Below are 121,896 nucleotides of genomic sequence, written 5' to 3'. Positions count from 1 at the left end.
ATTAAATATCTTTATATCTAAAATTCCAGTATTCCATGCAGATCAAAATTTCTTCTACAAGTTGAGCCTTTCTCCCCAGCCTTTAGACATTGTAGACGGGGGAGTATGTCTTGCTAATTCTAGTCTTTAAAGGCAGTATTTCTAAGTCCACAACATGTAGGCACAAAGAGACAAAGCTCCTACGCGAGGATTTCAGAACTATAGTAACAAACAAATCGACTGTAAAGAGACATTTTTAGGACAGTCGAAGTGTGAATCTGAAATGGTTATTAGATGATATTGAAGAATTGTTGATTTTCTTATGTGTGATAATAATATTGTGTTTATGTTGGATAACATTAACCACTCTTCTACCAATATATGCTTAAGTATTTAGGGATGTCATGTCATGACGTCTACCGTTATCTTTTACTTCAGCAAAAGATACAGAAGATGCTAATATGGCAAAATATGAATGCTGTATCAAGGTGATGCGTATATAGCAGTTCTTTATACTCTGCTTTCTATTCTCATACATTTAAAATATTTATAATAAAAATTTAACAAAGTCTAGGTAAAATAAAATTCGAAAGGGCATGATTATTGGATACGTAAAATTAATTCATGCACAGCATCTCTTCTTTAATCACTTTGCCTCAAGGAGCCTTGGCTGAACTTCTGGAGCGGTGGCCCGGGAGCCCTGCGCCGGGCGGCTGGCGATCCGAACGTGCGCTGAGTTCTCCTCGCAGACGCCTCTTCACCTGCTTCGACACCAGCACACTCGACGGGAGAAGAAACGCGGTGCTTGATGTCCGCCGGGTCCCGTCGTCCCCAGGCAACAGGGGACGCGCGGCTCAGTTCCAGCCAGGTGCCCCGGGTCCTCGGTCCAGCTTCGGGGGAGATCCGAGAGCCACCTTTTCGTGCAGAGACGCTGCCGCCTGGCAACCCCCGGGAACCCCGGGAGGGAGAAGTTGCCGCTCGTCCCTCAGCGCTCAAGGAAATTAACAAAAATGTTCTTTGGGCTTGAGCCCGGGCGGCTGGGAGTTCTCAACCGGAAGTCCCGCCTTCGGGCCGGAGCGCTTCCTGTTTGGTAACTAAGGACGCGAGACGGTTGCTAGGGCTCCCGTGGCAATTACCGCCGCGCTGTGCAGGTGCCTGGGCTCGACGCGGGTGCTGTTCACCCGCTGTCCGGGAAGGCGAGTCTCTGCTCTGTTCCTCTTCTATCCGTTCGCAGTCATGAGTAGCGAATTCCTGGCTGAGCTGCGTTGGGAGGATGGCTTCGCCATCCCAGTGGCGAACGAGGAGAACAAGGTGCTGGAAGATCAGGTGAGGTCAAGGGAAGAAGGCAGGAGGAAGTGGAGAAAGCCTGCTGGAGGCGTTTTCTGCTTGGCAGTACTCCCCCAGCCCTCTCTTTTCTCTCCTTTCCGAGCCCTGTGCTTCCTCTGTCTAACGCTCCCTCGCACCATCGCCCTCCTCCCTTACCCTGCCTGCCTGTTTCAGTCATTGTTAAGCATTTAAAAGTTTTATTAAAACCATAATTGACATTTAGGGTTATAAAGTTCGAAACTCCCTTCCCCAGGCCCACTCCTCTTACTCATTTCTTTACTCCTGGCGGGAGAGGAAAGGCTGGGTCCGGCATCCGCTTTTTCCTTGCTCAAAATTAAGCGGTCCTTGGAAAAGAACTTCTGAGGTTTGCGTAGCAACAGTTATTTGCACACGTTTATAAATAAAACGCCAGAAGGTTGATATTCCTTTGTGAGTTTCTGTCTATAATGTTTAAAGCTGAAAGTGACTTGAGGTGTTTTCAAGAGGAACATTCCAGTAAGAATGTGAAGCGTGCAGTTTACAGTTTTTTGGAGAGAAGATTGAGTTGTCACAGATTGACATAAGATATTTTTAAGTTGTAAGGACGAACTTGTATCAACTACAATTCATAGCAGTTGTTAAAAATTAATTGCAGGCCAGGTGCAACGGCTTACACCTGTAAGCCCCGCGCTTTGGGAGGCTGAGGCAGAGGATCCCTTAAAGCCAGGAGTAAACCAGCCTGAACAAAAATGTGAGATCCCCCGCAAAGCCCTCCCCTCCCGCATCTCTAGGGAAAAAAATAAAAATAAAAAATTGCAGCAGCTCAGCAAATTTTGAAAAACCTTGGTGGTGATCTGTTGTGTAGAAGGTCCAAGAATAGCAGATGATGCTTAGGCAACTTTACAAAACAGAAAAGAAAATTTTCTCAGCTCTGAAAATGGAAAATGAAAATCCCGTGACTGTACCTTTTGAAAAGAATGGAAATACTTTTTTTAAAACATTCTGATCTATTTACTCATGTGTAATTTAGAAGACTGCATTTTTTCCCCAAAGAAGGGCAGTATTAAGAAATGTAAGTGATCTAGCACCGAGTACTGAGGAATTAATACTAAGTATCCAGGCCTGGGTTCAGATCCTGCTTGCCAACCCTAATCCTGCTTCTTTTTCTGTAAAGTGGAGATAGAGATAAACTACTTCGCAGGTTCTGGGGAAATAATATGGGTTAAAGTTCCATCCAGATTTTAGTTTTTAGTATTATTGCCATCATATGTGTCTTGCAGGATTTTATATACATATTACTTATAGTGGCATTGTCAGCGAATTTTTTGTTCGTTTGTTTGAGATAGAGTCTTACTCTGTCATCATCCAGGATGAGGTGCAGTGGTGTGATCTCGGCTCACTGCAACCTCCACCTTCTGGGTTCAAGCGATTCTCCTGTCTCAGACTCCTGAGTAGCTAGGATTACAGGCATGAGCCAACATGCCTGGCTAATTTTTGTGTTATTAGTAGAGATGGGTTTTCACCATGCTGGCCAGGCTGCTCTTGAACTCCTGACCTCAAGTGATCTGCCCTTCTTGGCCTCCCAAAGTGCTGGGATTAAAGGTGTGAGCCACCACAGCTGGCCTATGAGCAGTAATGTTTCTAGAGGAATTCCTTTTTTTCTGAGCAGCTGGAATCAACAGTGGGTTTAAAGTGTTCAGTAAACCATGTTGTAGACAGATGTTTCATCCGGGTGTTTTTGTTCTATTTAATAGACCACGGGCAGAGCAGATTTAGCATCATTCTGAAGGGCCACAGGATTTTCAGAATAGTAAATGGCATAGGCTTTAACTTAAAGTCACTGGCTGCATTCGCCCCTAATAAAGAGTCAGTCTGTCCTTTGAAGCTATGAAGCCAGGCATCGGCTTCTCCTAGTGAGCTATAAAAGTCATAGATGGCATCTTCTTTTACTCTATGGCTGTTTCATCTACGTTGAGAATCTGTTGTTTGGTGTAGCCAGCTTTATCCGTGATCTTAGCTAGACCTTCTAGAACTTGCTACCTCACTTTGTACTTCTGTGTTATGGAGATGGTTTCTTTCCTTAAACATCATGAACCCACCTCTGCTAGTTTTAAACTTTTTTTCTGCAGCTTCCTCACCTTTCTGAAAGTTAAGGGCCTTTCCCTGGATTAGGCTTTGGCTTACGGGAATGTTGTGGGTGATTTAATCTTTTATCTGGACCACTAAATCTTCTAACAGGACCACTAAGGCTCCAAAATTGGGGCTTAGCCCTGGAGGGTTCTTGGCTTCACCCAGGAAAGAATTTAAGTGTGAGCCAGTGGTGTTAGACAGCAACTTTCATTGAAGTGGCAGTGTGCAGCAGCAGCAGCAGCAGCAGCAGCAGCAGCAGCAGAGGTACTGCTCCTTGTGGAGCAGGGATACTTGAAATAGTGTGCCCAGAGCAGCAGCTCAGAGGCAGTTCTGTAGTTATATTTATACCCACTTTTAATTTATACGTACACTTAGGGTCATTGGGTTGTTGCCATGGATAGGAGTGATAACTTCCATTTATTTATTTATTTATTTTTTGAAACAGAGTCCTGCTCTGTCACCCAGACTTGGCTCACTGCAACTTTTGCCTCCCAGGCTCAAGCCTGTGCCTCAGCACTCCAAGTAGTTGGGAATTACAGGTGCATGCCATCACACCCAGCTAATTTTAGTATTTTTAGTAGACTTGGGTTTTGCTGTGTGGGCCAGGCTGATCTCAAACTCCTGGCCTTAAGTGATCTGTCAGTCTTGGCCTCCCAATGTGTTGGGATTATAGGTGTGAGCCACCACACTGGGTTCAAAGGGGTGATCATTCTGGGTGTTGCCATGGCAGTGGTAAACTGACATGGCATGCTGGTGAGCATGTCTTATGGAAAGCTGCTTCCCCTCCATCCCTGCTTTAGCTGGTCCTCAATTTGTTTTGGTGTCTGAGAAACAAACCCACCTCCTATCTCACTTTCTCCTTATCAGCAGTAAGGCTATTTTTCTTTCTTATCCTTTGTGTGTTCAAGGAAGTAGTACTTTTTATTTCTTTCCAGATATTAAATAAGGAGAAAAAAGTAAAGGAAGTAAAAAAACAGAATAAAGGCACTGTGGTACTTTACATATACAGACATGTGGCACCATCTACTGGATCAGAGTAAATGAATAAAATTAGTGAAGTGTGGTTTTCCACTAGTAAGCATGTGGCCCTCTGAATATCAAAGTTTCTTAAAGTATTGGTTTAGCTAATTCTTTTGATTTTTAGGACTATTTTACTTATAGGTGAGAATACTTTGATATAAAGACCGCTCTTTTCTTCTTTGCCTTGGGTTCTAGGAAATGGTCATGGAAAATTGTTAGCTTTTATTTAATGTCACTCATCTTCAGGAATTATACACATATGCGCCCTCCTGCACATTCCACTGTACCCAACTTAATTATATGATAATTCTTGTGTATATCCTTAAAGATATTAAGTAAATTGCATAATTTTTTTTTACAAGGCAGTGTTTGTCATGGTCAAAAACAAATTGTGAATGTGTATTTCCCAGAAAAGAATATTGAAAGTCTATAATTAGAGAGGTCTTTACTGTTTTCCTGTGCATTCAAAAATTTTTTAATGTAGTTATGTCCCCTTGTTATGAGGATAAATAAATCTGCAAGAATGATCCATTCATTAATTCATTAATTCAGTGAGTATTAAGAGGTTACTATGTGCCAGGAACAATGATGAAAACACTGAAAAAAGTAACAATGATTTCAGAAATATTGCATGATATTTGGCTGTGAAGTCAGTGTTCCTTAATTACATCCATCTCTTTCCTTAACAGTGCTCAACAGAACAGCCAACACAGTCTTGTGAAATGTACTTGTTTAAAAATTTTTATAGATACTGGTCAAGACAATCATCAATAAAAAACCATTTTGTGTAGATGAGGAAATCGTGAAACAGGACAATTAGAGGACTCCTCTAACATTTTCCCTATGAGACTTATTTCATTATCCAAGTCATTATCTCCTTCATTACCCATTGTGATTAAATGCGTTTCCTCAGGAGGTAGTAAGTCCTAATCAGTGGAAGCGTAAAAGCACCGCGTGTTGCTGATGTACATTTTGTAGTTGGGGCAATCTTGGCGGTTTCTTCTAATTCTGGGGTTATAGAAATGCTCTGAATCTGGTCATGTGCAATGATATTAAGAATTAATTATATAAAAGATCTGAACAAATGGAGACATTTAGTTATTTCTGGGTAGGGAGATAATTCAGTTTTTAAATTATTCTGTATATTCAAGAAAATTCCAATAAAAATGCCTAGGGTCCCTTTTAAAATAAACTTGACAACTTGATTTCAAAGTTCACTTGGAAGTGAAAGTGTTTGATACTAGACAGAATAGTTGTGGTGGTGCATTTTGCCCTATCATACTAAAAAGCCATGCTACTTAAAACAGTGTGGCAGTTTTGTAACAATAAATAAATTAGTTAAACATGAGCCATCCAGAAGCAAATCTTTACATATATGAGAATTTAATATAAAAAGGATACATTTCCAACCAAAAGAGAGAGAGAAACTAGTAAGTGGTCTATTGCTATTTGTTTCCAAAAAAGAATTATGGATCTGCTTCCTCTCACACACAAACATACATTTTATGTGTGTTACAAATTTTGCTGTAGAGTATGTATAAAAGTACTATGTGAAATACTGGAGACTTTTTTTTTTTTTTTTTTTTTTTTTGAGATGGAGTCTCGCTCTGTCACCCAGGCTGGAGTGCAACTCCACTTCCCAGGTTCAAGGGATTCTCCTGTTTCAGCCTCCCGAGTGGCTGGGACTACAGGTGTGTGCCACCACGCCTGGCTGATTTTTGTATTTTTAATATAGACAGGGTTTCACCTTGTCAGCCAGGATGGTCTCTATCTCCTGACCTCCTGATCCACCTGCCTTGGCCTCCCAAAGTGCTGGGATTACAGGCATAAGCCACTGCACCCAGCCTGGAGACTTTTTTTTAAAAAAAAATATATACATGCATACACACACACACACACACACACATTTCACTTTTATGTATATATATATATATATACAATTGCACTTTAGGTTCTGGGGTACATGTGCAGAACATGCAGGATTGTTACATAGGTATATACATGGCAATATGGTTTGTTGCCTCCATCCCCCCGTCACCTATATCTGGCATTTCTCCCCATTTTATCCCTCCCCAACCTCCCTACCTCCCCCATCCCTCCCCAATTCCCCTCAGCAGACACAGTGTGTGATGCTTCCCTCCCTGTGTCCATGTGTTCTCATTGTTCAACACCTGCCTATGAGTAAGAACATGCGGTGTTTGATTTTCTGTTCTTGTGTCAGTTTGCTGAGAATGATGGTTTCCAGATTCATCCATGTCCCTACAAAGGACACAAAGTCATCATTTTTTGTGGCTGCATAGTATTCCATGCTGTATATGTGCCACATTTTCCTTGTCCAGTCTATCATTGATGGGCATTTGGGTTGGTTCCAGGTCTTTACTATTGTAAACAGTGCTGCAATGAACATACATGTGCCTGCGTCTTTACAATAGAATGATTTATAATCCTTTAGATATATACCCAGTAATGCTTTTACAATAAACTTCTGGGAAAGGCCTTCCTCAGTGTAGCATAAAACATAAAAATCACCAAAGACAAGATGGACAGGTATAACTACATACAAATGTAAAACTCTTGTCATTCCCTTGTCATATCTGTTCTCTCTACGGATTTTTATTGAGTGCTATTATGTTCCAGGCATTACTCTAGATTCTGAATATAGTGTGAACAAAATGCATATGCTTCTTGCCGCTAAGCTTAAGCAAAACATTTTTCAAAATGCTTATGTTTCCTGTTATCATGAGTCTTATAATCTAGTAGCAAAGATAGAAAATAAACAAGCAAATAAAAACATAATTACTAATTGTGGTAAGTTGTTTGAAGGTAATTACTAAATGTGAAATGTTGCCATGAGAGAATATAACTTGGAAAAGCTGTATCGAATAAAATGGGCAGGGAAGGCTTCTCTAAACTTATATACAAACTGAAGAATATGAGGCCCCGAAGAATAATAAGGAGCCAGCCATTAGGAAAGGAGAATGTTCTGGGAAGAGAGACCAGAATATCTGAAGACCCCAAGTCTGGAAGACTCCCTGTTTTTTTCATTTGTTTGTTTTGATTTTTGAGACAGGATCTCATTTTATTGTTCAGACTAGAGTTCAGTGGCACGATCTCAACTCACTGCAACCTCCGCCTTTCAGGCTGAAGTCATCCTGCTTAAGCCTCCCAAGTAGCCGGGACTACGGTTGTGTGCCACCATGCCCAGCTAATTTTTGTATTTTTAGTAGAGATGGGTTTTGCCATGTTGGCAAGCCTGGTCGTGAACTACTGGACTCAAGTGATCTGCCCGCCTCAGCCTCCCAACATGCTGGGATTACAGGCGTGAGCTACTGTGCCCAGCTCAAGGGGTAATAACTTCTGGGTGTTGCCCATGGCAAAGGTGAACTGACATGGCGTACAAGTAAGTGCGTCTTACAGAAAGCTGCTTCTGCCTCCTCTCTGTTTTAGCTAGTCCTCAATTTGGTCTGGTGTCTGAGTCGTACCTCTGGAGTCTAGACCCACCCCCTACCTCACTTTCTCTATATCAGCAATAAGGCTATTTTGCTTTCTTATCATTTGTGTGTTCAAGGGAGTAGCACTTTTAATTTCCTTCAAGAACATTTCCTTCGTATTCACCAGTTGGTTAACTGTTTGATGCAGGACGCCTAGTTTTTGGCCTATGTCAACTTTTGGCCTCCATTATTTCTAGCTTTTGATTTTTACACGTAGATGCCATTGTAAGGGTATTAATCGTCCTAATTTCAATAGTGTGTTTCAAGGAATAGAGAAGCCCAAAAAGAGGGAGAGAGATGAGGTTAAGCCTGGTCAGTGGCACAGTCAGAACACACGCAGCATTTTTTGGTTAAGTTCATTGTCTTATGGGGCACAGTTTGTGGCACCCCAAACAATTACAATAGTAACATCAGAGATCACTGATCACTGATAACTCTAACAGATATCATAATAATGAAAGAGTTTTAAATATTGTAAGAAGTACCCAAATGGGACACAGAGACACAAAAGAAGCCCCTGTTGTTGGGAAAATTGTGCTGATGACTTGCTAGGCACAGGGTTGCTGCAAACCTTCACTCTGTTAAGAATTTGCTATTGCAGAAGCACAATAAAGTGAAGTGCAATCAAATGAAGTCTGTGTTATTCCCTTATTGTGATAGAATCATTTCTTGTGTCTCCATGAGAAGGCCGTATGAGATGTAAACACTCTGCATCTTTGAATCTCTGAAAATATCTTTATCTATACTCACATTTGGTGGTTTGGCTGGGTAGAAGACTCTAAGTTGAAACTAATTTTACTTCAGAGTTTGGAATGTATCAATTATCTTCCACCTGTGTTTCAGTGAGTAATCGGATTTGTGTGATTTCTGTTTCTTTGTAGTTTACCTTTAAAAAAAAAATCTGAAGAGTATTTAGGGTTTTATCTTTCCATTACATGTTTTATTTGGGAACTATATCGATGAACTGTATCTTCAAGTTCTTTGTTGCTTTTTTGTAGCACCATGGCCGCCTTTTAGGGGTAAAATGTTTTCTTCAATCTGGTTGTGTGTGTGGGGTGTGTGTGTGTAATGTGTATGTGTTTAGTTCTTGTCTTTTTCGTCCTGAATTATCTGTTTCTTCTGGGATCTTGTTTGTTTATTTTGGCATCCTTCACATGATGTAAGTTTTCAATAAATATCTGGTGATTGCTACATGCTCCTGTATATTTAAGAAAGAAGCTATAAAATGTTTTTTGGTAACTCTATGCAGAAGGGCTTTTCAACTTAGGGAGAGTTAATTATTATGCTTTCATTCAAAAGTCAGAAGTTTGCTCTGGGGACATTATACAATTATAAATGGCATAATGGATGAAGCAAATAAAAGTCATAAATCTGTATGCACCAAACACAACAGCTAATTACATAAATGCAAGAGCTATTATAAATGCAAGTAGACTTTGACGAAATTACAGTTACAGTGAGCTGTTTCATTGATTTGTGCCTCAGAATTAGACAACTCTACTAGACAAAAATAAGGTTACAAGGGATGTGATAATAAAAATAAACACACAGAGACATCTATCTCTTGAATAGAGAATATGCACCTTAAAACATGCCCATAAAATATTTACAAGAGTGGATCATGTACTAGACCAAAACAAAAATCTTAATGCATTAAAAGTGAATGGTGAAACTTGAAAGCATTATGCTAAGTGAATAATCCAGAAACAAAAGGCCAAATATTGCATGATTGCACTTATGTGAGGTACCTAGAGTAGTAGTCAAATTCATAAAGATGGAAAGTAGAATGGTGTTGCCAGGGTCTGAGAGGAGCAGGGAATGGGGAGTTAGTGCTTTATGTGTATAGAGGCTCAGGGAAGATGAAAACGTTCTGTAGGCAGATTAGTGGTGATGGTTGTATAACAATGTGAACGTACTTAATGCCACTGAACTTTGACATAGCAATGGTTAAAATGGGAAATTTTATGTTGTTGAATATTTTACCAACATTAAAAAATTATAATCCCTAAAATGCTATACAGACAGACATTTTATAGGTCACATTATCTGATAATAAGCTAATAGAATTTATAATGTTTAAAAATTATTTTTAAAAATGTTTATTAAATAATTTAAAATGATCCTCCATATTAAATACTTAGGCATGTTTCTGAGAAATATTCCTGGGTGGCCCTTATATAAAAAGTAAATTGAAAAGGAAATATTGCCTTTTAGAAAACAATAAAAAGGGACAGCTTCATGCCCAGATCCACAGGAAACAGCAAAAATTTTGTTTAATGAAAACATGCAGCCTTAAATGCTTTTTTAATTGAATAATTAAGATGAAAAGTAAATCTAAGAGAGATTTCTGTTCCGTGTAATATGGTGCTAATTTTCCCCACAGTCACCACCAAATCACACTATTTTTTACTATTTAAAGAATTAGTAGATTTTAGAAGTTCATGTGGACGTTTAAAGAAACAAAGTGCTCTATTCTGATTGTGTCCTCCCGAAATTCACATGGTGGTCTCGATCCTCAATGTGATGGTATTTGGAGGTGAAGTCTTTGAGAAGTAAATAGGTCGTAGAGGTAGAACGTCATGAATGGTGTTGGTGCTCTTTTTTTTTTTTTTTTTTGGAAATAATAAGCCAAAAACATTTAATGATGTGTAATTAATACCTCATGAATGGTGTTGGTGCTCTTTTTTCTTTTTGGAAATAATAAGCCAAAAACATTTAATGATGTGTAATTAATAATCCAGGGAAGAGACCAAAAGGAAAATGAATCTAACTTATTTGAAAACGTTGCCCATACCTGGATTTGCTGCAAGCTGGGCTGCCCCTAGGGTGTGTAGGGTGCCGGGCACAATTTTTCTTTCTTTCTTTCTTTCTTTCTTTCTTTTTTTTTTTTAACTGTTTTATTTTTTATTTTTCTTACATGTTCTTCACATGTACCCCAAAACCTAAAATGCAATAAATAAATAAAATTTAAAAAAATTAAAAAATGATGCCCTTTTAAGAAAGAGACAAGAGAGAGATGATCTCTCTCTGCCATGTGAAGACACACCAAGAAGGCATCTGTCTGCAAATCAGGAAGAGAGCCCTCACCAGTAAAAACATTAGTTGGCACCATCATCTTGGACTTCCTAGCCTTCAGAACTGTGAGGAATTTCTCATGAATCAAATTACATTTTGTTTTAGATACCTAGTCTATGATATTTTTGTGATAGCCCAAATTGACTAAGACACAAAGTAAATGAAAGTTTAATTTTCTTTGACTTTGGGTCCTTCATATGGTAAAACTTAATAGGACTTTGGTTGATTGTAGCATTTATTATTTACAGTTGTCAAAGCTGAAGAATGAAAGAGCAAGCTTGCAAGATCAGTTACGTGATTATGAAGAGCGAATTAATTCTATGACTTCTCACTTCAAAAATGTTAAACAAGAGCTCTCAATTACACAGGTACAGTGACTGAAATTTACGTTGATTATGTTATGTGTATTCATGGAACATCTCACAGTGTATTTACATCTGTGATTTTTAGAGTTATAATAGGAAACTTTAACATAATTAAACTATTGTGAACAAAGCCTTGAACATGAAAGTATATAGAAAAAGGCTTAGAGGAACTAACTACTGCTCCAATTTTAAACAAAAGATCAATCTATATGAAAGAAGAAATCATTATTCAAACCATCTGTATTAGACAGCAGGTTATTTGAGAAGGGTACAGTGTTGGTGGTGAGAAATAATGGCCTAATATAATACATAATAAAATTTCTGTCTCCTTTTTAATTTTTCAGCATCACTCACTAGGGCCATTTTGAGTGGAGGCCAGTAGTCTACACATATATGCATTTTAGCATAGTTCAAGAATTGAAATTTGTAATAATCCTGAGATTAAAAAGCTTGATTATACTTAAGACTTTATTTAGGTAACTGGAAAACATAAGGCATCTTAGAAATGTTAGCATAAATATAATAAAAGTTAAAACTTGGAGTGATTAAGCTTCTGTTTTATAAATAATCTAAGTATAGAAACTCATTCCCTAATGATGCTCAGCAAACTAGGCAGCCCAGCAAGCAGCATTGGAAAGTTTTCTAACTTCTATCTCAAGCTAGTTTTTTTTTTTTTTTTTTTTTTTTTTTTTTTTTTTTTTTTTTTAAAGTGCATCTACTGTCTGAGAAATAGTATGCAGTTTCAAAAAATGAACAGTGCTATATTTTAAAAAGCAATTTATAATAAATATATAGACAAGCATTTCATTGCTTACAAGTCCTATTAGATATTTACAAATTTAATAAACTTAAAAGCAAACTCAGAATTCTTGACTCTCAATGTGATTGAGTAACTGATAAACTATTTGGAATGACACTTTTTCTTAAGTTATTAAAGTACCAAGCTGGGGATTTGAGAGGCAGAGACTCTGTGGTTATATCTTATTATCATCAAACCTCAAATAAATAGAGTAACAGGGACAAAAGAATAGTAAACGTCCAACAATGGCAGCTTCTGTAAAGTTAATACTAAGTGATAACTTTGAAGTACTTTAAAATTAGTTAACACATACTCTTTTATTACATAACACTGAACACAAAAACCTGATTATATGCTAATACATTCTAGGGAATATTTACAGCCATTGGTGTTTAAATAATTATTTAAAAATACTGTTAATCGGAATGCGAGTCTGTTAATTGGAATATGTGATCAATTCATGTAAAAGATCTCATTTCTTAATTATTTGTTAATTGATATTTCTTATTTGTAGATAATAAGTTTTAAGTGTAACCAAAGCTTTGGTTTTCTTTGGTTTTCCTAGATCAACATAGTATCTGAAAACTATTGACAGTATTTTCTCCTATCACAGTTTGACTTTCTTACAACCAGTGAGCCGCTCAGTCTAATGTAACGTAGGTTTTAGAGTACTGGAATTAATAATACTTAATGTAAACAGTTTATTTTGTTTTAATTTAATGGATTATCATAAATATTTTAATTAAAAATTTCTGAAATTTTAAACGCCTTTTCATCTTGTATGTTACTCTGTAGTCTTTTTGCAAAGCCAGGGAGCGGGAGACTGAAAGCGAAGAACATTTTAAGGCCATTGCGCAAAGAGAACTGGGACGAGTGAAAGAAGAAATTCAGTGTCTGGAAAATGAGATGGCTTCAATACTGGAAAAGAAAACTGACAAAGAAGTATATGTTGAAATATTACTTAAAATTCTATTACTTACTTAAATTACTCAAAATTCTTCTGCTTATTCCTCTGTCACCAAATGAGCATTGACTTCCTTTTTTCCTGTACGGGAAAGGCATACATTAGTTTCCTAGTGTTTACTCATATGTTTCGGACAATGAAAGGCACATGGAGCTGTCATTTGAATGAAACAATGATAGAATATTACAGTTTTCCCGTTATTCATTCACCAGCTACTTACTGAGGCTTGTGTGCAAAGTATCATGCTTCTTAGCTGCTGTAAAATACTAGCCATGGTTTATATGTGTTATATTTTTAACAGCCACATTTAAAAAAATCACTTTTAGTTTTGAATTTCATTTAAAGTGTTGACCTTTCATATTGATTTATCAGTTTTGTGACTCCAACATTAAACTACTTTAACCTATTTACTCTCTTTTCTTTAGTTTATAGTTAATTGATTTGGGACCTCTTTCCAAATTTTGATTTTTCTCTTTACATGTGCATATACATATCAAATACATACATACATATTCTGTGATGTATTTGTATATAATTACATACTAATTTGTTTATGGAGTATTCTCTGTTTCTTTATGAGTCTAGATTTTTTAAATGACTAAATGTACAGAAATGTTTTTATCTCTTTTACTATAGTTACTTCAGTTAGAAGTGCTTCCGAAATTGGTCTCTAAGAGTCTTCTTAGGGGCAAACGATAGGATTGGAAATGGGGCTGAAGGACACTTGTCTTGGATTTGAGTTGGCCTACCAAACATATTATTTTAACTTTGATTGCACGTGTATGTGGGGTGGCTTTGGTAGAATGATGAATGCAATTGCTGCGAGGGAGCTACCTTAAAGCCTACAGCCTTTTAAAGCAGCCTCTGGCTCAACTACTGTTCTGGACTTTGTCTAGTCATCTCTCCTCTGTTTTTCAATGAAAGAATTAAGATGTAAGTATAATAGTTACATCATTAAAATAGGGCATATTATAAACATCTGGAAGGCAGGGACAGGATTTCTTCTTTTTAATTAGGCTCCATCGTATATAAAGGTATATTTTATTTCAGTTTGTATAGTAAATAATGATTTGTAATCTCCCCTTCTCTCTCTCTTTGGAAATTAGAATGGCATATTTAAAGCCACTCAAAAACTGGATGGTTTGAAATGCCAGATGAACTGGGACCAGCAGGCACTGGAGGCCTGGTTGGAAGAATCAGCTCATAGAGATAGTGACGCGCTCACGCTTCAGAAGTATGCACAACAAGATGATAATAAGATCAGGGTGAGGAATTACAAACTGTAACTGTTAGGTTTTCTCTAAATCTGTAGTATGTCAACCTGTTTACCTAAAGTTGTGCTTGTGATTTTTAAGGCAGCAGTTCTTAAACTTCTGAGTCAGAAGCTTCTTGGAGAAACTAATAAAGCCAAATGTCTTCTCTGTAGAAAAAATGACTATATTCAAATACCCATAACATACTGCTGACTGTTTTACAGATTCTCTGATTCTCTCAGATTATTTGAGAATCCATGGACCACAGGTTAAAAATATCCTGATTTATAAGGATCCTCAGAAGCGTTTCAGAAGAGAAAGTTTTCTACTGAACTATTTTAATATATTTTGGCTATTTTGCCTAAAATGTAGTTTGAATATTACAAGTAGTTTTTGCTGATTTGAGACTGTTGCTATTGATGATAAGAATCACTTAAAATCTACTTATATCTGGTGACACTAAAGTTGGTATTATGAAACGTTATTTTCTAGTAGATTTAATAACAAATCCATTATCTTAAAACAAATAGCAAATTTTAACTTAATCTTTTTCTAATTTACTTTAAAAATATTAAAAGTCATTTTAGAAACAATTGAGGCTTTTTATGCTGCTGTAGGCAAACACATTAGATTAGCTTTTGGGGGTTAAAAGATAAGGAAGATATTTATTATTTCATAGTTGTTTTAGATACTAAATAAATGTATATATATATAGTGTAATACTATTTAATGTTAGATCTACTTACAACTTTTAAATTATTGAATGAGAATTATAAATATCTTTGTATGTAATTACATCATAGGCACTGACTCTGCAGTTAGAGAGACTAACTTTGGAACGTAATCAGAAAAGAAAGATACTTGACAATGAACTTACAGAGACTATAAGTGCACAGGTTAGTTTAAGAAAGATTTTTATTTCCTAATTTTAAAGGTGCTGTTTACAAAACCACTTAAATTTACAGAAATGTTGTTTGCTCTCTATTTGACAGTTAGAATTGGATAAAGCAGCGCAAGATTTTCGGAAGATTCATGATGAAAGACAAGAACTCATTAAACAATGGGAGAGCACAATAGAACAGATGCAGAAGAGGGATCAAGACATCGATAACTGTGCTTTGGTAAAGTAGTTTGGTCCTTGTCATTTCAGCCGTATTTGTCTCTTTTGTATTTAACTCATTGTTCCAAATGTAAATTACATTGTTATTTGAAAGCCACTTTCGTAGCAGTCTTCAGTAGTTTTGGTAAGTATTTTTGAAAGCTGACTCTATACCCATTTGGAAATGTGGTGAAGATTATTTGCTTGCAGTGTTGTAACTCCAACACTGGATCCCGTCATCTCTGAATTGTGGAACGAGAGTCAGTAGTTACTGTTCTTGCAATAACACCAATGCCCTGACTTACACATGGCCATCCAAGGTGTCTGGGATTTAATGTGTCTGCTCTCTGGAGTAAGTTGCAGTAGGGAAATGAACTTTCATGAATAGCCAAGGAACAAGAGGAGAGTCAGCAAAGAAACCTAGAGGGCAATAAAGTTTCACTTTTGAAGCGGAGACACCAATAATGACATAGAAGCGGGGAATAGTGCACTGATAACACAGACCACGTGTTATCTCTTGTTATTTTCAGAGGTAAATTAGGAGAATGTTTTTGGAAAATCATTAGTGAATGAAATAGTGGGGAGTAGAAGTAGGAAGATTTGAGAAAGAGAAGGAATTCAGGAGAAAAGGAGGCAGGTGAGAAGATGGAGTTCAATTCCATCTACTCCATGGAAATGTATCTGGCAAGCAGCTCAGGCTGCTGGGAGTTTAAATTCTGATATCTGGGTGTGATTTAATTTTGGCTGTATTTTCAATTTCTGTAAGTCACCGACATTTTATCAACAAAACGGTTTATACCTCCCAAGGAGGGACAAAGGAGAACTAATCTTAACTATGAGGTTCTCTTAATTCTTAATGCTGATATTACTATTTCTTTCTTTCTTTCTTTTGTTTCGTTTCTTTTTTTTTTTTTTTGAGACAGAGTTTCACTCTTGTCACCCAGGCTGGAGTTCAATGGCGTGATCTTGGCTCATTGCAACCTCTGCCTCCCAGGTTCAAGCAATTCATCTGCCTCAACCTCCCGAGTAGTTGGGATTACAGGCTCCTGCCACCAGCCCAGCTAATTTTTATACTTTTTTAGTAAAGACCAGGTTTCACCATGTTGGCCAGGCTGATCTCGAACTCCTGACCTCAGGCAACCTGCTTACTTCACCCTCCCATGGTGCTGGTATTACAGTTCTGTTCCACTGAGATTATATATATATATATATATATATATATATATATATATATATATATATATATATAATCATCTGTTTTGGTGCTGGTACCATGCTGTTTTGATTACTGTAGACTTGCATAGCATGAAGTCAGATAGCATGATGCCTCCAGCTTTGTTCTTTTTGCTTAGGATTGTCTTGGCTATACTGGCTCTTTTTTGGTTACATATAAAATTTAAAGTAGTTTTTTTCTAATTCTGTGAAGAAAGTCAATGGCAGCTTGATGGGGATAGCATTGAATCTATAAATTACTTTGGGCAGTATGGCCATTTTCATGATATTGATTCTTCCTATCCATGAGCATGGAATGTTTTTCCATCTGTGTCCTCTCTTGTTTCCTTGAGCAGTGGTTTGCAGTTCTCCTTGAAGAGGTCCTTCACTTCCCTTGTAAGTTGTATTCCTAGGTATTTTATTCTCTTGGTAGCAATTGTGAGTGGGAGTTCACTCATAATTTGGCTCTCTGTTTGTCTGTTACTGGTGTATAGGAATGCTTGCAACTTTTGCACATTGATTTTGTATCCTGAGACTTTGCCGAAGTTGCTTATCAACTTAAGAAGGTTTCGGGTTGAGATAATGGGGTTTTCAATGTATAGAATTATGTCATCTGCAAACAGAGACAATTTGATTTCCTTTCTTTCTATTTGAATACCCTTTATTTTTTTCTCTTTCCTGATTGCTCTGGCCAGAACTTCCAATATTGTGTTTAATAGAAGTGGTAAGAGAGGGCATCCTCTTCTTGTGCCAGTTTTCAAAGGAAGTACTTTCAGTTTTTGACCACCATTCAGTATGGTATTGGCTGTGGGTTTGTCATAAATAGCTATTATTATTTTGAGATATGTTCTATTGATACCAAGTTTATCAAGAGTTTTTAGCATGAAGGGCTGTTGAATTTTGTCAAAGAATTTTTCTGCATCTATTGAGATAATCGTATTTTTTTTCATTGATTCTGTTTATGTGATGGATTACATTTATTGATCTGCATATGTTGAACCTGTCTTGCATCCCATGGATCAAGCCGACTTGATCATGATGAAGCTTTTTGATGTGCTGCTGGATTCGATTTGCCAGTATTTTATTAAGGATTTTTTCATCAATGTTCATCATGGATATCGGCCTAAAATTTTCTTTTTTGTTGTTGTTGTGTGTCTTCCTGGTTTTGGTATCAGGATGATGCTTGCTTCATAAAATGAGTTAGGGAGGAGTCCCTCTTTTTCTTTCATTTGCAATACTTTCAGAAGGAATGGTGACAGCTCCTCTTTATACCTCTGGTGGAATTCAGCTGTGAACCCATCTGGCCCTGGACTTTTTTGGTTGGTATGCCTCAATTTCGGAACTTGTTATTGGTCTATTCAGGGATTCGACTTCCTCCTGGTTTAGACTTGGGAGAGTGTATGTGTCCAGGAATTTATCCTTTTCTTTTAGATTTTCTAGTTTATTTGCATAGAGTTGTTTGTAGTATTCTCTGATGGTAGTTTGTATTTCTGTGGGATCAGCAGTGATCTCCCCTTTATAATTTTCATCGTATCTATTTGATTCTTCTCTCTTTTCTTCTTTATTAGTCTGGCTAGCACTCTATTTTATTGATCTTTAAAAAAAAAAACAACTTCTGGAATCATTGATTTTTTCGAAGGGGTTTTCATGTGTCTATCTCCTTCAGTTCTGCTCTAATCTTAGTTACTTCTCGTCGTCTTCTAGCTTTTTAATTTGTTTGCTCTTGCTTCTCTAGTTCTTTTACATGTGATGTTAGGGTGTTGATTTTAGGTCTTTCTTGCTTTCTCTTGTGGGCATTTAGTGCTATAAATTTCCCTCTAGATACTGCTTTAAATGTGTCCCAGAGATTCTTGTGTGTTATGTCTTTGTTCTCATTGGTTTCAAAGAACTTATTTATTTCTGCCTTAATTTCATTACCCAGTAGTCATTCAGGAGCAGATTGTTCAGTTTCAATGTAGTTGTGTGGTTTTGAGTGAGTTTTTTAATCCTGAGTTCTAATTTGATTGCACTGTGGTATGAGAGACTGGTTGCTATGATTTCCATTCTTTGCATTTTCTGAAGAGTGTTTTACTTCCTAGAATAAGTGCAATGTGGTGCTTAGAAGAGTGTATATTCTGTTGATTTGGGGTGGAGAGTTCTGTAGATGTCAATTAAGTCCACTTGGTCCAGATCTGAGTTCAAGTCCTGGATATCCTTGTTAATTTTCTGTCTCATTGATCTGTCTAATATTGACAGTGGGGTGTTAGTCTCCCACTATTAATGTGTGGGAGTCTATATCTCTTTGTAGGTCTTTATGACCTTGCTTTATGAATCTGGGTGCTCCTGCATTGGGTGTATATATATTTAGGATAGTTAGCTCTTCTTGTTGGATTGATCCCTTTACCATTATGTAATGCTCTTCTTTGACTCTTTTGATCTTTGTTGGTTTAAAGTCTGTTTTATCAGAGACTAGGATTGCAACCCCTTCTTTTCTTTTCTTTCTTTTTTTTTTTTTTGCTTCCCATTTGCCTGGTAAATATTCCTCCATCCCTTTATTTTGAGTTTGTATGTGTGATGTGGTAAAAGCCCCATAAAACCGCATACCTTAATCATACCTCAGCTTTCTATTGAAACTGCCCTCTGTAACCCAAATGTGAGTAGTCCAAACCCATGCCATCTCGGCCCCTGCGACTTGTAATAAGTAATTAAGGACTGTAATTTCCACCCTACCCAGACAATGTGTAAACAAATGCTAATCTTGACTTTTGTGAACCACTTAAAGTAACAATCAAAATGTCCAAAGTCCCCTGGCCCTCAGAATGTCTACAACCCCTCACCCTCATCTTCGCCCAGGAATCCACTGGAATGTCCCAAGCCCCTCACCCTCATCTCCGCCCAGGAGGTGATTTACAGAATCCACTAGCCCTCAGAACGTCTGAAGCCCCTCACCCCGACTCCTGCCCCTCACCCTCATTCCTGAGGTGGTTTTACAGGTATAAAAGGTCTTGACACCGTCCTTTCGGGGCCACAGGTTAGAGAGACGCGAGTCCTCTGTGGCCACCAGCAATAAAGACCCTGCAATTTGGCATACTTTTGTCTTGGTGTTGACTTTCTATGCTCGGGCCAGTACAACATATGTGTGTCTTTGCATGTAAAGTGTGTCTCCTGAATACGGCACACTGATGGGTCTTGACTCTTTATCTTGTTTGCCAATCTGTGTCTTTTAATTGGGGCATTTAACCCATTTACATTTAATGTTAATATTGTTATGTGTGAATTCGATCCTGCCATTATGATGCTAACTGGTTATTTTGCCTGTTAGTTGATGCAGTTTCTTTATAGTGTCAATGGTCTTTACAGTTTTGTATGCTTTTGCAGTGGCTGGTACTGGTTTTTCTTTTCCATGTTTAGTGCTTCCTTCAGGAGCTCTTGCAAGGCAGGCCTGGTGGTGACAGAATCTCTCACCATTTCTTGTCTGTAAAGGATTTTATTTCTCCTTTGCTTATGAGGCTTCGTTTGGCTGTATATGAAATTCTGGGTTGAAAATTCTTTTCTTTGAGGATGTCGAATATTGGCCCCCACTCTCTTCTGGCTTATAGGGTTTCTGCAGAGAGGTCCACTGTGAGTCTGATAGGCTTCCCCTTGTGGGTAACACGACCTTTCTCTCTGGCTGCCCTTAACATTTTTTCCTTCATTTCAACCTTCGTGAATCTGACAATTATGTGTTTTCGGGTTGCTCTTTTTGAGGAGTATCTTTGTGGTGGTCTCTGTATTTCCTGAATTTGAATGTTGATCTGTCTTGCTACGTTGGGGAAGTTCTCCTGGATAATATCCTGAAGAGTGTTTTCCAACTTGGTTCCATTCTCCCCATCACTTTCAGGTACACCAGGCAAATATAGGTTTGGTCTTTTCACATAGTCCCATGTTTTTTTGAGACTTTGTTTATTCCTTTTCATTCTTTTTTCTCTTATCTTGTTTTCTCACCTTACTTCATTGAGTTCATCTTCAATCTGTGGTATCCTTTCCTCCTCTTGATTGATTCGGCTATTGATTCTTGTGTATGCTTCATGAAGTTCTCAGGCTGTGTTTTTCAGCTCCGTCAGGTCATTTATGTTCTTCTCTAAACTGGTTATTCTAGTTAGCAATTTGTCTAACCTTTTTTCAAGGTTCTTAGCTTCCTTGCATTGGGTTAGAACATGCTTCTTTAGCTTGAAGGAGTTTGTTATTACCTCCTTTCTGAAGCCTACTTCTGTCAGTTCATCTAACTCATTCTCTGTCCAGTTTTGTGCCCTTGCTGGCGAGGACATGTGATCCTTTGGAGGAGAAAAGGCATTCTGGTTTTAGAATTTTAAGCCTTTTTGTGCTGGTTTCTCTCTATATTCGTGGCTTTATCTAATTTTGGTGTTTGATGTTGGTGGCCTTTGAAAGGGGTCTCTGAGTGGCTGTCCTTTTTGTTGATGTTGATGCTATTCCTTTCTGCTTGTTAGTTTTCCTTCTAACAGTCAGGCCCTCTGCTGCAGGTCTGCTGGAGTTTGCTGGAGGTCCACTCCAGACCCTGTTTGCTTGGGTATCACCAGTGGAGGCTGCAGAACAGCAAATATTGCTGCCAGTTTTTACTTTCATACTGTTACCAGAAAGGGGTCCTGATCCAGACCCCAAAAGTGTTCTTGGATCTCATGCAAGAAAGAACTTGAGGCAGATCTGTAGAGTAGAAGTGAAAGTAGGTTTACTAAGAAAGCAAATGAATAAAAGAATGGCTATTCCATAGGCACAGCAGCCCTGAGGGCTGGTGGTTGCCCATTTTTATGGTTATTTCTTAAGTACATGCTAGACAAGGGGTAGGTTATTCATGCCTCCCCCTTTTAGATCATGTAGGGTAACTTCCTGATGTTGCTATGGCATTTGAAAATTGTCACGGTGGGAGTGTCTCTTAGCATGCTAATGCATTATAATTAGCATGTAATAAGCAGTGAGGGTGACCAGAGGTCACTCGCTTTGCCATTTTGGTTTGGGGGTTTTTAGCTGGCTTCTTTACTTTAACCTTTTTTTATCAGCAAGATCTTTGTGACTTCTTCTTGAGCCAACCCCTACCTCATCTTTGACTTAGATTACCTGTCTGGGATGCAGCCCAATAGGTCCCAGCCTTATTTTACCTTACTCCTCTTCGAAGGAGTTTCTCTGATTCAAAAGCCTCTGACAGGCGCATATTTGAGGGTGGCAAATTGTATCCCCTAACTGATATCACACTCTTTTGTTCCTCTTCCTGCAAACAATTCATTCTTGCCTTCTCAGTGTTTTCTTAGCAGGGGTCTGGTCATAAAATCCTGAAATTGTGTTTTTAAAAGAAACAATGTATAGAAGCAGAAAAATATTTTTCTGCTATGCTTTTATTACAGTGTAGAAATTTTAAAATATTACTTAGTGTTACCTATATGAAAACTTTATGATGAATAGCTCTGTTAAGTACGATGTTGAGGTAGAATTAAAGCGTCTGATTAAGTGGTAGAAAAGCATGAGGCAAGAAACTCTGGATTCACGTTTTGAAATATTTGAACTTAGGGGGTTTTGACGTGTATCTTGAGTGAATGAACACAGTAAATATTTAGAATGCTTCGATTATAGAATGATAATTCTCTAACTGAACAACTTAAAGATTGGATTAAACAACTTTAAAATTAAACAACTTAAAAATTTCCTTTTTAAAATGTGTTATATCTCACATATATATGTATAGTATACTAATATGTATACTTGCAGCATTTCTAAAACCTACTGATTTCAGAACACATATCCCCCTTCCACAATCTCCTGTGATTAGTTGTTTGAAATGACCTCATTTTGGAATACATGTAAGTAATACATATTAGGGTAATACTTTTTTCTAATTCATCTAACTTACCGCCACCAGCATCACTTGTAAAAACATAATCTTTTTATTACCCAGCTTTAAAATCTTTTTGTTTTACATTGCTTAAAAGTTGAGATTTGAATTTTTTCACTGTTTGGCCCTAAATCCTACCTTTCCAGGATTATCCCTTTCATCTGGATCCTAACCCTTTTTAATATATTCCCTTTGCATCCCTGCCTCCCCACCCTCCACTTTAACTACCTTAGAGTATTGATGCAACCCCATTCATGTGTGTAAGCCTGACTCAAATGGTGCCTCTTGGGCAGGCTTCTTTCTTTTCTTCTTCCTTTACTTCTTTCTTCTCCCTTTTCTTTCTTCTTTCTTTCTTTCTCTCTCTCCCTCTCTCTCTTTTTCTCTCTCCCTCCCTCTCTTCCTCCCTCCCTCCCTTTCTTTCTCTCTTTCTTTCTTTTTGTATCTTCCTCACTACCCGCTCTCTCTTTCTCTCTTTTCTTCTTTCCTTCCCTATTCTTGAAAGCCAGGAAGGTGTAGTGTCTTCTAATGACTCCTCTAGGAAGGAATTCGCTATTTCTTTGCACCCGTGGTACTTGCCTACATTTCAGTTACAGTGCTTTGTGCATTCTGTTTATTATTGTCTTGTGATCAGTAAAAGGCCTGAGTGAAGATATGTCTATTAAAACCAATAACTAAAATGCTGTTTTCAAAACATGAAAAAATAACTGGCCTGTAAAATATTTGGAAAGCTTCATTGAAACCCCACTTTCTATGTGAAAAATATTCAACATTGTTACATGTGTAGGTTTTACCTTTCATATATAAAAGCTTAACTGTTTTTCTCATCTTTTTAGCAAAGTTCCAGATATATGAAAGAAAACGTAAACATTTAACAATATGAGTTATAGACATTAATATGTAGTATACTAATATTTTGTTTTATTAATATAAAAGTATTTAAAAATATGTTCTAAGAAGTTTTAGGAAAATAAATACTAAATATAATAGAAAAATAAAAAGTAAATTCCTTTTGGTTTTGTCAGTTTAAACATATTATAAGTAAACACATTTGTTTTAATCCTAGGAATTAGCAAGGATAAAACAGGAAACAAGAGAAAAAGAAAATTTGGTTAAGGAAAAGATCAAGTTTTTGGAAAATGAGATTGGGAATAACACAGAGTATGAGAAAAGAATTTCTGCGGCTGATCGTAATCTCTTAAAATACAGAACGGCATATCAGTACCATGAAGCCAGCAGAATTCAGCTGAAGGATGAGGTATGTCAACTAAAAAAGACTGGGTTTATGTTCATGACAAAGTGCTATGGAATATAAAATAAGCATCAAGTTTTTCCTGTGATTAAGAAACTTCTAGTTTTTTTTTTTTTTTTTTTTTTCTTTTTCATGTCTCTTTGTTTTGTGGAACTTTTGGGATACTCTCTGATTAAGCCCCTGGTTAAGCCCTCAGGGTGCCATTCACATCACAGTTGTATGGTTTGCAGACATCTTCTTCCATTCTGTAGGGTGCCTTTTCATATTGTTGGTGGTTCCTTTTCCTTAAATAAACTTTTTAGTTTGATGCAGTTCTCCTTGTTTATTTTTGCTTCTGTTGCCTGTAATTTGATGTCAAATTCAAAACATCATTACAGATACCAATGTCAAGGAGCTTTTCTCGTATGTTTTCTTTAAGAAATTTTACAATGTCAGGTCTTACATTTAAGTCTTTAATTCATTTTGAATTAATTTTTGTGTATGATACCAGAAAAAAAGCCCAATTTCTTTCTTTCTGTCTTTCTGTCTTTCTGTCTTTCTGTCTTTCTGTCTTTCTGTCTTTCTTTCTTTCTTTCTTTCTTTCTTTCTTTCTTTCTTTCTTTCTTTCTTTCTTTTTTTTTGCATGTGGCTATCCAGTTTTCTTAACACCATCAATTGAGGAGACTGTCCTTTCCCCATTGTGTATTCTTGAAACCTATGGTGAAAATTAGTTGCTCATGTATGCATGGATTTATTTCTGAGTTCTCTGTTCTGTTCCATTGTTCTGTGTGTCTGGTTTTTTTGTTTGTTTGCCAGTAGAGTCAGCTTTCCTTATCCGTGGATTCTGCATGTGCAGATTCAACCATTGATAAAAAATATTCAGAAAAGAAACCCAATAAAATAACAGTATAGCGATAAAAAGGATACAAATTTTAAAAATGTAACATTTATTTACATAGCATTTACATTGTATTAGGTGTTATAAATAATCAAGAGATTATTTAAAGTATACATTATGATATATATAAGGTTATGTGCAAATACATGTCATTTCATATAAGGAACCTACACATCTGTAGATTATGGTATCTGTGAGGGATTCTGCAAGCAATCCACTGTGTATGTCAGTGGATGAATGCACCATTTTCTTTTGATTACTTTAGCTTTGTAATACAATTTTAAATAAAAAGTATGTTGCCTCCAGCTTTGTTCTTTCTGCTTAAGATTACTTGAGCTATTTGGGATCTTTTATGATTCCGTGTGAATTTCAGAATTTTCTGTTTTGGTGAAGAATAACTTTGGAGTTTTGATATTGTATTGAATCTATCAACTAAATAACAGAGAGAGGCCCGCTAAAAATATTGAGCTTAATTAGGAATGAGCAGGAAATTTGCAGACCCAGGACATACAGGCTATGACAGATCATAGGCATATCTAGGGAGATAAAGGAAGGCACAAGTTTTTAAAGGTAAAATGAGAAAGTTTACCTAACTTGTTTTAAAATAATAATCTTTGACTACAGGGATCAGTAAGGGTAGTGTCAGTCCAAGGCTGATCAGTCCGTTGCTGGCCAGATGTCTTTGTAGAAGGGTTTTTTTTTTTTTTTGCAACGTTGGTCTTTATGCAAGTCTGTGATTCTCGCAGTGTCTCTTTGGGTAGTTCTCGTTATCTGGCAAATGTGTGAGAACTCTCTCTTCATGGCCTTCCCCAGCTCAGTTTTGTCAGAGTTTGACACAAGTCACTCCATTTTGATTTTGACAAACTTCACAAATACGTAGATCACTTTGAATAGTATGAACCTTTTAACGGTATTAATTTTTCCAGTCCATGAACACAGGATAGCTTTATGTCCTCTACAGTTTCTTTCATCAATGTTTTATAGTTTTTAGTTTGCAGATCTTTTTTTCCTTGGTTAAATTTATTCCTAAGTATTTTATTCTTTTTGATGCCATTGTAAATGGGATTGTTTTCTTGATTTCTTTTTTGGATTGCTTAAGTGTATAGAATGTAACTGATTTTTTCTATTGATCTTGTATACAGAAACCTTGCTGAATATGTCTGTTCTCAGACTATTTGGTGGGGAGTTTAGGGTTTTTGCAAAGGCACTTAATGAAAGAGAATGTGTGTTTCCGGTTTTCTGTTTTAATAATTGTGATTAATTGTAACATGTAGTTTACTATTCATTAACAGTAAAAATATAGTTATTAGAAGGCTGATGTATTAGAATCTTTTGAGATTTTAAAAATCCAATTAAACTTATGATTCTTATGGGCACATATATATCCATTTATCTTGAGTTTGGGAATGTTTTTTCTGAGAAGTTCTAGTGTAATGAGAAATTTCTGCATTTACTTTCAACACATGTGTTCTCTATAATTTGCTAGGATTATACAACAGAACCAATTAAAATTTGATATCAGACCAATATGGAAATCTGTTTATATATTAAATATAAGAAAATGGCTACATTTTTATGGGTGTGATATAGGTTAGAACTTGGGGAGAATAAAACTAAGAAATGAAGTTATAAGATACAGAGTAAATATATAATTTCTGTCTGTTAATGAATAAATAGCTGGATTGTTTAAAAGCCACTGTGAATAGAACTTCCAGTGATTTAGAAGCTCTGAGGAAAAATATTTCCAAGCTAAAGAAGGATGTTCATGAAGAAACAGCAAGGTAAGAAAAAAGCTATTTAAATATGTTTATATTTACTGTATCTGGAAAATTATTAAATACTTAAGACTATTTTTTGGTTAAATGACTGCAAGATTTTAGCTACTACATTATTAAACTTAAAAAATTTTACTCATATTTTCATCACAAATACTCAGAAGCCATATTTTTATGGTCTATTAAATAGTGGTAATAAAAAGGTTTATAGCAAAGAATCTTCAAGTTATACAAATAAATATTAGGATAAACTATTCTTTGTTTGTATTAAATGCTTTTTGGGCTTGTTTTCTATCTTTTTGTGATAAACCTTCTTTAGGTTACAAAAAACTAAAAATCATAATGAGACAATAAAAACAAAATTAAAGGAGATAACTGAGAAAACCATGTCTGTAGAAGAGAAAGCTACCAATCTGGAAGATATGCTCAAGGAGGAGGAAAAAGATGTGAAGGTGAAGTTTAATTTTTTTAAAATCACAGAAAACTTATCAACAGTGAATTAATCAGACTCTTAGAATCAGAGCTTGAGAAGGTCTTATAAGAAGCTGATTTTTTGTATGATCCCATTTATAGTCTGGCTTTGGACATATTTTCATGTATTGCTTCTGAAGATATACTTAGCCTCCTGTCATCGTCATTGTCATCGTCACCTTCTTCTTCTTCTTCTTCTTCTTCTTCTTCTTCTTCTTCTTCTTCTTCTTCTTCTTCTTCTTCTTCTTTTCTTCTTCTTCCTCCTCCTCCTCCTCCTCCTCCTCCTCCTCCTCTTCTTCCTTCTTCTTTCTTCTCCTTCTTCTTTTCTTCTTCTTCTTCCTCTTCCTCTTCTTCCTTCTTTCTTCTTTCTTCTTCTTCTTCTTCTTCTTCGACAAAGTCTTGTTCTTGTTGCCTAGGCTGGAGTGCAATGGCACAATCCTAGATCACTGCAACCTCTGCCTCCTGGGTTGAAGTGATTCTCCTGCCTCAGCCTCCCAAGTAGCTGGGATTATAGGCACATGCCACCACGACTGGCTATTTTTTGTGTTTTTAGTAGAGATGGGGTTTCACCGTGTTGGCCAGGCTCGTCTCAAACTCCTGACTTCAAGTGATCCACCCTCCTCAGCCTCCCAAAGTGCTGGGATTACAGGCATGAGCCACCGTGCCTGTCCTGATGTCTTTTTTAAAAAGGAGCTCCCCCACTGTGCCCTGGATCCCATTCCTGTGTCTCTGCCTTCATCCACATATCTGTTGGCATATTGCATAAATAGCCTGAAAAGTGGCTTTGTTTTACAACTGATTTCTGCTTAATTATCAACATTTGTAATCAAATTCCCATCATCATCTACATTCCTGATTTGTATTTCTTCATCATCTACTGTCTCTTGAACCGCTTGTAATCTGGCAACACGTTTTGGTAAATGGGCTTTGAATTGCTATCACTTTGCAAACTCTGCTGGTACCCGCTTCTACCTGTCTTTTTGGCAAGTTGATGGCATTAAAGCCAATTTTCGAGGAACTGGAAAAGGCTGGTGCACCATTTTCTCTTTGAAAACTTCAAAGTGAACTCTAAGTGTGAACTATAAGTTGTGTGAACTGAGATTACTTCTTTTACTTGTTTTTGGGAGTAAAAAAGGGAGTTGGAGTTGGTGGCAAAATGTCCCAGTATAAAGTTTATATCTCTCAATGTGCTGTAAAATTTCTGAGTAATAAAATCATGCTGCAGTCTTGACCTGAATGGTACTTTGAGTTCAAATTGTACACTATGTTTTGAAAGTTGCAGGGTTTTTTTTTTCCCTAAGAGCATGATTTCCTGTAACATATGTATTAGTACTTATCATAAATCTGTAAATGCTGTGAAATTTATATGAAATAGACCTTTTCATCACAGAGAATTTAAAACTTCAGACATTTAAGAACTAGCTAAATTAGAAAAATTAATAATATTAGTAGCAGGGTGTACTGATTGTTTTTGAGCAGGGCTGTGTTCATAGTCCTGGGTTTTGTTTTGTTTTGTTTTTTGTTTTTTCCCATTGATGTTGGTTTTTGTTTGTTTGAGAAAATCTCAACCCTATCTTCTTTAGAGATTCACCACTAAGCACTGACTTTAAAACTCTGCTAGACTCTTTGACAGTGAAAATTGTCTGTTGTATGTAAAATAATGCACTGAATATCAGATTACATTTCTTGCTTATGCAAAGATTTAAATGTGTCAGTCACAGACTTGTTTTGTGTCATACTCAGGTTTATTGGTTACTGAAGGAAAACATGTTTATCTGGGTATAAGATCACAAAGGCAAATATTTCAGCATTGAAGAATGATAATTTTCAAATGATTGTGGCATGGTACATCTATTTAAAGCCTAGAACACATTGGTCATGAGGCTACCAGGTCAAGACGGGTTTGCTTCCTGAGAGAGAAGCAGTGGGAATGGGGGGGCTTATTCCTGTTTCCTAGAGCTGCATGCACATAGTAAAGAGGCTGACGGGAGGCAGAGTGAGTGACTGGTGTTTCCCGGAGCGTGCTGGGGCCAGCTCCCACCAGCTTACAAGAGCCAATAGTTAAATTTTTTGGGAATTTTCCTGTAATTAAAATTATATAAACTCACAATTAAATAAATAGCACTTACAAAAACAGTAATACATACTCAGCACTCATTACTTCCAAATGTTTTATTTTATTCTGTGCTCTTAAGGTTACTTATGTCTGTTTTGTCTGTATGTTGGAAACACCACACAATGGTCTGCTTCTGTGAATTTCTTCCCAACCCTGACTTTAGTGGAATCATGTTAGTAGCATGAAATTGACCGTAATGGGAGTATTTATACCGTGGAAATCAGATTCTCCCCTAGTCTCTTATCTCCTGGAGAGATGACTGAACACTCACTTGCTCACCACGGGATAGTGCCTAAAAGGTGGGAGATTGGGTGATGAGATTTCTTCCCTGTAGCATACTCAAGACTTGAGTAAACTCTGTGAATGTACAGGCTGTATGTTTCAAAAAATGAAGTACAGACTTCATTTTTTGAGGAAATCAAGCCAGCATCTAGACAGGCTAACATGGGATGAAACAAAATGACAGGTCAGAGTGCATGACACAGGAATGAAAACCATTTATGTCTACTAGAATAGAATAGACCATAAGAAATGCTGGGGACTTGTTAAAATTGTGGGAAGAGCTTTATTTTTTAGAGGGCTAAAATGATGGAGGGTCCAAATTTCTTTATGAGTGTATTCATATAAACAACACATTTCAAGATACCTACTTTCATTAATCACTATTCTTCTTCTTATCAGGAAGTAGATGTTCAACTGAACCTCATAAAAGGTGTGCTGTTTAAGAAAGCTCAGGAGTTACAGACTGAGACAATGAAAGAAAAAGAGGTTGTATCAAAAATTGAAGGAACTCGTTCCTCTCTGAAGCATCTCAACCATCAGTTACAAAAACTGGATTTTGAAACCTTGAAGCAGCAACAAATTATGTACAGCCAGGTGGGTGTTACTTTTGTGAATATCTTCCATATTGATTTGTGGTAGTTGTGTTGGTCGAGACGTGCCAGTGTTCTAAGAAAACAGAATTCTAAGCACTGTCTTGGAGGACAGGCAGCTGCTGAAGGTGAGACATCATGTTAGGTTGGGAGTAGGGTGAGGGAGCCTTAGAAACTGTATTTTCCCCTCAATCTGAAATAAGTAGGCAAGAGAAGAGAGAACTCTAGTGAGGGAGAACCATGTTTTAAGGAACCTGGGACATTTGCTTGCAGAGTAAAACAAAAGATGGCATGAGATGCCTGCAACCCAGAAAGACTGGGTGTTGAATTGTTAGTTATGCACCCCCACCCTCACTGCCATGCCAGTAGAGGAAAAGCATTTTTTTTTTCAGTTTTGTCTTATTTTGTTCTATTTATATATTTGTTAATTTGTTAATATTGTTATTTTCTTAATATAATATTGTTAATTTCTTAATATTCTCCATCTCTACATCTTAATTTGCTCGTCTAATTTATATTCTTAGTTTTTAAAAATTATAGACATTAAGAATTAAAATTACAGATATTAAGAATAATTAATTAGAAGTTGATATTTGAATGTTTCGTGACTAACAATTTGTGACTATGTGTTTTGTATCCCTTAGAAAATGTGCCCTCAGAAATCCAAGTTCATTTAAATCCAGTGAATTTACTGAGATTCCATCATGGTAGTATGATAAACATCCCCCAACTCTGTCATATTTTCAGAAGATTGTTTCTGTGTCTATCATGTACCTTGATTCTTGAGATATAGTTTATTTTTGTTCCTCTTAGAGTGAAAAGGATTTTGTCCTGAATTACTGAAAGACTAAAGTGACTTTATTACATGATAATGCCCAGTGCAAACTCATAAGTATTGACTTTGTTTTTACACTTATAGAAATGCTTTTGTTTCTTTGTAATAACTATTTTTTAAAAAAAATAACAAACTGTAACAGGATTTTCACATTCAACAAGTGGAACGGAGAATGTCACGGTTAAAGGGAGAAATTAATTCAGAAGAAAAACAAGCCCTTGAAGCAAAAATTGTTGAACTTAAGAAGTCTTTGGAAGAGAAAAAATCTACATGTGGCCTTTTGGAAACACAGATCAAGAAGCTTCATGTAACTTAGCCAAAATACATTTTATATTTCAAATATCCTAGTCATTCTGTTTTAAGTCAACATGTTCCTAAGACTACTTTGGATAGTGTGTTTGCCAGTCTACACACATATATTACAAATGTATGAACAGTATTCTTATTTCTGTACTATTAGCTTGTAATGTTACCATTGATAATGAATTTAGTATATGCTAAATATTGTATGACATGCCTCTAGCATTTAATTTCGTATAATCCTTACAGCTGTCCTGTGAGGAAGATACTATTATCTGTTTTGTAGATTAAGTAATTTGTCCAGGTTATTCAGCGAGTACGTGGAGAGCTAGGATTTGATACCTGCTGCATTTGACTTCTAAGTACTCTTCAAGAGTACACTGTTCACAACATCGATGAGTTCTAGTTTTCTATCTTATATCTTCCATAACAAATAACTTGATTGCCCGTTGTCTTTCAAATGCCGTCTACAGAGAAGCTGCTGTTTTATGAGTCAGCAGTTGTTACTCAAATCTTTACTGATAATATTTGAAAAGATTCGATTCTGTTAATAAGGCAAGAACGTCTTCATCTTTAGGCATTTTATTATGTTTATTGTAATATAAAACCTATGTTAAAGTTTGACTAGAGAGTAAAAGTGAGAGAGTGAGCATGGACTTGAATGGGGTGAGAACTTAGCAGGGTCTAAATGTTACTTACCATTGGAAAGGCTATTGATGAGTGTCATCTGGTGGTTATAAAAAGAATTGCCCTAAATTCCTTGAGGGCTGTAAAAGGTGGAGAGGTATTACTTATTTTTTTCCTCTTATTTTAAGAAGCCAGGGGCCGGGCACGGTGGCTCAAGCTTGTAATCCCAGCACTTTGGGAGGCCGAGGCGGGTGGATCACGAGGTCAAGAGATCGAGACCATCCTGGTCAACATGGTGAAACCCCGTCTCTACTAAAAATACAAAAAATTAGCTGGGCATGGTGGCCCATGCCTGTAATCCCAGCTACTCAGGAGGCTGAGGCAGGAGAATTGCCTGAACCCAGGAGGCAGAGGTTGCGGTGAGCGGAGATCGCGCCATTGCACTCCAGCCTGGGTAACAAGAGCGAAACTCTGTCTCAAAAAAAAAAAAAAAAAAAAAAAAAAAAAAAGCCAAAATTTTGGTTTGGAGTAGTTTGTTATCTGATGAAATATTTTTAAATTGTTACCCTTGTTTGGTGGAAAAAGAACACTTGTTTTTGGATCAGAATGAGTTTTAGATTTCAAGGCTATACCATTACTGCTATTTTAACTTTTCTGAGCTCTAGTTTACTCATCTATTAAATGGGGGAGAAATTAATATTATTTTAGGACATTTGGGAGAACTAGAATTTGTATCTTAGTGCAATACTTTATAGTAGGTACTCAATATGTGACATTATTTTGATTATTTAGAATATGAGAATATTAATGCTATAGAATGTATAGCAGGAAGAGAGATAAAATAGGATTATTATAAATATCTGAGTATATAATTTAATGTGATGTATAATATAGTATGTATTTAATATTTTTGTTAATATTTAAAACATTTATATGCCTTTTTTCTTTTTGCAGAATGATCTTTTTTTTATCAAGAAGTCAAACAGTAAAAGTAGTGATGAAAAACAGTCCCTTATGACCAAAATAAATGAACTAAACCTTTTCATAGACAGATCAGAGAAAGAACTTGATAAAGCCAAAGCTTTTAAGCAGGTACAGTGAAATTGTATGCATATATAGTATTGAAAACCATGTTTCCATGTTAATTGTAGACAAATTAAAAATACAGCTAATCATGAAAAGTCACTGTAATCACTATACCCAATATAAACAGTGTTAAAGTCTATTCCTTCCTTCCAGTCTTTTAAAGAATTTGGCTTTTTATGGTGTATTAAAAAATTTTCTACATACCATATGTTTCTTAAAACGTTAACTATTCTTTGAAAAATAGTTTTGAAAGTTTTCTACAAGTGCCTTGAATGAAGTTACCATAATTTATTTAAACGTCCCCTATTTTTTAGGATTTTGTTTCTTTCCAATGGTTGGCTATTGTAAATAGTACTACATGTACAATGCAGTCATTCAATTAGTTGTTCATTGTATAGTTATTCAATTAGTTCCTTTGGATAAATTCCTACCTACATAATTACAGTTGAAAAAGAAATGAATATTTTTAATGTCTTGAAACTATTTTCAATCCCAATTACCTTCTAGAGGGTATCATTAATACTCCTGTAAGCATTCTGTTTTATTCAGTACCACTGAGGCTGGATATCCTAATTTAGAAAATTGTTGGCAATTTGATAGTCAAATATGGTATCTCATTGTTTTAGTCTGCATTTTTAAAGTTGGCGGTTTAAAAATATTTTGCTTAATGATAAATTTTCAAGCACTTATTTTTTTGTTTGTTTTTTTTTGTTTTTTTGAGATGGAGTTTCGCTCTTGTTACCCAGGCTGGAGTGCAATGGCACAATCTTGGCTCACCGCAATCTCCACCTCCTGGGTTGAAGCGATTCTTCCACCTCAGCCTCCTGAGTAGCTGGAATTACAGGTGTGCACCACCATGCCCAGCTAATTTTTGTATTTTTAGTAGAGACGGGGTTTCACCATGTTGACCAGGATGGTCTCGATCTCTTGACACCCACCTCGGCATCCCAGAGTGCTGGGATTATAGGCGTGAGCCACCGCGCCCGGCCTCAAACATTTCTGTTTAAATAAAAATGTTTGAAACACTTTCTCTGTTAGGTCATGTTCCATATTTTTTCTCTTTGGAGCTCTTTTGTATTCTTGGCCTATTTTTCCACTGGGAGGTTGACATACATAAATTGCTTTACAAAATATTTTCATATGTAAAAATATTATCTCTGTCATAAATATTGTAAATATTTTCCCCATTTATCTTTACAGTTTTATTTAGTGTTTGTGACATTAAACTTTTCTTTAAACATCAAATCTTTAGGTTTCTTTTTTCTTTTAAATTTTTATGCTTAGAAACTTCTTGGTTACACTAAAAATCAGACCAATGTTTATTATGTCTAGTAGTTACACTAGTGTTATCTCTTAAGATTTTTCATTCATCCGGAATATATTTTTGGTACATGTGAGATGTAAGTATCTAATCTCTCCAACTGAAAAGCTATATTTATGAAATAACAAAATCTGATATTATGGAGCATTTGATTCTGGGATTTCTATTCTGAAAACTGATCGATATGTGTACTCTATGTGAGTATTCTATTCATGACTGAATTGTTTTAAGATAAAAATATATTTACACATTATTTTGTGAGATTCAGAGTATAAAAATGGCCATTCATAGGACTTTGTTTTCTAGATGGTATTAAGTTTAATTATATGAATAACTTCTTCTTTTATTTTTTATAATAGCAAAGCTTGACTTCAACATTGAATTATAAAAAGATTTGAAATAACCATAAACCCTTTTCTTAAAAAAAAACAAAAACCTATGACTCTGAACAATTTAATTTCAGCCCTAGTTAATATCTTGGTCAATGGTTAAATTAGAAAAAGGTATATTTTCAAGTTTGACTTATGTAGTAATAGAAAGAAAAATATCTTGGTTTTGTAATAAAAAACAATTTCAATATTTGACCATTTTGTTGATAGGATTTGATGATAGAGGACAATCTTTTAAAACTTGAAGTTAAGCGTACTCGAGAAATGCTTCACAGTAAGGCAGAAGAAGTTCTTTCCCTGGAAAAAAGAAAACAGCAATTATACACCGCTATGGAAGAGCGAACGGAAGAAATTAAGGTTCATAAAACAATGCTTGCATCACAAATAAGATATGTTGATCAAGAACGGGAAAACATAAGGTAATTTTTAGTTTTAAAACACTGCTGAGGAACTTTGAAAAAAAAAATAAGGGTGATGTCTGGAGAACTGGCTGCCCCCTAACATCCTGGATGTGCATCTTTTTCTTATTCGTTTGAAATGGCTTTTCACATAAGACACAGGGCATGTTATAGTCATAAATCTAGGCGCTTCCTTTGGTTAATTCTTCATTCTTTGGATTGTCCCTTTTACATTAAGATCACGAATCTACTTGGAATTGCTTTTCATCTATGGTTTTTGTTAAAGTCCAATAACATGTCTTTTATAAAATAGATAATAGCTGCATCTGTTGAAGTGATTTTGTCATAGAAATTTTGCACACCTTTATGTGCAAAGATTATTTCCAGCTACAGGTTTTTTTTTTAATGTTACTGTCAATTTCATTTTTGGTTTGTTGCTGATATGTAGAAATAGTTAATTTCTGTATATTCGGCAACCTTGCTTAACAATCCTGTTTGAACAATCAGTAGATTCTAATTCTATATGCTGTATGTAATTTATATTGTTTTCAAACAGTAAGTTTTATTTCTTGCTTTCCAATCTTTATAACTTTTCTTTTTTCCCAGTTCAGTACTGAAGAGCAGTGTTGATTACAGCTATCTTTGTCTTGTTTCCTGATGTCAAAGGGAGAGCTTTCATTGTTTTTTCATTAAGTATAAGGTTTACTGTAGTTTGTTTCTGGTTCTTTTAGATATCTTTTACCATATTAAGTGAGCTCCCATCTATTTTTAATATTTACTAAGAGGTTATTTTAATTTGTTTAATCAAGAATGGATGTTACTTTTATTATATGCTTTCTCAGGATTCACTGACAAGATGTAGCTTCTTCAATCTGTTAATGTGTTTAACATACAGATAAATTTTTCAAAGTCAAACCAACCTTACATTCTAGAATAAACCCAACTTGTCTGTCACATATTATCTTTTGCATACATCTAGATTTTGTTAGGGAATATTTTCATACAACTTTCGCGTCTATGTTCATGTGTACAAACCCATAATTCTCCTTGCTCTACTGTCCTTGTCAGGTTATCAAGCTCTTAAGATTATGTCTGCCTTCATAAAATGACTTGTGTGTATTTCTTATTTTTCTCTACTCTGAATATGTTTCTAAAAGAGTGGAATTATATCTTTTTTGTTTTTCAAAGACCTCATTGGAAACAAAGCCATTGGGAGCCTGAAGTTTTCTATGGGGAACATTTTCAGCTATTGGTTGAAATAGTTGAATAGTCCTACTGGTTATAGGACAATGCAGATTTTGTATTTCTTATTGATTCCATTTTGGTAAATTTTATTTTTCTCTAGGAAAAGTTTTCTATATCCAAATTTTCAAATGTATTGCCATAAAGTTGTTTATAATATGATTTTATTATTTAATAGTTGTAGTATTTTTAGAGATGACTCCTTTTATTTTTCTGACATTGGTTGATTGGCATTTAGGCTGGTTCCAGTCATTGTTTTAATAACCCAACTCTACCACTGTAGACTTTTGGGGCAGGGTAAGTCTCACCACAAGTTAATCAGTTTTAACATTATTTGGAAAGGATCTGCTATTATCAGAATCTTCTATTGTCCATTCATTATTTCATTAGTTTCTGATCTTGCCTTTCCTATCTTTCCTTCTTTTAAATGGGGGTTTAAATGTTCTTTTCCTAAATTCTTCAGATGCTTAGCTTATTAATTTTCAGCTTTCAAGTCTGAAAAAATACCTTTAAGTATTAGCTTCATCCCACAGAAAGTTAATATTGCCATTATTTTCTTTTTTGCTTTTCTTCTTTCAACGGTCATAGACTTTTACTTTTGAAACTTTATTGAGGTATATTTGAGATACATAAGTTGCATATATTTAAAGCATACATTCGATAGGTTTTGACATGTATAATACACCAGAGAAACCATCACCACCATCAAGACAGTGTTTCCATCACCTCCACATGTTTCCTTGTACCCCACTGTAATTCCTCCTTTCAGTGCCTCCCAATGTTTCTCTCTCCAGACAACTGATCTGTTTTTTATCCATATAGCTCAGGCTGCATTTTCAAGAGTTTTATGTAAATGGAATCCGGTAGTAGGTCCGTCTTTTGTCTGGCTTTTTTCATTCAGCATAATTACAGTATTTTGAAATTCATCCCTGTTGTGTATATCACTATACATTCCTTTTTATCAGGGGTTGACACACTTTTTCTCTAAGAGCTAGATAAGCAACTTATAGTTCCTTGCAGGCCATACGGTCTTTGTTTTATTAGTTTTGTTTGTTTTCTTTTTTTGATTTTTTTCTCTTTTTTTGAACTTCAGTTCTATGTTTTATTAGTTTTCTAAAAATTTATTTCGATAGTTTTTGGGAAACAGGTGGTTTTTAGCTACATGGGTAAGTTCTTTAGCAGTAATTTCTGATATTTTGGTGTACCCGAACCCAGGCAGTGTACAGTGTACTCGGACCCAGGCAGTGTACAGTGTACTCAAGGTATAGACCTTTATCCTTCAGGCCCCTCTCACCCCCCAGATAAGTCCCCAAAGTCCATTAGATCATTTCTTTTTTTTTTTTTCTTTCATAGATTCTTATTCAAACTCATTTAAAGGGATGGGTATTAGGTATTCATTTTAGTGACGTCTCTGACTGTTCTGGATAGTGATACCTCAAGATCTTTTTTTTTTTATTGCATTTTAGGTTTTGGGGTACATGCGAAGAACATGCAAGATTGTTGCATAGGTACACACATGGCAGTGTGCTTTGCTTCCTTCCATCCCCTCACCTGTATCTGTCATTTCTCCCCATGCTGTCTCTTCCCACCTCCCCACCCCCCCTCCACTCCCCCATTTCCCCCCAACGGACCCCAGTGTGTACATTAGATCATTTCTTATGCTCTTCCATCCTCATAGCTTAGCTCCCACTTATAAACAAGAACATAACAGTATCTGGTTTTCCATTCCTGAGGTACTTAGAATAATGTTGCCCAACTCCATCATCCAAGTTGCTGCAAATGCCTTGATTTTCTTCCTTGTGTGGCTGAGTGGCATTCCATGGTGTATATATACACCACATTTTCTGTATCCACTCATTGGTTGATTGGCATTTAGGCTGGTTCCAGTCATTGTTTTAATACCTTAACTCTACCACTGTAGACTGAAAGCTGCCACAGACAATATGTCAAAAAATGAGCATGGCTATTTTCCAATAAAACTTTATGAATATTGAAATTTGAAATTTTCATGAAACATAATTCTTTTATTTTTCTAACCACTTACAAATTTAAAAATCATTCTTCGCTTGTGGGTTACACAAAAACAGGTGGCAGGCAGGATGGTTTGCTGACCCTGGCTTTCTCTTGGTAAATAGCAGTATTCCACTGAATGTGTTTGCTCCAATCTGTGTATCCATTTACCTGCTGATGGACATTTGAGGTGCTCCCAGTTCTTAGCTATTATAAACAAAGGTGCTGTGAACATATGTGTTCCTGGTATGGACATATGTTGTCTTTTCTCTTACTTAGGAGTAAAATTGCTGGATCATGTAGTAGGTACATATTTAACCTTTCAGGAAACATTAAGAAATTGCCATGTATTCATTATTTCTGTCTTTCCTGCTTTTTGTTGGTTTTACTGAATTTTGTTTTGCTTTTTCTTTATTTGGAACGTATACATTCTAATTTTAATTATTTTGCTGGTTATTCTTAGATTTAAAAGAAACCTTAATTCTCTATGAATATTGAAAATTAGTTTGTAATATTTTCCCTTCCTAAAAAATAAGACTTTTAGCATCTTTTGCCTCTTCTTTTCTTCTTCCCATCATTCACTGATTGTTGAAACAGTGATTATAGTTTCTTGTTAGTGTTTTTAATCTTATGTCTGTACTTTTTAAAGAACTCCTTAATGTGCACTAAGCTGTACAGCCAAATGCCAGCAATAACTTAAAACTACCTATGTTCGTTTCTTAATTTTTTTTCATGTATCCCTTGTTATCATTCTATTTTCTTGTATTTCATTTTTTGGAATATGATTCTGAATTTGTTTATTTGAACTGCTGTTTTCTGAAATTTTGCAATCCTTGTATGTTTACTATATAGTTATTCTCCCTTAAACTTGAATTAGAGATCATTGTGAAACATTGTTTCATATTCTGCTAGATTACAGTGTTGTTTATGAGAAATCTGATTAGAGATAAATTTATTTTGTAGGGAAACTAGGTTTTGTTTTCTTTCTGGGAGTTTTGGGATACTCTCTTTATCCTTGGTGTCTCATAACTTTCTTGTCTGTGTCCAGGTGTTTTGCCATTTTTAAGTTTCTCTTTCTTGACCCTTCCTGGGTAAACTCTTTTAGTTATTTAAAATTTTTTTTTGTCTTAGGATCAGGGGTACATGTGCAGGTTTGTTATACAGGTAAACTTGTGTCATGGGGGTTTGTTATACAGGTTATTTCATCAACCAGGTGCTAAGCCTAGTACCAATAGATATTTTTTCTGTTCCCTCCACGTACAAATAGGCCCAGTGTCTGTTGTTTGCCTCTTTGTGTCCATGAGTTAATCATTTAGGTCCCACTTATAAGTGAGAACATGCAGTATTTGGTTTTCTGTTCCTGCATTAATTTGCTAAGGATAATAGCCTCCAGCTCCATCCATGTTCCCGTGCAAAGCAAGATCTTATTCTTTTTTTATGGCTGCATTGTATTCCATGGTGTATATATGCCACATTTAAAAAATCTGTCACTGATGGGTATTTGGGTTGATTCCATGTCTTTACTACTGTGAAGAGTGCTATGATGAACATTCTTGCATGTGTGTCTTTATGATAGAATGACTTGCATTCCCTTGGGTATATACCCAGTAATGGGATTCCTGGGTTGAATGATACTTCTGTTTTTAAGTTTTTTGAGGAATCACTGAATGGCTTTCCAAAATGGCTAAACTAATTTACACTCCCACCAACAATGTATAAGCATTCCTTTTTCTCTGAGACCTCACCAGCACGTTATTTTTTTGACTTTTTACTGGTAGCCATTCTGACTAGTGTAAGACGGTATCTCACTGTGGTTTTGATATGCATTTTTCTAATCATCCATAATATTGAGCTTTTTTTCATATTCTTGTTGGCCGCATACATGTCTTCTTTTGGAAAGTGTCTGTTTATATCCTTTGCCCGCCTTTTAATAAGGTTGTATTTTTTCTTGTAAATTTGTTTAAGTTCCCTATAGATGTTGGATATTAGACCTTTACTAGATGCATAGTTTGCAAAAATTTTTTCCCATTCTGTAGGTTGTCTGCTTACTCTGTTGACGGTTTGTTTTGCTGTGCAGAAGCTCTTCAGTTTTAACTAGATCCCATTTGTCACTTTTTGTTTATGTCATGATTGCTTTTGGCATCTTCATCATGAAACCTTTGCCCATTCCTCTGTCCAGAATAACCCTGCCTAGGTTGTCTTCCAGAGATTTTATAGTTTTGGGTATTACATTTGAGTTTCTAATCCATCTTGAGTTGATTTTGGATATGACATAAGAAAGGGGTCCAGTTTCAGTCTTCCGCATATGGCTAGCCACTTGTTGAATAGAGAGTCCATTCCCCATTGATAGTTTTTCTCAGTTTTGTTGAAGATGAGATGGTTGTAGACATGCAGCCTGATTTCTGGGCTCCCCTGTTCCATTAGTCTGTTTTTGTACCAGTACCATGTTGTTTTGGTTACTGTAGCCCTGTAGTGTACTTGGAAGTTGGGTAACGTGATGCCTCAAGCTGTGTTATTTTTGTTTAGGATTGCCTTGGCTACTCAGGCTCTTTTTTGGTTCAATATGAATTTTAAAATAGTTTTTTTTCTAATTCGATGAAGAATGTCATTGGTAGTTTGACAGAAATAGAATCGAATCTGTAAATTGCTTTGGTTATTACGGGCTTTTTTTTTTTTTTTTTTTTTTTTTTTTTTTTTTTTGAGGTGGAGTTTTGCTCCTGTTTCCCAAGCTGGAGTGCAGTGGTGTGATCTCAGCTCACTGAAACCTCTGCTTTCCGGTTTCAAGCAATTATCCTGCCTCAGCTTCCTGAGTAGCTGGGATTACAGGCACCCCACCACCATGCCCAGCTAATTTTTGTATTTTTAATAGAGACGGGATTTCACAATCTTGGCCAGGCTGGTCTCGAACTCCTGACCTTGTGATCCACCCACCTCTGCCTCCCAAAGTGCTGGGATTACAGGTGTGAGCCACTGAACCTGGCCAGCATGGCCATTTTAATGATACTGATTCTTCCTGTCCATGAAAAACCAGCTTTCTCCTAATTTCCTTAGGCAGTGTTTTGTAATTCTTATTGTAGAGATTGTTCACCTCCCTGGTTAGCTGTATGCCTAGGTATTTTATTCTTTTTGTGTCAATTGTGTAATGGGATTGCATTCCTGATTTGGCTCTTAGCTTGGCTGTTGTTGCTGTATAGGAATGCTAGTAATTTTCATACATTGATTTTGTATCCTGAAACTTTGCTGAAGTTGTCTTATCAGCTGAAGCAGCTTTTGGGCTGAGACTATGTGGTTTTCTAGATATAGAATCGTATCATCTCCAAACAAGGATAGTTTGACTTCCTCTCTTCCTATTTAGATGCTCTTTATTTCATTCTCTCTCCTGACTGCTCTGGCCAGGACTTCCCACAGTGTTGAGTAGGAGTGGTGAGAGAGGGCATCCTTGTCTTATGCTGGTTTTCAAAAATATGATGTTGACTGTGGGTTTGTCATAGATGGCTCTTATTTTGAGTTATGTACCTTCAATACCAAATTTTTTGAGAGTTTTTAACATGAAGAGGTGTTGAATTTTATCAAAAGCCTTTTCTACATCTATTAAGATACTGTCATTTTTGTCTTTAGTTCTGTTTATGTGATGAATCATTTATTGATTTGTGTATGTTGAACCACTGACAGCTTGCACCATGTACCTGGAAATGCCAGGCACTCAATGTCAGACTGTAAAATTAGCCACAGGGGCTGTGCCCTGAAAAGCCACAGGGATGGAGCTACCCAAGGCTTTGGGAGCCCACTCCTTCTATCAGTGTGCCCTGGATGTGAGACATGGAGTCAAAGGAGATTATTCTGGAGCTTTAATGAGTGCCCCGCCACATTTTGGACTTGCATGGGGCTTGTGGCCCCTTTGTTTTGACCAACTTCTCCCATTTGGAACAGGAATATTTACCCAATGCCTGTACCCCATCTGTATTTTGGAAGCAACTCATTTTTTTATTTTACAGGCTCTTAGGTGGAAGGGACTTGCTTTATCTCAGATGAGACTTTGGACTTGGACTTCTGAGTTAATGCTGGAATAAGACTTTGGGGGATTGTTGGGAAGGTGTGATTGGTTTTGAAGTATGAGAATATGGGATTTAGGAAGGGCCAGGGGCAGAATATGGTTTGGCTCTGTGTCCCCACCCAAGTTTCATCTCCAACTGTAATGTCAAGGGAGGGACGTCGTGGGAGGCAAATGATGCTGTTCTCATGAGAGTGGGTGAGTTCTCATGAGATCCAATGGTTTAATAGTGTTTGGAAGCTTCACGCCTCTTGCTCTTTCCCTGCTGCCTTGTTAAGAAGGTGCTGCTTCCCCCTTGCTTTCCATCATCATTCATGACTGTATGTTTCCCGAGGCCATGCCAGACATGTGGAACTGTGAGCCAATTAAATGTTTTGTTTGTAAATTATCCAGTCTCAGGTGGTATCTTTAAAACAGTTTGGATATGGACTGATACAGTAGTTGTTCCTCTAACTGTGGTGTAGACTGAGTACAGTCAACAGACTTGTTTTCTGGATGTTTTCACAGGGCCTAGGCTTTGTGTGGGGTCTCTGTTTGTAGCTGACATCTCATCTTTGGTTTCACAGGCGGATGTGTTAGGAAGTATTTTTGGTGTTGAAGCTTGGGGTGTGATGCAGTAGGTCGTGTTCAGTAGGTAGGCTCTTGCGTGGCTGGTGTGTCGTGTTCAGTGGGTAGGCTCTTGCATGGCTGGTGTGTCGTGTTCAGTGGGTAGGCTCTTGCGTGGCTGGTGTATTGGGTTCAGTGGGTAGGTTCTTACATGGCTGGTGTGTCGTGTTCAGTGGGTAGGCTCTTGTGTGGCTGGTGTGTCGTGTTCAGTGGGTAGGCTCTTGTGTGGCTGGTGTGTCGGGTTCAGTAGGTAGGCTCTTGTGTGGCTGGTGGCTCCTCTCTATTTCCTCACAGTTGTAGCCATGCTCCCCCGCAATGCTCTGAAAGTGTGGGCTCCTCCCTCACCTCAGTGCTGGTTGTAGATGATGGCCTGGTGCTCCTGGGCTGCCCACCACGGGTCTGGGGTGATCTCAGGGTTTACGCTTCTTTTCCAACTTGAAGGCAGCAGAGGAAGGTACCTTAGTAGTGGTTGTGGCTGAGGATCTTTTGCTTGTTTCCTGAGGGCTCCATCCCAGAGAGGTGCAGGTCAGTAATCGGAGTGCAATATACCCAGGGTGAGGGGTCTGTGCTGTGGCCCAAGCTGGGGATACCTGCCTGGTGATGAGCAGCAGGGGTTCATGTGATCCATGGGGGATGGACTGGCCTCCTCTCCTTGGCTCAACTGCAGCTTGTTGCAGATATGGATGAGGTACTTAGGGCTTTGCTCCTTGGTTCATCTGAGGATGGCTGGGGTAGTACCACTGCAGAGCCAGTGACAGAGGCTTTTGCTTGCCCTGGGGCTTCACCTTTGAGAGACATTTAGCTGCTGTTACTGGGAGCGTTCAGCTGGTGGGGTGCGGTCGCTGTACTGCTGGTGTGAGCTTGTGGCTTGCTGGGGAGCACGGAGTTAAGGGAGTCGGGAGATGAGAGTGGTGTTTTCTCTTTATGACTGCAGCGTGCTGTAAGCTCAGGTGTTTCTTCAAACCAAGGTCAGCAGCAAGAGAACTGCTGCTGTGGTAGTGGCAGAGGGGCTGTCACATGCTTCTGAGAGTGTCTTCAGGAAAACTCCAGGCCACTACCAGTAGGTACACTCAGCCGAGGGTGGAGCAACTGTTCTGTGGTCACAGGCTGGGACCCCTGCCTGGTGAAGAGCCAGGGGATGGGGGTTCCCAGGGAAGAGCAGCTGAACTCCTCTCTGTGTGGTCTCTTTTAGTTATTTCAAGTTTTTCTTCAGGTCAGGGGAATATTTTTCTATTTTTTTCTTACCATCGTACTCTCCTCTGTTGTCTCTCTGTGGTTCATTTTTAGTAGATGTCGGCCCTTTCAGGTCTGTCCTCCAGGTTTCTTTTTGCTCCTTGTATTTTACTCTCTCAGATATTCTTAATCTCTCTCTCCCAATTCCCCTCTCCTCTGCCAAATCTGCCCCCTTGTCTGTCTCTCCAGATTGCTCATTAATCTTTATTCTTCACTGCGCGCGCTTACACTGAAAACTTATGTGCAAGCACTGCTGTTCTGTCATTGGTCCTTTATTTTCATAGCTGCCCATCTTGTTATGGGTGTTTCTGGAATCAATATTCTCTTCTCATTTAGAGGGTGCTAATTAGAAGAATGAAAATTGTCTTCTATGCATTGTGTTCACCTCAGGCCTGTTCTTTGTTCATTTTGTTCTTTCCATTTATGCTGTTAGCTTTCTGTTAGTATTTATCAATTCATGCCTAATAATCATTGGATATTGGTACCTAACTGGTAAGGGTTTCCTCTGCAATTAAGTGGATCTCCTGTTTTCTCCCACAGAACGCTTCTCTAAATGGGAGGGCTGATTGTGCGCTCTGAGCTAGTCTGTCCTGTAAAGAGCATAACAGCTATTAAGCAGGGTTAGGGCTTCATGGCTAAAGAAAGTTAGGAGGTGTTTATTTTGAGTGATAAAGACTTTATCTCATGCCTAGGTAAAACTGCCTTTCTTTTTCATTTATTTCTACTGTTGTTGTGGAGGCCTAGAATTACTTCATGTTTTTACCTCTTTGTCTAGCTTCAATATAGATGCTCAGAACTCTGGCAAATCTTTTAGTTATCACTGGAGCAGAAAGCATTCCTGACATTTCTGTATACTTAAGAGGGCTGAGGGGAATGGCCCAGAGGTGTTGATTATAGCCTCAGAGATAACTCTTGTTCTTTTTATTTTTATTCCTGAGTTTGGATGTTTTTCAGACTTCTTTGGTGGAAAATAGCTCCTGCTCCTGCAGTGGTCTTCCATGTGTGTGTCTGTTCTTTTCCATTAATTTTACCCCATCTGTTTTCCATGAATTCATGAAAAATTACTGTGTCTTTCTTGTTCTCATAACTGCTCTGTTGCTGTTTTTTTGTTTTGTTTAATCTTTATTTTAGAAAGGAAGAGCCATACACTGTGCTTGGTCCACAGTCTTAAACTTGAAGTCCAGCAAGTTTTATGATCACATAAAGGATGAGTAAATATTTTCTGAGGAAATGAGTGATAATTAAATATTAAAAAAACTAACTTCTGATACTAAATATATTTTATCATCAGTTCTCTCTAGCAGTAGAAAAGCTGGTAGGTTGAAGATTTCTTTTTCACCATGGTTAGATAGCTTACTTTCCTGAGTTTGTAGGAGAGAACTTAGTCACTCTCCATATTGTCATGCATATATTAAGATTACTATTACTGTAAGTTCCAAAAAATAGCTCATAAAATATAAATTTACTGAAATAAAAGAAAGTAACCAATGGATTTAAGAATCTGGGAAGACAAATCTCAACCTCCCTGTTTGGGCTTTTTAAAGATGTCTGCACAGCAAACAGCCTCAGAAACTAGAGGTAGTATCTCCCTCTGCAGCAAATATTTGGGTTACCTAGCCTTGAGATTCCTCAGCTGCGATGCAAATCTACTGTGTGCAGCATTGATTTAAGCCCCTTCCTGCCCCCATGGGATGTAGGGAGCAAGGGGAATCAATGCAAAGAGGAATCTTATGCTACCTGCTGTGTCTTAAGAAATAAAGTCCTTCGTCTCTGAAATGGCAATTGTATCTTCTGCCAGTAAAAGACACGTGAAACTGGCAGGCTAACTTGTCAGGTTTCCAGTAGGGTAAATATCAGACCCGTCACACCAAATTATTAAATTAAAAAGTGAGAACGCATTTAACCTTTTCAGTTTAGTAGTAACACAAATCCAAATGTCTTCAATAAGAACACCTGATAGTCCCTTAAAAGTTCTAAAGTATGTTATTCATTTCTCAGTGTTTCTTTTTCTTATTAGCACTGAGTTTCATGAGCGGCTAAGTAAAATTGATAAGCTGAAGAACAGATATGAAATTCTGACTGTCGCTATGCTGCCTCCTGAAGGAGAAGAGGAGAAAACACAGGCGTACTATGTAATCAAGGTGATTTTAACTGATTCACAGTTGCAATTGTATCAATTTTTCTTTGTTAACTCATTCACTATAATCCTCTGAATTTAAAAAACAAAAACAAAATCGCAACTTCCCCTCCATGAAATCTAGCAACTATTTCACTTAATTAGGGCCACTAACTATTGCACTCAGTAAAGGCCAAAACATTTATTGCTAAATGGAGATACTGAAGGCACTATTCATTCCGTACACCTCCAGTCCCTGAGGTCAAGGCACTGCCCGCTGATTCCCAAAACTTGCTAACTTCCTCCAGAACTCTTCCTCTTTTTTTCAGGTCATTCTACTTGACCATTCTTTGACACTTTTGTCTTTCTGCTATTTGTGTCATGTCATTTCCCCTCATCAAGATTTCTGATCTTTTTCTCTAAGACCTATTACCTAAGTGTCTCTGGTATGCATGTGACAATCTGCTCAACAGCGGAGGCTCAAAGCTTTGGCTTCACTTGACTATAGGCTCCCATTCTATGCCACACTCTGGCTTCACCTCAGCATTTCGTAGAGCTACACCACCTCTGCATTTTAAACTCCAGTTTACCATTGCAGTCCTGGTAGGGCAGCTGTTCAGAGAGGAGGAGGGTTGTCTTCTGCCTTCCTATTACAGGGAGACAGACCAGGTGAATCTTTTTCTGATGTTTGACAGGCTGTCTGCCATCCCATGGTTATCTTTACCCATAAGGGGAAATTCATTGAGTGCTGTGGAACTGAATGCTATTCTCTGAGCACTGCTATATCCAACTTTCCCATGTAGAAAATACTCTGAACAGGAGTAATTTCCTTTACAGAAAGATCTAGGAAATTACTCAAAATGCTAAAAATAAGAAATGGAACTGGTAACTTACTAATTTCCCTGTACCACACCTTTAAAGAATGGCTCTCCCTTTGACTTCTACCAACTTAATCGCCCAAATTTTCTCCTGTAGCTTTTCTTCGTATCTGCCCCTAACAAATGCAGCAAGTATGGTATGCCTGCCACTTTGCTGCTTGAAATTCTGCCCTCCCCATGGGAAATCAGTCACAGCGCTCAAATCTTTCTTGTAACTTGTCAGTCTGTAATACCGCAGGCTTCTGTCAAAACAGGAATTTCCTCTTCTCAGGTTTTAAAAGTTCCTGAAGGATAAAGGGTAGGCTCTAATTTTTTAGGTGTTGGGAAACAGGTAGATGTTGCAATTCCAGTTAAGTTTTTCTAACAAGCGGTGTGATGGGTTACCTAAAAGTACTGGCATTAAGTGTGCTTTTGTCCATATCCTGGTTTTACCACTGCTTAGGTAGGTGACCAGGCATAAGTTACTTAATCATGCAGTGACTAAGTTTCTTCACTCAGAAAATGAAGAGGATAATATTGTTACTTTTGTTGGGAGAAGTAAGAAAATATATGTAAAGCTCCTGGGACAGTGTCTGGCACAAAATGATCATCAATAAATATTATTGTTATTACTATGATGATGCTGATTAATAGGAAAGCAGGCAAGTTTTGTATGAAAAAAGAATATTCTTTCTGTTTACAGTGAAAGTGCTGGGTAAAATGCAGTATAATGATTATGTTAAATGAATTGAGGCTATCAGTTACTTCCTCATCTTCCTGATGCCATATTTCTTATCTTCCATCTTCTCTGGGATCCACAGCTTGCCGCAGTTAGTCCCATTTTTGTTGTTGTTGTATAGCATGCTTAAACTTTTACTGGTAACACTTCACAAGTCTCAGATATGTGAAAATGAAACTTTATAACTAAACGCAGTACAGCTTGTATGAGGAAAAATTATCTATGGCCTGAAAAATAGAGAAAAGCAAACCATGGGTGCAATGATGCCACTGCATAGTGACACCCAAGTGTTGGCATTTTCTAGTGGGCCCTTCAGCTATCATCTGATTCTATAGGAGTGCACACCTTTGACCCTCTATTGACTTGTTTTACAACTCTGTAGGAATAGATGGTAACTTGGAAGATACCTGACAGTAACATAAGTGATTCTTGCTGCTAACAATGTAAGTGGATTTTTGGCCAGTAGAAATACAACTATGCTCTGTAGAAAAGATAACCCATGCATTAAAGTTTCTTACACTAAAATATATTAATATGTTTTGCATCTACCAGCAAATTCACTTCAGCATTTCTGATTCTATATGTCTACAATATAAAATATTTTTCATATTCTTCTTTGAAATAGTCTACCTTTCTGGCTCTTTAACAAGTTGAATAAAATCTTCATTGTTCGTATTTGAGAATTTTTAACTATTTGAAAATAGTACTTTGGCATTTTCACTGCTGGAAAAAATGTAAATTGCCAAATAGAAGTTAATTTTTGTTTTTTTTCAATATAAGTCTGTTTTTCAATGTAGCAGACTCTGTTTCTCATATAGTCAATGTAGGATTTAAATTCAGTCAAATCAAAATTGATTCCCGCCCCCCCCCACCCCCACCACTTTTTTTTTTTTTTTTTTTTTTTGAGATAGAGTCTTGCTCTGTCACCCAGGCTGGAGTGCAGTGGCATGATCTCAGCTCACTACAACCTCTGCCTCCTAGCCATTTCCTGCCTCGGCTTCCTGAGTAGCTGAGAGTACAGTTGCACGCCACCACGCTGGCTAAGTTGAGACAGGGTTTCACCATGTTGGTTCAGGCTGGTCTCAATCTCCTGACCTTGGGATCCACCCACCTTGGCCTCCCAAAGTGCTGAGATTACAGACCTGAACCACCACACCCGGCCCATTATCTTTCCTACGTTATCTACAACGGGATCTGTCCTGATGGATATGTATATTATACTCTGGCTGTGGGTAACAGGAATTTGATTACAATGCTAACCACTGTTGTGTTTTCTGAATGTTGTGGATTAGGCATCAGCAAACTATGAAACTACGCACTCCAGCCAAATGCTGCCCACCACTTGTTCTGTAAATAAGTATTGGAAGACAAACTACATGTACTTATTTATTTACATACTGTTTAGAGCTGCTTGCATGCTACAATGACAGAATGAAGTAGTTTTGATAGACTGAATGACCCATAAAGTCTAATTACTATCTGACCTTTACATACAAAGCTTGTTGACCCTTTTATTAGTTTCTTAGGGCTGTGATACCTGCCATCAAACCAGCTGCCCAGGGACCTGAAAACCTGCCTACATGTCTGGCCCACCGTTCCCACTACCACCATCTGAGCAAGATACCCAGAGGCCCAAGAATCAGCCTTCGAGGACCCACTAATACCAGTAACAGCATGAGCCACTCTTGGGCCCAGGAGTAGAAACACTCAGCCCACCACTTCTACCAATTGGGCCCAAAGACAGGTGTACCTGGCATCCTAGATCCCAGCAAAACTTCTGCACCAAGGCTCAACTAATAACCATACAAGTCACTGAGGAAATCAGAGATACCAATGACCCTGAGCACGCCTAAGAAATCATACAAAGACCACACTACCACAGGCACCCCAAATCAAGACATCAACTACATATGTACATCTTCAGGAGAAAATCCTCCCACAAAAAAGCAATTTAGCAGAAGCAACTGTTAAATGAGATATGCATATATTAATAGAAGGACACAAAAACCATGAAAAAGGAAGGAACTGTGACCCACCATATGACAACTGTTCAGCAATAGATCCCACTCAAAAGGAAATCTTTAAATGCCAGATGAAAAATTCAAAATACAGAAGCTCAATTAGATGCAAAATAAATCTGAAAACCAATACAAATAAATCAGAAATCAATTCAGGGTATGAGCAAGAAATTTCCAAAGAAAATAGATATCTCAAAAAAAAAATTCTAGAACTGAAAAATTGAAAGAACTATAATACACACTTGAAACTTCAATAATTAATAGGCTATACAAGCAAAAGAAAGAGCCAGTAATAGACTAGACAAGCAACAGAGAGACTCGCACACCTTGAAGACAGGTCTTTAAAAATAATCCGGTCAAATTTAAAAAAAAAATAGCCTTAAATGTAAATGCGCTGAATGCTCTAATCAACACAAAGACTGGCAAATTGGATAAGCAGTCAAGACCCATCAGTGTGCTGTATTCAGGAGACCCATCTTATGTGCAAAGACACACACAGGTTCAAAATAAAGGGATGAAAGAAACGTTATCAAACAAATGAAGAGAAAAAAAAAAGCAGGGGTTGCAATCCTAATCTCTGATAAAACAGCCTTTAAACCAACAAAGATCAAAAGAGACAAAGGCATTACATAATGGTAAAGGGATCAATGCAGCAAGAGCTAACTATCCTAAACACATACGTACCCAATACAGGAGCACTAAGATACGTAAAGCAAGTTCTTAATGACCTACAAAGAGACACAGACTCCCACACAATAATAGTGGGAGACTTTAACACCCCACTGTCAATATCAGACTGATCAATGAGACAGAAAATTAACCAGATCTGGGTTCAAGTGCTGGATATCCTTGTTAATTTTCTGTCTCGTTGATCAGAGAGGACACAAACAGATGGAAAAACATTCCATGCTCCTGGTTAGGAAGAATCAATATCATGAAAATGGCCATACTGCCCAAAGTAGTTTATAGATTCAATGTTATCTGCATCAAGCTACCATTGGCCTTCTTCACAGAACTGGAAAAAACCACCTTAAACCTCATATGGAACAAAAAAAGAGCCCACACAGCCAAGACAATCCTAAGCAAAAAGAACAAAGCTGGAGGCATCACAGTACCTGACTTCAAACTATACTACAAAGCTATGGTAATCAAAACAGCACGGTACTGGAACCAAAACAGTTCCAATGAAAGAGATATAGACCAATGGAACAGAACAGAGGCCTCGGAAATAATGCCACATGTCTACGACCATCTGATTTTCGACAAACCTGACAAAAACAAGCAATGGGGAAAGGATTCCTTATTTAATAAATGGTGTTGGGAAAACTGGCTAGCCATGTGCAGAAAACTGAAACTGAATCCCTTCCTTACACCTTACACAAAAATTAACTCCAGATGAATTAAACATAAGACCTAATACCATAAAAACCCTAGAAGAAAACCTAGGCAATACCATTTAGGACATAGGCGTAGGCAAGGACTTTATGAGTAAAACACCAAAAGCACTGGCAACAAAAGCCAAAATAGACAAACAGGATCTAATTAAACTTAAGAGCTAAGAGCTTCTGTACACCAAAAGAAACAATCATTAGAGTGAACTGGCAACCAACATAATGGGAAAACATTTTTGCAAGCTACCCATCTGACAAAGGGTTAATATCCAGAATCTACAAAAAATTTAAACAAATTTACAAGAAAAAAACAACCCAATCAAAAAGTGGGTGAAAGATATGAACAGAATTTTTCAAAATTATACATTTATGTGGCCAACAAACATGAAAAAATGCACATCACAGGTCAATAGAGAAATGCAAATCAAAACCACATTGAGATACCATCTTATGCCAATTAGAATGGTGATCATTAAAAAAATCTGGAGACAACAAGCTGAAGAGGATGTGGAGAAACAGGAACACTTCTACACTGTTGGTGGGAGTGTAAATCAGCCCAACCATTGTGGAAAACAGTGTGGCCATTCCTCAGGATCTAGAAATAGAAATATCACTTGACCCATAAACAACTGCTACAAAGAGAATAAAATACCTAGGAATACAACTAACAAGGGATGTGCAGGGCCTCTTCAAGGACAACAACAAACCACTCCTCAAGGAACTAAGAGAGAACACAAACAGATGGAAAAACATCCATGGAAGTTTTTCCAAAAAAGGAAGAAGAATCAGTATTGTGAAAACGGCCATACTGCCCAAAGTAATTTATAGATTCAATGCTATCCCCATCAAGCTACCACTGACTTTCTTCACAGAATTGGAAAAAACTACCTTAAACTTCATATGAAACCAAAAGATAGCCCATAGCCAAGACAGACGGACAGATGGACAGATGGACGGACAGACGGAAGGAAGGAAAGCAGGCAGGCAGGCAAGCTAGCTGAGGCATCATGCTACTTGACTTCAAACTATACTACAAGGCTACAGTAATGAAAACAGCATGGTACTTAAACTAAAGCAGTACCAATGGAAGCGATATAGACCAATGGAACAGAACAGGGGCCTTGGAAATAATGCCACACATTTACAACCATCTGATATTTGATAAACCTTACAAAACCAAGCAATTGGGAAAGGATTCCTTATTTAATGCATGGTGTTGGGAAAACTGGCTAGCCATATGCAGAAAGCTGAAACTGGATCCCTTCATTACACCTTATGCAAAAATTAACTCCAGATGGACTAAAGATTTAACCGTAAGACCTAACACCATAAAAACCCTTGAAGAAAACCTAGGCAAAACCATTAAGGACATAGGCATGGACAAGGACTTCATGACTAAAACACCAAAAGCAATGGCAACAAAAGCCAAAACAGACAAATGGATTCTAAATAAACTAAAGAGCTTCTGTACACCAAAAGAAACAATCATTAGAGTGAACTGGCAACCAACAGAATGGGAAAAAATTTTTGCAGTTTACCCATCTGACAAAGGGCTAATATTCAGAATCTACAAAGAACTTAAAACAAATTTACAAGAAAAAAACAACCCATCCAAAAGTGGGCAAGGGATATGAACAGACAATTCTCAAAAGAACACATGTATGCAGCCAACAAACATATGAAAAAAGGCTCATCATCACTGGTCACTAGAGAAATTCAAATCAAAACCACACTGAGATACCATCTCATGCCAGTTAGAATGGCAATCATTAAAAAATCAGGAGACAAATGCTGGAGAAGATTTGGAGAAATAGGAATGGTTTTACGCTGTTGGTGGGAGCGTAAATTAGTTCAAGCATTGTGGAAGACAGTATGGCAGTTCCTTAAGGATCTAGAAATAGAATTACCATTTGACCCAGCAATCCCATTCCTGGGTATATAACCAAAGGAACATAAATCATTCTATTATAAAGGCACATACACACATGCGTGTATTTTTTGCGGCACTGTTTACCATAGCAAAGACTTGGAACCAACCCAAATGCCCATCAATGATAGGCGGGATAAAGAAAATGTGGCACATATACACCATGGAATATGCCCATTAATGATAAGACTGGATAAAGAAAATGTGGCACATATCTACCATGGAATACTATGCAGCCATATAAAAAAGGATGAGTTTACATCCTTTGCAGGGACATGAAGCTGGAAACCATCATTCCCACCAATCTAACACAGGAACAGAAAACCAAACAGTGCATGTTCTCACTCATAAAATGGAGCTGAGCAATGAGAACACATAGAAATAGGGAGGGAAACATCACATACTGGGGCCTCTTGGAGGGTGGCGGGCAAGTGGGGGGATAGTATTAGGAGAAATACCTAATGTAGATGACGGGCTGATGGATGCAGCAAACCACCATGGCACGTGTATACCTATGTAACAAACCTGCACATTCTACACGTGTACCAAAAAACCTAAAGTATATATATTAAAAAAAAAAAAAAAGAATAAAGCCTTCAAGATGTTTGGTGACTGAACTTACAAATTATCAGTTATGCCTGAGGGGTAAGAGAGAGAAAAAAGTTTAGAAAGCCTGTTTAAGGAAATAATTGATGAAAACATCTTAAGTCTAGTGAGAGAGGCATCCAGATACAAAAGGCTCAGCAATCCCAGGAAAATACATTTCAAAAAATACCTCATCATGGTGTATTGTAATCAGAATGTCTACAGTCAAAGTGAAACTGCAAAAGAAAAGTTAAAATTAGCAAGAGAAAAGCATCTAGTCACCTATAAAGGAAATCCCGTCAGAGTTAACAGCAGATTTCTCAGCAGAAATCTTACAGGACAGAAAAGAATGGTGTAGAATTTTCAAAGCTAAAAGTAAAAAAACAAAACAAAACAAAACACAACACCTGTCAACCCCCAATTTTATATCCAGCAAGAATAAGCCTCATAAAGAATACTCAGCCAAGCAAACACTAAGGGAATTCATTACCACTAGACCAGTCCTATAGGAAATGCTCAAAGGAGTTTTAAAATGGAAACAAAATGTCAGTATTCACCATCATGAAAAGAGACGAAAGCTATATATAGAACTCAAAGGTCTTATAAAACAAACACACAAAAGAGGAAGAGAAAGGAATCATTGGCAACACAAAAGAATTCCACCAAAACACGGACAACCACACAGAGAAAAAAAAATTTATAAACCAACTAGGTAATAATTGAAAATATGACAGGAACAAAACCATATATATCAATATTAGTTCTGAATGTAAATGGATCAAATGATCCAAGTAAAACAGACAGTGGAATGGATAAAAAAATGTGATCCAACTATATGCTGCTTATATGAAACTCACTTAACCTGTAAAGACAAACATACAGTGAAAGTAAAAGGGTGGAAAAGATATTCCACAGAAACCAAAAGCAAACAGGAGTAGCATTACTTACATCAGATAAAACAGATATTAAATCAAAACAGTAAAAGACAAAGAAGGTTATTACATAGCGATAAAGGGATATATATGCACGTGACACTGCAGCACCTAGATTCATAAAACAATTATTACTAGACTGAAATAAAGAATTAGACAGCAATACAATAATGGTAGGTCAACACCCCACTGACAGCACTAGGCAGATTATCAAGACAGTAAGTCAACAAACATACATTGGACTTAAATCAGACTTTAGACAAAATGGACATGTAACAGACATCTACAGAACACTCTACCCAACGACTGTATACTATATATTCTTTTCATAAGCACATGGAAAATTCTCCCAGATAAACCATGTATTAGGCCAGAAAACAAGTCTTGAAAAAATAAATAAATAAATAAAAATCTTCTCAGACCACAGTGCAGTAAAAAACTGGGAATCAATGCCCAGAGAAACTCTGGGCATCTTAGAAACATACGGAAATCAAACAATATGGTCCTAAATGATCACTGGGTCAACAAAGAAATCAGGATGGAAATTTTTAAAAATTTTGAAATGAATGACAAGGATAAGTTGTAGTAACAGCCAAATTCTACATACCACAACCTGTGGAATAGAGCAAAAGCATTGCTAAGAAGGAAGTTTATAGCATTAAATACCCGTATAAAAAATGTAGAATAATCATCAATTAACAATCTATCACTGCACCTCAAGGAATTAACAAAACAAGAAAAAAAAAAAAAAACCCAAAGTTAGCAGAACAAAAGCAGTAAGAGATCAGAGCAAAACAAAATAAATGGAGACAAAAACATTTGCAAGTGATCAAGGAAATTGTTTGTTCTTCGAATGACAAAATTGATAAACTACTAGCTAGTCAAGAACAAAGATCTAAACAAACCAAATCAGAAATAAATGAGACATTACAACTGAACTACAGAAATAGGAAAGATCATCAGAGACTATATTACCTTATAAATTAGAAAACCTAGAGGAAATGGATTCCTGGAAACAGATAAATTTCTGGAAACATATAATACAACCTCCCAAGGTTGAACCAGAAGAAACAAAAATCCTGAACAAACCAATAATGTAAATAGCAAGAATGAATCCATAATAATAAAAAATGTCCTAACAACAACAAAAAAGCCCAAGATAAAATGTAGTAACAGCCAAATTCTACCAAGTATACCAAGAACTAATACAAATACTCCTGAAACTGTTACAAAACATTGAGGAGGAGGGAATTCTCCCTAACTCATTCTGTAAGGCCAGTGTAACACTGATATCAAAACCAGACAAGAACACAACACAAAAAAGAAAATAGATGAATATTCCTGATCAACACAGACCATAGACACAAAAATCTTCAGCAAAATACTAGCAAATTGAGTCCAACAGCACATCAGAAAGATAATACACCATGATCAAGGGGGTTTTATGCCAGGGATGAAAGAACAGTTCAGTATATGCAACTCAATAAATATGATACATCACATGAACAGAATTAAGGACAAAAATCATATAATCATCTCAATAGATGTAGAAAAAGCAATGTGATAAAATTCAGTATTCCTTCATGATAAAATCCTTCATAAACTAGGCACAGAAGGAACACAACTCAAAATAATAAATGCCATCTATGACAAACCCATAGCCAACATCATACTGAATAGGGAGAAAGCTGAAGGCATTCTCCCTAAGAATTTAAACAAGACAAGGGTGCCCACTTTCATCACTCCTATTCAACATAGTACTGGAAGTCCTAACCCCAGCAATCAGGCAAGATAAACAAATACAAGTCTTTCAAATAGGAAAAGAGGAAGTCAAATTATCTGTGTTCAAATTACCTGTGATCTTAATTTAGAAAACCCTAAGGACTCCACCAAAAAAAATCTTAGATTGGATAAATGAATTTAGCAGAGTTTCAGGATACAAAATCAAGGTATAAAAATCAGTAGCATTTCTATACACTAACAATGATATAGCTGAGACCCAAACTAAGAAGGCAATTCCATTTATAAAAGATACCAAAAAAAGGACCTAGAAATGTATTTAATCAAGGAGGTAAAAGATCTCTATAAGGAAAACTACAAAACACCGATGAAAGAAACCATAGATGACACACACAAAGGTAAAAACATTACATGCTCATGGATTGGAAGAATTAATACTGTTAAAAACAACCATAGTGCCCATAGGAATCTACAGATTCAAGGTAATCCCTATCAAAATACCAATTTCATTTTTCACAGAATTAGAACAATCCTAAAATTCATATGCAACACAAAAACCCAAATAGTCAAAGCAATCCTAAGCAAAAAGAACAAAGCTGGCAGGACTATATCATCTGACTTCAAATTATACCGTAAGACCGTTGTAACCAAAGCATCAATTGTACTGGTATAAAATGAGACACAATCAATGGAACAGAATGGAGAATCTAGAAATAAACCCACATACAGCTAACTGATCTTTGACAAAACTGAGAACATATACTGGAGAAAGTATGCTTATTATGTGTGACAGAAAAATCTGTACACCAAACCTCCACGACAGGTAATTTACCCATATTACAATCCTGCATGTCTACCGCTTGAACCTAAAAGTTGGAAGAAAAAAAGTGGGCTAAGAACATGCTTATACACTGTTGGTGGGTATGTAAATTAACACAATCTCCATGGAAAACAGAATTAAGATTTCTCAAAAAAGTAAAAATAGAACTACTCTTTGATCCAGTAATCTAAACAAAGGAACAGAAATCATTATATCAAAACAATAGCCCCACTCCGTTTACTGCAGCACTATTTACAATAGCAAAGACGTGGATTAAATGTAAGTGTCCATTGATGGATGACTGGATCAAGAAAATGTGGTCTCTATGCACAAAGAAATACTATCCAGCCATAAAAAAGAATGAAATCCTGTCTTTTACAGCAACAAGACAGAACTGGAGGCCATTATCTTAAAAGAAACAACTCAGACACAAAAGCAAAAACCATGTGATCTCACTTATATGTGGGAGCTAAATAATGTGTACACATGGAGGTGGAGTGATAGACACTGGAACTCAGAAGCATGCTGGGGGTATCAGAGGGGCAGGGATGAGAATTACATAATGCCAATATTCAACATCCTTAAAGAAAAGAACTTTCAACCTAGAATTTCATGTCCCGCCAAACTAAGCTTCATAAGCGAAGGAAAATAAAATCTTTTGGGAACAAGCAAGTACTCAGAGATTTCATCACCACCAGGCCTGCTTTACAAGCGCTTCTGAAAGAACCACTACACATAGAAAGGAACAACCAGTATCAGCCTTTCCAAAAATATACCAAAAAGTAAAGAGCATCAACATAATGAAGAATTTACATCAACTAATGGGCAAAACAGCCAGCTAACATCAAATGGCAGTATTAAACTCACATATATTATTATTAATCCTAAATTTAAATCGACTAAATCCCCCAATCAAAAGACACAGCCAAAGCTCATTGGTATGCTGCATCCAGACCCATCTCACATGCAAGGATACACAAAGACTCAAAACAAAGGGATGGAGAAAGATTTACCAACCAAATGGAGAGCAAAAATAAATACATAAAAAGCAGGAGTTGTAATTCTCACCTCTGATAAAATAGACTTTAAAGCAACAAAGATCAAAAGAGGCAAAGGAGGACATTACGTAACGGTAAAAGGATCAATGCAACAAGAAGAGCTAACGATCCTAAATATATACGCACCCAATACAGGAGCACCCAGATACATAAGACTTACAAAGAGATTTAGACTCCCAAACAATAATAGTGGGAGACTTCAACATCAATATTAGACAGATCAACGAGACAGAAAATTAACAAGCATATCCAGGACTTCAACTCAGATCTGGAACAAGTAAACTTAATAAACATTTATAGAACTCTCCACTTTAAATACACAAAACATACACTCTTATTAGCACCACATCATACCTACTTACAGGTTTAAATGAAAGATTGGTTGGCTGCTTTTTTGTTATTTTCTTCCCCCATTTTTTCCTGTCTCCATTATTAAGCACAATTATTGGTATAAAAGGTTTTCAATACCCATTTTTAGACTGCATTCTAGCCTGGGCAATAAAGCAACACTTCCGTTCTCTCTCCCTCTTTCTTCCTCTCCTTCATTCTTTTTTTTTTTCTTTCTCTTCCTTTTTTTTCTTTCTTTAAAACAAAACAAAACAAACAAAAGAGTGTTTCGTGAGATTAGAAAAAAGGCCAGGTAATCTTGGCATCCTGAAAGCTGAAAGAGGAAGGGGGAGTGTCTATGTTAAATTTTGATGAGGCTCACAGGACTTTGCACTTTGGGAGGCCAAGGCAGGCAGATCACTTGAGGTCAGGAGTTCAGATCATCCTGGCCAACATGAGAAAACCCCGTCTCTACATCTCTACTAAAAATACAAAAATTAACGGGAGGTGGTGATGCGTGCCTGTAATCTCAGTTACTGGAGAGGCTGAGGCACAGAATCGCTTCAACCCGGGAGGCAGAGGTTGCAGTGAGCTGAGATCACACTACTACACCCCAGGCTGGGCGACAGAGCAAGACTCCTCATCTCAAATTTTTTAAAAAGAGAAATTACATAATGCACAATGTGCAGTATTCCAATAATGGGTAGTACACTAGAAGTCCTGACCTCACCACTACACAATAGCCATGTAACAAAAAATACTTGTACTCCTTAAATTTTTGCAAATAAAAAAAATCAGAAAAAACTTAGTTTTTCTAATTGACTACACTCAGGTTTAAATAAACACATCTAAGAGCTGAATAAATTAAAATGAAATTAGTGATTCTGACTAAATATTTTCTTGCATATATACATACACACACATATATGTATAAGTATGCATACTATCTATGACAACCTTTAGGAAGTTCTTTGGAACTGTTCAGGTACAACTCTAGAGAACCTAGCCCAGTGACAGCAGTACCCTGGTAAAAAGTCACTGAGTATGTCTACTCTTATAATTTTGGTCTTTAGCAATTCACAGACTTCATCTTTTTCAGCCACATTTATCACAATAGTTTTTAAAATTTTCTTTTAAATTGTGGCAAAATACCTTTTTACTCCTAAAATATGTATCTTTTACTCCTCAATTTTGAAAGTGTTCCTGAACCTCTTTCAGGCCAGAAACATTCTTCTGATTTAATATCCAGTTTCAAACCTGACCTCTAGCTAACTTACTTCTCTTCCCAGTAATATTTATACATGATTAACTCTTTGGTAATTTTTGCTGGAGAATTTGGTAAGCTGTGGTTAGGTACTACATTTCCATCATAGTTTTGAACTCTGTATCCTCTGTGCCATATTTTGAAGGCTGATAATTTGGTCTTCCATTCTGTATCAAATGTAAGACATAAATGCATTGTGCCTTATGTAGGCCGTAAGATAAACTGTTATTGTTACAAGTTAACTGGTTTTCTGCCCCAAAGACAAACATTAGGCATTTCTTCCCATCGTAAATACTTTCATTCACCCAGTTCTATTCTGTACTTCACAGGCTGCTCAAGAAAAAGAAGAACTTCAAAGGGAAGGTGACTCTCTGGATGCTAAAATCAACAAAGCTGAAAAAGAAATCTACGCTCTAGAAAACACCCTGCAAGTGCTGAACAGCTGTAACAACAATTACAAGCAATCTTTAAAAAAAGTGACTCCGTCCAGTATGTAGGAGTCTAAATTATATATATATACATTTATACATATACGTACATATACACACACACACATATATATGCAGTGACAAGTGTATAGATAAATGCAACACTGAGACATGGAGAAGAACAAAAGGGTACTATGTTTGATTGGATCAGAAAAACTAATCCCTTTTCTTTCTTCCCCTCACACCTTTTTTTTTGGTAGGTGGTTTGTTAGGGTGTTGCTTCCATATTACTTCTGGTTTGGTATGGCATATCACCTCTCTAGGGTAATCAGTTCAAAAAGTGAAAAAAAAAAAGGCACCATATTGCTGCTTTATGTAGACCAAACAAGAAATGGCTACTACATGTCTATAGTGTTTTTCTACCAGTGGATATAAAAAATTTAACCTTTCATAACAAATACTGGTGTAACTTATGTAATACTTTAAAACTGATTTCTACATAGTACGTTGAAAATTAAACTAGAAATGTTCTACATTCCAGGTGATGAGTATGAGCTACAAATTCAACTAGAAGAACAGAAAAGAGCTGTTGATGAAAAATACAGATACAAACAAAGACAAATCAGAGAACTTCAAGAAGACATCCAGGTAAATTCTACAGGCATTTTAGTAATATGCCTTCAGTAAAAGTCAACTATCATTACTACCACTTCTATCCTCTTCATCTTGGACCAGGAAGACAGTTATTTAGAATCTCTTTTAGGGAAGCAGATCGTGAGAGAGAACAGTCTCATTTAAAGCAGACAAAAACAAGTGCTCAAAGTCTCAGACAAACTAAAATCTCAGTGCTAAGCACTGCCAATTACTTGTTATTAGTTGGTAGATCACAGTTATTATGATGTACCCATTAACCCTTTAAGGAACTTTAATTTTTTACAGATCACATTAAGATTGCTCCTTAAAGAGTTTGAAAGAAAAAAAAATCTAGTACAAAGTAGTTACTAAAGCAAATCACTAAAAGGTAAAAGAATGTGCCTTGTAAAAAAACTACATAAAAATTGATTTTACTAATAAAGCTGAAGAGACACTATGAATTTTTGAAAATTCCATTTTGACATTTTTTCCCAAATACCATAAAAATAATTTCCAGTTGAATTACATACAAAATTTAATCCACAAAACCATTACACAGTTGTGCACTGCATAACAATGGGAGTGCTTGTTAGTGAACATCCTCAGAGTGTACTTATGCAAACCTTGATGGTTAGTTCACTGTTCCTAGGCTATAAATCTGCAGTGTGTTACTGTACTGAGTTCTATAGGCAACTGTAACACAATGGTACTTAAACAGCTAAACAAATCTAAACATAGAAAATGTACAATAAAAATCAGTCTAATGGACAAAAAAAGGGTACACTTGTACAGGGCACTTCCCAGACATGGAGCTTGCAGGGCTGGAAGTTGCTCTTGGTGAGTCAGCGAGTGAGTGGTGAGAGAACGTGAAGGCCTAGGACACTACTGTAGACACGATGAACAATGTACACCCAGGCTAAAGTAAATTCATAAAAATCATTTTATTTCTCCAATAGTGAATTGACCTTAGCTTACTATAGCTTTTTAACTTTAAAAATTTTTAATTTTGTAAGACTTTTTGACTTTTGTAATAACACTTAGCTTAAACACATATTGTTCAACTGCACAAAAATGTTCTTTCTTTATATCCTTATTCTCTAAGCTCTTTTCTATTTTTAATTTTTACTTTTTAACTTTTTTGTTAAAAACTAAGACACATATACACACACATAAACCTAAGCCTTCCCGGGGTCAGGGTCATCAGTATCACTGTCTTCCAGCTCCATATCTTGTCCCACTTGAAGCTCTTCAGGGCCAGTAACATGAATGGAGCTCTTTCATCTCCTATAACAATGCCTTCTTCTGGAATACCTCCTGAATGACCTGCCTGAGTCTGTTTTACAGTTAACTTTTTTAAATAAATAGAAGTACACTGTAAAACAATGATAAAAGTATACTGTATAGTAAATACATAAATCAGTATTATCATTTATTATCAAGTATTATGCACTGTACATAATCATATGTGCTAGACTTTTATATGACTGGCAATGCGCATTTGTTTACACTAGCATCACCACAAACTGATGAGTACTGTATTGTGCTACAACACTACAATGTCACTAGGTCACAGGAACTTTTCAGCTCCACTGTAATCTTATGGGACCACCATCATATATGCAGTCTATCACTGACCAAGACATGATGTTAAGAGGTCCACCACTGTACTTATTAGTCACTAACAGAAATAATGTATATATGTACAGAAATGAGTTAAAATTCAATGAATACTTGATAAATGCAAAGTTATAAAAGTCAATTTCAGATTCTAACAAATACAGTAATACTTTTTCTACAGAGCATGGAAAATACATTAGAAGTTCTAGAACGTTTAGCAAATAATGTCAAAGAAAAATTATCAGAGAAGCAGGCTTATTCATTTCAACTAAATAAAGACACGGAGGAGCAGAAGCCAAAATTAGAAAGAGTGACGAAACAGGTATTGATATTTTGAAAAACTGACCTGTCATATTTTTGAAGTCCCAAATCCTCCTTTATCTATTAAAAATATTAAATTCTGGAACACAGTTTTATAGAATAATTGACTTATTTACCAACAGTGTGCAAAACTCACAAAGGAAATCCGTCTTTTGAAAGACACAAAAGGTGAATCACTGGAAGAACAAGATATCAAACTTCGTGAACTCAAACACTTTCAAAAGGTTATTGATGAAATGTTAGTTGGTATCACAGAAGAAAATGCTGAGATCCGTATTATCCTTCAAACATACTTTCAACAGGTAATATACAGCACCTCCTATTAAATATAAACACTTCATGAAAATGAAATTTTTATGGCATTCATCATGAAGTGATATCTAATTAACAATATTTCTCCTCTAAAAAAATAGTAATACTAATGACTGCTATTGAATATTCCTCCAGAGTGGGTTAGACCTACCTACAGCTAGTACTAAAGGCAGTCACCAGAGTTCTAGATATGCTTCACACACTTCACTACCATCAGCAAGGTAAGTGGAAGGTTACAAAACAATCTCCTTAACTCACATCTGTACACTAAGTGATCCCAGCCACCTCTATGTCACCCTAGCTGTTGGGACAGGCCCATGCACCCACTGCTGTGTTCTTTGCACTCTCAGACGTCTCACTAGTCAGCATCATAGACATTAGATGCAGAAACCACCAGCAGAACCGGAATTTCGTTCTGACTTCTGCTGGTGTCACTACTTCCAATATAACCCAAGTGCTCTGTGATTATCAGCTATTTCAGTAGGATAAAGCAGAAATAAATTTGGGGGCTACGTCTAACATTTGGGGGTAAACTTGGGGGATTATCTTTTAAACCTGTAAGGGCAGCTTAGATGTACAGACATATAGAATATGATTTTTGTGATTAAAACCACATTGTGCTATTTTACATAATTAGGATTTGACTTTATGAAGCTTTATTTTGCTAAAAAGGAAACATTTTTTTCCTTCTGCAGTTTATTGTTACCCACAATTCTATCACCAAATGCTTAAACCAACATTCTCATGCTGTGCTGACAAAAACTTATTAATAATAATCCTAAATTTAGAATTCACAATCTCCTGCATTTAGTAGCTATGCACTAAATTACTATTCCTTAGTCCATGTAAAGATTTCATGAAGAGGCCCCTAAAAAAGTGTTTAAGTATAAAAAAGTTTCTATGTAATTGAACATCCCTGTACTTTCATAAAATATGTATATTTAAAACTTATCATTTCAGAATTACAGCTGTATTTCAGATGATCCCACCACTTCCACTTTACCCATCAGTATGCTTCTCACCTAAATTACAAAGGGAATCATTTTAATTGTTCTTGCCAGCACCAAAATCCTATTGCCCCTCTTTCCAATGTCTTGGAAATTTAATGATTCCAACTCCAAAAAACTGATTATAGTTGAAAGCATTTTTACCATATAGAAACACAATTAAACCACTTTTCTACTGATGTGAAACTCATCTATGTTCATCTTTCTTTCCCTTTTTAAATTTTTTGATATCTATTAATGGTCATTTAAAAAATTTATTAACACTATTAATATGTACTTTTTAAATCTCTTTACTTAGGAATTACGGTATCTTTTGCCAATAATGGAGGGGTCTATACTAAAATATAAACTTTGCATTAAACTTATAATTCTGGTTTTTCTTCTAGGTCATCTAGGAGGACAAGTACACCTGCTTCTCAGACTTCAGTTAAAGTATTAGAGCTTAACTTCCCGGCCTCCTCTTCACTAGCAGGCAGCCCTTCCAGGCCAGCTAGTGCTAGCAGTAGCTCTAGTAATGGGAAGAGCAAAAAAAGCAGCAAATAAACACTTTAATTTCTTCTCAAAAAGTTGTAAACATAAAAATAAAAATATCATACTTCAAAATACAAAATGATCCAACACATTTTATCTAGTGGAAAGTGTAAAAACTTATTAATAGCAGATTCTTGACAAGGCTACAGGTCATACAAGCATAGGGAAAACCCTGTATTTCCCTATAACTCTGATGTGCGTAGTGTTAGAAAATAGTTTGTTTTATTATTTCACAAACTACACTCATTTCTAATGTAACAATCTTTCAGGAAGAAATTTCTAAAGATTTATTCTACTATTATGAGCTTATTACAATGTTAAAATCTCACTTACCCCTTAAGACACCAAAATTAGGTTTTCTTTATTCAAAGTAACTATTTCTCAGACTTTTGGGGAGCAAAGTTATTAAAGGTAGTTTCTTCTTTTGGTATAATTTTTAACCAAAAAATAGCATGAACCCCCACTCTCCCCCCAAAAATCCAATTGATAAAACACTGTACATCCATTTTAAAATGCAGCTTAAATTTCTAAAAATCACTTCATTCTGACCTTGAAAGAAATCAAAAGCATTAAAGATTTCCTTACAGATACAGCCAAGTATAAAAAATACATTTTTGAAACGTTCTTAATAAACAATTTAATGAAAACTAGATATGATTTGATTAAGTTTACAGTTGGAGGTAGACTGCCAAATTTAGTAGTTTTCCCAGTTAACACTTCATCGTAACATGTGCCCAACACTTTGTACTCTTGGAATAGAATGTGGAATATTATAAAACTGGATTTTAAATAAATGTATTAGAATTCATGAATGTACATGTGTCTCCTTTAAACCCACGGGAAAAAAAACTCATTACAACTGTCATTTTAGAACTGCTCTTGGTATTTCTTTCTGAAAAGCAGTAATGGTAGTGAATAGTTTTCCTGATTATTTTTTTTTTTTAGAAATAGTGAGGGAAAGGCATAGCAAAGTCCAAAGAACAAGATGGGCAAAAAAAAGCCAGGTAATAAAATTTTTGGCTGAAGTATTGCTCTAATGCATGAGATTTATAGAACTAAAAACTGATTAAAGCCACTTTGCTCACCAAAGTTCTTACTCTCAGCCCTATTCTAGTTTGAGAATTACTTAAATCTTGAAGTAACACTAAACACTGTTCTGTGCAGGCAGAGGTTCTATCTCACGAGCTCTGTAACCTTCGATAGTTGCTTCCTTTTTCCTCATTTGTAATACAGACGCAGAAAGAAATCACTGGATAATACAAAAAGGACGCACAGGGCTCGACGCACAGAAATTGCACTATGTAACAACTTCTACTTACTGAGTCGCTACCCAGAGCTTAGCACATCCATAGAATGGCTTGGTTCTTAGGCCAGCATACAAGTCTAACTTCAGTGTACTAATGACAGTTCTAACTTCAGTGTACTCGTGATAAACGGTGCAATAGGGGATCAATCCATCTCCATCCTGGACAGTTGTCCTCATATCCAAAAGTCGCACTTACTCTGCTTATGGAGACCAAGATATTTTCTCCCACTCTGCAGGTTGTCTGTTCACTGTGTTATTTCTTTTGCTGTGCAAATGCTTCTTCGTTTACTTAAGTCCCATTTTGTTTTTGTTGTGTTTAAGACACCAGTTTCGCTGTCACCCAGGCTGGAGTGCAGTGGCACAATCAGAGCCCACTGCAGCCTCAAACTCCTGGGCTCAAGTGATCCTCCTGCATAGCTGGGACTATAGGCATGCACCACCACACCCAGCTTATCTGTAAATGTTTTGTAGAGATGGAGTCATGCTGTGTTGCCCAGGCCAGTCTCAAATGTCTTGCCTCAAGCAATCCTCCTGCGTCAGGCTCAAGGGCTGCATAAGCCATTGTACTCGGCCCCTTTTGCTTGTACTTTTGAGGTCTTAATCATGAACATGCCTACACCAATGTTGGTAGGTTATGAGGGGGTGAGGGAAGAGAAATTATGTAATGGGTGCCATGTGTAACATTTGGGTGACGGTTAAGCTAGAAGCCCAGACTTCACTACACAATATATCCATGTAAGAAAAACGCACTTGTACCTCCTTCAATTTATATGAATTTAAGAAAAAAAATTTTTTAAATGGTGTGTTGAAAACTGTAAGCTGTACTAGGTATTCCAAAAGGTCAAACATGCCAAGAGATAGTTTTCACTCTATAAACACCATTACATAGTAAACTATGTAAAGATGATACTGGAGCTATTAATACATAGAATTAAGGACTCTTTTAAGACAAATTTCTTAAAAGAAGCTGCTTCTTGGTGCAAAGAGTAATGCGTTGAGTGACCAAGCCCATTTCTACCACCGTACTCTACTGCTCTTGATCAGGGTCTCTCTTCCCTGTTGCGTTTGCAACACAGATTTCAGACTTTTCACTAGGCCCTCATCCCTGGAGTTTGACAGATACAAAATACACACCCAGTACTTAAAGCCTGGACATTTTACCGCTGGCAAGAACTGCAAGACAGAACAGGGAATCAAAGTATCTTCTTCCTGTATTATTCTCCCTTACTTAGACTTCTGTAGACACCCAGCTACCCACCTACTTATCTAGCATCATTGTGTGTGACAGTATCCAAAGCCTGTTATAATTTACGGCTTCAAGAATCTTAAACTGCAAAGACCCAATGACATCATAAACCCAATACCTACAACTCCTATCTCTATCTCCCACAGAATATACTATACTATTTTCAGAGATTCGGGGAGTTTCTTTGTTCTTCAGCTCTAGCTGCTGGAACTTATTCTGAGTAAAACCAGGCTCTGGTTGGTCTAGTTATTTATTCAGACTCTGAGGAAGGGTTCACCAGGGAAGCATCAAGGGACAGGAGGCAGTGTGAGGTGGAGAAATGCGGGTCAGATTTCACAACATGCCTGGTGCCCTGGACTGAACATCTGCAACACTCTGACAGTCTCCCAAGTTTCTTCCCCTAGAGAAAAGCCGGGTTTACAACGTGCTTCTCTGCTACTGGTATGGTTTTGCTAAAAAGATTTTCTTTTCTGATGTACTCTTGCCTGGAATATAGGCCCTAAGGGTCTTGCAAATATTTCAAGTTAAAAAGCTTTTTATCGCTACAATGCTAGCAACAGGTAAAAAGAATGGAGAAACCAGCAAAATGGGCTTCTATTCAACTTTTATGGTCTTATTCCTCAGGCACTTATGCTGGGTGCAAGCCAATGACTGTTCACAACCACTTTTAATCAAATCGGGCTTTAGAGGAAAATGAAGACATATAATCTGTCTACCATTTAAAAATTTTTAAAAATCTGGGCAAAAATGTAATAATTAAACTGATCAATATAAAAGTGTTCAAGAAATACTCGAACATATAATCTTTCAAAAGCTGATGATCTTTAATTTAACAGAAAAGAAAATGTAATCATTTTTGATAAAAATGATCCATGTGTTCAATGCACAAATTTTCTCTCAAACAGCAGGGTAAGTGGACCCAGGAATTCTCATATACCGTAACAGAAAGAAGAAACAGTACTTTCAGAGAATTATCTTTAAGCAAAGAAATTCAAACTGTAATATACTATACATAAATACATACATAAAAAGCCTAAAAACCAAGCTGTGACAGGGACCTATGACTGAAAGAAAATTTGAGAAAAGCTTAAAAGCATTTGTTTCCTGTGATCTCGACACATAATTTTAGGAGCAGAGATTTCTGCACTGAACTGTTACGACTAAAAACACCCAAAACCTTACTTAATGGCATTCTGTGTAATGGCGCTGATATCCTTGGTGTATTAATTTTTTGACTTATTTCCTTTTTCTTTTTCAAATTCAGCTATCTGATTGAATATATTGAGTAAGTTCTGAGGTAAATTTTTTTTAACACTGCCTTCCGAGTGTCCTTTGCTACTGAACGCAGCTTCCTCTGGAACCTCTGTTCTGCCGCCCTCCCCACAATTGTCCTCTCTGTCATCCTCTCCCTGACTTGCATTTAACCGGTATCTTTGCTCATGTCTACTGAAATCACGTGATCCAGAGGGAGTATGCTTTCTGTATTTCTCACCTGACTTCCAAGAGTAGTCTGAGCTTGCCGGTGAGGTAGAAGGCCTCACAGAACCTGGTTCCCACCTTCTATAGTGCTCCTTTCTTCCTTCTATATCCTTTTCAAATCTCCTGTAACCATGTATCTTGTCCTCTGAATTCCTACAGAAAAAATCTGAGGAATTTCTTCTACTAGAAAAATGTCTTTCTGTTTTATATGGCTTTTCTGTTTTGCTACTACCTGCTTGGGTTTTATAGCTATTATAAAAACCTCTTGGATCTTCAGACCTACCTCCAAAATCATCCGGTATTTCAAGTGAAGATGAAGAGAGAGGGCATCTATCTTTCTCTTTGATCTGTGTCTTTTCACACTGCAACCTAGCCTGCTTTCCCAGGAGTTTCTCCACTTCTTGTTTATGGTTAAGAAAAGACGCTGAAGTATTAGCTGGAACTGGGTAGCACTCATCTTTCCTATTCTGATCTATCTGAGTTGAGGATGCCCTAGATGAATGCCTTCTGGAACTTCGAGAAGACTCTGAACGGTTCCTCTTATGTTTCTTATGCCTTTTGTGACCAGAAGACGAAGAGGATGATGATGAAGACACTGACTCATCAGCAGAAGAAACACTTGAAGAGGAAGAAGTTGATTTTCTTCTTTTCTTCTTTAGCCTAAAAAAAATATAGTTTACCGTGTCATGTATGTACAAAAATGTTTCTTAATTATTCATAAAGATGTGGGTCCTATTTGTTTCCTTTAAAGATTTTATAAAACTGTGGTTCAGATACATGATATAATAATCTCAGCTACTACAAGATCTCATATTACCATTAAGCACTTTTGGGAGGAAAAAATGCTTGCAGACATGTATCATTTTAAGTAAATCCATCATTTCTGAAAGACAGAGACTTTTTCACCGCTACCTTAAAAACTTAAGACTACTGAACACATATAGGAGAGAATTCAAGTTTTGTACTTGGCTACTCTAGTTCATGGTTGCTTCACCTGATTACTGGTATTTTCAGCCTAATAATTCTCTGTCGGGGGTGGGCCCATGGGAGCTGTCCTGTGCACTGCAGCATGTTTAATAGCATCCCTGACCAATACACATTAGATGCAGTAGCACCCTATTAGTTGCAATCAAAAATGTCTCCAGATGTTGTCAAAGGTCCCTGGGGGAATAAATCCACTCCTAGCTGAGAATCACTGCTCTAGTTCTAAAACCTTTCTTCTTGAAATACAATTAAAGCAACTTCAGAAAAATGTATGGAACACATACTTGCTAAAGATTCTTAACAGTCATTGATTACCACTTGAAATACTTTCATATTTTTATTTACTTTACCTCCAGTATGGCACTTTAGGTTCAGTTCAGTAGGTGCCTTAAGTTTAAAAATACTGAATATTATAGTTTACCTCTTCTCTTCTTTTAAGAGCTTACGCAATTTTTCTGCACTTGTTTCTATTTTCTTTGTTTTCTGCTTTTCTTCCTTTTCAGCTTGTTTTTCTCTTAATTCCAAAGATTTCTTTTAGAACCCAGATATCGAAAAAAACCACACGTTAAAAATAGCAGAATATATAAAAAACCCAGTATTCAAAAGACCACCCCCAACCAGAAGCCCAATTCAGTAAAACCATATAGCCAGCATTAAGCAGTTTTTTAACATAAAGAAATTAATCATACAGATGTTTGGCATTAATCATTGAAATGGCCAGAGCAGCATTGAGGACCATATTGCAGTTGGTATTCCATCAAAAAAGGGGAAGCCATTGCAGTGGTACCCATAACCCAAAATGCAAGAAAGGTTAAAAAAATAAAAAATGATTATTTTTAAAAATTGAAAAATGAAGACACATTTTACACATAAAATTCAAATAAAGACATTCCGTTAAGGTGAATTGAAGGAGGAACCACCATGTTCGAATACAAACCATTTTTAAAAATAGCACAGCCCAGTTGGATGCATGATTACATAGGAAATCATTTTCCAGTTTGTGGATGGGGAGGAGCAGCAGCAGATGTCCCAGACACAGCAGCAATGGTCCAATTCAGAAGAAAATGCATGAGAAAACATCATCATCAGTATTACAGGAAAAGACAATTTAAAGTATGTCTCAAAAAGGCTTTTATAATTAGCTCATAGCAGCAACAACGATAATTTTAAAACCACCAGGTAAGCTTACTACAGGGACATTTCTCAAAACCACATACCATATTTAGGCAATAGGAGTTTCCTCATAGCTATTTTTACTTTCAAGTATGGACAAAAACAGAGGCACTATAAAGCAATGTCAAACCCAATTAGGAAAAACTGTACCTAAAAAGAAACTTCATATAGCCTTAACTTAAGTAATCTAGAATAGTTTTCCTAAAAGAAAATTAAGTTTGGGTGTTAATTTCAAATATCACTAAACTTCTAGGAGGAAATAAGGAATCACCTGCATATATTTATGAAGCTTCTGCAAAGCATCCTCTGCATCTTTAAAAGTCTCATCCAAAGCCAAAGCTTTCTTATAGTAACTTTCGGCATTTAAAAACTTTTCTTCTTCTTCTAACCTAAATTTGAAAGAAAGATTTAGCTTTTTTGTATAAATAACAAAAGTATGCAAGTATGCATACAGGTCAGAGGCTTATAAAAGAAAGCTTATTAGGGAAAAACCTCATTTAGTAAATTATTTCCAACATGAAGAACACCCAAATAATATGCTTTTTATTGTAATTTATTTCACAGACCACATAAACAGAAATCCACTACTAGCAGCTAAAGCTCTATGTCCAATACTGGCACATTTTTACAGTAATACATGAAAACCCAAGATAAACGGGTATCCACAAATTTAGTATAATACTGAACTTTAGCACAGAATTATACTGTCAGGCCTTTTCCTCTAGTAGTTTATGAAAATTTATCTACAGAAAATGTTGGAAATCCCAACACACATGTATATTACAATACGCCTGTAAATAGCATAATCATTAGACGTAGCTCACAAGTCTATGTTGTGAAAAACCGGAATTGGAAAGTTTGGACATAGAGCAGTCAAAGGACGTTGCAAAGTGCTTTTGCTTCTTAGACGGAAAAAGAAATTACTGTAAAACAAATACAATGGGATCACTTTCGTGTCAGCAGACTGATGTGGGAAACAAAGGACAGGTCAAAGATGTGCAGTATCTCTGGCTTAGGTGACTGGACACCACCACAAGGCTGTAACACCACCACATGTAAGTAGGTACTAGTTGTCTACCAAGTAAGAATGTGAAATGCTGCTCCAACCATTAAATAGAAGTTCCTTTGAATTATAAACGAATATTACAAAATCTCATTAACTTGGAATTTGTGATCACAAACTGGAATGGCTAGCATTACGTTTCTTCGAAATACTTTCTAAATTAGACTGGTGTGTCAATCACTAAATATTTTACAAACTACTATGCTAGGTATTATGCCAGCATCTCAAGATAATAACATAATTAGAGTTTTGTTCTTAACTTGCTCTTCCATTTACTACAAATATCTTTTTTAGTGTGAAGACTGGAGTTGATTTTACTAAACGAAGTGGAGTAATAAGCTGAATATAAAGGCAAAATCTTACAATTAGCTGTAGACCACTCGATTCTTATTTCTGACATTATACTACTCAAACGATGAGATGAATTTAGAAATTAAATTCTTCATTATTAAACCAAACTCTCTTGCACTTTTCCATTTATTTTTTGAACCAAGAGTATTCTAAATTAAGTGCCTTAAACTATTTCCTTATGTTAAGTTCAAAATCTTTTGGTGGTTGTTCAACATTAGACCTCTACTATTAAACAAAATCTGACACTTACTGCCCTCCTCTCTCTACAAGTGTCTGGCAGAGGTATTTTCTAGCATTTCTGTGAGTTGGACAGTTTTCCAATGCAAGCTCGAAATCTTCTATTGCTTTGTTCAGACTTCCTTTTGTTGCATATCTAGAGACAAGAAACACAATTAAAGGGCTGTATCTCACGAGCTCTTCATACATCGTGTACGCGTTTACCTGGTAAACATTCTTATAATCCATGCATGATTCACTTACAATGCTCCACGGGCTACTAAAGCTTCCACGTTTTGTTTGTCTATTTCCAGAGCTTTGTTGTATTCATTCATGGCATCCACATGGCGTCCAACTTTAAAATAATCAACTCCAATCTTCACACTAAAAAAGATATTTGTAAAGCATCACAAACACTTCAAAAAATATCTAAATAAAATGTTAGTGTGAATAAGTTTGAAAAGCAAATGTCATCAAACTTGGCAAATATTTAGTTTTCAGAATACTCGCAATATACCTAAGAAGGATTCTTCTGCCTTTGGACATTTTTTTTTTTTTTTAAATTGCATTTTAGACGCCGGGCGCGGTGGCTCAAGCCTGTAATCCCAGCACTTTGGGAGGCTGAGGCGGGTGGATCACGAGGTCAAGAGATCGAGACCATCCTGGTCAACATGGTGAAACCCCGTCTCTACTAAAAATACAAAAAATTAGCTGGGCATGATGGCACGTGCCTGTAATCCCAGCTACTCAGGAGGCTGAGGCAGGAGAATTGCCTGAACCCAGGAGGCGGAGGTTTCAGTGAGCCAAGATCGCGCCATTGCACTCCAGCCTGGGTAACAAGAGTGAAACTCTGTCTCAAAAAAAAAAAAAAAAAAAAAAAAATTGCATTTTAGGTTTTGGGGTACATGTGAAGAACATGCAAGATTGTTGCATAGGTACACACATGGCAGTGTGGTTTGCTGCCTTCCGTCCCCTCACCGGTATCTGTCATTTCTCCCCATGCTATCTCTTCCCACCTCCCCACCCCTTTGGACATTTTCATAACAAATATTGGTGAAACCCAGATAACAATATGCTAATTCCTTTTGAGAAAACTGAAATGCTAAATAAAACTTAAGTCTGGTAAGTGTAAAATTTAAGACTACTTACATCTTATAAAATGAAAACGTAAATCTATTCTAAAAAAATTAACAATGAAAGAAAAGCTCATGTGAAAAAGGCATCACTTTATCTCAAACAAATTTCAGTCTTAATGATGATATAAGCATGCTTGCCTTGCCCTAAGCTTTTAGATGAGATAATGCAATTGTTGACAGTCTTCATACCATTTTAAAGCCCAAGATGCAGATTGTTTTTTTCTCAATGCAGAAGCAAAATCATCTTCAGAGAAATTTTTGCTATTAAAAAAAAATTTTTTTAAGTTAAATCAAAAATATTTTTTAATTAATCATACTTCATTCTGCTTGACAGGCACTCAACACTGAAAGCATGAATCCCAAGCAAGAAATTCACATTCTATTTACATAGCAAAATGTTTGAACTTTGTTAAACAGTAGTTTTCTTTAGTATACATATAAAATTCTTATAAAGTTTCTGCATCCTTCTCTACTTGGTCTCATGGTACACATCTAATCACTGACAAGACAGTCCAGTTCAGAAGATGGGATCACTTGCTTCATTCACCCTTTGGCATAGGCCCGCTACTAGGTAGCTTAGGATAGTCATACACATCCTTCAGCTATGCAGCTTCTGAGCTTAGCCCCACTCCCCTTACCACCTAAGAGAATAATACTGATTTACTATACCTTTGTAGGCCTCTCATTAAAGATGGTGGATTTGATTCATCTATTCCTAGTTTTTCTAGAAGGAATTCAACTACTCCTGGATTAACAAATCCCAAGGAATTCTGCATGATACTTTCATAGGACTCCAAAGAATTGCTATTCAGTTCAACACTTCTCCTTAAAGAAAATATACACAAACACAAAAATTGTAAAATAACTAATTTGACATTCCATTTCCAGTAAAGAAACAATATTATCATATGAGGCTGATATACTAATACCATTTTTGCATAAGAAGGTGTGGTAATATTATAATATGGTTCCTTTTACCAAGTCTGAAGTGATTTAATGGTTATAAAAATAAAATGAATGCATTTTGCAATAAGTGAAATTAAAATTCCCCTTTGTTGTCAAGTTTGACAAAATTTGGTATTCTTCAATTCAAGAGACTTTTGTAATGAACTGCTGAAATAATATGGATAAATTACCTGTAGTACAAAGGAAGCTCTTCAGAGCTAATTACGCCTAATTTAATACCAGACAGGTGCGGTGGGAGAGAAGAGCTATACAGAGATACTGCTAGCTTTTCATGGTATCTGTCAATATCCTTGATTCCAGCTTAAGAGAACAAAAAGAGAGAAAACTAAGCTGATTAGTAAGAAATGTAAACTAACATAATATATAAATATAAAAAACATAAAACTTCCCAAACACTATCCTCTTAGACTGTATTTTCTAAAATTAATAAAAACAAAAATTCAACAATCATCACTTTTTTATTAGTATGATGAAACTAATCACCTCGAATGATGTCACCAGTTTGGTAATATGATAAAGGATCCCCATGGTTACTGTGAGAAGGCACATCTCTTAAGGGACAAAGAGCCTGTAATGAGAAGTATTTTGAAACACCAGACATTTCAAGCGTTGGTAAGAACAGTGTCTTCTTTTATCCTAGTTGTTCAGTATTAAACAGCTAATAATTGAATGTCCTAAAGTAAAAATTTAAATGAGGATGTAGTTAAAAGTAATTTCCATGTCCAAACACAGTAAAATATGTTCAGTTAAAAAACCAAAATCCCATGAAACTTTCCATTAGTTTCAGGAACCAAATATGATGGATTATGACTATATACTACGCTCTCAAAAGCAAACTAAAATTTGTCTATAAGTTTTCCAATGAAAACGAAACGTGAATTTCCAAAGTTTTTGTCTGTTATCCAGTCTGTGACACATTCTGCCTTTCTTCCTTTTCATCTGCCTAGATAGATAGCAAATACCCAACCTTTTGTCATCACACATTAGTTCAAATTCAGGACTATTCATCTTGGGCAAAGTATCTTATTATAATATTCAAACCACTTGCATTTAATTACTGTAAATATGTAAATGACACAAATTTCTCTCTACATTATCCACATGAAAAAATCCAATGCCAAGTATTAACTAATTAAGAATACGTATGTTCAACTACAAGAAATAAGTCCGAATACCAATCAACCTCACCATATCCACTGATACCCCTTGGAGCATTTTAAAAAGGACACTGTGCCTACCAACCAGATTTTAAAATTAAAAAATGCCCCCAAAGCAGAAATAGAGGGAGAAACTGGGTAACTAACTTTCACTAATGTTTTTTTTTTTTTTTTTTTTTTTAACGATTTTTCTACAATTAACATGTAATTCCCAAAAGTATTTTGTTAGGTATACTTGGGTACAACTGCATGCAAATATTTAATTCTTGCACTGATATGACTTAACAAAAATAGAAGCAATCCAAGTAACAAGAATAACTTACTGTGATTTCTAAGTGGGATATATCTCTCATGATACCACTTCCTAAACAGATCAACACCATGAAAAAACCGAATTCCCGAATGGAACTAATTCTTCCAATCACTATATCACCACGCTCAATATCTCGGAAAAACAGCTCTCTCCGGTCCACACTAGGTATCTCCATGAATTGCTCTAAAGGTGGCATGACTGCATAGTGATCTAAAAAAAACAATTAACAAAATCACTACCAGTTGTTTTCAGTTCCGTTTCACCTGAGGCACTGTTAAACCAAACCGCAATCTTCCAGAGTTTAAGGCTAAACCCACCTTCACTGTCTTCGTTAATTTCAGAAGTTGCAGGTGCATCTGATTTCCAGGAAACGGCAAAAAGCAGATCCGCTTTTTTGGAGATGAATTTCTGTATCTCAATGTTGTCAACTCTCTTCTCTTTCCTTAAAAAGAAAAAAATATATATGAAATTTGCAAAGCCTTTTTACTTCCAACCTTCGGCTAATGGTTTTCATCGCCCATTCTGCTCCATCTTAAGCTCCAGCCCATACACCCCGGGAGAAAACGGTTGGGGGTGGGGAGACTGGGGAGGGGCAACAACAGGGGAAACACCTCCTGCGGGTGACGCGGGGCGGGGAGTGGATGCAGCAAACCCCCGTGGCGTGTGTGTCTATGCAACAATCTTGCAAGATCTGCACATGTACCCCAAAACTTAAAAAAAAGTTTTACCCAGGCATTCCCTCATTAACCAACCTGGAGACGGAGGGTGGGCAGCAAAGTGCGGCCTCCAGCCCAGACACGAACGCCTGAGGGACTTTAGCTCAGGAATCTGAGAGAACGTTGAGCGCGCACACGGCCTGGCACACACCAGGGGCGCCCCGCAGCCCCCGCAGCCCCGGGCGCCGGCGCGATCCTCCGGGGCTCACGGCCGCGGGTCCCCCGGCTCGAGACGCGGCCCCCGGGCTGCGACCCCTCTCCCGCCGCGCAGCCGCCCCGCGTCCCCTCACCTGCCCTGCGACGCGGGCTGCGCCGGCGGGCCCCGGGCTGGCTCCGCGGCCGACCCCAGGAGGCTCCGGAAGTGCGGGTTGTCCTGCTGCTCGCTCCGCAGCAGCGAGAGCAAAGACGACCCGTGGCAATTCAGCGACTGCCGCAGAAGGTCACGGTCCATGGCCGGGGACCGCGGGCCCGGCGGCCGACGCGCTGACCGCCCCGGGTTCCGCGTCAGCTCCCTGCGCCAGGTGGTTCCGGAGGCGGAAGAAGCCTTCCGGGGGCTGCCGGAAGTACACGCCTCGGACGGTGACACCCGGAAGTGTTCCCGGACCACCCCCTCCCCCACCCCCCCCACGGCGGCGCAGGCGGGCTCAGCCTCGGTCTTGCGAGACCGGGCGAGACTACGGAACCGCGGCGGATTGGGCGCGGCGCTGCGGGGGCCCGAGGCGGACTGGGGCTTCCGGAAGTGACGTGTGTGAGCAGCTTGGTTTTAGTGATGTACGTGCGGTCGCTGTTAACGGCGAGATAGCTCGCGCTCCAACCTGGGGTAATGATAATTCCTCCTCGTGTTCATGGAGGCGCTTCTGAGTGCGGCGCCAGGGCAGCGCCCCGGACGAGGCCGCCGCGCGAGCTCCCGCCCTCCGTGAACCGCGACCGCGTGTGTGTGAGCGCGGCCCCGGGAAGGGCAGAGGGAAGGACGGACGCGGGCATGTGCTGAGCATGTCGAGGGGCGCCCGCCGTCCACACCCGCTTCCTGGTAGTGAGTGTGGATCCAGAGTGGCGTCTGCTGTCCACACCTGCTTCCTGGTACTGAGTGTGAATCCAGAGTGGCGTCCGCCGTTCACACCCACTTCCTGGTAGTGAGTGTGAATCCAGAGTGGCGCCCGCCGTCCACACCTGCTTCCTGGTAGTGAGTGTGAATCCGGAGTGGCGCCCGCCATCCACACCCGCTTCCTGGTAGTGAGTGTGAGTTCCGAAGCCGGAGCGGCTGTAGCATCTCGCCGGTGCAGGCGCCACGTGGACTTGCGGTCCCTGTCACGCGGACGTGTGTTTCCTACTTACTCTGGGCGGCTGCTCGGAATTGAGCGTCTGTCGTACTCACCGTTCGCGGATGTGGAGCGAAACTCCACCTGCGCAGTGATGGGCGACTCCGGTGACTTTCAAGGGGAATTTCAGCGTAGGTCCCGCATTCCCTACCGGCTTGGGGACGTAACCCCTGCGTAGACACTGTGCTTCCATTTGGGAGAGCAGAGACACGAGCTCAGACAGCCTCGGTGAACGGCTAAGTGTCACACAGCTGGTAAGAGGCTGGAGTCGGGATCCCAAACGTGTTAATGGATCGTCACAGGCAGAGTTGCCGGACTGAGTGTTTTGTCATGCAGAAGGTCTAGCGAACCCTAATTTTGACATAATGTAGCTTCGTTTTATTCTGGTATAAAATGTGTACCGTTTAAATATGTTCAGTATAAATAGTTCACTGTAGTTCTCTGGAACAAAAATAAACGGTGGCAGTTTGTCCCCCCGCTTCCCACCGTGTGTGTCTTTCAGGAAAACTTGCCTTTCACTGTGTTACCACTTTTGTATAGGAGGTCTAGCCCAGGACATAATCGATATCGTCACACTGTTTTGTGGAAAACCCAGGTAAATAGTTTACTGAGACTTGACAAAATGCGACAGACAAGAATGCAAGTGTAAAACATAAATTGGGGCCGGGTGCGGTGGCTCACGCCTGTTATCCCAGCACTTTGGGAGGCCAAGAGTGGATCACTTGAGGTCAGGAATTCAGAGTCCAGCATGGCCAGCATGGCGAAACCCCATCTTTACTAAAAATACAAAAATTAGCCGGATTTGTTGGTGCATGCCCATAGTCCCAGCTGCTCAGGAGGCTGAGGCACAAGAATCGCTGGAATCCAGGAGGCAGAGGTTGCAATGAACCAAAATCGTGGCAAACAAACACACACAAAAACACTTCAAGCTTCTTTGGGTTTATCAACTTTAATAAATGGTACCAACTGACTTGTTTTAAGCCGTAACTCCAGAGAATGGTTGTTTTTAGGAAAGAGTGCTGTCACTGAAAAGGAAAGCTGACCACTAAAAATCTTGGTAAATATTTACATGTTGGTAAATACGTGGTTTGTGTTAGAATCAGTCTGTGATCAAGGACCTAATTTTTTGGAGGGACTAAGAAACCATCTGTCCGAGAACCAGATGTCAAACAGTGACACTTAGGCTGGGAATGTCACCTTCTGAGGCCGTTCTTGAGTAGCGCATGGTTTAATCACTGTGGTATCTGTCTATACTTCTTCCTAATTCCAACACTAGGGCAACCCTCCCCCACCTCATGTCTCCAATCTCTCAAGTGACCGTGAACATAGAAAGCACCTCCTTTTTTGAGGGTAAGCAGCACTTACCAAGAGTGACATTTTGTATGACTGCTGTTTGCAGAGTAGTGACAGAAGAAGTGAACTTCAAGAAAGTGTACTCATAACTCAGGGTGGGATTTTCTGTCTTTGGTTAGTTCCTTATGTGGAGGTAGCCACATTAGTTGGGTGCCAAAGGCAGTCTTATTCTTTACTTCCAGAATACCACTCCTGTTGCAGAGGATAAAGCCTTTTACAATTACAGGTGTATTTGAATTCATTTTCTTTTGAGACAGACACCCCTTTGACTTTAAAGGGCACAGAGCACTGGATCTTTGACATAGGACTGGAGAGAGTTAGGAAAGGAAATGAGACTAGCTTTGCTTCTCATTTTAGAGAAACCAGTACCACATATGGGGCTTCTCAAGTGGGCACAGGAAGAAAATACTTTTTTTCTTTTTTACTTCTTGCCTTAACATAAAAAATATCTTTTCCAAGAAACTTTTCTGATTAAGCAATATGAATAACTAAATGAATATGTTAAGGAGAGGGACCGGAAAAGTGTGGGAGGTGGTGGGGAGAAGAAGGCAAGACATCTAAAACATCTTTGATGGCTGGTTCCTGTGCCTATTTTTATTGTGATGTTAAATTCCATTTCCAAATAAACACATATGTACATTCTTTAATAAAACACTCTAGACCCTAGAGATACAAAGGTGAAGAAAGCATTTCTGGTTCTTGAGTGGCAACACAGGATTAGACCTAAGAAGAAACAAATATGGCATAGTGGTAAGTGCTATTGTGGACACCTACTAGGGTGTTTGCATAGATCCCTCTTTGTGAAGTGAGATAGTGGGAGTTACTGGGGGTAAGAAAAGAGAGGGGGAGGCAACTATGTGCAGACCAGGCACAGAGGGCAATATAATTAAAGAAGTGAGGTGTGAAAAAGCAAGATGCATTCTGGAGACAGCAAGTGTGAAATGGAGGTAGGTAGGGATATTTTAATTATAGACATTTTGGTTATGTAAGCGTGTCTTTTCAGGTAGGCTATAGATTGGTGGGAAGAAACCCCTGGTGCCTCTTTCTGCATCCAACACATACATACACCCACTCACACAGAGTAAATTCCTCATTTCTTTAGCAAAGAATGCAGAAACTTAGGTGAAACAAGGTAGCCACATAAAGAAGTGGGAGAAGCAGCATATTTCATTGTAGCTTTTCTTGGATCTCCCAAGTTTCCACAAATAACTTGTGCAGCTAGTGACATCCTCTGCAAAAGATAAAGTCTGTTTTTTTTTTTTTTAACATCTCAGAAACTTGTATAACCAATTATTAAGGATCTACAAATAATCCATGACTTTATGAGAAATGCTTGCAGATACATTGTTTCTGGTTCTTGATACTGATGCCAACAGATTTAACAAGGCTTCACCTTTATTTGGGGTCAAGGGTGGCACGTGTGTGTGTCAGGAATGGTGGATACCAAACAAGGTCCTAGAAGTCTATTATGATACTTCTAACTTCAGTGTCTTACTTTTTTAAGACTCTCTTCTTTTTAGAAAAAAAAAAAAAAAAAAAATGGACTTTATATTTTAGAGCAATTTTGGGTTAAAAGCAAAAGTGAAAAGAAGGTAAAAAATTTGCCATGTAGGCCAGGCACGGTGGCTCACGCCTGTAATCCCAGCACTTTGGAAGGCTGAGGCGGGTGGATCACGAGGTCAAGAGATCGAGACCATCCTGGTCAACATGGTGAAACCCCGTCTCTACTAAAAATACAAAACGTTAGCTGGGCGTGGTGGCGCGTGCCTGTAATCCCAGCTACTCAGGAGGCTGAGGCAGGAGAATTGCCTGAACCCAGGAGGCGGAGGTTGTGGTGAGCCGAGATCGGCCATTGCACTCCAGCCTGTGTAACAAGAGCGAAACTCCGTCTCAAAAAAAAAAAAAAAAAAAAAAATTTGCCATGTATCCCCTACACTGATGCATCTTTATCATCCAAAGTCCATAGTTTATCTTCGGTTTCTTTCGTGGTGTCACACATTCTGTAGGTTTGGACGAATGTATGATGACATGGTCACCATTATAGTGTATTACAAAAATAGTTTCACCACCCTAGAAATCCTCTGTGCTCTGTCTATTCTTCTTTTTCTCCTTGAAAAACCTTACAACCACCGATCTTTTAACTGCATCTATATTTTTGCCTTTTCCAGAAGGTTATATAGTTGAGATCATATAGTATATAGCCTTTTCAGACTGGCTTCTTTACTTAGTAGTATGCATTTCAGTTTCCTTCATGTCTCTTCATGGCTTGATAGCTCATATATCTTTAGTGCTAAATAGTATTCAATTTGCTGGATTTATAAAACAGTTTATCCATTATCCTACTGAAGGACATACTGGTTTCTTCCAAGTTTTGGCAATTCTGAACAAAGCTGCTATAAACATACATGTGCATCTTGTTGGGTGAACATAAGTTTTCAACTCTTTTGCATAAATACCAAGGAGTACAAATGCTGGGTTGTGTGGTAAGAATATGTTCAGTTTTGTGAAAAAAGCACCAAACTGTCTCCCAAAGCAGTTGTACCATTTCACACGCCCATCAGCAATTAATGAGAGTTCCTGTCACTCCACGTCATCACTGGCATTTGATGCTAGGGTGGTGAAATTTGGCCATTCTAATATGTGGGTAGTGGTATCTCTTTGTTATTTCCATTTGCATTCCCCTGAAGGTATATGATGTGGAATATCTTTTTACATGCTTATTTGCCATCTGTAGATCTTCTTTGGTGTGGTGTCTGTTAAGATCTTTGGGCCATTTTTTAATTGAGTTGTGTGCTTTATTATTGTTGAGTTAAAAAATTTTTTTTGTATGTGTGTAGATAGATAGATAGATAGATAGATAGATATAGTTTTTTTCTTTTTTCAAGTATTTTATCTTGGCCTGTGGATTTTCTTTATATTTTCCCAATGGTATCTTTTGCAGAGTAGAAATTTTTGATTTTAATGAAATCCAGCTTATCAATTTTTTTTCTTTTATGGACCATGTATTTGGTATTGTATCTAAAAAGTCATCACCAGGCTGGGTGTGGTGGCTCATGCTTGTAATCCCAGCACTTTGGGAGGCCAAGGTGGGCAGATCATAAGCTCAGGAGTTTAAGACCAGCCTGGCTAACACAGTGAAACTCTGTCTCTACTAAAAATACAAAAATTAGCTGGCTGGCGCCTGTAATCCCAACTACTCGGGAGGCTGAGGCAGGAGAATTGCTTGAATTCAGGAGGCGGGGATTGCTGTGAGCCAAGATCGCACCACTGCACTCCAGTCTGGGCAACAGACCTAGACTCTGTCTCAAAAAAAAGTTATCATCAAACCCAAAGTCATCCAGATTTTCTTCTTTGTTATTTTCTAGGAGTTTTATAGTTTTATCTTCTAGGAATTTTATAGCTTTACATTTAGATCTATAATTTATTTTGAGTTAGTTTTGTGAAGGATGTAAGACCTGTGTATAGATGCATTTTTTTGCATGTGGATATCCAGTTGTTCCAGCACTATTTGCTGAAATCTCTTTTCTCCATTGTAGTGCCTTTGCACTTTTGTTAAAGATCAGTTGATGGTACTTATGTATTATGGAAGTCTATTTCTGGGCTCTTTATTCTGTTCCATTGATCTATTTATCTATTCTTTTGTCAGTACCACACTGTCTTAATTACTATAGTTTTATTTTATTTTATTTTATTTTATTTTTTATTTTTTTATTTTTTATTGCATTTTAGGTTTTGGGGTACATGTGATGAACATGCAAGATTGTTGCATAGGTACACACATGGCAGTGTGCTTTGCTTCCTTCCGTCCCCTCACCTGTATCTGTCATTTCTCCCCATGCTATCTCTTCCCACCTCCCCACCCCCCGCCCCTCCCCCATTTCCCCCCAACGGATCCCAGTGTGTAGTGCTCCCCTCCCTGTGTCCATGTGTTCTCATTGTTCAACACCCGCCTATGAGCGAGAATATACGGTGTTTGATTTTCTGCTCTTGTGTCAGTTTGCTGAGAATAATGGTTTCCAGGTTCATCCATGTCCCTACAAAGGACGTGAACTCATCGTTTTTGATGGCTGCATAATATTCCATGGGAAGACCTGGAACCAACCCAAATGCCCAACGATGATAGACTGGATAGGGAATTACTATAGTTTTATACTAAGTCTTGAAGTCAGGTAGTGCCAGTTCTGCAGCTTTGTTCTTCTCCAGTTACTCTCTTAATTTTCCTGACAATAATCCCTTTTGTTGCTTAAGCCAGATGGAGGAAATTTGTACTTTGGAACCAAAGGTCTTGACTAATACACTAAGAAGCCACCAACTAATAGCCTTTACTTTTTCTACTCTGCCATTTTAAAAATGAAAAATTGCATGTACGTAATGAGATACCTTGGGTACTCAAGTCTAAACACAAAATTCATTTATGTTTTATATGCACCTTATACCCATAACTTGAAGATAATTTTTTTTTTTTAGACAGAGTCTCGCACTGTTACCCAGGCTGTAGTGCAGTGGCACAATCTTGGCTCACTGCAATCTCTGGCTCCTGGGTTCAAGCAGTTCTCCTGCCTCAGCCTCCTGAGTAGCTGGGATTACAGGTGTGTGCCATCATGCCCAGCTAATTTATTTGTATTTTTAGTAGAGATGGGGTTTCACCATGTTGGCCAGGATGGTCTCGATCTCCTGACCTCGTGATCCTCCCAACTTGGCCTTTTAAAGTGGTGGGATTACAGGCATGAGCCACTGCACCTGGACCGTGAAGATAATTTTCCCCTTGGGACACTGAATAGACCCAGTGTTGTGTTGTATTCCTACGTTTTGACTGGGATCTACTGCATGAGGTCAGGTGTGAAATTTTCTGCTTGTGGAATTAATGTGAGAGCTCAGAAATTTCCAACTTTGGAGCATTTTGGATTTTGGATTTTTGGAATAGGGATGTTCAACCTGTAGTTAATTTTATGTGTCATCCTGACTGGACCAGGGGACGTCCAGATGATTGGTTAAAGACTATTTTTAGGTGTGTCTGTGAGAGTGTTTCCAGATGACATTAGCATTTGAATTGGTGGACTCAGTAAAGTAGATTGCCCTCCCCAATGTTGGTGGTCATCATCAATTCTGTTGAGGGGCAAAGATTAGTTGCTCATGCCTGTCATCCCAGCACTTGGGGAGGGCCAGGAGGGCAGATTTCTTGAGGCCAGGAGTTTAAGACCAGCCTTGGCAACATGCCTAAACTCTGTCTCCACAAAAAATACAAAAATTAGCCAGATGTGGTGTTGCATACCTGTAGTTCCAGCTACCCAGGAGGCTGAGGAGGGAATATCCTCTGAGCCTGGGAGGTTGAGGCTTCAGTGAGCCTTTCCCACCCTGGGCAACAGAGTGAGACCCTGTCTAAAAAAAAGAAAAAGAAAAAAATTAATTGAGGACCTGAATAGAACAAAAGGCAAAAGTAGGGAAAATTTGCCTTTTTTTGGCCTCTCTATTTGAACTGGGACCTCTTCTTTTATTTTCTTTTGCCCTCAGACTAGGATTTATATCATTGGCTCTCCTTGGCCTTTGGACTCAGACTAAATAATGCCAACTATTAGCCTTCCTTGGTCTCCAGCTTGCAGATGGCTGATCACAAGACTTCTCAGCTCCCATAATCCTCTGTAACTGTATGAGTTAAGTCTTCATAATGTGTGTGTGTGTGTATGTGTGTGTGTATGTATCTCCTGTTGTCTGTTTCTCTTGTGAACTGTGACTAATAAAAATATCTGTTACTACGTTATTATTTAAAATCACTTCGAACTCTTTTTTCCAATAATGGGGCTACTGGTTTCATTTCTAAGCACATGGTGCAAAAGGTTCAGATTACAGATTTGCTGTCATATAAGATAGCTATCTGTGTTCCACACTCTATTCAAAGCTGTCCTGAAGTGACTCAGCAAAGAGTGAGGAATACTAAATGGAAACTATGGCTAACTCAGCCAGGTATCTATCCCCATTGTCAGAGGAGTAATTCAAACTGCAAGCCCTTCTGATAAGGGTTGGCACATCTTCATTCATTCCAAAGTTTTCGTTTGAAAAGATTCTACCACCTTCTATATTTCATATCATAGACTAGCACCTTTCTTCCAGAAGAGAAACATTGTCAGTCAAATCCACTTGAGGGTGCTGTAAGATCATCATGGGATCCAGTTTTATCCCCTTCACCAGAAAACCTGCTAACTAAACAAGGGCTTAGGATGAGAAACTCTGACTCTAGTATATAGAGTCATTTTAGGATAATTATCTCTGATATTGTCTCCACCTTTTACTGACTGATAAATATTTTGAGGATATTATTTTAATTTAAATCATTTCATATCTCATTAGGATTTGAATGAAGATGTTTCAGATTACATCTATCACGATTGTTAGAAAAAAAGTTAAAAGATGTATGTAATAATGATATGGAATAGATTAAGGTACTTATGAAGTTCTTGGTCATGGCTGCTCATAGGACACACACACACACACACCCTCCTAGATGCTTGTTTTGTAGCAGTTTCTCAGAATACTATGCCAGAGAACATGTCAGTATTATCATGAAAAGAATTGAAAGTTTAATGCTCAATAAATAGTATTCTTTGTCAATACATTCTGGATTGCTTTGATACCTATTTTAATGCAATTTAGACTTTCCTTTAAAATGAAAGTAATTTGTCATCTATCTAATTATTCAACAGTAACTCTTTTTTATTTTATTGGTGACAGCACCAAAGGAGACTTTCAGGGAGTAGAAATACATTAGTGGTTTAGTACATTGTCCTTCTTAATGGAATTCATTGAAAGATCCAGTATATCGGGGAAAGGATTTAACCTTGTTCTGGGCCACATTAGACATAGCATTTCGTTATCTGTAGACATAGTGGTCAAATTGTCAAATCCATTAATTTATTCATTTCATAAATATTTGGGGCTTAGGCTCTATTTCAGACGTTAGGGATATAATAGTTAAAAAAATACACGAATCTCCCTGCCTCTACAGAGATTTTATTCTGGAGGGAGACATCTAATGAGTAACAAACATAATAAATAAGAAAATGATGTAGCGCATATATTAGAAGGTGATAGATCCTATAGAGAAAGGAGTAAGTTAGGATAAGGGGCATTCGAAGTACAGAGCGATGGGTATAGTAGTTTTAAATAATTGCGGCAGATCTCATTAAGGTGACATTTGGGCAACAATTTGAAGTAGATGAGGAGTTAGTCACTCAGGTTGTTTGAGGGGAGAGTTTCAGGTAGAGGGAACAGCTAATGCAAGGGTCCTGGGACAGAAAGGTATTTGAGATACCTGAGAAAAAGCAAGAAGGATGGTTTGGCAGGAACAGAGTAAACATGGAGGATGGAGGTGTGGGGCTTTGCAGGGCATTGCGAGAACTTGGCTTTCACTGTTCCCAGTTGGGAGTAGCTTCAGGGTTTTAAGGAGGAGGACACGTTATGACTTTCATTATAAAAGTATCACTGGCTGTTATCTAGGCAGGAATTGATCAAATACCTATTGCTCATAATGAAAGGGAGAAAGTTGTATAGGGTATCTTCCTATTTCTTAGGAAATACAATTTCCTTTTAAAATTTACCTTTCATTGCATAGAATGAGAATATAAAGTTTCAACAGCTACAAGAAGATTGAGTGTGGGCAAACTATTTTGAAATAGGGAGTTATCATAGTAGAAAGAACGTGACCTGGCATCCCAGCCATATTTTGGGTAAATAATCTAATCTTCCATGCCTCTCTTGCCACCTTTAAAACTAAGGGGTTGGATGAGATGAACTTTGAGATCTAACCCTTAACATTCAGTGTCCTGTGATGAAAACAGTTCAAGTGCTAAAACTGCACATCTCTCTTTAAGCCAGTGTGCTTCTTTTTCTATGAAATCAGTATGAAGTTATTTTCCTATTGTATTGCAGTGCTGGTAAGTGTGGATTCCTACTGTGGTTCGTATCTTTAAATGAATGTGATTCTTTATAGTTCCTTTAGCTGTAGTTAGAAAATGGACAAGCCACAGAGAGAGATTGACTGATTGTGGTTCGGAAGTCTCAGTTGGCAGTTCCATGAGGTAGATTGAGTTCTGGACACTGATCCTTAGTTATTCAAGTGAAGAAATTCAAGTAAGGCTTGAAATACTGATATGTACTAGTCTGACTAAACACTGATGTAGAAATCACACTGACAGTGTATTACAGGTGAACTATAAATGCTGTGTGAATCAGAAACTAATATTGACTGTCAATAAATTCTCCCATGGAAAGCCAGCTTCAGTCAGAAGCTTGTTTGTAAGCCTCAGATAAGAACAGCAGCAACCTGTTGGGGGATTTTAATGACTAATGTCATCGAATGGTATAATGTTATACATTCATTTCCTCTACATGTGTATTATTCTAAGACAATCAAAAACTCTGCTTACCTGGGCATCCTTTTCTTTCTCCCTTTAATCTGTCTCTTTCTTTACACACACACACACACACACACGTACACACACACACGTACACACACACACGTACACACATAATATATAAAATATGCATATATGCTTATGCAAATATATTGAGAATATGCTATGTGTGTCTGTATTTGAAAACTACTTTCAAATACACTGTTTAGTTTTGTTTTAACTTTCTTAAAATGGAAGTTCAATATATAAAATAGATGACAGCACAGTTACCCTTGTTGAAGCAGTGTCAGGAAGCTACTGAGAACTCAACCAAGTAATACTTTTCCTTTTTGTCTCCAGCCCCCTCTCCCTCACATACAGCAAATGATGGCTACAGAGGTTACCTTTAAGGCAGCGGTCCCTAACCTTTCTGGCACCAGGGAGTGATTTTGTGGAAGAATTTTTCCATGGACTAGGGCAGTTGGGATGGTTTTGGGATGACTTAAGCACATTACATTTATTGTGCTCTTTTCTTCTGTTACTACTACATTGTAATATACAAGGAAATCATTATACAGCTCACCATAATGTGGGATCAGTGGGAGCCCTGAGCTTATTTTCCTGCAGCTAGATGGTCCTGTCTGGGGGTGATGGGAGACAGTGACAGATGATCAGGCATTAGATTCTCTTAAGGAGCGTGCAGCCTAGATCCCTTGCATGTGTAGTTCGCAATAGGGTTCTCATTTCTATGAGAATCTAATGCAATGATCTGACAGGAGGTGGAGCTCAGGGGATGATGTGAGCGATGGGGCGTGGCTGTTAAGAATAGATGAAGCTCAGCTCTTTTTGCCTGCTGCTTACCTCCTGCTATGTGGCCTGATTCCTAACAGGCCGGGGACTGGTACCTGTCTGTGGTCGGGGTTGGGGACCCCTGCTTTAAGGAATATCTTAGACTTGTTAACAGGTTACTTCTTCTGGCAGGATTCTATATCACTGATCAGGATTCAGCTAAAGATATAATAATATGCTAATCAAATTTTTCTATGTCTATAATCACTCTAAAGTATACTCTTATGTCTAGACTAACGTCCTAGACATAGGAAAAACAGTTGTATATTTCTCTAATTCACACACACACACACACACACACACACACTTTCTTTTCTGATTGTAGTCATTTCCACAGGTGGTGTTTCTTGTTCATTATGCTTTGATCTTTTGTGGTTTTACTTTCTCAGAAAGTAATTTTATTTCTAACTTCATGAGGGCTCCATTTTTTGCCCAAGTAACACATTATAAAGCCCTTTACAATCTGGTCTCTGCCTATGTTTCCTAACTCATTTTCATTTTCAACTTTTTTCATCAATCATCAGAATTCAACCACATAGATTTTCTGGTATTTTCTAAATGCATCAAGTTTTCCCCACCTCATAGCTTTTGTACTTGTTTTTTTTTTCTTTTCTTTTTTGTTCTTTATTCTTTGTTTTTTCTTTTCTTTTCTTTTTGCTTGTTTTTTGAAGTACTTTTCCCTCACTTTAATTTCTCTCTACAGTTCTCAACTTAAGGGGTACTTCTCTCTCACTGCACTCCATTTATTTCTATCGTACATTTATCACAATTTATTTCCTTATTGATTACTTGTATTCCCCACTAAAATATAAGATCCATGAAGGCAGGGCCATATCAGTCTTGTTCATGGCTCTGTACTCTATACCTCATGGCTCTGTGCTCAGTGCCTGGCACGTAGTAGATACTAAATAAATGTATTTGAATGAATATGTACAAATATTTATGTGTAAATACCACACTCACTCAGAGTAATGGATGGGTCATAGTGTGTCATACATGTGGCTGAGAAAGCCTTAGCTAACCAGATTGGATGGAAGTTGGGGGCTGGAAATAAACTTCAGTTCTAGGCATTGGGACTGTCTGTTGGCTTGGGAGGTAGTTATGATAAACAAAACATGTCCTTGGGTATTACAGCAACTGACAAAGGGTAACATAACAAAAAAGTCACCCATATTGCAGGTTAAACCTGAAATAAAAGTGCTTTCTATACAGGTTCAGGGATCATGGTGATTAGATACTTCAGAAGCACAGAGGTGGATTTTTTTTTTTACTTGAGTTTATGGATGGTTTTTGTTTGTTTTAAAAGTAGCTCAAATATGAGTTGAATGATGTGTCGGCTAAAAACAAATGTAATCTTCTCTTTTTGTCCTTTATCTACCACTCTAGGTTTAAATCTGGATTTTGTCTTTTATCTTGTGTTAATAATTGTTTCTTTCATTGTATCTGTGACTAGGGATAGTCTCTCTGTGGTAGTCCACGCTTATGGGATAAATATCTGCATATTTCCTTTATTATGGTTCTTCAGGGAAGCAGAACCAATAAGATGGGTATGTGTATATTTAGAAGGAAATTTGTTTTAAGGAATTGGCTCCTGCGATGTAGAAGACTGGTAAATCAAAGTGCACAGGGTAGGCTGGCAAGCTGGAGACCAAGGAAAAGCTAATGCTGCAGTTTAAGTCTGAATGCTCTCTGCTAGTAGATTTTCTTCTTTCTTGGTGAAGGTCAATCTTTTGTTCTATTCAGGTCTTCAGCTAGCTGAACGAAGCCTTACCCAGATGATAGAGGGAAATCTGCTTTACTCAGTGTTCATCAATTTAAATGTTAATCTCACCCCAAAATACCCTCACAGAAACATTTCAAATAATGTGTGATCACATATCTTGGCGCTATGGCCCAGCCAAGTCGACATATAATTAACCATCGCAATTATGTTCTACTTCAATGCCATATTTTAGGACAATGAAGCCTATTTAAAGCATTACAACCCCATGATGGTGAAGCAGCTGGAAACCACATAATTTGAGGAACAGCTGAAGTAACTAGGAATCTATAGAAATTCTGCCTCATTTCATTTACTGGGTTCCATACTTATACACAGTCAACATCAATCTGAGTTGAATCATTGTTTCTTACTTATGTCAGAGTTATAATGTGAATTGCAGAGATTTCATAATTTTTTGGTCTAAAATTTTTTAAAGTTCATTCAAAGGCCTTTATCAACAGAATTTCTCATCTTATAATGCTTTTTTATTTTGTCTCTTTCAAGATCTAGAACTTAAAGATATTTCTTATTCTCCATAGTGGTTTCTGAAAAATAATTTATGTCTTGAGCACTGAGTAAAAAATTTGGGGTAATGCACTGACCAATTTCACATGTATTATTGACTCTAGGTGACTTTCTTTTCTGAGCTTTCAAAGATCATTCTTAATTGTAGCAGCCTAGAATTTTGCTGTTACCCATTTCATGTCTATTTCTGTGGCCACATTTTACCTCTAACAAACAAAAGAAACATCATTATGTTAGGAAAGTTGTTTGGCTATGTTTTTGTTGTTATTTTTTCCTGTGTCTTTTCATTAGCCAATAATCCAGAATTTATTGTATTCATTTTCATTGGCATCATGGTGACTCGCATGAATATGAGAACTGTAATTTAGAAATTCACCTAACATTTATTTGACTACCTCTTTGTTCCAAATAGCTGTAGGTGCTGGGAATTCAGTAATGAACAAATCATAGAAAAATCCCAGTTGAAAAAAGATAGCGTGAGTAGTTATTGCTGGTTTTGTTTTCATCCTAAGGAATCTTCCTTAATTATAAACCTATGGACTTAGATATGAAAGGAAAAGTATACTGTTTTGTATAGCCTCATCAGCTCCACAGAATAAAATAACTAGTACCTTTTTATAATTTAAAGATTTAGGGAAGAAAAAAATTCACAGTAAAATAGTATAATTTCACAATAATAAATACCATCACTTTGATTATCTCTGTATAATTAAAATATTTCTAAGCTGTTGCCATTACCTTTTATTTTAGGATAATTTAAAGATAACTCATTTTCTGAATTGCATAACAGAATAGTCTCTCTAGGACCCTTGGAGCTAGTGTTGTGCAAACTGTCAGTGAAATTTCTGTACCATTTACTAGAATATTTGTTTTATGGAATGGTCTTGGTTTACATAAACTCTTTTCCCAGTGCTCATGGAGCAAGAGAGTTGAACTGGGAAATAGAGTTTATATAGCTAATAGACAGCATGCTGCTGCTGAGATATTTCTGGGCAGTCTGTCTTTTACAAACCTGTTTGTCTTTTTGAAACATTGACGACTTAACTGTTCTGAGAACTCATATATGATATTTTTGGCCTGCTTGTCCATTTAGGTTGTATGGAACTTTGAATTTTCCTGAAGCTCTATCATAGGTGTTCATTTCAGTTTCTCTAAGATCCATACAAGACCCATACTCACCTGGGGCATATGACACACTTCGTCTCCAATGCTAGCCCTACTATGTCACATCTCAGGTCTTGGAGGGAGGTATGAAAATTCTTTTAGATCTTCCTCACTTTAGCATCCATTTACTCTCTGATGTTTTATTTTCTTAAAGACCATGCAGCCATCAAATACCAGCTCCCTAGGGAACTCTTTTCAGTTTAATTGGAAAAGAGCCATACTTAGTTTTATTGTTTGTTTGTTTGTTTTTCTGGAAGTCATTTGTAGCTCCTGTATCCATCTTCTCTTTTGTTCCGGTAAGTTATCTTTTGTCCTGTATTGTCAATCAGTCTTCCAGCCCTATCTTAGCTAGTCACATACCTGGATGATAGTCATTGCAGTAGTAATAAAATTTGACAATAATTGTAGTTTGCAGACCTATGGCAACTGGGGATAAGGTATGGTCCATGACTTAGGAATTACTGATTTTTTTTCCTGGTCTACATGATTAAATGGTGATCCTTTTCTCAGTTGGGCACTTACCATAGAAGGGTAACTATTGTTTTAGGGACTTTCAATAATAGCATACATGAAGAAAATCCAAAGCCTTGACTCCTGATTGCAGCTATGACTGAGTAACGGGTACTAGACTAAACCTTTTGCCATAAACAAATCCCCTGCCATAGAAGGAAGCAACAAAATTATATGAAACAACTGCTTTCAGATATTGGACAACTGGCCATGAAGGATAGTGCTATCTGAGAGAAGAAAATAAACTAGATAACTGCTATGATTTCCAAGTTTTCTTGTGAGAAATACTTACTGGGCAAAGGAGCAGAGAGATGAAACCCAGATAGAGCATGGCAGCCTTGCTAAGATGATGAGACAGATATTAGAATTTGGAGAGGCACAAACAGCTGAAATCTATGGGTTGAAGACCATAGAGAAGAGAGCTAAGCAGAGAAATAACTCCAGAAATCTGCATAGGTGTTTTTTTTTTTTTTTGTATTCAATAACTAATCTGCACAAATATAGGGTGAGACTCCACAAGGCCAAAGAACAAATACAAGGGAAAGTGTAACTACTGGAAAGCTATAAGCTGAACAAATATCAGAATTTCACAGGGCTGGCACGGTTTGAATTCTAAGCGACTAGGGTGGAAAGACCTTGAGGCACACTCAGGCAATTCACTAGAGATCCCCAAAAGGCCATACTCCTTCTTGGTTTTAGTCCTAAGAAGAAGGGCTAAAACTAGCCTTAAAGTAAAATCTATTCCAGACCCTTCTTAACAACGTTGAAAAGGAAGCTTCAAAATAAACAATGTAATTCAGCATGTCCAATACATATATAGATATCACAAGTTACTAGATATACAAAAAATCCATGAAAATGTAACCCATAACCAGGTTAAAAAATCCGTCAATAGTAAAAGTTCTAGAAACAGGTGAAATTAATGGACTTGGACTTTTAAAGAGCTATTATAAATATGTATAAAAATTGAGAGTAGGAATGGAGACAGAAGAAAGGAAAAAGAACTTTGGCATTTTTTTTTTTCTGTTGATTTCTGCCTTGGAATAAATTCTGGTGCAAGTACAAGGAAGGAAGAGAGGAGAGGTAAATTTCTTCTCCCCATCTTCCTCTGATGGGTCTAGTCTCTGTGTCTTACACTCTCTCTCTGGAGCTCTAGTAGCCTTGCCGAGGTTGACCATACTGTAGCAACTTAAATGGATCAGAAAATGCGTAAAGGATGCTTTGGCACAGTGAATACCTGCGGACAACCTGGGACCCTGTGGAGTCCAAGAGGTATGTGAAAAAGCAGTGGATGTTTCTTTATGTCCACAAGAAAGAAAGGGCACAGAATATAGGTGAGAAAGGAGAACTCTACAGACTCGGAGGAGAATTATTTGTTTCCTCAGCCTGGATGAGGAAACCCCTAGGAAAGACGTGGTAAGATCAGAAGAAAATGCTGCCACATCTCAGTAGATGATCAACATAGTGGGGAAACATGATCTCCAAGGATACCAGCTCTTAAGAATGAGAATGGTTAAGATTCAAAGTACACACTCTTCTATCAGGATGGCATGGTGGCATTTGGTTAAGACTCCTAGCTCAGCAACAACTAGGGAAGAGGAAGAGGGTGGAAAGAAGGCAATCTTAAATGTGCTAAGTGTACTGTGTATTTTTGTATGTCTCAGTGTGTTTTGTTTTGGTACGTCTCTGTTTCTTGTTAAACAGACTAAAATAAAATGATATTCTGCTCTCCAATTGATCTTCTAAACATGTAGATTTAGATTCATTACTAAATAATTTTAGAAACATACTTATTTCTGTAGAGAAACATGAAACCAGCCAACAAATCTGTGAGAAGCTAATGCACTTTTTGTAGGTAAGCAATTTACAAAGTAATATGTAGGTATGTTATTGAAAGGAAAGGTGAAAAAAGCATCATAGACAGCTAAAAAGAAGTGATCTTCTCTACCATTTTAAAGATGTGATGATTAAATACTTGGATACTTCACTTTGTCTTATCAGCAGATACGCAGCTGCAATAAAAAAAAATCTCCATCTACCCTATCAATGTGATCTGAGAAAACGAAATGCTGTGTCTACTTGGTTAAAGCTTTTCTTCTCTAAACATCAGGATGATTTAAGGAAAATACACATCTAAGCACAGTTCTAAAAGTTTCTTGCCACTCACTTGGAAAAATTCACTGTGGGTTGCAAGTTCCTGTAGTACTGTTTCTGGTTAAAATACAGCAGCTCTACCATTGCTGTCTCATCATACTATAGTTTCTCTGGGACATAAACTTACATTTAAACAAGATGTTATTATAAAATGCTATCTAATTTAGAGTCACTTGGGTTTTGTTGGTTCTTAATGCCTAAAATAACTTGCGAATTTCCAGCTTTAAATTTTCGTAACTATGTGATCTTTAGTTTCATGACCTTTCATCTTGGGCAAGAAATTACACTTCCTTTTCAGAGTATAGCCCAAAGTGTCATTTTATAATTAACATCAAATTGACTCATTAATTCATCTTCCTATGCCAATGTGGGAAGAAAATATAACTAACAACAAAAATAGAAATGGCTTTCTTTTTTTTCAGGGGTTAGCAGCCTAAAGAGAATGCCTGTGTTGTGGAAAGTGCTTATAAAATTGAGAAAGGCAGTAGAAATATTTAATAGCACAACAAATCAAATTGTTGCATATGGCAAGTTTTATATATACATATGTCTATTATAAATGTATATAGATATAAATATTTGTTTCACATCTTTATTGGCATAAAATGTGGAAATCAGAAGGTAGAAATTGTCACCATATTTGTAAATGCTACTTAGCCTAAACTGGTAGGCTCTTATATTCCTGAACATCATGATACTTGAGAGCTAAGAGATGAATTGGATTCCAAATGCAGTATTGTAGACTTTAGTGGTCATTTGTTGTTTTTTCTAGTTTTGGTAACTAGCATCTATTTTTTCTAGTTTTGGTAACAGTACCCAAGGACTCTCCCTTCCTCCGTCTCTGACCTTGGGCTGTGTTTGGTCTGTAGCATAGAGTCTAAAGACAGGCATGTGACTCAGGACAGGACAATCATCTTGCTTAATACTTATGAATAAATTGATTGGCCTAGGAATGGGCAGGTGACTTGATTTAGAACAACAGTAGTCAAGCCCAGGATCTCCGATTAAAGTGTTGAAAGAACCTAAGTTTTATTTGTTTAATTTAATTTAATTTAATTATTATTATTATTATTTGGAATATCAGGCTGAAACTACTATCAGATATCTTGCTACCACATGGAGGCTTTGAGTAAAGTCTACATGGAAGAGAACAGAGCTGAGAGATGGAAAGATACTGAATCCCAGGGACATCCTTTGAGATTCGGGATCAAGCTGAGCTAGGTGTGAAGATAGAGGTACTCCTATACTTTTAAGATACACAAGCCAATGAATCCCCTCCTTATTTGCTTAGGTGAGCTTGATTATATTTTCTGTTACCTGCAGCAAAAGAGTGCTACTGCTTTGAACATTTCCCACTTTCTCTCCAGATTCACTCTCTACTTTTTTTTTTTTTTCAACCTTCTCTGTGTCCAAGGGAACTTGCCTATAAGTATTGTATCAAATAACACATTTGCCCTCTGACTTCTGATTCTGTTCAGCAAGTGGAAATCTCCCCAGAGGGGGAGGTCAGAACATAAATACCCTAGGGGCTCTCCCTGCTAGATCACAATAGGTTGGATGGTTCCTCTTTTAAAGGCTGTTGGTCTTGTCAAGTGTCCTTTCCTTTCCAAATGTCAGTAGCCATCTTCTCCCTGTACACTGTCAGATCCAGGGGAGTTTTACCATCTCACAATTCCAAGCCCTAGAACAGAACATTATCTTTAACTGATTTCCCTTAGTGCTTCCCATATTTCTGTAAATAGTGTCTCTATTAAATTCTTGTCAATTATACAGTTTGAGTGAGCCATCTCCTTCTTCCAGGAGCCAGAGTGATACATACTCCATTCATTTTAGTATTCAGAATAAGTGGAAAATGCAGCAGTTCTAAAAGACAAAATAAGATTTGCCATTTGAAGAGTTATTGCTTGATAGTTAATGCCCAATTGAGTATCATGTTAAGATTTTAGAATTTTTGTAATACATGAAATTTTAGGAAGTCTGTGATGAAGGGAATTGAAAGCTTTTAGCATCTACGTGAATGGGGACTTAATTTAAGATTTTGGATTATTTTCTAGTCTACTACTCACAGAAACTGCCTTTTAGTGCAGCCATTGTGGAAACCTGCATCTTTCTTATCTGTAGTATCTCTAGGTAAGCATCATTATGCTCTTATAAATTTATATTTTCACTTCTCCAGGTGTTAGAAAGAGGACTGCTTCAATTTTTGTGAATAAATGAATAAAGGAAATAATTTTAAGATGCACACTGAAATCTGCAGTCGGTGAATTTACATCGCATGATTTAGAAGAACAGATTTTCCATAGGTCTTTGTATAGTTCAGAGGAACACAGCAACAAGTATGCTAATTTCAAATTTATTCACTGAAGCAAGTTCTGAAGAAGTCAACTAGGTATTGTGTAATTACTCTGTATATTTTAAGTATTAAGATTAATTTAAGATGACTTATCATTCACACTTTTTACCATGTTAGGCTTTTCTTCAATTAGTCTGAATTGATGAGCCCTGATGAGCCTTTTTAGTGATACAACGTTTAAAAGATTAACTACATTGAACATATGTAGTGGATTAACAACAGTGTCTATTCAATATTAGCTTGAGGCTGTGGAGTATATTCAATAGTCAACATGAAGCAAAATATTATTTATGCTTTGAATAGAGAATACTTTACTAAATTAGTTAAGATACTTTTCTCATCTCTTCTGGCTTTCCCTGGCTCTTTGCTTACAGCACTGTTTTATATTAGACTACAGTTCAAACTAGTAATAAATATGTGATTTCCACATTCTTCTGAACCACAATATCTGCTAATGGTGCTAATCAAACAAAATGTTTGGATTGCCCAAACCTAAGAAAACAATCTAAGCCATAGGGTCACCAGGTGTATCCTGTCATATGTGTAGCATACTTCCTTTCAGTCCCTTCCAACAACAAGCTTAAAAAATAGGTGCCAGTCTTCAGGGAAATATAATAGATAAAACAGTAAGAATATAAATGTTATCATTAACATTACCTAAGAGTTCTGTAATAGGAATTAGGGATTCAGTTTATGAAAGTCAAAAGGTGGATTTTCACCTTCCAAATAAAGGAAAAGCTCAAACCTGACAAATATGGTAGGGTTTTTACTCCTCAGTCATAAGTCAGTGAATAGGTAGGTAGGTAGGTAGGTAGATAGATAGATAGATAGACGATTCCTGTGCTGTAGAATTCTGCTGGGCACCCTCGTTGATTCAGAAGTACAAAGAGATATGATTCCTGCTCTTAAGGACAGTGTAATCTACTGTAAGATAAATGAACTATTAAGACAAGTCCTCTAGTAATCCAGCCCTCCGAAATGCTATGGCTTCTTACACTGCCTTGTGTTAATAGTTCACGTCTCTTAAATTAGATTACGCTTGATAAACCAATACTGACACATTGTTATTAACAAAAGTCTATAGTTTACATTAGGATTGACTCTTTCTTTTAATTGTACTTTAGGTTCCGGGGTGCATGTGCAGATCGTGCAGGATTGTTGCATAGGTACATACATGGCAAGGTGGTTTGCTGCCTTCATCCCCCTGTCACCTATATCTGGCATTTCTCCCCATGTTATCCCTCCCCAACCTCCTCACTCCCTCCACTGTCCTTCTGCTAACCCCCTCCAACAGACCCCAGTGTGTGATGCTCCCCTGTGTCCATGTGTTCTCATTGTTCAACACCTGCTTATGAGTGAGAACATGTGGTGTTTGATTTTCTGTTCTTGTGTCAGTTTGCTGAGAATGATGGTTTCCAGATTCATCCATGTCCCTACAAAGGACATAAACTCATCCTTTTTATGACTGCATAATATTCCATAGTGTATATATAGCACATTTTCCTTGTCCAGTCTATATCATCAATGGGCATTTGGGTTGGTTCCAGGTCTTTGCTATTGTAAACAGTGCTGCAATGAACATATGTGTTTTGTAAAGTTCTGAGTTTTGAGAAATGTATAATTGCATGTGTTCACCATTACAGTATCACACGAAATAGTTTCATCACCCTCCCAAATCTCCTATGCTCCACCATCCCTCCATTCCTCCCTAAGCCTGGCAACCACTAAGCTTTTACCGTGCTCAGAGTTTTACTTTTTCAAGGATGTTAATAAATAATATGTGGCCTTTTTAGACTGCCTTCTTTCACTTAGCAATATACAGTTAAGTTTCCTGCATGTCTTTGGTGGCTTGATAGTTCATTTATCTTTTTTTAAATCACTGAAGAATAGTATATTGTATGCATGTACCGCAGTATGTTTAGCCATTCACTTACTAAAGGATATCTTGGTTGCTTCCAGAAACTACAGTGCTGAGTGATAAGTGCTGTAAGAAAGATGCAGGGTGTTAAAAATGAAGAATTAGTTTGGCATTTAGAGGAGACTTCACAGAGGAGGAAACACAAACTGAGTCTTGAAGGGTTAGTAGGAATAGAAAGGGCAGGAGAACTAGTATACTTGTCAGGGGAACAACTATAGTCAGAGGAGAACACATACAGAGATATGAGATGGCGTGGCACACGTAAGGCGCCTGCAGAAACCCAATATGGCTGTGGAGTAAGCAGGCTAGGGCTGGGCTAGAGGAAGCAAAGGAGACTGTCCTCGGAGGACTTCGTATATTAAAGAGTTTAGCTTTATTCTGGATAAATGGAGAGCTATTGAAGGATTTTAAAAAGAAGAGTGATTTAAAAATAATGTGGCTAATAGAACATTTTAAATTACATATGTGGTTCACATTGTATTTCTGTTGGCTAGTTTTTATTTGGATATCCTGTCATCAGTTTGAAAATTCCACATCTAAAATGAAATGTATCATTTTGCTCTCAAAACCAGTTCTTCTCTTTTCTATTTCTGCTGATGGTGTCATAACCCATCTTCCCATTCTCTCATTACCCTAAAATCTGGCTCTACTAAAACATACCAATAGCCTCCTAATAAATATGGAACACTTCATGAATTTGCATGTCTTCCTTACACAGGGACCATGCTAATCTTCTCTGTATCATTCCAGTTTTAGTATATGTGCTGATGAGGCAAGCACCTAACATTTTTGTGATCCTTATTTTCATTGGTCTTTTTTTCCTGCTGCTTCATGCAACTGAATCTCTACTTTCTTGATTATCTTCCTCCTTTGACTTCTTTAACTCCGAGCTACTAGAGTTCCTATCCAATTTCTCTGATTACCTTTTCCCTTCCTCTTTCTTTCACTGGCTTCTCCTCTTCTTCATTCCTTAAAGATCTAGCCACATGCTCTGCTTTGTCTCTCTTCCCTCCTCTGTGGATATCTCATCTATTCTAATGACGTAACCATTGCATAAATGAAAATGATCACATTACCATCTCTAGTATCAACCTTCTTTTTAGCTGCAGTACTGCATCTGCAGTTATCTGCCAGATGTTTCTATTTGGAATCCTGTCAGTTTGAAAATTCCATATCTAAAATGAAATGCATCATCTTGCTCTGAAAACAAGTTTTTTTCTGTTCTGTCTCTGCTGGTGGTATCATGATTGTCTTTATCACCAGCTTGAAACCTCTGATTTCAGTTGAACTCTTTCCTTTCTTCCCAGCCTCTTCCATTCCCTTTCTCTGGTCTCATGGATAGTGTCCTCACATGCTACACAGACAGCTGCTTCTTTCTGAACCCAGAGTACCTGGGAGTATGACATGGATATGAAACACCAGGCATGGGGTGGGGAGTGAAAATGGAAGTTCCTTAAATGCCCCAAAGTGATTTATTCACGATACGCTTTGAAGTTGCTGACAGAACACAAATGAAACTAGTGATTAAAAAAAGAGCTGTTCTTATATAGTCATGGTGAGAGATGACATTCTTTATTTGGAGGTAAAGAGTTAAAGGTAGACATACAGGAAGCAAGAAAAACCAGAATGAAAGCACAGTATGTACATTAGGAGAGTTGAAGAGAAATGAGTCTTATCATGCAAACCACATTGATTTTGAAACATATTGCAGTCATAATGTTCCAAAATTCTTACTGTAGGATACATAGTGAGACTGTCAAAAAGGCTATGTGAACACTGGGGCTTTTGCAGCACTGACAATATTTTTACCTATTTTTTTATTTTTTGGAAAAGTAGTTCCTGAAGAGGCAAAAACCACTCCATGCATTCTTTAATGGCTTTGACACCTTTCATGTGATATAGCCACAAGACACTATAATTCTCAAAGATTTAAGGCACAAAACTGCAGAGAAGCAAAGTGTAAGGGTCTTTGGGTAGTCCTAGATAGAGGTTACTTAGGCAATTCAAATGAAGTGAAAACACTATATAATACAAAGTTGTATTTGAGTTTGGGCAGGCTGGTCAGAGATGAAAATACAAAGAGACTGGATGCCCTGTTTTTGTTCCTACCATAACACGCTAGTGATACATGACACACTATGCGGGTCCTTCAAGTTCTCCAAAAACAGTTCATACAGATTATTACTTTTGGTGTATCTCCCAATAAAAACTTTTGCTTCCTTGTTGTTTAAGTCTGTGACATCATTCTGATGTTATTTGTCTTAGTTGAAGAATCAGTGAGTACCGCCTGTAATCCCAGCACTTTGGGAGGCTGAGGGGGGTGAATCACCTGAGGTTGGGAGTTTGAGACCAGCCTGACCAATAAGGAGAGATGCTTGTCTCTACTAAAAATACAAAATTAACTGGGCATGGTGGTGCATGCCTGTGCCCCAGCTACTCGGGAGGCTGAGGCAGGAGAATTGCTTGAACCTGGGAGGTGGAGGTTGCAGTGAGCCGAGATCATACCATTGCACTTCAGCCCCGGCAACAAGAGCACAACTCCGTCTAAAAAAGAAAAAAAGATAAGCTTGGGCAAGGATGTGTTATAATTTTGATTTTGGTATACCCAGTCTTGTGTTTCTGCCCTCCAATCAGACTCCCATTACTCTTATGGTTTTTTATCTTTTCAAGCATTTTTAAGGAGAAATATTCCTTACAGTTGTATCACTCACTTGTGGTTTAGGTTACTGACACTCAAACTTTAGTGTGCATAAATATAAATGGAAGAGCCAATTTAAAATGCAGGTTACAAGTCCCTAGTTCCATAGATGCCAATTCGGTAGGTCTGGGATAGGATTTTTAATCGTTTCTCTAGTTATTGTGATGCAGTATGCTGAAGATTATACTGTGAGCAACATGGGTATAGTGAATTTGAGAACATTTCTTCTCATTCCTAGGTTATTATATGTATATTATTTCCTGTTTTTCATTGTGGAACACAAGTTTTATGTCCTTGCACATGGAATTTCAGATGACCAACAGTGTGGGAAATATTTAGAAACGGAGTAAATAGAAGCCTACTTGGTATGTGAAGGTGATGCCAATTAAAAGAAAAGTTTCCAGGTCTTTGCTATTGTAAACAGGGCTGCAAAAAACATACATGTGCATGTGTCTTTATAGCAGAATGATTTATAGTTCTTTGGGTATATACCCAATAATGGGATTGCTGGGTCAAATGGAATTTCTATTTCTAGATCCTTGAGAAATTGCCACACTGTCTTCCACAATGGTTGAAATAATTTACACTCCCACCAACAGTGTAAAAGTGTTCCTATTTCTCCACATCCTATCCAGCATCTGTTGTCTCCAGATTTTTTAATGATCGCCATTCTAACTGGTGTGAGGTGGTATCTCAGTGTGGTTTTGATTTGCATTTCTCTAATGACCAGTGATGATGAGCATTTTTTCATATGTTTGTTGGCCTCATATATGTCTGCTTTTGTAAAGTGTCTGTTCATATCCTTCACCCACTTTTGAATGGGCTTGTTTTTTTCTTATATATCTGTTTTAGTTTTTTGTGGATTCTGGATATTAGCCCTTTGTCCATCAATGATAAACTGGACAAAGAAAATGTGGCATATATACACCATGAAATACTACGCAGCCATAAAAAACAGTGGGTTGGTGTCCTTTGCAGGGACTTGGATGAATCTGGAAACCATCATTCTCAGCAAACTGACATAGGAACAGAAAAACCAAAACTGCACATTTCACTCACAGGTGAGTGTTGAATAATGAGAACACATGGACTCAGGGAGAGGAGCATCACACATTGGGGACAGTTGGGGGGACTAGGGGAGGGAAAGCAGGTGGTGGGAAGGGTGGGGAGGGAAAATATGGGGAGAAATGCTGGATATAGTATGCATCTATGCAACAACCCTGCATGACCTGCACATGTTCCCAGAACCTAAAGTAAAATAAAATAAATTTTAAAAAAAGAAAAGTTTCAAATTTTAAAATGGTGTTAAAATACATTTCCTCTAGACAGCTTTTTTTTTTATTAAAAACCTTATGTAGAAATTATTTATGTAACCAGTCAGTGAAACAGCTAGGCTAGGATGAGCCAAGTGAAGAGATGAACAGGATCCTGTGCTTGCTCTTTCATTTTTCCATTATTTTTGAGGAAAAAAAAGTATTATTGACATTGATCAAGAAAGGCCCCCCTTTTTATTGTGGTAAAATGGGCATAACAAAATTTACCATTTTGACCGTTTTAAGTGTACAGTTTATGGCCTTAAGTATATTGACATGGCTGCACAACCATCATTTGCAGACTTTTTTCATCTCGTGCAACTGAAACCCTAGGTCCATTAAACACTGACACCCCAGTCCTTCCTTTTTCCAGCATCTGGCAGCCACCAGTCTACTTCCTGTCTCTATGAATTTGACAGCGTTAGGTACTTTGTATAAATGAAATCATACAGTATTTGTCTTTTTGTCGCTGACTTATTTTCACTTCATAGAATTTCTTCAAGGTTCATCGAGGTTGTGTGTGTTGGAATTTCCTTCTTTTTTAAGGCTAATAATATTGTATATAGGGACAATATTTTGTTTTTCCATCTATTGGTGGATATTTGGGTTGCATTCATCTTTCACTACTGTGAATAATGCTACTGTGAACATTGATGTACTATTCGAGCGAGAAAGCCCCTTTTCTAATTTAGAAAAAAACCCTAACAGGTCATTTCTATGCTTTTAAGATACATAAATTTCTACTTCCTCAGCCACCTGCTCATAAAGTAGATATAATGCTACCACTTGCTTGCAGAACACACAAATCCCTAGGTGGTAGGTCTGCTGCATTATTATTTATTTATCTGTTCTGATGCAAATAACATACTTGCTCAACAGACGGTGAAGTCTGCAAGTAAAATACCATTTGAAAACTGGAGTTTGGGTTTGCCAGCCAGTGACCTGGAACCAATCCATATGCAGTAGTACCACAGCATGCATAATACAGAGGTATAAGAGAAAAATAAAAATATAACAGAGATCACATTAAACCTATAGCAGACTTGTTTTTTAGCCCAGCTCTATCTGCTCTTGCAAGAAAGAAAGGAAGGAAGTAATATCAGTGATGCAAAACCAAAATGATTATTAGGTGAATGTGCTTTCGGAAAAAGAGGTAAGTACAGGCACAAGGAAGACAAAAAGAGCCAGAGCCTTTGCTACATCATTGGTTTAAACAGAGAGGCCTAGCTACATATGAGAGAATGTTGCTTTTGGGTGTCTCCTGTGGAGGTTTTCCTGACTCCCTGTTTGTGCTAGTGTACTTATAACACCCAATAAATAGCTCCTGCTAATACTTCTCTCTTAGTTTGAAAGGAAATGAAGCACTCTCCTAGTCTTTCTGGAGTTTATACTCTGATTATGGAGAAGTGGAGAAGTGAAACAGCTTAGTAAAAGCAAACAACCAAGAAATAAGAGATACAGTGAGAGATGGAGACGATGCTTTAGTGAAAAGGAGAATTGATATAGGCTGATAAATCTGGAAGGCAACTCAGGAAGAAGTTGGATGTAGGAGGGCTTGATCTGGAATTGAAAAAATAGTTAGAATCTGGATCCGTGGAGAGGCGGAAAGGTTCTCTGAGAGATGTTACGTTGTGGAAGTTAGGCTAAAGACAGAAGACAAGACTTGGGCAGTCTTTGTGTATGGAGGTGTTGGGTGGGGGGTGTTGCGGGAGATGGAAGGGATATACTAGAATATTCTTCCTCTAATATAAGGAAAATACAAAAACAGTTTTAATTCAAGCAGCTCTTCCTTTTCCAAACACTTAACAACACACATACTTGCAGTAACTAGACATCACAACTTGACAAGATTATCTCTTTTTGAATAGTTGTTACAGTCTCAGGAACAATTTAGGCACTTCTTTCAACTTTGCAAATTAGGCCAACCTATGTAAAACTTGGAGATTAAATTCCAAGTACATATCAGAGTAGCATACTGGGGTTTGACAGAACCATGTTATTAGATTCATTGAGAACTTTGTGCAGAAGTTGTCAAGAGACTAAAGAACAGAAAGGGTTTCAGCAATCTTTTACATCTGGTGAACTTACTGGTAGTTTTGCAGTTTTGCTCTTATCTCCAAATCAGCAACTTTAAAGAGCAGCTTGTGTAATGTGCGCAATAAATAGTCACTAAAGAGCAATTAGAACAAATAGCCACTGAACATTCAGTGAAGAGGGAGTTAACACATTTCCCTGAAGCAATTAACATCCCCTTTCCTTGTTTTGCTTAAATTTTGTTTTTACCTAAATTACCTTAATGCTGCCCTTACTGAAACAGTTTAAAATTAGAGTTGCTGGAATTGGATCTTTCTGGATTAAGTGCTGGAAATACTGAGGTTAATTAGGTTAAATCTGTATCAGGAGCTGTTGAGTACAGATCAGTGGTACCGACATTTTCCAAGGAAGCCTTTCTCTTATCTCACAGTAGGCCCAGATTTTAAGGCACAAACATCTGCACCATTTCCCCTGGAGCTTTCTTTTGTACGTGCATGTCTGTGAAAACAAAAACACAGAGACCCAGTGATTTGGAAGCATTATCTTGGGACTCCTTTCTTTTTAACTTTTGCCTTATAAACAGCTAGCACAAGTTGCATCACCTTAAGTGGAGCTGAGGTGAGGCTTAGCAGAAACGTTCCAAAAGTGTATTGGTAGAGAAGAAACAAGAATTTGTAAAAACCAAATGTCCATGGGCCCCTGAACCAAAGGGTGTCATCTAAGTGAGGCATGCTTCTGTCATCAAAATATCTGGCAAATACAATGGCCATCAAACTTTTGCCCATTTCCAGTGGGATAAGAACTTGGAGGTAACAATAAAGTATCTATGTTAACTGCTCCTACTCCTCCCACGTTCCAGCAGTAAATTTTAGATGGCTGTTTTAACAGTGGAAATAGGAATAACTCATATTAGAAACATATTTCATACTTAAAGACCACTGCAGAATTACAGACCCAAAATACTGCTGGTACAAACATTTATCATTATAAACAATAGGGTAATCAAATAATCACCAATAAACTGGATTGATAATGTTGAACCTAAGTGAAACTTCTTGTTGTTGTTGTTTGTTGTTTGTTGTTTTTGAGACAGAGCCTTGCTCTGTGCCCCAGGCTGGAGTGCAGTAGCACAATCTTGGCTCTCTGCAACCTCCTGGTTCAAGTGATTCTCCTGCCTCAGCCTCCCGAGTAGCTGGGAATACAGGTGTCTGCCACCATGCCTGGCTACTTTTTGTATTTTTAGTAGAGGCGGGATTTCACTGGTTGGCCAGGGGCTGGTCTCGAACTCCTGAACTCAAATGATCCACCCACCTTGGCCTACCAAAGTACTGGGATTATAGTTGTGAGCCACAGTGCTGGACCATGAAACTTCTATGTAACTACTTCTATATAATTAAAAAGTAAGAATTGCAGCAGTTAATACCAGAATTCATTCATTCATTCATTTAGCCCACACGTATAGATGTGTGTGTATATATACGTATACAGACATCTATATATATTTGGATATACTGAACACCTACAATGTATAAGACATGCTATGAGCTGGGTTCATATTGATGAAAAACGAGACATGGCCACTGATCTTATGGAGTGTAGAGTCTACTGAGAGCAACAGACTTTAAACAATTTAATGAATTACAAGTATGGTAAGTGATGTAGAATAAAAGAACAGTATGTTATGGTTATGATGGTATATAATGTCTGTGAAGTAATTTAGGGACTGTAACATGTAATCTGTGTACTGTGAAAGCTCAACAGGCTCAGAGGTGGGGAAAGATTTTAGTATTCAACTGGTTTTAGTTATAGCCAAATTTAAGTAATGCTTAATAAATCATTTATTAAGCATTATGCTATATACTTATTTTTATGTACTATGAAATTCTGATCTGATTCAAAATTCTGAGTTCTTTCTTTGGTTGTTAAGGACTGAATAAATGAGACAAAATGCTATATACTTATTTTTATGTACTATAAACTAATGATTATAATCTAATTATATAGATAATTATATACGTATTATCTATATAATTATATACATAAAAATAAGTATATAGCATTTTGTCTCATTTATTCAGTCCTTAACAACCAAAGAAAGAACTTAAAATTTTGAATCAGATCCTACCACAGGGAACCTTGCAGCTCTCAGGAGGCCAAAGATTATAGTTTAAGTCAGAGTTACCAGCTTAGACAAGGGATGAGCAGGTTGTGGCCCCTGGGCTGTTATTGTATGGCTTGTGAAGTAAGAATAATTCTTACATTTTAAAACATCAAAAAATAAAAAGAAAGCTCATTTTTTGTGGCATGTGAAACTTACATGAAATTCAAATTTTGGTGTCCATAAATAAAAGTTTATTGTAACAGCCACACCCATTTGTTTATGTGTTATCTATGGCTGCTTTTGTGCTGCAATGGCAGAGCTTTGTAGTTGCTACAGAGATCTTATGACCTGCAAAGCCTTAAATGTATTTACTAGTTGGCCCTTTACAGAAAAAGTTGACTGACCCCTGGCCTGAATTATAACACTTTAAAAGACCCCCTTTTTGTAACACTAGCAGTCCCCAACTTTAAAAGCTTTCTATATTAGAGTTTTCCAGAAAAACAGAACCAATAGGTTGTGTGTGTGTGTGTGTGTGTGTGTGTGTGTGTAGGGAGAGAGATTTATTTTAAGGAATTGGCTCACGTGATTGTGAGGGCTGGCAAGTCCAAAGTCTGCAGGGTAGGTTGGCAAAATGGTGACACCCAGGGAAAAGCTGGTGTAGCAACTCAAGTCCAAAGGCAGTCGGGAGACAGAGTTCCCTCTTCCTGCTGAGATATGAGTCTTTTTTTTCTCTTGAGGCCTTTAAATGATTGGATGAGGTACTCTCACATTATGGAGGGTAATCTGCTTTACTCATTTAAATGTTAATCTTATGTCAAAAAAAAAACCTTCACAGCAATATCTGGAGTGGTGTTTGACCAAATATCTGGGTACAATGGCCTAACCAAGTTAATAGATAAAATTAACTATCACATTTTCTTAACAGATCTTAGAAGTATGATCCCCCAGAGTATTAAACAAAACTCTTATTTATGAATGTCTAATGATTGGAATACATGAAGACAGTGAGCCCAGTAATAATCAGTTGGCGTGGGACAAAATTAATTAAGGGTTATTTTTTCAAACATGATGTGCTAATTCATAAAAGGGAAAACTTGACGACTACTTATACAGTCAATCAGCTGTGGCAAAAAATACGGTTCCAAACCAAGAACAGATATTAGCAGAGGTGTTAACTCAGTGATCCGAGGTAATTTCCTTAGAGTTTTTTCCCTGGACAATTAAAAGACAAGAAGAAAATGAACTTTCTTTCCTCAAGGCTTCTGGAGGCGTAACCTCAGACTTTGTCTGTCTAGCAGAAGTAGGGACTTGCTGCCTTCCTGTAGATGCTCCCGGACCTCTAGTTTTTGGCCACATGAGCCCAGGGGTTTGGTGGGGGGCGGGGGGGGCGGGAATCTACTTGAGCTCCCATACCTCCTCAGAGGGTTGACCTCTAAGGACAGCTCCCTTCCTTTATGACTAGAGACCTCTTAGAGAATTCCTCTGGTTTCACCACTCAGTGGGCATTTGGCTTAGTGCATCTGCTTTCTCCTGTGAGCCTAATCATAACACTACAATTTGAAACTTGAAGTCTTATACCACAGAAGAAGCAGTCATGAAATTAGCCTCAGAGCCCATCCCCTGGAATCCCTTTTCACCTATTCTCTTGGCAGCCCCCATTCACACCCTGCTGTTCACCTCCTCTGAACCCTTTTCCAAGGGAGGGCTGCAAAGTGAGGCTGCCTTCAGTCCTCCCAGCCCAAGCACAGATGCCAGCCCTTTCTAGTGCTCCTTTGGTTTCAAGCCTGCACCACCCATAGGCCCAGTTCTATCCTAAAAACCCCCAGATTTAAAATTCATTTTGTTTGATTTCATCAGGCAATCGAGGCGTTATTTCTACAACATCAAATTTTGGCATAGTTTAGATATTTAGCTGGCATTTATTAAGTGCCTAAGATTTTACTACATTATTTTACTAATAAAGAAACTTAAGTTCTGTGAGGTGAAAAATGTTTGTCAAAATTACATAGCACATAAATGGGAGGCCCAAGATAATGAGCTCAGGCTTCTTTAATTCCAGTGTCTCTGCTCTTTCTGTTGTTAGGCAGTATCTGAGAGATCAACTTCAGCTTTTGAGTTCCGGGTTAGATAATGCCTTATAGGACTAATCAGTACAACTTATTGATACGCAAAGCCACTATCTGTGCAACTCTGTCAGCTGTATGTTTTTTGGTACTTAGAGAGGAATGTGGCAGATGTCAGGAAGCAACAGGCATCTGTGGTAGCCAGAAATCGGCACCCACATGAACATCAGCTGCCTGAACATTTTCTTTAATATATCCTGATATTTCCTCAGAAGTGCACCATCTGCTCATGGAATAGATAACCTGAAAAAGTCTGACGCGGTTTTTCGCAAGTTACCTCTTTTCTTATAATGCACTACTTTGGTTCTTATGCATACTTAATCCAATCCTATACAGAAGCACAAAATATCTGCCAGCTTACCCACATAAAATGGATTAAATGTGAGAAGCAAAATAGGTGGAGATTAAGAGCTCAGCCTCTGCTGTTTGACAGATAGACAGTATTTGAAACACGTAGCACAGTGACTAGATCTTTTTTTACTTGCAGAACTCTCTCGCTTACTGTGAGTGGACTAATAATGAAGTCAGTTTAATTTATCTTTTATTTTGCCTTATGTAGCATGTACATTTAAAAAATCAAACTAAGATTTCCATTTATTCATTTATTAAGAATACTTACTGTGCATCAGTGATTTTTCTAGTGGCTAGGAAGAAAATGTTGAGCAAAAAGAGAAGGTCCCTGTGTTCAGGGTCTTAGAGTCTAGTGTGAGAAAGAGAGAGTAAGCAAATGACCACACACACACTTGTATCCGTACACAGAGAGAGAATGAGAACAAGTAGGGTAGAGGTTTCTGCTGGTATTGGGGAATTTGACTTCTTACGTAACATGTGAATTGAGGATCCATAAGATGAGTAGGCTCTCACTAAGGAAAGAGAAGTGAAGGGTAAGTTGTTCTGTAGGAAATGATATGTCATCGCTCCTCTTTTCTCTTCCTTTCCTCTTTCCTCAGTTCTGGAAAGCTCATGACAGCACCAAGGGTAATGCATTGTATGGCTCTTCCAGGTGTTAAAAATATGGAAAGTCCTTCATTACTGGTTGGTAAAGAGTTTCTGCACCACAATCTCTGAGTGGGTCCTCCCCAGTTCTTCCTCCCCCTTGGCTGCCCTGGATCCTTTCCCAGAACCCACAAGAGCTCCCATAATCAGCAACTAAATGGTGGATGCCTGCTGCAAAAGAGGCACTCAGGGGCCTACTTCTGCTTTCAGGCTGGAGTCTGCTCTCCTAGATTGGCGCTGGTGTTGTGTTAGTTGTAAAATAGTTTGAATGTCACTCGTTAATACAATATCCACAGTCTCTCTATTTCCTCTCCTGGGAGAGATACGAAGTGATAAATTACCTACCTAAATCAGTCTCAAGAGTTATATGCTTTTCTTTCAATTCTTTAATTTTGCTTATAATTTTTAATTTATTACCTATAACCTTTGAAGCTAACAGCAGAGAAACTTATCTTGCCCTTTGCATGAATTACCAAGTATCTCACTTTAATTCCTTGATTCATTGTGATTATATTTTGCTTTTGTGTTACTTATTTTAATGACAGAACCACAGAAATTTTACTCTGTCCTCCAAATACAGTTTAAAATGTATAGACCTAGTCACAGTAGAAAGTAAGCAGGAGAGCACAACTTCTAATCTATTTCTAGAGGTTTGAATTCACAGCTCTGGTTAGCAAATAAAAAGACTTGCTTTCCATGTTGCTTTGGAAATGGAGAGATAACTGTTGTGGTTGAACTGAGATATCAGCCAGTATAGAAAATTTTAATTTTATTATGGCCTGTACATCCAGATGGCAAATCCTAGATGTTGCAGTGGGATATTTAATGAAAAAAAAAAAAAAAAGGGTTACCTCCACTGTATTAACTCACTAAATTTTCCTTATTTCTATAGATATCTAAGGGATGAATGGATGCTTTTAGCATGTGAATGGAATCTTCTAAGGCCTTTTCCTGAAGGATCACTGGAAATAAGGGCTTCTTTTTCAACTTCTCTGTGTTAGCTGTGTTTAATCTATTTGATTCTTCTTAATGAAGAAGTCAGGTTCGTGGAAGCAGCAGCCTTACCTTTCCATACATTATGTATGCATGCCACCTAATTTAGCAAAGGTTTTAACAATGCACAATATCAGTAATTATTCCAAATTTTCCGTCTGAGCTAACAAACTTCAGTCTTAGCCAGCAACTTCTCATTTTTAATGACGAATAGGCAATACCTAGAAAATAAAGGGCTGCTGCACAAGTTTACTTTTGTTACTTAACAAGAATTCTCAGGGAAGCCTAGAAAGTTTCCACAGGTCGTGATGAGCAGAGAAAGCAGGGGTCTGCTTTCATTTCTGCATCTCCACATGGCAGGGGATTTTAATGCAGTAATTATCTTAGTGCTTAATGCTAATGAGTTAACTCTCATTTAACAGATACACAGCAGTTATATTATGGTAGGAAAGAATGCAGAACATCACCACAGAAGTTCAAAGACTTCAGGAAGTTTTATTTAGATAGCAAAATATATTCCATGACAAAACGAACTGAATAATGAGAAATGAAATAAATGTGTCTACCTCAAAGGAAAGAGAAAACAGCAAAGCCTCCTCACACCATCATTGGGAAAAGAGAAAATGAGACAGGTGTGGTCCTGCAGGTGGAACGTTTACCTCCATGAGAAAGGTGCTGTAATGGGCCACAATTCCAGGCAGGCTGCCCTAAGACAGGTGGGTGAGGAAGTCTATTCAGAATCTGACAATGTCAGGTCCTGTGAGTTTCATGGTATCAAAAAATGATGGAGCTTGGGGGAATTAATTCATGTAGTTGGTATTTATTGAGCATTTACTATTATAGCCACCACTGTTTATGCACTGTCCAAGCACTGAAGGTAAAACCATTAAAAAAGCACCCTAGGTGTGTATCCTTAAGGTTATTATCAAATAAGTGTTGAATGTAATTTCAGGTAACTGTAAATGCTATGAAGAGAAACGAAGTCCAAGGTGTGTCGCCTGTGAAAGAAGGGCTGAGTTGTTTTAGGGAGGGTAGTCAGGAATTGCGTTTTGTGGAAGAGACATTTAGTCAGGGACCTGAATGATAGGAAGGTGTCAAATGTATACATGTCTTTGGGAAGAACGTTCCAGGCAAATAGAAATGCCTGTTCACAGGACCGAACTTGGGGGTGAGTTCACGTAATTGAAGAGCAGCCAGAAAGCTAGTGGAATAAGTTAGGGAGAGGGTAAGGATGAGGTGAGAGTCAGGCTGGATCCTGCAGTATTTGATTTCAAATTTGATGGAAAGTCACTAAAGGTTTTGAGTGTGATCTCTATGTTTTACAAATGATTACTCAGCATGCTACAGGGAGATGAGACCATAGAAGGGGAAGTAGAAAAGCCAGAAGCCAACAGGGAGGCCCTTGCAGTTTCCTGGTGATGACGCAGATGACATGCACTAAGTGGTAGTGTAGAGTGGAAAGAAATGGAATCTGGATTTATTTTGGTGGCAAACCTAATAAGACCTGCTAAGTTGGGTTATGGCGTGAAAGAAAGGCAAAAATCAGTAATGACTCTGAGTTTTAGCTTGAGCACCTCGGTGAATACTGGCAAGTTACTACTATAAACTGAGAAACCAATCCTAAAAAAGGATGCTGTTACAGAAGTTTTTACCTAAAAAGACCTTCAGGATCTCTTAATCTCTGCCATGACCAGCTACCTACATGTGTCAGTTTACCCATCACCAGAGGGGCATGACTTTGGAGTCAGACTGGGTTCCAACCCTAGTTCTGCCACTACTATATGTGTAACATCAACAAGCCACTAAGCTGACTGCGACTCAGTATACTCATCTGGAAAGTGGGGATGAAAACAATGGCGCTTACCGGATTGAGTTTATGTGGCAACTATTGTACTAGTTTACATATAGCTCTTCAGCAATGTGGCATGTGGTTATTGTTCTCTAAGTTAGCTGTTATCACACATTTCTCTGTCCATAAGCTGTGCTTATGCCTTAGACCTTATTATTGCTAATAATTGGAGTATAGTCTATATGGAGCTTTGAAGGCTTCATTTAAATTCAGGAATTTTTTAGGCTATTCAGTTCAACAATTTCAACTTGTTAAAAAAATTGCTTTTGACAGATGTGTAATCTAGGCCACAGAGAAGTTAAGCGAGTTGACAGAGGTTGCAGAATTAATTAGTGGCTGAGCTGGAATACCTACTTGGGTCATTTTCACTGCGTTTTTACACCTCTGCCTTTATTTTAATTTGAATTTCTTGAGTTTTCTATATCCTGTCACATTTCATATCCCTCATTGACAAGGTCACTTAAAGATTTTTGAAATATTGTCATTGGTCATTAACAGTGTCTCTTGCACATAAATTGTATTTGACAACTTTTGAGTCAAATAGGCTCATACATGTATAAATTACATTTGTGTTTTGTTTTGTTTTTAGCAATAGCAAGCAAAGTTCAGAAGTCTAACAAGCAAGACATTGATTTCAGTAAGAGAGAATTAGTAAGCAAGCTATCTGGGAAATACACGCTGATAAGAATATTGTTTTATGAAGTCTTGAGCAACATGGGAAATAGGAAGGAAGGACAGCAGAATGAGGGAATCTCTGTGCAGGGAAAAAGAAAGTACTGTACTAGGCGTGAGTTCCTGATGTCGATTCTGGTCTGAATGTTATCTCTAGCTGCTGGTGCCATGTCAAATAAGTCTCCCTGTACCTTAGTGTTTTACATGTAAAACGAGAGAAGGGAGCCAGGTGGTCTTGGGGTCTGTGCCGTCACTAGACTGCTGAGGTAAGGCTTGAGTGATCTTGTCACCATTTTAAAGTTTGTTCATTGAGTCTTATTTAAAGGAGTCATATGTAGAACCATTTGAAAAATATTGCTATAGATAGCTTAGGAGTTGAAGGAAAGTGTTAAAAATAGAATCAAATAAATGGATTTTCTCTGAGCAAAAGGCAGTCATCAGTTTCAGAGAGTCTGAGGACTGGTGTAAGGAGTGAGCAGCAGGGTGATTTTAAGAGCTCTTCTTGGGAAATTTTGTGACTGTCAGACTCAACATTAGTCTGTCGTTGCTGTGTCCTGTGCTGACCTTGTGTGCTCTTGGTAGGTATGCCTCTAAAGTCTGGCGTTTTCCTCCCAAGCCCAGACGAAGATTTTATTTACCTACACACTTCCATGAGTGCACTGCTGTCAGACTCCCTCTAAGAGTACTTCAACTGCTTATGAAGTGGGGGCTTTAACTGTTTCCTTCTTTTGGAAGCCTCCATCTAGCTTACCTGTGTTTATTCTCCCATGATCCCAGGTACATTGTGATTATTGTACTTTCTTTTGCTGACTACAGTCTGTTTTATCTTTTAGTCTGCTCATTAGATGGGCTCATCTAGTCTCTGGACTCTGTCATGCCTGCTGGAACTTCAGAACCCATTCTGACAGCAGGGTCACAGAGTTTTTTCATCTTCTCCATAGTTTCTAGGTCTACAGGGGTTGGGCCATTCACCAACACTTCCCAGCACCGACTGTAAAAGCCCACTTCTTCATCACGAGCTGTCTGGTGAAAGACCTGGTCTACTTGCTCATTCTGTTTTCAGAAATGAGCTGAAAGTCGCTGGGGCTATACTAAGGAACATTGGGTACTATCCGTTAACACTCTTACCATCCCTTCAGTTCCACCGACTCTTATGGAAGCAGTCAGTTATTGTGGCTTATTTAGGTAGACAGATGGTGGGTTTGACATATTGTCAGTAGTAGAATCAGAACCTCTGACCCACAGAATGCTGTTCTTTTATTAAAGATATCCTATGAAAGTTTGAAATGATAGAAAGCTCACTTACCCAACAGAGTTATTATTACTCTTTTAACACAAACTATATAGGAAGCATATACCTGGGACGAGGGTTAAAAATAGTGAAAAAGGCATTTAACCCTCTTGGTAATGTCTGAGGTATCCAGAGAGCCAGGGAATAGTTGCAGATACTCTTCACATGTCTCCTTAGAGGATATGCAAACTGAGTTGTAGAAATGGTCCTAAATGTGCTGTGGTCACCCAAGGTAAATACGCAAGCTACTGTTGGTTATGTTTTCTTGGTTACAAGAGACTATATTTAAAGAAATGAACAAAATTCCCTGCATGTAGATTACATGAGTAAGTACTCAGTAAAAGTTTACTGTATAAGTACATCAATAATCAAATGTCTTTATGAAATGATCACAGTTAAGTTCACTGCCGTGGAAGTCAAAATAGAACTGAGTAGCTGCAACTCCTAGCTATTGTTTGTCGTACACAGGAAAACTCCCAGTTTGGGGCATTGTACAGACTGCAGGCTTTTTAGACTTGAGAGGTAATTCCACTGCCAAAGGCTGCAACTGAAGAACCAGCAGGAAAATTTCCACACTGACCAAAACAATGATAGTGTTCCTGTTACCCTGTGAAATTTATCATGACGTTGGCTGTTGGCAAGGGCTGTAGATGAGACAGGGAAACATTGCTGTCAGCAGCAAGAGTACTTTAATATTTATGCTTTTGACCCCAAATGAAATTTAGATGGCTAACTTAAAAATGATTTATATTTACCTTAACAGAGTATTGATTTATGCTTTGTTTGGCACTCTCAGTATCTGTGTCTCTTCAATCTTGAAATGTTTTTAGGTGGTTCTTGGGGGTATAATAGCAAAAAAATAAAGTCAAATGTAAATTCAAATCTCAGCACTGCCACATATGACAAGTCATTTAACCTCCTTAGCTTCCTACTTTTCTTCTGTAAGATAGTGATAATAATAATATCTATAATTATTAATTGTATCTTTGATATACTGTGTAAAATATGTAGTGTAGTGCTTCACACACAGTAAGTACTCAATAAATATTACTTATATTAGGTTGGTGTCAAAGTAATTGTGGGTTTTGCCATCTAAAGTAATAGCAAATGTCATTAAATGCCAATTAAAAATAATGGCAAGACCTGCAATTACTTTTGCACCAATGTAATATTAATGCCAATTAAAATATTGCCAATATTAAATACCAATTAAAAGTAATGGCAAATACCATTAAATGCCAATTAAAAGTAATGGTAAACTCCATAATTACTTTTGCACAAATGCAATGTTAATACGATAGCTTATATATAATAGGTTATGAATTATTATTAAGTGAAAGAAAAATGAGTAACTTTAGTATCACAGGACCTCAGAAATATTTTACCATTTATTATAATTTTGCTCAGTTCTTTTTCATAGATCCAGCATATCACATTGTTTTCTTTTGTGAACATATATCCTCTTTCTTAACCTCAACCTTTTGGTGTCATGCCAGGGAAGTCTTAGAATATTTTGTTTCTCAGGCCAAGTTGCATTGGCCTGTCAAGGGATAATCCTTCATCTGGGAAAAGAAATGGACACGGACCTACTGTACACAAGGTTCAGGTGTTTTCCTCCTAAGAAATGTAAACAGTAAACATGGGAAGTAACAAGAACATGAAGCATTCTTCAGATTCTGCGTGTCTTGCCCGACATCATGAGGATTTTGTCATGCTTGTTGCCAAATCATTTCTATAGGAGGAAAGTGAAATGCACATTTCACTGCCCCAATTAAAACCGGAAAAGTAGCATTTGTATATTGTCACTGACAATCATGTTCTGTACAAAAAAGGGAGGAAGATCATCTCAGCTCCAATGAAGCATTAACTGTGAACAAGCCCTTCTTTGTCCACCTCTCCTATAATTAGATGTGGGTCGGTTGCCATTATTGGGGAATTTCAAACAATAGAAGGAAAGGACTCTCACAAGAAAGGGTCATGCAAACAGTGTGAGTAATATTTGGTTATGTCTTAATATTGTTTTGAATAGAAAACAAAAATAATTGAAAAACCATTCTGACTGATGGGGATGTTTATAGGAGCTCTAAATTGTTCTTTCACTGCCTTATACAAATATTGATTGATTTCTGACCTATCAAGAAAAGGGTCTCTCTGATCAATGGCTAAGTAGTTTCTCAAGCAATGTTTCACTTTTATTGTCTAATTTCATATTCATTCTGTATTTTAAAAGGTATTTATCTTGGACTAACAATATGTCCAATAGTTGCTTTTTTCACCACATTTTCTTTTAAGAATAAACCTTTACCCATTAATTCTAATATGACTGAAGGGCATTGGTCAAAGTTAGGATAGCATCAGGGAAGATTAATTACCTGCCCAGAGGTCTCTATTTTGATGCATTCATATTGGTTTAGGCCAGGCTTTCCTTCTTGAAGGAAAAGAAGCCTGAACATGTATTAAGTTATATGATAAGAAGATTGATATTTGACAATTTTTGGCCTACAAGACTGGCAGTTTCACATAGTTCAACATGATCTGTCAAAGATGAATTCCTACCTCAGAGGAGAACCATTTAATAGAGAGATTAATAGAGTAAACCAGTTCATAGAGATTGATGTGTAAGCAGGAATGCTACTTTCACGACATGTAATAGCCACTGTTCACTGCCATGGGAAGCAGTTACTGGCACACTCTGGCCAGGGTGACAGATCTGCCCTGTAGGCGGATCTACACAGGAAGCCAAATGACAAGCCAGTGCTTGTCAAAGCCACAGAAAGTATATATCTCTTTCAGGAGAAAAAAAAAAAAGACATTATAAATTAAAAATACCGTTAAGATATATACAAATACAGAAGTAGGTGAAAACCCTTCATATATTTAAGTTTTACATAACAACCATCTAAAACACTTACAAATCAGTTACAAACAAAACTAAAAAACCAATAAAACATAAATAAGCCAGGTTGATTTAATAAAACTGTCATTTTTTTTTGTTGTTTTCTGCTCCAACGAAATCACAGATTGCATTATTGATAGCGCAGATTTCATGAGTGGAGAGTCCTCTGAGTCTGCAAGAGTAAGCATCACTCAGTTTTCTCTAAAGCTTCATTCCTACGGTGTGGAGTGAGGCCATTTGGTTTTCCCTTGGATGTGTCATTAAACATTGGGACCACCTCTGCTCCTTTGAACAGGGGTTGGACCTTTCGCAATTAAAAGTTACTCTTTGGTGTCAGAACTATCCCAAACACTAACGCAAATACCTCTTTATACCTGTTTACTCTTATATGGTTTCAGGGATTAGCTCCTTGGGGATCCAGCTTTATGTGGGGGTGTCTTATATTAGTTTCCCAACCCTGTAGTGAATCCTTTGCCTTTGCTGCAGCATTTCACTTGGCTCAATATCGAAGGCAGGTTGAGGCTATCTAGTCAGGAAAATAGCTACAACAAGAAGATGTCAGTAGACATTATTTTAGTAATGAATAAATAAAATAAATGTTTGAAATTGAATTCTCATTTGGTTTAAATCTCACCTAGGTTGAGATTGCATTCCTCTCCTTCTTCCTTTCAGTAGACGTTTTTCCTGTCAGATTTCATTAGATTGGAAAACCACTACAAAGCTTCCATCCAAACTTTCCATCTCCTAATTGCTGACTGTATGGATACTAAAAAGTTAAGTAATGACTCAGGAGTTAAGTAGCAGTGCACATTTTTAAAGTATCAGTTTTGCAGTTGACATTGCCAGCATATCACTTTTGTATTTTTAGGAGAGTACACAACAGCAAACAAATATTTTAAAAATAAGCCCAAATTGTATCAAAGATCCCTTATGGTAAAATTTTTTTTTTTTTATTTTTAAAGGTGTCTAAAATCATTCTTTGGATCTATAGCTAATGAGTAGATAAATGTTGACATTGGCCTAAATGTCAGCTGTTTCTTAAAATAAAGGGCAAGAAAATAGAGTTAATACTTTTAAGACGTGTTGATTGGTTCTCTGTGAGGTCTTCCATAATTCACTCATCCTACATAACTATTTGGAGATCAATTACTGATGAGATTAAAGAATTTCAAGATGATTTTAGGAAGCAAAATTCTAAAGTGTAACTGATATAAAATTAATTATCCTGGAATTTTTTTGACTTGTATGATCTGAATGTTGGTGTTCCATTACAATTCATATGTTGGAACCTCATAGTCATATGATAGTATTAAAAGGTTAGATCATTTGAAAAATGATTAAATCGTGATGGTTCTGCCCTCATGAATGGATTAGTGCTTGTCTTTATCTGTTTGTGCCGTTATAACAGAATAGCCAAGACTGGGTAATTTATACAGAGTACAGATTTATATGAGATGCTCTTGAGGCTGGGAAGTCCACGATTGAGGGTCTGACATCTTGTTTAGGGATTTCTTGCTGCATCATAACATGGTGTAAGGTATCACATGAGCAAGAGACAGAAAAGGTATGTGAACTCCTTCTTTCAAAATGAGCCCACTTCCATGGTAACTAGCATACTGCTGTGATAACAGCATTAATTCACTCATGAGAGCAGAGCCGTCATAGCTGAATCACTCTCATTAAGCCCCACCTCCTAACGATGTTGCTTTGGGGTTCCAGTTTCAAACACATGAGCTTTGAAGACATGTTCAAGCCACAGTGGTGCCTTTATAAAAGAGGTTGAAGGATGTGCTCCTGGCCCTTTCACCATGTGGGAATGCAGCAAGAGGCACCATCAATAGAGAGTGAGCTTTCACCAGACAGTGAATCTGCTGGTCTTGATTTTGGACTTTCCAGCCTCCAGAACTATGAGAAATAAATTTATATTTATAAATTACCAGGTTTAAGACATTTTGTTTTAGAAGCCCAAACAAAGACAGAAACACAGCACGGTATTGTAATAGTTAACCTTTAATGACTGAAATACGAAGACAAAGGACATTCAGGGAGAAAGAAGTCATGTTTCTTTATGACTGACTGACTTATTCAACAAACACTAATTGAGCATTTTGCCCTTGAACTAGATACTAGAAATACAAATAACTCAGTGGCTTTGCATATGTAATTTTTTCCTTCAAGAATGTCTCTACTAGTTCTCCATCTAGAAACCTACTCATTATTACAGATTCTGTTCAAGGGATATTCCCTGAACAAAGATAATTAGTTGATTAAGCCTCTGTTCTTTGGTATATTCATTGTATATTGTATATTGTGTGTGTATTACTAAATAGATAAAAATGGGTCTACCAACTCATATCTATAAACATAAGGATAAACTCTTCATAAACAGATATTACTGTTAAGCTTTTATCTTTTCTTGCTTTTTATTGTTCACTATGTTATAAAATTGTGATACTATTTTTGCCCCATTCTCTAAACATTACATGAGAAGCACTTATTTATGTGGCTAAATATTCTTCAAATTAATGATTCTTTGCTGGTACCATAATATCACATGTTTATCATATTTGATTTAGCCCTTACTGTATTCTTGGACAATTAGGTTATTTCCTATTTCCTAGTATTATAAATAATGCTGAAATTCTTGTAGATAAATACTTTTTATTTTGAATTTTAATATTTCTAGAAGCGATACTACTATGTCAAATGATATGAGCACTGTTAAGGTCAAATTGCTTTCTAAAAAGTCTGTTCCATGAGTAATAAATGAGCATGCCTATTTTACCACACCTGCCCTGCCAACACTAGATATTATCATTTCAAAAACTTTGCCAGCTTGATACACAAGAAATATCTCATTTTATTTCTTGAATGATTATTATTGTTTTTATTCTGCTTTTTTCCTTGGACAGATGTGTTTTAAACCATGACTCTATTTTCTGCACTCTGTTTTTTAGGAAAAGAGGAATTAAGAGGTTAAATAAAAAGCAACTTCAAATGTAAGACTGTTTACATAATATACGTCTTGAGTCTATTTTTAATTGTTGATAAGTAGATATAAATGTATTTACCATTGTGGTGATAATAACTGTTATCAGAAAAACCAACACTTATATTTAAAAACCATCCCCCAAACTGTGAGGGAGCTGAGAGACCAGAAAATGACTCGGACAAGTCCAGCATAGCGAGCAGAGGAGTTTATTAGGTCTTACGTATGAGGCACTCCCGGATGGCAGCAGGGCATCTTTAGAGATCCTGCCTCCCATCTGTAAGCTGCTTTAAAGCTAGTGTTCTGGCTCTTTGCTCTGTGTGTGTGTGTGTGTGTGTGTGTGTGTGTGTGTGTGTGTGTGTATAGATGTATGTGAGTGTAGATGTGTGTTGTGTGTATGTGTATGTGTTACGGGACTGTTCCCTGGTAACTTCTCATATACTTTCTCTCAGATGTTTGTGTTCTTAGGGACACCTGTTCCTTGTCTCGGAGCCATGACCTTGGCTCACAGTGTGGCCTCCAGGGTTCAGGCAGCAGACATACACTCTTGAGTAACATGGTGAAGGAAGTGTCACACTGCAATCCATCAGCTCTTACATTCTTTCCACAAATCTTGTGTAAGAGTCTCTGTGTGGGGTATGAGCGTAAGAACTCTACATGTTTGTAACATATAGACATGGCTTGTGTGCACAGGTCGTATCCACAGTATGCATAACAGCATAAAAACCAGAAGCTAACTTTAATTATAATGCTTATTAGCAAACATAACTCCAATGGGTAGGTAAGGTATGTAACCAATTTGAGAATGAGTCAAAGAAACCTAATTGGGCTGTATCATGCATCTAGGTTGACAAATTATTTCAGCATCTGTGACATTGTCCTTTTTATCAGGGATTAGGTATAACAGG

General features: G+C 37.5%; 2 protein-coding genes and 1 non-coding gene across 5 annotated transcripts; 1 reads left to right on the top strand and 2 right to left on the bottom strand.

The window, feature by feature from the left end:
• The first annotated feature begins 980 nt into the window (after positions 1–980).
• CCDC39 (coiled-coil domain 39 molecular ruler complex subunit) lies at positions 981–65,441 on the top strand. The gene is made up of 20 exons (XM_003926927.4): positions 981–1,305; positions 11,249–11,368; positions 12,960–13,106; positions 14,235–14,393; positions 15,185–15,277; positions 15,374–15,502; positions 23,616–23,807; positions 26,356–26,459; positions 26,773–26,905; positions 29,722–29,916; positions 30,890–31,054; positions 32,629–32,766; positions 34,681–34,889; positions 46,028–46,151; positions 60,114–60,273; positions 60,754–60,860; positions 62,644–62,784; positions 62,906–63,085; positions 63,231–63,316; positions 64,489–65,441. Exons 1-20 carry the CDS (start codon positions 1,216–1,218, stop codon positions 64,643–64,645), a joined length of 2,829 nt encoding a protein of 942 aa, XP_003926976.1. The 5' UTR covers positions 981–1,215; the 3' UTR covers positions 64,646–65,441.
• A 2,544-nt stretch (positions 65,442–67,985) lies between these two features.
• TTC14 (tetratricopeptide repeat domain 14) lies at positions 67,986–77,296 on the bottom strand. Of its 3 annotated transcripts, none has more exons than XM_039478874.2 (12): positions 77,030–77,295; positions 76,341–76,465; positions 76,034–76,233; positions 75,037–75,121; positions 74,724–74,853; positions 74,257–74,412; positions 73,777–73,848; positions 72,716–72,835; positions 72,486–72,608; positions 71,093–71,210; positions 70,070–70,179; positions 67,986–69,324 (listed from the first exon to the last, which is right to left on the bottom strand). In XM_039478874.2, exons 1-12 carry the CDS (start codon positions 77,188–77,190, stop codon positions 68,409–68,411), a joined length of 2,316 nt encoding a protein of 771 aa, XP_039334808.1. In that variant the 5' UTR covers positions 77,191–77,295; the 3' UTR covers positions 67,986–68,408. The 3 variants fall into 3 exon arrangements, 2 of the variants coding, with proteins under 2 accessions (XP_039334808.1, XP_074260689.1); XM_074404588.1 differs by lacking the exon at positions 77,030–77,295 and adding an exon at positions 76,776–76,872; XR_012518838.1 differs by lacking the exon at positions 67,986–69,324 and having other exon boundaries at positions 70,064–70,179; positions 70,586–71,210; positions 77,030–77,296.
• A 22,410-nt stretch (positions 77,297–99,706) lies between these two features.
• LOC120367710 (U6 spliceosomal RNA) lies at positions 99,707–99,813 on the bottom strand. The gene has a single exon (XR_005582026.1). It is a non-coding gene; the product is annotated as a U6 spliceosomal RNA (small nuclear RNA).
• Between the last annotated feature and the right edge of the window lie 22,083 nt (positions 99,814–121,896).

This window comes from Saimiri boliviensis, chromosome 8 (assembly GCF_048565385.1).
Source record: "Saimiri boliviensis isolate mSaiBol1 chromosome 8, mSaiBol1.pri, whole genome shotgun sequence".
In the NCBI taxonomy this organism is placed as follows: domain Eukaryota; kingdom Metazoa; phylum Chordata; class Mammalia; order Primates; family Cebidae; genus Saimiri; species Saimiri boliviensis.
This window is presented reverse-complemented; position numbering and strand designations above follow the sequence as displayed.

Bases quoted from the DNA above. Each gene is read 5' to 3' on its own strand.
- CCDC39 (XM_003926927.4), top strand. From the start codon at position 1,216: ATGAGTAGCGAATTCCTGGCTGAGCTGCGTTGGGAGGATGGCTTCGCC. The intron at 46,152-60,113 runs GTGATTTTAACT...TGTACTTCACAG, and splicing joins AGGCGTACTATGTAATCAAG to GCTGCTCAAGAAAAAGAAGA. The intron at 63,317-64,488 runs GTAAGTGGAAGG...TTTTTCTTCTAG, and splicing joins ACTTCACTACCATCAGCAAG to GTCATCTAGGAGGACAAGTA.
- TTC14 (XM_039478874.2), bottom strand. From the start codon at position 77,190: ATGGACCGTGACCTTCTGCGGCAGTCGCTGAATTGCCACGGGTCGTCT. The intron at 73,849-74,256 runs GTATAGTAAATC...TTTTTTTAATAG, and splicing joins TTAATGAGAGGCCTACAAAG to CAAAAATTTCTCTGAAGATG. The intron at 72,836-73,776 runs GTATGAAGACTG...TATCTTTTTTAG, and splicing joins GCATCTTGGGCTTTAAAATG to TGTGAAGATTGGAGTTGATT.